Source organism: Poecilia mexicana, unplaced genomic scaffold (genome assembly GCF_051168715.1).
Source record: "Poecilia mexicana isolate PSO_F unplaced genomic scaffold, ASM5116871v1 scaffold_17, whole genome shotgun sequence".
In the NCBI taxonomy this organism is placed as follows: Eukaryota; Metazoa; Chordata; class Actinopteri; order Cyprinodontiformes; family Poeciliidae; genus Poecilia; species Poecilia mexicana.
In genome coordinates, this window is record NW_028263386.1 from 15647655 (window position 1) to 15785826 (window position 138172).

Consider the following 138172-nt stretch of genomic DNA (forward strand, 5'->3'; position numbering starts at 1 on the left):
CTCTCATCATTCATAAAGACTCATAAGAAAAGTCACAACCGAGAGTCAATGTTTCCCATTTAGCCAGTCTTGTATAACACAGTAATGACGGTTTACTCATACTCCAAAACGGAGCAATTTGTTTTCTCCAAGGGCAGCAAGAATAAAAGAGATCGTTCTGTTCTTGCTGCTTGTTCCGAGCACATTACCTGGGCAGAACCTCCGTATCTGATGTCTGAGACCTAACCCGTGCAACTTCTGCAGTAGGAAGAACCCGTGAGGACCTCCCAGGAGTTCTTCTGTGTCCTGACCTGCATGACATGTCCTGACTTGTTTTTGACACTCAAAAAAGATATTTTCCTTATTGTAGAGTATGTATTCAGCTTTAACCTTAATCATATAGTCTTATGTCTCTGGAAGCCCCGAGCAGAGTGGCATTAATAGTTTCCACGGATTTAGCTCCCTCCCATCAATCGCTTCTTTAATTTGGAATTTCCCAGTTCCTGCAAATAGAAAAGAAGGAAAGAAAGCAAAGATTTATTCAGGACAATGTGTTCATCACAACGGTTTGGTGGAAATGAAAGTGTTTTGGTTTACACCATGGTCAAACAAATCATTTGATTTACTCTACTGCTCTAAGAAACACGTTACTTTTAACTATCGTGTTTAACTTCTTCAAGTGTTTTATGAAGAGACTTTATTTTTTCTTTGAAAGCACATCTCCAGTTTTATCTCTGGTGAGACCATCTTTGTAATGCAGCTCACGCATTATATCAACAGTCCAGATTTCAACTTGCAAATTTCTACATAAATTTGCAAGTTGGAACAATTATTCCTATGTCTTAAACTTACCTCCTTACATCAGAGCAGGCACAACCCTGTATGGGGCTCCTAAGAAAATAAGATTTGAGGAGGTCAGTTCTTCCTATTATTTCCCACTACCACGCTAATGTCTTATTTATATAACCCATACTTCAATATTTGTGCCACATATATTCACTTTTACAAAACTTTTCAGATTCCAAGCTTCTATGAATTCAGCTTGAAACAGACTTTACAAGCAAGAACGTCCTCAAACATCTCACAGCTGAAAGTGGGGAGCGGGGAAAAACTTCCTTTAGGCTAATGTCAAGAGACCTGCTTCACTGCAAACACTAGCTACTAGAGTAAAGCGTAGGATGTCCTGACTTTTTCCTCAGCTACACATCACATTTTTGGTTTAATAGTAAACTAAGGTTTATCTATTTTTGTTGAAATCCAGTCAATTTCCTTTCTTGAGATACATAAGAAATACAATTAGACATCAATTCATGATTAATCCTTAATATAGATCTGAATACATAACGGAGTGCTCCCTCTTCATCATGTGAAATATATGTATAGGTAAAAGTACACAACAGGTGGGGTGAATATTTTTTCAAGAAAGGTCCTGCAATGAAAAGTTTATGCTTGAGAGCTGAGCTTAAGCAATCTTCACTGTGAAATAACTGATTGTTATTGGAAACTGCGGGTCACACCAAGCAGTACCAGTGGGAAGTAGTCGGTCAGAAACTAAGGGAAAGTTTTTTTCTCAACGTAGGCTGATCTGAAACTAAGTGTGTGTGTGTGTGAGAGCTTATTTAATACAAAAAAACTGTCTGATGAAACGTTTCTGGCATATTTCCAAACAGATACTAAAAGTATTGGTGAACGCTTGTGACGGATAAACGTTCAAGATTGAACCCGCTACCTGCAGTGTTGCTTCAGATATTCCTGCAGCAATGTGGACTATCAGCCACATTCCAGTCTTCGGTGATCGCCAAGGAGGAAAGCTTTTGGTCAGAAAAAAAAAAAAAAACTGCAACAGCTTTGAACTTAAATGTGAAGGTTGTCGGTAAATCCACTCCTACCTCTGTTCCTGGATTAAATTATGCCGATCTTCAGACTACAGTCTCCCTGCACTCTCCACAAGAAAAAAAAAACATAACAGGATATTTACGTACAGATTTTAAAACCTGCAGTTTTATCCTAATTAGCGGTTTCCACATTTGTTGTTTGTTTTTAAATTTACAAATTTTTCGTAGCAAATCTTAAAAATTGAATTTTGTTTAAAGTGCCCAAAATATTTGATTCCTTATACCACCACCTTGACATTGGTAAAATGATCAATACTTAAAATCGAGCAGTCCAAATGAAGAATAGAGTTTTGTTAGCTGGATATTGAGTCTCCCTAAAACTTTTCTTGAAACATTAGGCATCTCTTTGGAGTTGAATTTCAACCTTTTGTTTAAAATATTTAAGAATAGATCAAGCAGGATGTCTTGGATTTTGGTGGTTATATTTTCAATATGAGCATGTTTTGTTGGCAGCATATAAAAAAGAAACGCTGACTACGGCTAAATGTCAAATCTCTCTAAAGCTGTCTCTGCTCGTCGTAGGTCCGACCACCATTTTTTATTCCCTTCTGCGATAAAAAAAAAAGGAGACATCTTTATTTTACTTGCAACTTTTGGATCTATTCTTCAAACACTTCTGCTTTCCAAAGTTCCAAAATTCGAAACAATGATGGAGAAAAAAAGAAGAATGAACCTCCCTTTACTCGTCCATGTAGAGAAAAAAAAGAAAACAAGGAAGAGCTAGAAAATAAACTCTGACATTTAATCTACATTTTGGGAAGTAAAAGTATTTTTGTACAAGTCTCTGGTGGCCCACAGTCAATTAGTGATCTGTTATCCGAGGTTTTATGAACAGGTGAAAACAATGTGTATTCTGCTCTAATGTGCTGCATTAGTCCAGAATAGACATTGTCTAGAAAAGAAACCGAAGTGCTGATATCTGAAGCACCTTACTGGCCAAATTGTTGAGCATTACAAAGGCATTAGACTGTCAGCGGAGATGAACAGTATTTAGACAGTCAAGGCGGTCCATCCTTAAACATTAGCCCTGTCAAAACAAGCAGAGTCTCCTTCAGAACTGAAGGTTGGCCCAGGTTGTTGATGTGTGAATCGGTCAAGTCTGTTAGAGATACAGAAGCAGAAAAGTGGATGTTTCTGGGATGGTTAGTTCCTCTCCTGAACAAAAACAGTCTCCTGTGGACAAAGCCCCGCCTCCTGTAACGTGATGTCATAGTCCAAGTGGGCGAGCTTTCTCCTGGGGAAGTTGGTGACGAGCTCAAAGCGTTCGTTAGGGTAGCCCTTGGACTGGACGTGTCTTACCAGGGCCTTGAAAGAAAGAGAGGAACAATGTTAGCTAGTTACAAATGAGAGTTTCGTCTTTATTAAAATTTCTTGAATTTTCTTCAACAACCACAGACGTTAATGTCAGTCTGAAAGATGAGAATCTTAGAACATTCCATTTTTAAGACAGAATCTCAACTGAGCTCAGGTCTGGATATCTAAACCTATGAATGAGCTTTTATCCAAGCCAAGAAAGTGCTGTGCTGCTGGAATGTTGTCTCAAGTCTTTGCAGCCTCTGACAAGTTTTCTTTTCAAAAGGATGTGCACCGTTAGGTTTCCACCACACAAGGTGTTCTTCATCATGACCAAAAAGTTCATCTTTTCTAGCGACATGTTTAATGTGTCCCCTACATTTCAAACATCATTATACTAAAATGCTAAATACATTGAAATCCGTGGCTGTAATATGACCAAACACTGAATAATCTTTGGGACATAATTTTATACGTCATTAATAAAATTTATTGTGGACTGAACTCACCAAAAGTTTAGCTTTTGAAGACAAGGAGATCTGCTCTCTCTGTCCGTCTGGGTAGCGAAGCATCAGCCTGGCTTTGGGGCCTTTGCAAAAACAGAAATAAAAAATAAAATGTTACATTGCAGCTGCACGTATAAACAACGGTTTAATCCAGGGTTAAACTAATATAATGCAAAGCTTAATTACAATATTATTAACTTGGGGGAGAGATAAGTAAATAAAAGCAGGAGAGAAGGGGGGAAAATAAGACAAAGAAAAAAAAAAAAAACAAGGACTGGACAGAGAGAATGAAAAAGAAACAAAGGTGATAAGCGGGTATACAAAAGTTATAAGAAAAAGACATAAAAAAGGAAATAAGAAGTGACAACATTTAAAAGATTGCATAGATAATAAAGGCTGGACGTACCATTTTCTACATGCTGTACACTTTAATTTTTAAATAATCTTCCACACCAGAAAAATGTTTAAATTAATCCTGCTCGTTTGGTCTTGGAAGTCAAAATTGGATCTGACAAGTCAGAATGGGTACAGGATCTTGATACAAACCAGAAAACCAGTGTGGCTTCCTAAGTGTGGGGCTATGTAGCCAAACTACTTAGTAATTCAAGTTGATAAGGACATAAAGAATCTCTTATTATGTTTGCTGCTAAGTAGGTACAAACTACCAGAACTACAAATAAGTTGGATTCCTCCTCCACACAAATTTCAGTATGTTTTATATGACCAGCATCCATGCTGAATCTGACCCCAATGTTGGAAGCAGACCCCCAACTTTTCAAAACAAGATTCTGACTTAATGCATTCTATTCATTTTCAATTTTTTTTTACTTGGAGCTAAATTCAGACTTCTGACGGCGATATCGTACACAATCATTCTGGAACGAGCCTTAAAGTTAGTGTTTCTTCGTACCATTGTCATCAGGACAGTCCACGTCACAAGTTGTGGTGCTGATGCTGGAGGTTGTAGCAGCTTTGGCTTGAGAGGCGCAGTGATTCCCTCCAGAGTCTGCTTCCGGCGGAGAATGAAGCGGACTTGGAGCAGAGGGCTCCAGGTGGTTCTTTTTGCTCTCCTCTTTTTTGTGGCTGTGATTGTTCTCTTTGTACGGAGATTTTCTGTGCGAGGAAGTGGAACTATCGGGCTGCAGACGCTGCTGGGCGGTGGCGACCGTAGCACTTGGTGTGTATTTGCTTGTCGAACTTTTCTCTTCGTGCGGCGCTGGCGTTTCACTGTCTGAGCCGTCAACGGAAATGGGTCCCTCGCTGTCCGAGAAAGGCTCTGCGTCGGATTCGTCCTCTGATCGGGGGGAGTCGGGCACTTCGGGGACGTTTGACGAGTCGTAGTGGGTCTCCTGTAGCGACGCTCGGATCGCCGCCTCCAGCTGGCTGTCTTCGCTGGCGTCAATCAGACTCTCCTGGGGGAGAAAACGCAGTGAGCAGCTGGAGAAGACGGATCAAAAGGCAGCAGAAATGGTTTTTGTTGCGGTTTTTCAATTTTTTTTAATTGTTTTTATTTTGAGAAATGACTGACATTAGATCAAGTTCATTCTGTTCAAAGCAACGAGGAAGCTCCCAAAACGGTTGCAAGCCCAAAAATACGAAATATACAGAAAAGAGAAAACGATTGAGCTGGATGGGTAGCATGGCGCTGATGGGTGAGATCGCACACTCACTGAGCGCGCCCGTTTGGCAGGAGGGGCGTTGCAGGTGGGCCCGTCGAGCTGCCCGTGCTCTGCCAGGAAGCCGGTTGCCTGCTCCATGAACGACGCCACATCCAGCTGGTTCCACTCCACCATTTTTTGCCCTGAATTCGAGGAGGTTGAAATTGCACCTCAATAAAAATATTTTACATTTGAAATAAAGACAGTCCTAATTACATAAGTTACGCCTTCTAAGCGACTGGATATCAGGCTATGTTAAAACTGTACGTACTGATGGCCAATTAAGACGTTTTGCTATTCAGTATTTTTTTTTTTTTATGTGGAGGTTCACAGGATGTCCGACTTCCGTGAGAACACTTTACAGCCCTGAAGAAGATGTGGCCTTATTTACTCCTGTATTTACAAATGGAAGTAAATGTGGATGCTGCACATGTCGCCATCAACTCTGAAGTTGTTTTGCATTCAGAGTGAACAAACTTATAGCTGGCTTCATTTTTGCAGTAATCTTCATAAACACTGTTGTGTTCCTTTAGAAGGATCCGAACTCTGGCCAAAGCTGCTAGCAAGTTCATGTGAAAAGCTTTAAAAGTGGGAATAAAGACAAAGAGCTGAAACCTGCAACTCGGAACAACGGTAAAAACGTACAGGTGTTCAATACAGCAGCGGTCACGACATCTGCCATGCTTGTTTTGTTCAATGTTACAATTAAGGAAAATCAGAGTATTAAATAATTTAAACGTGCAAAAAATATTCATCAAAGCTTCTCACCTGTGCGTGGATCAAGAATTGAAATGTAGGGAAACTTGTTGAGCTTATAGAACTGGATGTACCGTTGTCCCTCTTCACTATCGTGATAAACCTGCCAACATAGAAACTGTACTGTAAATGTGCAAACACACGAAAGAAAAAAAAGCAAATGAACTCTGTAAGATGTGCATGAAAACCAAGAACAAGATTTCTTCTCCTGCTGCTGACAAGTTACAAAAAACATGTTTATGTCTTTTATAACAAGAATATAGGCATGTTTGGCTTTCTCACAATTTCTGTTCAAACATGTAAATCATCCACTAATGATAAATGCAATGAAACTGACCCTTCGATGTTGAAACTGTATCAAGCTCTTACTGCGCACTGGCCAGTAATGAAGTTCCCATAACCTGCGTACCTGCCAAAATATGAAGTGTTCTCGGATGATGTTCTTCACGGCGTCGTTGCTCCACACATCTCTGTTGAGGCACTGGCAAGCAAAGTCCTGAACATTTTGTATGTTGATCATTAGCCACTTATTTTCAAGCTGTCCACAGTCTTTAGCCTAAAAGACACAGAAAACAGTCAAATGCCATCAAATATGTTTCAACGATTTATCAAATCAATTTTTAAATATGAATTTGGGGGGGGAAAAAGATGCACTTGAAAACTACTTGAGCCCCCATACTAACTGACTCACAAAACAACTGTTGCAGAGTAAAATCACTGGATGTTTTTTTTACATAAACATATCTTTTCTACGCCACATCTCTTCAGACCGCCGGAGGGAATCGTATATAACATAAATGTCCAGTTCCACTTCACTCCTAATCTTATGAATAAGCAACAACAGAATGAAATTACAAGTCTGCCGGGTTTCACTTGGCTTCCCACCTGTGATCTAAACAGCCATTGTTAGAAATTACACAAAAAGTCCAGCTGAACTGAAGAAAGGTGAGGTGTAGAGTGACTCCTCACCGTCTCAAAGCTGCCTTTGTGCATGAGCTCAATGGGAGGACGGAAAAGGTCTGCCAGAGTGCTCAGTTTCTTGTCCACGGTTCCACCGTTGCGCAGCTCCTGTTCCTGACGAACTTTTAGAGAAAAACATTCCAAATCCTTATAGCAAGTTAACGCAATGCAATTGAAAAATTAAGAAACTTTATAGTCAATTCCTGCCAAGAAAAATTAAACTGTGAAAATGTTTCAAATATCAAATATTTTAGGATGTAAAGTACACACTCGTTTCTGTTTGAAAGTCTCGGAAACCGTCAAATATAGACCGAGCTGGCCGTCTTCGCTTTGGTACTGAAAACATGAAATATACAGGAAAAAAAAAAAAAGAAAAAGATATTAACAGTTGTAAGGGACAACATTCTGGTCACTTGGTGGAAAAAATAAGAACCTCTCCAGTACCTCCAAACAGAGGTTCAGGCTCCACTAAAATGTCCTGCTTCTGAGGAATGGGCGCTCGTACTTCACTGAAACATTAAATAACATATAGACAAAAGCAAAACGTTATTGTTAATCGACACATTTTCATTCAGAGCTTTGTTATACCAGCTCAATGCAATAAAAACCAGGTCCATTCTGACGCTAAAGATGACACAATCAGTTTAGCTCACTCTGTAGGGGGCGCTCTGCTGCTCGATGCGGCTGAACTGGAGCTGGTGCTGGGCTCCTCTGCCATCCCACCTCCATCCAGGAACATGGTCACGGCCATCTCCAGGTTATTGTTGCATGCTTCCAGCATGTGTTTTCCAACACTCTCTGTGGCCCCTGACACAACGACAACAGCCGATCAAATTTAACGCCGTCATAATGCTGTAGAGAGCATGAAACATTTCACTGTTCAGAAAATCTATTGAGAATTAATCAACGGCTAATTTAACTCTCTTACATCATTTTAATACATTTCCAGAAGGGCAAATGTTCATTTTAAAAATATTGATAAAAGCAAGCGAAAAGAAAATGTATGATAGAAAAGCCACTAAAATTGTAAACGTTTACAATTTTAGGGAAACAATTTTAATGAAACACTTTGCAACTACCCAAGTAATTAATTTGATAATGGATGTTATGGCACTCTGAGATTTATTACAATAGAATGATACTCCAATTACACATGCTTTTTTTTTTAAAATATTGTACATATTTAGTCCAAGGATCTGCTATTATTACCTGTAGAATAAACTATTGGACTTTCTTTCCCCCTAATTATGTAAATACTAAAAACAAACAAGCAAAGATAAAGAATTAGAATATAAAAGCAGCAATACTTAAGCAAGATATTTATTTTATTCTGATCAATTTTGTTGAAAACACTTATTAAGTATGGGCTTTGTCTATTCTTAATCTGTACTGCTGTCAGTCTTTACCAAAACACTCTTGGAAATATAAACAACTTTTTGTTATGACATATTTTTTTACATATGGAAACATTGTTGGTATGTGGAGGATTAACTGGAGAAATATCATGTACATATTGCCATGTCTCTAACGTACACCTTACGAGTTGTCTTAGGCAAGTGGTTCTGTGACAATGGAAGGGTGCCAAAGTCGTAGTTGGGGTTATTTGTTTCGGGAAGGACAGGAGGAGCAACAACGATTTTTTTTTTAAGTCTGACGTTCAGATTTTATTGCGAATTTATAAGCCAGCTACTGCCTTAAAGTTCATGTAAAAATATGCACCCGGTTTCAAAAAAATCTGAAGGAAATCATAAACACGAAAAACTCTGGCTATTTCAAGTTTTGCAAGTTTTTGCAAGTCACTCGTAAAAACCTGGAATGGATTTAAATCATCCATGCCGAAAAATAAATGTTGTAAGTGGACATATACAACATATGGACTGTTTCAATACTTATTAAACTAAAGCGTCAAAAACCCAACAGCCAGTCGAAGTCTTCCGCCTGTACTGCGCATGACCGTTTCACTTTTCAAGTCTGATGGCCCCTGTTCTCACTCTACTCTCCTCTTCAATAAATAACTTAAAACTGAAACACTGTACATCATCTCAAAGCACTTAAAAACTATTCCGTACGAATGTCCTGACTGTCTAAGGCAGAAGCGGTATCTGCCCAGGTATTTTAAGTGACGGCGACGGTTAATATGACAGTAACCCAACATGAGGCCGGAGATGAAGAAGGGGAATGTTCTACAGCCGACGTCCATTCCACACTCACGGAAAAGAAGCCATCCAAAGAGCAAAAAAAAAAAATAAAAAAAAATACTGTCGAGACTAACAATGTGTTGAGTGATATCACTTTAACAGGGAAACAAATTGTCTGTTGAATGAGTAAGAAATGCAATTTTCAAAGCAAGTAGCTGTGTAAACCCTTTACATGTAATTTTTATCATAGTTTAGCTGAAACTGCCTCTGCTTCTCCACTCTGCAAAGCATTGACAGCGAAGGAGCCACAGCGACACTAAAGCGTCCATTTTCCTTGTCTGCGCGCTGCTCCATATATTTTGTGGAAAGAGAACTAGTGCCTTATGACCCCCCCCAAAGCAACCTATTATTTATAAAGCTTAATGTAAGCTTATTTTTACCTGTTATTGCTGTGAATTGTTGAATTAACCCGTTCACCCCCGGAGCTGAGGTGTCTCCGAGCGCCGCCATCTTACCGCCACAAACAACAACATACAATGCAGCGCATGCGCATTGTGGTCTTTTTCGCCTCAACGTCTGGTGCGGCGCGAACCCACTACACGCTGGTGCTGCATTCTGGATCATGTAGTCATAATGATATGTGTTTAAGGCATACAACGGACTTTAAATGAATAACCATCATTAAGAGTAGCTTTATATAGTTTCTTGTGGTTCTTATTGTTTCTTATGGATTCATATATTTACACAAATTGTACTGACTGAAATGTTAATGTAAACTAATTAACCAGAATAACCTTAAACAAACTGGTTTACAACTGCAGTTATTTCCTGATTTTATGGGCTGAAGTGTAGCTTAGAGTTGGATAGTAATAGTGGAATACAATCGCATAATTTCAAATCAAGCTTCGAAAAGGTACTGGTCATGACAAGTAATGAATGAAACTACACTTTTTCTTCTTAAGTAGTGTAACTTTATTCTTATTTGCATATTACATTCATTTTGCAAAGAGCATTAACTCATCAGATCTGACAACAAGGAGCTGAAAGCAGTTTGTTTTAACGCTCCTACTTGACCAGTGAGGTTTTGTTCTGTTCCTTTTCAGAATCTCACACACATCTGTTGTGCTGCCTGGCACAAACACAATAAAACATCACTTTACAACGGGAGGGTGACGATGGCACAAGCCACCTACATTATGAGATGTCCAGTATTTACAAACAAACATTGTGGCACTTCCAATTCAGTTTGCTATTTCTTTTTATTTAGGTAAACTGAATTTAAATTGACAATCACATTAGTAATGCGTAACATCCTTGTAGACAGTTTTATATGGTTCCATAGCTGCTATATGGGCTAAAGGTTTTAATAGGATCGCTAATTCTTAACATTAGGTTTTAAAAAGGCAGTTGCTTCCTTTGACAATTTGTTGCCATTTAAATGACTTACTCTATGGTACAAACTAGTTTTATCCCGACATTTTTATGTCTACAAAAAACTGTAGGCCCTAATTTGTCAATTAAAGCCCAGTGACATAGACATTAGATGACAAGAGAAAAAGTGAACTTAGTTTAGCACTTTATTTAGTATTTGTTTTCTGATAAGTTATTCTGTGATCTTTTATCCCTGAGGTGTGACATCTTTTTATTTTAAAGATGCATCACTAGTCAGTTGGACCAGGGAGTTATTCATGAGCACCTAAGACTTATAAACAAACTTGCCAGATAATGTTAGATAGATTCGAGTGGTCTTGTCATTATTTGATCTAAACAACCCTAAAGCAACTATGATTTGTTGATATTCATAAATTCTAAGAGCAGACTATTCATATCTAAATGTATTTGGATGTTTTTGTGCCAACGCTGAGTTTATTTTGCATTTGTAAACACTTTTTGATCGGTCCAGCCATTAGAATATACATTTAACTCTGATACAATCTACATTTTATTGTCAGGTGTTTAAATAAAATGGATGAACCACCTGGTGAAAGTAAATGTGAGCAAGGGCTGTAATCAGAGGCTGTTTCAAGCTTTAATGCCTAACAAAAAAAAATGTGACAGTACCATGGATACCATCTGTATGGATATCTTTTGACATTATCGTGAGTTTTACTTTGCTGCAGGGGGTCTCTAATCAGCTGTTAAACCTATTTCATAAAATATTTGAAGGAATAGACAAGGCTGCCGGGCAACAAAAGATGTCCCTTTGTTACGATGTCAGTTTATTTAAAATGATACAGAGATAAAAAATGTCGTTCTTTAAAGGACTGCATTAGCCTGCTTTTCTAGCCTGCTTTTAATTATCAGATGTTTTAAGGCTTCACTTTCTATGTTTTTTTTTTTTTTTATTCTCTAGATCAAGATATTAAGTAAGCTGAAGCAGAAATCAGAAAACCATATTTGTTGATTATATATTTTTCTTCATCTTGTTACAATTTCCCTTTAAATGTTTGATCTGGAACTGGTCTTTTCTTCAGGTTCAGTTACGCTAACAGCATCGAAGTGGTAAAACATACGAAACACACACAGAAAAAAAAGAAAAGAAATCCCCAAAACAGTAATATCTGTCTCCCTTTCCGGTAATATAAGAACAGTGCAACTTCATTGATGTGTTTGGTAAGAACGATTCCTTATTTTCCTGATGGCCACAGCAGGTCTGGGGCGCCTAACTGTATCCCACATGCAAACAAATTTGAAACAAAAAGGGAAAAAGAAAAAACAAAAGCTACAAAGTGCAGAAGAAACACGAGGAAATGAGCGTAGGGTAGTTTTTTTCCCCCCCCATTTTCACCAGTTCCGCCTTAATAAATAAAAGCTTGAAAACAACAGCACTGATTGAGGTTTGCATGAGTGCATACATGCATACATGTACATGTAGAGTGAGTTCTGTGCTGGAATGTATATCCTTTTTGGAGTGACATTATGACATTGTGAGGCCAAATATGCTTGAGGAGGTGTTTTAGTGGGCAGGGCAGGCAGGGAGGTGAAACACTGAGAGGTTTGGCAGGTGGGTCGTACACTACAGCTTAGAAGCGAATAAAGGTAGCGTCGATCTGGCGCACAGTGGGCAGTGCCAGCATGATCTTTCTTCTGTACTGAGGATCTTTCTGTAGAGGGTTCCGCTCCAGGTACACCGTCTCCAGGGACTTGGCATTCTTCAGCTCGTCAAGATCCGACCAGTTGTCTATCTGGTTGTCGTTCATCTGAGGAGAGATTCAAAATACGACGCAAGCACAAGTTAAGAAGTTTGACTTTTAGTGCCTTTCTCAATTTGTATCAGAAGTATAGCAGTTTGGAGCTTTTATTTTTAGATAATCGAGTCAGCGTGTTCACACCGAAGACGGCTTCTGTTAAAAAAAAAAAAAAAAAAAAAAAAATGTTCAGGTGGAGTTTTGGATTGACACAGAATCAGGGTGGATGGGTTGAGTAGACAAGACATGAGATGTAAGGGTAAGATGAGATTGGAGAGAAAGTGTAATCTACAAAGCAAGAACAGCAGCAGCAGCAGCATCAGAGTCTAAGTGAAAGAAGAGATTTTCCAGTGACTGTCTAATCTGAAAAGTGCGCTGATCAGCAGAATCTGATAAGATACTGAGGACAAAGCACAAATTGCCTCGTATTTAAAGCACTGAGTGAATTTTGATTGCTAGCCTCCAATTCAAGACAGAGTTCAACCAGGTACTCCTTTGGTGTATAGAGGGTCGAGCCACGAGACATTCAAGCATGCGCTCCTGCCAGAGCTTTCGAGATTCACGCCACATGCCTTCTTTACCGTCACCGACTCAGCTGTATGCTCTGATATGGATGCTGATAATGAGGCCTTGCTTTCCCTAGGGCCACGCACACAAGGTTTTCCCTTCCGTTTTCTGCGAATACTTCTGTATTTATATATAGCCTTCCTCTTGTTTTGAAAACAGCAGTTGGTTTATTTGTTGGTAATATCCTATGATTGTTAGGTAGTCCGAGATTAAAACAATCCTAGAAGCTTTGTAGAGCAAATTTACCATCACACACGGTGTTTTTGTTCAGAGGTAAAAAAAACTCTGGACCAAAAATGTTCTACAGTAATAACCTTCAGTTTACAGTATTAGTTACCTTATGGGCAAATGCAAAAGAAAATACTGGTTGCAGCTGCCCAAATATGTTAATTTTATGTTTCAATAAGCAGCAGTAAGTCAGAGTCTGTTAACAGAGGACACACAACTCGGTTAAGGCATATCAAGTTGATTTTCCAACACTTGTTTCTTGAAGTCTCGGTTAGCTATATATTCAGTCACATTCAATAAATTAGCATATGAGGTAGGACAAGGCCGTTTTTAAAAAACAGAAACAGACGAAATAACGCACCAGACCGCGCTTTACCGCTCAGTGGAAACAAGAGGCTAAAGTCATATAAACGTTACCTGAAAGCTAAATTGTAAATGCTATTCTTTAACCTCAAAACATTCCATACCCAGAACTCCTGCAGCTCTGTCAGGTGGCTGACGTTCTCAATTTTCTTTACTCGATTGGCAGCAACGTCCAGCGTGGTGAGTTTTTTCTGTAGAAAAAAAAAAATAAGAATACAGTAATGAGCATTTACAAAAATGCTAATCAAGCTGCTGGGACATTTGTGTGCCGTTAAACAGTCTGTCATGTGGCCCTTATTGGTAAACAGGAGCTTGCATAACTCACGTTGTTCTCCAGGCCCTCTATGACCTCAATGCCATTGTGGCTCAGGTAGAGTTCTTTCAGGTTGACCAGGTTCTGTAGTCCCTCGATTTTAGTAATCCGGTTACTCTGCAAAGGAATACGCAGGAAAGTATTGATCACCCTTCTTTTAACATTCCTGAGGTGGTGAAAATACTTTGTTTGCAGGTACCTGAATGCTTAAAACAGTCAGGTTGTGTAAACTGTCCAGATTCTGAAGCTTTGTTATTTTATTGGTTCCAAGAAACAAACTCTGCAATGACGAAAGAGCGTCTAGGTTCTCGATGACCTGCGAATACAAGATATGGTCAAATTAAAATTACATCGTGTTATTTTATGGATGGCTTAAGAATGCAACTTAAAGAGACTCTCTTGGACTTACCCTAATACGATTGGAGCCCAGCTCCAACATTTCCAGACTTGTGAGGTGGTCCAGGTTGGAGATGGCAGTGACCTTGTTGTGAACCAGGAAGAGTTTTTTAATTTTGGTCAACCCCTCCAAATTCTCCACTTTCCTCAGAATGTTAAAGGAAACGTCAAGCAACCTGTGGGTAGATTGTCACCAAAAAAAAAAAATAAATAAATATTTTAGTCAACATCAGGTAGGTATTTTCAGGCTTAAATACACATATTTCCTCTAACCACACTTACTCTAATTCTTTGAGGTTGCTCAGGTTCTCTAGTTTGCGGATCTGATTGTCGTAGAGATCTAGTTCTTGTAGCAAGCTCAAGCTCTCAAGGTTTTCTATCTTTTTGATGAGGTTCTGTCTTAAGGATAGTGTCTGGACAAGCAGAGAGACAAAGAAACAAAAAAAAAACTGTCATTTTGAAGAAAAAAAAAAAGCCTCCCAGAATATGATCTATTTTTATAGATCAAAAGAGTACAAAAATAAACTCAGTTTTGCATACTGCACTCACATCTCTACTTACAAAATCAATAAAACCTAAATATTCAGCTTGCTTACTTTGGCCTTCTGTAGAACTTCCAATCCTTCGATTTTTCCAATACGACAATGAACAAGATCAACATCCTAGAGAGAATAGGAGAACATCAGCTGACAATGCACAAGACATTAAAGGTATGAATTTATATGACAATAATTTAAAAAAAAATGACAGAGAAAAAAATGCTTTCATGAAAACATCTTCTAACCTCTTCTTCTGGGTCCAAGGTTATGGTGTCCATGTCAACAGGGGACTCTTCTTTACCTTCATAGAGAACAAAATTACACTTAGGAAAAACATGGAAAGGCAATGTAAATTAGCATAGAAAAATTTAACCCACAGGAGCTGCTAGGCCCCGCTTTTAATCAACTATGTGATTCAGAAACATAAATAAATCAGTTCCTGGCTGTTTATGTGGGAGCAAAGCGAGACTCACTTGTGCCTGCGGGCTGATTTGGGTCCACATCGCCGTTGATACTCCTTCTTCTGGTGTCATCATCACCAGACTCTTCAGACTCACCTCGTCGGTCCACTGACATAAAGAGCAAGATTTATTGTGTTACAAAGCAGCAGAGCTTTTGGATAGATACACATAATGTGTAAACACACATAACTGTGTGATGATTTTACGTGTCATTCAACGCCAATCTCAATTTCGGTTACTGAGCTTATTAGGTGAATCTGTGACTGCTGTCGTTGCTCCAGTAACAGCTTTTTATTTACTTCGGATTACAGTTTTGAGAATAGTCAAAGATGATGTAACTATGCCCAAAAATATCATTCGCTGTCTACTTTTAGCGACAGAGCTGAAGCAGTCAGAAAATGTAAATACTTTAAATTTAACAAGTTTCAGTGCAACCTGAGTCAGCGCAGAATTTCTACTTTCAAAAAGCTGCAGCTCTCCTAATATGTAGCTCTCACTGATGAACCTATTTAAGAAGAAATATAATGTTTCTTACAGCTCTGGTGAAAATGTTGCCAACACACCTACTGAGAAATCAGAGGATGGCTCGAGAGGCACCCAGGGCTGGCTGAAAGCTACTCGTGACCATTACATTTATTATGAGAATACACGGTGTGCCCTTTGTAGCAAACACTGGTTAAGTGTACGAAAAAGTTAACACTTCACCCCCACAGACTTAAAATAATGGCTTAAGGATCACTTGATGTAATGTCTCGGCAACATTTCGATTCTTACCAATTCGTTAGCGAAGACAAGCGATTTCAAATTTGCAGACTCAACAGACTGCTAAACATGCTAGGTAGCTCGGCAATTGACTGGACTACAGCTAATGAGCGAAAGTCGAAGCATATTAAAAGCAAATACGGTCCGAATAATACAGGTATTCGTGTTTCCTACAACACTGCACTAGCATATACACCAACAACCGTGCATAAACACAAACTGACCAGATGTTAGATAAATAACGTCAGTTAACGCCTTGTGTTAGCTAGCAAAACCAGGATGAAGGTCTGGGTCTTTCAAGAATAACGGCCCAACCAGACCGCCAAAATTAAACAACACACAACCTGCTTTAAATAGTTTATACTCTCCCCAAACCGTACAGCCAGATCACGATGACTTCTTTGAACATTTTTATACTCACCTTCCATTTCTTGATGCTCTCCAACAGACAGAGAAGCCATGTTTCATGTAAACACTCCTGACAACCGCTTGGCCAATCCTGTGGAAGTAGTTACTACCCTCGAACAGAAGAGGACGCTGTTGCTAAAAATAAAAGAAAACTGATGAGTAAACACAACAGTTCTCCAGTGCTTTTTTTCTGTATACTTTTATATTTTAACTGTTACATTTAGGTGTGGCAGATAATAATTACATTGCTGTTTAAAGGTATTTCTACACGTTGTCACATTAAAACCTCAGAATTTAATGTATAACGTTTTGACAGAGAACAAAGCACTTCAAAATTGTAAAGTGGACTGAAAATTATAAAATATTTTGTTTCTTTTTTTTGTCACTTTGACAGATGAAAAGGTTATTGTGTGCAGCTGTTTTAGTTCGCTTGAGTCAATACTGTATTTCTTTTTGTGTATCAACCTTGCACATATTTACAGATTCAGCCCATTCATCTGTGCAAAATAGCTCAAATTCAGTCTGAGTCTTTTTTAGACTCTCTTGTGTAGAAGGCAGGTTGAAAAAGCCTCCCAATCTCTTCCTGTTATTTGTTACTATCTCCCCAACATGCATGCTGTTTTGTTGCAAAACAAAAACAAGGAAATATTTTTTTTCCCGGGATAGTTTCAGCTAGTAAACACCCTCTGTTGACATCATGAGTGTGTATGTGGTGTAATAACTTGTTGTTTTTGTTTAAATCAAGAGCAATCTTGTTTCAACGTTCGACCAACAAGTTCATAACTTCTCAGTATTCAGTAGTGACCCCTACTTTATCACATTGCCTTAACAAAATGCCAGTCCAACCGATTTCTCCTTGACACAAAATCTTTATCTTTATTACAGAACATGACGTTTGCTCCACAAACCTGTTAGAAAAAATTTGCACCGAACCTTTTAGAAACTATAAAAGCAAGGTCTAATTAGTAACAGGTCATTCTGTAAAACGTAAAGCACGTCAGAGTAGAGTAACGGATAAATCATAAGTTAAGGAATATTGGTTATGTTAACATATCAGTATGAATTTCACAGCAACAATCTGAACAGGAGAAGTTCCTGCGGTCAGTAACAATATAATAGAACAAAAGCCTTACTGAATTTCATAAAGCTTAACTGGCTGCCTTCTAAAAAGCACTATTCTCCCACAGCACTTTGTTTATACAGGCACTTCCCATCTGCATAGCTTCCCCTTTTAGAACACGCCTGCACAAGATCGAGGCCCTTACAGTTGTCCAAGGCCTATTTAAGACGTTAGGATCCAAACAATTCTTCCTTATCACTTCAGAACCTTTCCTGAATACCACTGGAATGGTAATAATAATCTTTTCAAAGCGAAAAAAAAAGAGCTTTGCATATGAAGTTTAATTTTTTTCCTCTGTTTTTACATGTTTTTTTTTTTTGTGGGTTCTCATATTTCCTTCAGAAATCCAGTGACAGGTTTGCTGGGCATTTCAAAACAAACTTTACATCATTAAATGAGATTGTGCGTAAGTAGTTTTTGATTCTTTGATGGGTTTTGATAGCTCTCACCTCTAGGCAACACTTAATGTGGAAAACATGTTTTGCATGTTCTATGTATACACATAAACAGAAAAGCATTTATTGCTGCAATGTTCTCTTTCCAAAAATATACGTGTCAGAGTGAAAAGATCTTTTCGGCTCACTCGTTTGTAAGTATTGTCGCAGACTAAAAACCTTGAAGCGAGAAAAAAAAAAAAAAAAACAGATATTTATTTTTATTGATAATTAATCTGTGTCGCAATGGCTACAAATACATTTGGAGAGCAACTACACGGAACCCGGGGATGAATAAACATTAAGGTTTCTTCGCATGGTTCTGGTGAAGCAAAAACTTTCCGCTCCTCTTCTGTGTTTCTTTCAAGTATTTCAGAAAAGAACGCCTCCAAGCAATTAACCTTTAGTTCTCTCTTAGCTCCTCCTTTTTGCTCAGGGCTTTACTGATATTTCTTTGAAAAACCTTAAAGAGCAAAGAAAAAGTTTGTGTTGCTATGTGAACTTACATGTTACTACATGTAACATTAAGAGAAGAGTTACAATCGTCACTTAAGCTTAGAAAGCAGAATAAATAAAGATAAAACCATGTATTCGCATGAGAAATAATATATTTGTTTATAAAGGAGAAAGCACCTCTCTTCTTTTTCATCAACAAAATATTATGTCTGCAATATTATAAAGAAATTAAAGGTATCTTGGATTCATCTTAACGCAGAATACATGGATGTTGTATTAACATTAACTTTAACTCTTTCATTTCTCACAAAAATATGCATGATTAATACTTAAAGGCAAAGTAATTTATCCTACTTAGTTTTCACTTTCACCCACCACTATCTAAAAATATTCATGGGAGTTTAATAGCGGATTCCAGATTGAAGGTAGGACAAATCAGAACAGCTAAGGAATGCAATACCCGCTTCTGAAAAACCGGAAAGTTCTAAAGACAGAAAAAAATATAGATATTTAAAAAGGAAGAACAGGATTTCATAGTTTTTTTCTGCTTATTGGACTATCAAACACAAATCTTTTGAAGGAGGTTGCATAGTTGTGTATGTGTGAACAATGTAAGAGAAACAAATAGCCAGAAGTGCAAATTTGAACAAATATGTGCAACCTCTGATATATGGTGGCATGTCAATAGCTCCAGAGCCAATAAAATGTTTTTGCAGGGTGCAATAAACAAAGCACAGGAGATAACTCACGACTACCAGCTCTGGCAAATTCACCTCTCACTGCGCTTCAGCAAAGAAATATTTGTAAAGGTCAGCTCACTCTGCAGGACAACACAGACGTCGTATTTTCAAAAGACAGAGAAAGAAAATGATTCTAAATAGATTTTATTTTGTGCAAAGAATCATTGCTCACTTTTAGCTAAGCTTTCGCATTTGATCTGTGTGACTCATCTTTAGTTTTATCACCTCTTTGGTATTCAGAGCCGGCTGTTTTAACATAATGTCCGCGTTGCTGAGAAAAGGGGCGGGGAGTGTTCTGTGTTGTCAGTCCCTGCCTGTCAAGCAGCGTCTTTTAAATGTTGTAGTTGATGTGCTGGACTAATTCTTTGCTCTCTTCTTAAATGGCTGAACATAACCCTGGCTATCCTGGACCCTTCTAAACGCTGAAACTGTTCAAATTGAGACGGACAAAGAGCAGTCGCCACAGAAATGCGTTTCTTTACCTTTGTTTTCATTTTTTTCAAACATTTATCGAGCGCCCTTCCTCTTCACGTCGGTAAGAAACTCAACATCGCTTTTCATTCGGTTAAGAGAATAAACAAGAAACGTGTGAAAAATCTTTAAACTGTTTAGAAAAAAAATATATATATATTTTTTACCTTAGACCTGACTGGGTGGTTAGGATATTCCAACGACACCTTTTTAAAAGTGACGGCGGCAACATTTGTTGAGGTTTTGTGCACGATGCGCGGTGGCGTTTAATGTGTATACATCAGACTGAGAGTTCAGCTCCAGTGTCATCCTTCATGAAGCAAACAAAAAGTACCAGATTAATGTCAACAAGGTGAAATAACCTGCATAGATGGTCAAAATCTCATCTGTTCTGTTGGACTCACTGGACTAATATGATAGAGATGCAGTTCATTTTAAATGTTGCTTTTCTTAGAAAAAAAAAAAAAAGATGCAACAAAAACAGTTGCACATTGGAGCATATTGCTAGGGAGGTATTTGTTCAATCAGGGCTTTTGCTTTTACTGTTTGCTTTTACTCGGGCAGATCAGCATACATACAGGAGACATTGAGTTCAGAAGGTTTTATGTTATCTATTGGTAAAAGGACCTAGACCTAAAAAAAAAAAAAAAAACCTGAAAAAATAGACAACTGCCAAAACTGCAAAGGCACAAAATCGCAAACTCACTACCTCGCTGAGGTGATACAAGTTGCATAGATGGCCAATAGTTTATCTGTTCTGTTAGACTGGAATAACATGATACAAATGCTGCTATTTTTAAATCTTACATTCCTTAGGATAAAAAAATAATAATACAACTGTTAAAACTACAGGAGGAGCTTAGAGCCTATTATTCAGAATATCATTAGGATTTTGCTTTTACTTTTTGTTTTGACTCAATGTTGAAGCTAAAAATGAAATCCATTTGTTTTGATCAGAATAAAACACCTGAAAAACTGTACGTTTCCAATTTGCCAATATTGATCAGTAAGGAGTTATTTTTAATCAAGAATATCTGATTTTCAATGCTTATATTTGATTTTTCCCCTTTTTTTTATCCCTTTCTTGTGTCCTTTCAGATGCCATCATAGTTCAGATCCAGCAGTCGGGGGTGGTAGGAGCTCAGCATGTCGCAGAGCAAGTTTTGCTCAATGGAATTTCTCTCTCAAGCCCAAGCTGGGAGGTCCAGAGCATAATTAAAATCATGTCCGCCAGTGACCTCCTACCTGATGGGATCAGCAATAACCACACTTCAGTTCTAAGTAAGATAACCCTGATTTTGTGCAAACCAGATAATTATGACGCAGTTTTATAATAATCTGTGTATGTTGATGCTCTCCCTTTAGGAAATCATACTGTCCTTCGCTCTCGGGAATGCATCAAAGAGGGCTCTCGGCTCCACTGGTCTGATCGGGTGTTTTGTGACGGCAAGGTCTTCCTGACCCTGGAGCACAACAACACATGGACAGCCCATGTGCCAGAGGCAAAGGCCATCAAAAACTTGTGGAACCAGGAAGTGGAACATTCAAAGATCGAGGGACGTCGTCTGCAGGAGGGCTGCATTCAGCTGATGAAGGAACTGAAACTTTCGGAGGAAGAGTCAGGTATTGTCTTTTTTTTTTTCCAGACATTTTTTTTAAACAGAACTTTAGCAGATCTTTTTTATTTGTCTCCTGCTTTATTATTAAGAAGCTAAGTTGTCCTGGTGATTTATAAAAGTGCATCTTTCCATAAGATGCAGGTCGTGTAGTCAGTTTGCCTTTTTGTGCCCCTGTAGCTCTACCACCTGTCTTTTTCAGGGATAAAAAGGTCCCGTTAACAACCAATATCATAAAACCTACTCAATGTCTACTTAATGAGCATTAGCATTTGGTTTTGGTTTTGGTTTTATCTGAGTAAAACCAAAACCAAAACCAAAAGCCCTGATGATCGGAATGTGAATAATAGTTCCTAAACTACAGGCTCCTCTTACTGTATCTTTAGCTGTAGTAACGCTTTTGAAGTTGCATTTTTTTTTATTCTAAGACATTCAGCATCTAAAATGAGCTGCATTTCTATCGTATTATTCCAGTCCAACAGAATAAATGAGTTATTCGCTACCTATGAACTTGCATCATCTTGGTTGCTGACATTAATCTGCTACCTTTTTGTTGGTTTCATAGAAACCAACAATACCTTGACTTCCTGATTTTATGTCAGAAAGTCAAGGTATTCAGGTGTGCATGGATACAAAAGGGTTTGTTGAAAATGTACAAAATGAAAGTAGAAAAGTAGTTACATAAGAGTACAAACTGGCATAGTCTGCTGTTGTTGACAGTCATAGTCATTTGAAATGCTGTTTTTTTCTTCTTCTCTGTTTAGTTCATGGAATTGCTCTTCCCAGATTTCTGATCCCTATCTTGGCTGTGACGGCATTTTTAATGCTAATTATAGTGACCATTCTTATCTCAAGAGGCCCCGGTGAGTGAGCAACCTTTTTTTCTCTTTTTAAAACTTAGCATTGCTCGTCATGATACAGAGAAGTACAATTGATGTTCCCATATTGTCAGCCAATGTCTGCGTGCTTTCGTCTTGACTTTGTTTACGAGTCTGATGACTGCTAGTCTCATAAAATTCATCGCAATTTGACGTGTCTCATCAGTATGGTCTTCCATAGTTCAAGGAAATGTAATGTCATGTGGTTTGTCTTTGTTCACAATCTGTTTAGGTCTAAATCACCCTGGAGGTAAGAAAAACAAAACTCCTACTGTTTTCTCTCAAGTTTCTGGATGCTTCAGCTGACATTCTTAAAAGATTGATAAAAAAAAAGTTAAACATTAAATGAACTAAAAAAAAAAAAAAAAAAAAGAAAGAACACATAGCCTTTGGACGAGTATGTTCTACTTGATGTTTGTGGGTCGGTCATGTGGTTTTTCTTCTCCATCCTAATTATGTATGTGCAACGTGACCTCAGTTGCCCCTGTGTTTTGCTTGATCAGCAAGTTACGTAAATTTAAGTAGGTACTGCAATGAAAACTCTTTGAACAGGTCCTCTGTTAGGTATTTACATTTCTTGCTTGCTAATGAAGAAATAAAATGGGATTGATGTTCTATGTATTTTATTTTATTTTCTTCAATTGCAGGGGTGATCGGCTCCATTATCCATTACCCCAAAGATATAACTCACACTGCTGATGAGGAGGAATGTGGTTACAGAGCACTGTGACTCAAAAGGCTCATGAATACAAAGTTGCTTGTGAATGGATGTTTTTGTCATATGTGTTATGTTTTTCTTATTCTCTTTATTGCTTATGCTTATTTTTAAAAAATATATAAATTACTTAAAGAAAAATTAACACAAGTGTTTGATGCAGTAAGTTGTTCACATTCTTGTCAACACCAATAAACTCCCCACACAAAACTTGACATGTTCCTGAACACCCAATAAAAACAGTGCAAACTAATCCCAGCTCTCTCACTGTTCATCAAGGATGTTTCAATAACTGATTTTTGGTTTAAAAAAAAAGTGCATCTTAAATAACATGTGCTGTTTTTGAAATTGTTTTTCTATAACACTGTATTAAACTTTATCAAATTAACTTGGATTTGGTTAAAGCAGAATATTTATGCACAGTCAAAACAACTCTCCAATCACTCTACCAGTGATAATATGTAAAAGGTTTATGAGCAAGGAAAACATTTTCAGAGTCCAAATGTAAAAGTTAATCATTTATGCTGTATTCCTTACTTATGAGTGCATTTTAGTCAAATGTTGGTTTTCTTGGTCAATGGCTGACAGCACTAACACACACAATGGTGCTCTGTGAAAATGCATGGCTTGTTCTAATTGAGAGGATGAAGGCAGTATAAAGAATTCAAAAAGTGCTTTTGTGGGATTCCAAGATAATTCATGTTTATTAGGAAAAGTTGGACATTAGCAAAACCCAAGTTGTCCAATGTTAAAGTTTCTTCATGGCAGATTGTTTTCTTTTGTTTCTGCACTGTCACTCAAAAATATAGGGTACAAGCTTATGTCAAATTTTAATTAATCGAGTTTGATGGATTAAAATGCCACGCCCAAATCAAAATCGATGTTATCGCTCACAAACATCTGTTTAATTGCGTCATAACATGCTTATCGCACACAAACACCTGTTAAATCTGCGTCATAAAATGCCAGCTGGTTGATTGATAGAGTTTCTCAGTTTTGCACATGTTGAGGTTTTCTCCAAACGCTAGCTACTTGGAGAAAACTATAACAATAAAGTGCCGAGTTGGTAACAGCCTTGCTTAACTCCCAACACTTGGCTGTGTCACTCTGTGCCTTAAAGCACCACCCACTTTAGCTGAATTTTTTTTTTTTTCAAAATTTGTCAAGGGGGATTTCAGTCCAAGTTTATAGTAAACTACAATAAGCTGGATTTTCTGTTTGCCTCAAAAATGAACTTTTGATGTTATCAAAAAATACCAATCTTTGCTTTCATCAACCTAAAAAACATTGCTAATCATTTAACATCTTCTGCTTGAGACGGACAGTTCCCTCCCAGTGAAGCACCGCCTCACTGGGAGGGAACTGAAAGGATAACATTGATCATTTATAAGCTTATCAATTACAAGAGGTGAACTGTCTGTTGGTGAACATTAGTGAACAGATAGTATGTGAATTTGTGCAACAAAACATTGAAAGAAAAAAATATATATATTTTTCATATTGATGTGCAGTGAAGACCATTTGCTGAAATCATGATTTAAACAGTTTGAACATTCCTTGATTTTCATGCTTAACTTATTTCCACACTTCATCAAGTTGAGGACTACAAAAATTTTCTTTGTGGAAAGTCAAACAGATGCAATTGAAAATAAACTAAAATGTTCACTGGACCCTTCCTAGCAGACAGAGTTAAAACTCAAATCAAGGTTGTCAAAAACAGGTCTTGCAGGGTTTTTGTTGTTTTTTTTTTTGGTCACTATCTTTTCGATTACACAGCACAGAATTTAACAGTACGAATTCACAACATAGATGAATTTGAAAGATCGTACATCTTACTATGGCTCCGTACCGTATGATCGCAGTAAAGTCAGAAACAGTACGCTAACAAAGTATTTTTTTTTTCTCTCTACTAAAATGTACGATAAGCTTATGATCAATATTATCCTTTCAGTTCCCTCCCAGTGAGGCGGTGCTTCACTGGGAGGGAACTGTCCGTCTCAAGCAGAAGATGTTAAATGATTAGCAATGTTTTTTAGGTTGATGAAAGCAAAGATTGGTATTTTTTGATAACATCAAAAGTTCATTTTTGAGGCAAACAGAAAATCCAGCTTATTGTAGTTTACTATAAACTTGGACTGAAATCCCCCTTGACAAATTTTGAAAAAAAAAAAAATTCAGCTAAAGTGGGTGGTGCTTTAAGGCACAGAGTGACACAGCCAAGTGTTGGGAGTTAAGCAAGGCTGTTACCAACTCGGCACTTTATTGTTATAGTTTTCTCCAAGTAGCTAGCGTTTGGAGAAAACCTCAACATGTGCAAAACTGAGAAACTCTATCAATCAACCAGCTGGCATTTTATGACGCAGATTTAACAGGTGTTTGTGTGTGATAAGCATGTTATGACGCAATTAAACAGATGTTTGTGTGCGATAACATCGATTTTGATTTGGGCGTGGCATTTTAATCCATCAAACTCGATTAATTAAAATCTGACATAAGCTTGTACCCTATATTTTTACGGTCTTTTTGTGATAAGTAAAAATGACATTAGAATGTAATTTAAAAGTTAATTTCAGCTATTCAATTAAAGTAGACCGCATAGATTTGTTGCAGAGAGAAAAAATGAAACCTTATTTCTTCCAATGTTGATGGCTGTGGCTTATGGCAATTAAAACTCTAAATTTAGTTATTGAAAAGTAGAATAGCCTTAAAAAGAAGAATTTATAAAGCAGAAATGTTGAAATTCTTCATAGGATTATGAAGCAACTCCTATTAAAATTTGTCAGGGGTTTATTAAAAGGCATAGTCTGCAGCTGGAATTGATGTTTCAAGAGGCATCACACAGACAAGATATCCAGGATCATATGGGCTTGCTGTCAAATTCTTTGTCCCTCCTCACCCAGTGCCAATGTCAGAATTGTTTTAGCTAGGCTAAGAAAGAATAAGTGGAGTGTTGTTATTTGGTTCAAAATCTTCTTTTCACACATGTTTTTTTTTTTCTTTTTTGTGGGGGATAGCGGGGGATCAGTATCTCAGAGTCCAGTATGAGGTGATTGTGGGAACCATGCCATCTGCTGGTGTTTGTGCGCTACGTTATTTTGGCACACTTGAAGCTACCCTTTGCTGAAAAGCTTTCTTGAAATACTGATTTCAATTTTCAGCTAGACTTGGCATCATTTACTACCTATACTATGACCACAGTATAACTGCGCTTGATTGGCCTAAACTAAATAGTAAATATGTAAAAAATAAATACGTAGAGTATCATTCAAAGAAACAAAGAGTCACCAGACGTCAATTAGTTGAATTATAAAACTCCAGTCCTGGAGGGTCACTGCCCTGCAACTTTTATATGTGCCTCTGCTGCGCCACAACTGTATAGAATAATTGGGTCATTTGCAAGGCTGTGGAGAACTTATCTACACAAGAAGGGGGTAGTTACGCCATTTAATTCCAGTGTTTTGTACATATGGCACACCTAAAAACTGCAGGACAATGGCCCTCGAGGACAGCAGTTTGACACCCCTGATCTAATCAGAAAATTAAACAAAAAGCAAACAATAGGTGGCGATAGAGTTCAAGAGAATTAGTTTGTTTTATAGACGTCAGGGTCGCAGCAAACGGTAACTACCAATCAGAACTCCGCATTTGTTCTCGATACCGTGGCAACAGCCAATATTAACGGCAGCGTCTCGAATGAGCCAATCACAGAAGCGAGGCGTGGGATTTAAATCGTGTGGCGTCTTCTGCACGAAATTCAAATTTCAGACGGAGACGAGACCTAGCGACAATTCCACGTTTTCCTGCAAACACAGTTTGTATGTTTGTTTTTAATCTGTAAATCCGATAATGGATACGTTTTCTTTGTGTTTTCGATCATACGGCAATTCTGTTTGGACATGTTTGTTTTGAACAGGCTAATTATGTCAAATTCCTTTCCTGTTTTTATGTGGGGCCACAAATGTATCAAAACTACATGTAACCTGGTAGATTGGGGGTGGGGGGACAAATATTTGTTTCTTTAAGTGTCCTCTTGACTCAAGCTGATCCAGCGTTGACATTTTTGGCTAGCATTAGCATGGGATCGCCATGTATCAAATGTAAAACGAAGCTCAGGTTACTAGCATGCATAATATCGACATTTTCTTTTTGGTTCACGCTCAGGAATATCAAATCCTGGCTCAAATGGCGCAATTTGGATTTGAGAACGACATCCACAACATCCTGAAGCTCGACATGCCCATTACAAACGCTCCCATGGCGAGGTGGCAGAGAAAAGCCAGCTCATCCAACACGTCCGGCCTGAACACGTTGTCGCCTGGAAAATCTGCTAATATTTCGCTAAGTTCATCTAAAACGCCAACCAAAACACCAGGTAATTGAAGCATTGTTTTTATTTTTGTGCGGAGTTTAAAAGAAAATGTCAATGAGGGCGTTTGTAAATGTGTGCGTAATTTCCTCAGGTAAAAACAAGAAAACCCCATCAAAGATGGGAGGCGATCGCTTCATACCCACAAGGAATAATAAACAGATGGACGTGGCAAATTTCCTGCTTACAAAAGAAAATGAACCAGCTGATGCAAACCCTGCTTTGTCAGTAGTAAGTAGTCTGACACATTTCCTTTTAAAACTTGAAGTGGAGTCTAGGATTTTATTGTTCACCAATTTCCGTATTTATAGGAAAGCCAGAAAGCTTGGTCTGTGACACTGAACGGATACAACATTGAAGATGCAAAGATCCTGCACCTAGGAGGGAAGCCACTGAATGCACCAGAAGGTAACTGCATGCAAGCTTGGATTTTTAAAGCAATTAAATTTTACATGGTTTAATTTCTATTTTTATTTATTTTTTATTAAGGCTATCAAAACAACTTGAAAGTCCTCTACAGTCAAGTTTCGACACCCGCCTCTCTCAAAAAGGCCAGATACATATCTTCTACTCCTGACAAAATCTTAGATGCTCCAGGTCTTCGAAATGATTTCTGTAAGAATGCCTATTGCATCTTTCCACAAAATCATTAATCATCCTTTTATGTCTGGCATATGTTAGTCTCCCCCCCTCTCTCTTCCAGATTTAAATCTGCTTGACTGGAGCAGTCGAAATGTCCTCGCTGTGGCACTTGACAATAGTGTGTACCTCTGGGATGCCTCACAAGGAGACATCATTCTACTTCTGAAGATGGAGCGTGAGGAGGACTATATCTGCTCGCTGTCCTGGACCAAAGAGGGAAGCTACCTGGCTGTTGGAACCAGTGATTGCAAAGTTCAGGTAAGTGTTGCCATGGATTCTAGGCAACGTGCTTGTCGGCACATGGATCAATGTGTGCATTTTTCCTTTCAGTTGTGGGACGTTGAAAATCAGAAACGCCTGCGCAGCATGACTAGCCACACAGCAAGAGTTAGTTCTCTGAGTTGGAACGATTATATTCTCTCCAGGTATAGTAGCTCTGATACTTGAGCGAACCTAAATTGGCCAATTATCTAGAAAAGTACCTGAAGTAACTCCATTTCCTTCTGTATTCATGTTTTTTTTCTGTCTTCTCTCAGTGGCTCCAGGTCAGGACACATCCACCACCATGATGTTAGGGTGGCAAACCACCACATCTCTACACTTGCTGGTCATTCACAGGAAGTGTGTGGCCTCAAGTGGTCGCCTGATGGGCGATACTTGGCTAGTGGCGGCAATGACAACTTAGTGTGTTTGTGGCCCCGCGTGCAGGAGGGAAGTTCCAATAGTGATGGACAGTTAATCCGTCGCTTGAGTGAACATCAGGGAGCTGTCAAGGTGAGGCTCTTCTCTGCACAGTATACTCTAAACATTCTTAAAACATCACTGGTATGTAACTGGTATGTAACTTTCATACAAGTAACACCTTGTAGAAGTATTATCCCTTAAACTCTAGGATTTTGTCATGCATCACAATTTTATGTTGACATGATATTGCATAATTTCTGCTTCCCCCCCCCCCCCCCCAAGAGCTGTATAGCTCCATGTTACTCTGGTGCTGTACTATTCCACATCAACTTTGGTTCTATTAAACGCATTCTTAGACATGAATAGTTCTGCAAGCTATTAAATGTGTATTTCATGTCTTGAGCTGTTGACTTCTTTACTGAAGTATTGTCATGCATTTCCATTAAAGGCTTTGGCCTGGTGCCCATGGCAGTCGAATACTCTTGCCTCTGGCGGCGGCACAAGTGACCGCCACATTCGCATCTGGAACGTCAACTCTGGCTCTTGTGTCAGTTCTCTTGACACTCAGTCGCAGGTAACTGTGCGTCTCTAAATGTTTCAATGTGCTGTTTAATCGTGCTTTTCCTAAGTGTACAATCTGTTTCCTAAAATTTCAGATCTCATCACTTGTGTTTGCACCCAACTACAAAGAATTGGTCTCTGCACATGGCTTTGCCCATCACAATGTTGTCATTTGGAAGTATCCCTCACTCTGCAAGGTTTCGGAACTTAACGGTAAGAGAGAAATTTGACTTTACCCATGTCTGGCAACAGGTGGACAACCCTAAATGCATAAACTGTACTTGATCTCGATCAGTCCATTTGTGACGGGTGTTGCGGTTTTGGTATTCTCTTACTTTCCATCCTGGCATTTAGTAAAAGTAATCTGCTCTAGAAGCCTAAGCAACTTATTGCAACATGCTTCATTTGAAAAGAGACATGACTGTTTCTATACAAATTTGCTGATGCTTTCTTGTGATCATATTATCCAAGGAGCATTTCTGACGCCTTCTACTGGAGCAGTATTTGAAAGAAATGTTGACTGACCATAAAGAAATTTGCTCACAATCTTCTTGCATAACTTTTTTTATTTTAGGCCATGACGGAAGAGTTCTCAGTTTGGTTTTGAGCCCAGACAATGCAACTGTAGCAACTGTTGCTGGAGATGAAACTATTCGTCTATGGAAGTCCTTCGAAATGGATCCCGTAAAGAAGAAAGCTAAGGAGAGGCTGGTCAACTCAGCTAGCAGCGTCATTCATCAGTCAATCAGATAACTTCCCTTGTTTGTTCTTTTATGTCATAGGTATTTTTGATTATGCAATTGTTTAAATTGAAATAAAGCTTTCCACCCTGTTGCTATTATAGGGGGTCTTTATGGGTTTTTACTATGTGTAATTCAGAGAATTGGTAAAGTGTGTGGGGAGGAGGGAATTGTTTAGCTTTTACTTGTTTTATTGGCATGTGCCTTGTAATTACTGAACTTTGGTTTTAATGAACTATATTTATCGAATGTGTGTGATGCATATTTTTCTGGATTCACTTGTGACTGCTTACGATCTTTACTTGGGTTTAATAAACTGCATATTGCCAGCTATGCCAGTTTGTGTAAATCTGAGGACCCATGTTCATCTTTAGTGAGCACACGGAAAGAGAACTGAATCTTTTATTTTGTCCCCGTATCTAAAATGTGAATGTGGAGTTCTTTGCTGAAATGAGATACTTTGCAATTAAACTTTTTTTGTAAACAAGGGGGTGGATGGATTGGGACCATCTAAGGGGATATTAATCCATTTTCTTTCAGTTGATGTCTATGTAACGTTTGGCCTTATGAACCGCCACTAGATGGCTCTATATATCTACGTGAGACTGGGGTAAACCACTGAAAGTGCTTGAAGGTTTAGACTGGAGGATATTTTAACATTTATTCATTTTAGAATAAAAGTAGTGTACATTATATTGAGAATGACTGTACATGTGGTACATATTGACTCAATGTTGTCCATTAGGTTGATATTTAACTTATTTTGATCTAAATTAATGTGGCATTTATAGGCACCTGACACTAAAATGACAATTCAGACATGTTGGAACAGGAAAATAAAATGGGGAAACAGACTGGAAAATGTAGGTGTCAATTTACAAGATCCATTTATCTAATCAAAACTAATTTACTAGCTCTTGTATTTCAGTTCAGAAATGCATTGCATTGAGCTAACTTTGCAATAATTGCAAAAGTAATTGGTTTAATCTCAACTTTCTGTGCAGATTATTTCGTGGAGCACACCAGGACAGAAACTTAAACTTCAATAAAGAAATATTTTCTTTAACAAAGTCTGCAGATTTCCACAATAAAATTAAAATGGTGTATTTGAAGACAAGCTTTCAATGTCTGTTTTAAGAAAATCTTCTTTAGCAGGAAGGTACTGCCAATAAGACTGGTGTGGAGAGCACAATCTCTTAGGATAGCAACATCAGAGCCAATCAAAAACCTAGTTGTGTTCTGGAAACAACTGTTTACTACTTATATTGAATCTCAGTATCTGTCAGATTAAGTTAATTCTATGAAATCCAACCAGAACCCCCTAATTCTATTTTTTTTAAACATTTTTTTTGTTCCTTTGATTGTAAGATATGTAGAACAAAAGATAATTTCTGTACACTTAACACCCTCTGTCCCATTTTTGTCCCATTGACTTCCATTATAACCACATACAGCTTTTATTTTTTTGCAGTCTGTTGATGCTGCATGTGTCCACTTTGAGATAAATTAATATACATAATGGAATGAGCTGATTTTTATATCTGCTTCCTTCTAACTTTTGTCAACATAAGATTGTGTGGCGCGTATTTATCTTACTGAAGTTGGTTTGACTCGCTGTTCAAAGCTGAAAAGTTTAAACATCTTGGTAGAAAATGTTTGAGTTGATACAAATGAAAGAGTAACATTTGTTTTGTAATAATAAAGCCCCTCTCAGTGAGTGTTATTTCCCTTCTATTACTTTCAAATTAAGTATAGACACACAGGACGCCCGGCTTCAAGAATTTATTTATTGATAAGATTTGCAGTGTGCTCGATGTACATCTGGCCTGTTTTTCATCCCGTTTAAAAGACTTTAATTTTCCCCCCAAAAAAAGAAAATGTGTGTCATACTGTAGTTTAAAGGTTATGTCATGAAACCACATTTAACCAGTTATGATTAGTGAGGTTTCTAGGATTCCAAAAGTGCCAGAGTTATTCTTTCGTTTTCCCCGGGAAATTCTGCTTAAAATAGTTTTGTCTCAGAAATATATATCTGTTATTGTTTAGAAATCTTTTTCACAGTGTGTGCGTTTGTCAAACGCATTGCTTTAATGTGGAGCTGCAGTACAGCCTGTGTACAGTAATGGTTTAAATTTAGCTTTAAATTATGTTGTCACTCATCAGTTTTCATTTGAGATTTTAATTTCAAAACAAGTAGACAGGTCTGTATGTTTTATGTTTAGCCGTATTTTGATTATAGATAGAATCCTTGCTGATTCTGTGCGATTTGGAAAAAATTCTGGAACAATTATGTCTTTGAGCTACAGGTTAAGCAATGATGCACCGGGTAAAGTTTGAGTCTCAAGGGTAGAAACAGAATTTTTCCCACTTTTGGGATACTTTATTTCCATTTAAGTCAAAAGGTTATATTTTTACAGCCGTTTGCACTAATCATTAAAGCCTAAAAAAGACTTAATTGATGTCATGCCCTGTGTGCCAAGAGACCGATCAATACACGATCTCAAAAAAAGTGAAGGACATAAATAACGACGTATGTGTCACTATGAAATGGCAAAAAAAAAGCATCAATACTGTAATATACAGTATAATATTTCCATAGTTCTTCATTAAAAAAAGAGACGTGGCCCGTTGCTCACTGAGTGCACATAATCACTGCTTTCTAAATGAAACAGACCTTTATCTAAATTTAGTTTTATTTCAAAAGATAAATAAAAAAAGGAGAAAAAAAACTAAATATTTGACATTTACAATGAATCACTTTCGGATAAAGGTCATAATAATATTTACACGTGTTTAGTGGAAACACTGCCATCCTCCCAAGCAACAAAAGGCCACGTTAGCCGAACAGTGCTGCAGGTCAAGCCTGAGTTAAAGAATACTATCAGTGACAAAAATGAGCACCAATTTCCTATTCAGTGTTCATCACAGTAAACAGCTTCCGCAACAACTCACAAGGTGTTGCATTCAGAGATCACTGGCAAAAACAGTCTGCCAATCATATCCCACAGGGGGTAAATATTTAATAAAATTAGATTATGTACAAATTATGTAGTATAGAGGTAGCATATTGAACTCTTGTGCTCAAATATGCTACTACATATAGATACGTGGCATATTTGAAGTGCTAATATCTATGAACTGTTTATGCCTCCTCCCCCCCCCCCAGAGTCACTTAAATTTTCTTCACTTTCCCCATGACTATATTTCCATTTTCACAGGTGTGAGCATGCCCATTCGTATGGGGTTTGCCATTCATCACAATGTGTCCGTTGGTGGAGCTGTTCTGGTTCGGCTTGTGGTCTGCCGCTGGAAGACGGTTGCCCTTTATGTAAGCCTGCACCCAGAAGTTGGAGAAGAGGAGGAAGAAAAAGACGCCGTACATCCAGATCAGATGGATCCACAGCGGCATCTGATAGTCGCACTTCTCCATGAAGTAATACTGGCTAATGTGAATAGCGATCAGGACAAACTGGGTCTGGAAAGCAAAGGGGGAAACGCGCGTCAAAAACGGGCTGAACGGTACGACATGCGTCGAGCTCAGTTGAATTCATTTAGCTGTGTGAAGCCAAAACGTACCAGCTGGATGGCTGTCATGTGCTTCTTCCACCACAGATACTTCTGGAAGCGAGGCCCTGCAGCAGAGAGTCCGTAGTAGGTGTACATGATGACATGGACTGTTGCATTCACCATAGCATGGAACGATCCCATTCCTCCAGCTTTGGGAAGGGAAAAGCATCCATTTGAGTTGGTTAATTTTATGAAAAACGGTTTTGTTCTTCCACAAAGAATTTCATTGTCTTTGGGAATTGACTTGTACAACAATGGAAACCAATGTTTCCGACCGGTCAGTGTGCAAAGTGTGTGTGTCCTGGGTCTGCGGCACTCACCAGGCGTCAGCGCAACACCCCACCACCAAGACCAGGGCATGAAGGAGTGATGGAAGACGTGGAGAAACGTGATCTGACTCTGCTTCTTCCTCAGCACAAAGAATACCTTGCGGGAAGAAAAAGGGAGTATGCTCCATCAGACGCAAATTACGTTGCACATATGGATTTTCTGTGCATGCTAAAAGTGAGCTAGAGGAAATGGGGGAGGGGATGTCCTTACTGTGTCGAGGAGTTCCACGAACTTTGAAAAGTAAAACAGCCAAGCGACTCGGACCATCTGCGGGAAAGAAGGTTGTTGTTGCATGAGTCAAATATCTGTGACATGTTGCTAATCAGACTCAATATTACTTGTCACATGAGTGTTTTCAAACAATATAAAAACATAATTTAGCAATTTTTTGGTCGGCGTTAAATGGGAATGAACAAATAAAATAAAAAACAGAAAATGCTTTTGTTCCTTTTAGCGTTAGTTGCTTTGAATTTGAAATAAAAGTGATCCGAGTCTTAGGGTCCGTTCATTCTGTCTGGAATAATTTGCTCCTACAGTGGGAAACCATTTTATCTTAGTGTCTCATAAATCTGACCCTTTACCCTAGACTAATTCAGGTTATACTGGCATAATGGTTAAGCGTGGTTTTGGGAATGAAATGTAGTAGAAACACAGACAGATCTGCTCGTTTTTACCAAAATCATAAAAACACGATTGCATGTTTTTATTGATGCTCAGGGCTAATAAAGCCAAACCTTCTATTCCAAACCTTCACAGTTTAGGTCTTAAACATTTTCTAATCTTTTTATGTTGTATATTATTTTTAAAACCGATTTATTTTTCTCCCCAAATTTGTTTAGATTCATCTGTTAGACTCCAGCAAAGAATGAAAACAGCTTAATTTTGTTTAGATTTTTATTAAAAAATCTCATCATTGTAACCCAGATACACGATTGTCACGTGGTACAGCAGCAATTTTTTTTTGTCACTTTTGTACTCTTCTACATTTTCATGGATAGCTAAGGCTAGCCACGATTTGGGGGCTAAGCGTGCAACAGCAATGCAATGACTTACCCTGAGAGCTTGTGGGCTGGTGGTGACATCAATAAGATCACATTTCCATGTGAAGGTAGTGCCCCATCCAGACATCATGAACTGAATTTGCAAGAAAACATCAGCAGACAGTCATTAACCAACTGATCGCGCTCATTTCAGATAGCAGATCACAATTTTCTTCTCTCTCTTTTTTCTTTTACCTCATACACTATGTAGGCATTTAGCAAAACCATGCTGAGGTTGTAAATGATCATGGCTCGGTGGAGGCCGAACGGCTTGCGGTTGGCCATCATGCGTGGGCCGACGTACACAGAGAAAAAGACATAGGCCAGGAGGATGCTGGTCATCTGCAATGGGCTCTGCATCAGAGGGTAATCCTTCACTCTGGCGTCTGGGGAAAAAAAAAAAAAAAAAAAAAATAGCAAACATGCCCTTGTCACTGTTTCATTTGACCACATCCGGGCAAATGTGGATAGATTTGTGGGGAAATCTCTTTTTACTGGACATTTTAGTATTAAATATTTCCAAGTTTTCACCTATAAGTGAAGATGCTAATTAGAGGTATAAATCAATTAAAAACAGAATAAGGAAAGCACACACTTACCAGTTCTGGATATTATGTAACCATGGAGTTTTGTCATGCTTGAAAAAGCTTCCCGGAGCATGGTGGCGGCTCGCCTTTTGCTCAGCCAAATTTCTGAGAAACGGAGAAGATTCTATCCTAAGAACAGGAAATTGAGGTTGTCAGGAAACATGGATCCATACGCCTGCTTCCCTATTGACTGAACAAACAAAAGACAGCTGCTCAGGCTCACCATCTGCCCTGGAGTGACTCTGACTACAGTGCCCTTTTAAACAAATACACAAGCAGAATGTGGACAAAGGGTTTCTTGTGCAGTTACAGCTGCTTCTTCAAAATATAGGGAGGTTTTAGGGAGGATTGTGAAACATCTAAACATTTGCTGTAAAGACAATGACATAATCATAGCTGAACAGGTAAAACAGGTGAGGTGAAGGACTTGCCCCATGTGGCTACCAACGAACTGAGGCATAAGGCGGGAGCCTGAGAGATGTTTTAATCTAGATCAAGTTCCCTTCAACAAACTGTTAAACTGTTTGTTACACACACAAGTACAGGCAGAGTGTGTTGAAGTGAAACTAAGATCATGTTCTGATTCATTAAAACACAAACGTTTCTACAAGGAAAAAAAAAACCCAGAGATGGTGAGAATGATACACAAGTTTAGATTTTTGTCTTTGTAGCTCACCTACAAACAAATCTTCAGCAGTCCAGAGAGGATCCGGAGCGGACAGCGCTCAGTCCAGAGGGTCCGGCAGATCAGAGGTGAGACGGATCGGGTGAAAGCAACGGGCACACACAGAGCTAAGTTGTGAGTGGGTGTCAGCCTCCTGCCTCCTTCAGTGGTGAAGTTGTTTCTCTAAAAAAAAAAAAATTAAAGGCAAAAAGAATAAATAATCCAACAGTAGCTCCAAGTGCCGGCCGGTGAGAACCAGAAAGGAGTGAGTGACAGCGGCTGATCTGCTGTGATGACTGTGGAGCTTGAGTCATTCAACTCAATTTAAAGCCTCATGGCTCTACTACAGAACTTGCAAGTTTCAGAACCACACCCTGTTTCAGTGCCATGCTCCACCCTCCTGTCCTGACTGAGCCTGGCTGTGATTGGGCTGCTTCATGAATGGTGATGAAGGGGACGGGGTCACAGAGGTTGGAAGCCTGGGCTTGAGAAACAAATGCCCCCCAGTGGGATATTCTCTTTATCAATAAATAATCAGATTAGGATTTAAAGGGCCCCTTTCTGGATGATGAAAATATATGTGCTGAAATTTAAACAAGACACAGTTACCGCCAAAGCAAATCTATTTTTTCCAAATCTGTCTCTCTGAAATGAATTGGGTTAAAGGTCAAATCAGAGTGAGCCATTCGACAGACCAACGTGACTTTTTGGACTTGCCCATCCCCTGTTGTGCTGCAGCCTCAGAGGTGGGGTTGCTACCGGACAGGTTTTCCGGCGCCTCTGGTTTTACCTGTTTCCCTGGCAGGCGAGATGGGCGTCAGCTCTGGATGCTGCTCGAAATATCCTGTGCAGCATGTACCCTTGACGCGGAGATGGACTGGAATGACAGGCATCTGTTGGCGAGAGAGAAGGAGGGAGGGAGGGATGGAAGGATGGAAGCTTGGAGAATTAGAGGAATGCTTGCCTGCTATTTACATATTGTGAAGCACGTGATGTTTGTGTCGCTGACAGCAGGCTTAAAAGACCTTAATTCACTTAGTGTGAGGAGACCATTTTGTACGAACATAGATGTTTACATACACCGCATGAAACGACTTTAATTTAATTTTTTACCTCCTTCTTTGATCAGACTTTCAAAAAATATTTTTCTGCTACAGGCGTAGAATATAAAAAGAAAAAGATAAATTATTTTTTTAAAGGTTGACATTTACATACGTGATTTCTAAAAAAAACTTTGGGAAAGGCTAACAGACGACGCCATGGCTGTATGTGCCTCTCTGGTTAATTCACAGTGTAAGGCCAAAAGAGGTCAACCGTGATATCAGTAAGAGGACAGTGGACAAATAGTTCTGGGTCGTCCTTAGATATGATTACCTTAGATAAGATGCCTTAAGGTGCCGTGTTCATCTGCTCAAAGAATTATACAGAAGCATTTCAGTCTGGGAATGCCCAGCCGGTTTTGGCAGGAAATGGACTGAATTCATTTAAGTCGCATGTATGTGGATTAGAAACCAAAAGACCTTATGAAGATGCTAATGGAGGGAGGTAGCAGAGTGTCATTTTCCACAATGAGAGACTCTGACAACTCTGACTGACAATGTTGGTACAAGACTAAAAATAATCTCTCTAAAAATAAACCAGATTATAGTTCGATAACAGAGACTGGTAGGTTGATGAAACTAAAACTCAAAAGTTTGACCATAATAACCATTTTGACATTTGCAGGAAAAAGAGTGAAGCTTATATGGTTTAGAACAAAATCCCAAATGTATGAGTGTGTCAGCATGATGCCGAGGGGATGACTTACTACGGGACGGACTGTACGTCACAACGTAGATAGCATCGTGAGGAAAGAACGCTACTGCCTACGAACCTGACTCAGCTAAACCAGTTCTGCCAAAATTGATCAAAGCAAACAAAGGATCATTTCATGTTTGAGGAAGGAAACTCAAAAAAAAAAAAAAAATTTGGTCCAAATCATTAACTTCATCAAGCAGGGCCACTTAACAATGATGACAGGTACACCAACTGTCTACTTTGAAGAATACAGTAAACAAAAGTCTCTGTAAAATTAATCTATCTCAGTCTTCAGGCACTTAACAAATAGAAATAATTTATGTTATGCTATAAGACTAAAACAGAAAAATGATGTCTGATAGTTCTGTGTTTGATTCTTCAGGCTTTCTTTAATAAGTTATAGTACTTCCCTTACAAGAACTCAGACTTTCTTCTCATATATGAACACCTTTAGACAATATGTTGTTCAACAGCCACGACTTTTTCTTGAAATTTGATGAAGAAATTTTAACAGGTGTAAGAGATTTAACCCAATTTAACCCTAACCCAATTTCACCTGCCTTGTTAATCGCTTTAACTCTCAATTTCATTCAAGAATTCAGTTTCACTCACTGACGTTTGAATAAACTGAAAATGAGATATCACTTACACGGCTGGTTATAAGTGAGGCTTTTTTTCCCCAGCACTCTTCTGTTCATTCATGCCAAGAAAAATGAAATGTGATTAATCAAGCATTTTTTCCTGACATGCATGTTTAACAACCAGTCAGACAAAAACGTTGGCATCGTAAACCTGGGGAAGAATTGTGCAAAAAAAACAAGCCAAGAACAATGGACATTTTTATCCATTAAATATTGAATATTCCTCATAAAGGTTTAAGAAACTAACTGAATAGAAATTTAGTGATATCATTCTGAACTGCTATGCCATTTTTTCTTGTTTTAAAGAAATTAAATGAAATAAAATAAAATACAAGAGACAAAACTCTGTTTGTTTTTCTTGTAGCTGCACAGCGTTAATTTAAATAAAGTTTTTGTCTGACTCCAGAACCCAACTCCCCCAAATCAACACAACAGAGTTGCATTCACCTCGTCAGCCCTGACCAATGAATGGATGGCGTTCTCGAGATAAGCTGGTTGCTCCCAATTAGGCCCATTGTGGGAAATTGCACTGAATAGTTGCCCCTCAATTAAACTGAAAATAAGATGTATAGACCTGCATGCGAGCATGTGTCCCATAGCATGTTAGTTTAGGAAACTCCTGTTATATAACATCACGTTCACATAGTCACCATGCCTGATCAATAAGCCAGTGACACTGACATTCAAGGAATGTGCTACTCTGTGGTGCTTTTTTTTGTTGTTGTTGCATAATAAGATGCAGTGTTGTGCATCTCATTGTGAGGAATCCATTGTGAGGAAATACTGCAGTTTTTGCGATGTTTCAATTATTGCAAAGTTTCAACTTTTCTGACCAAAAGTGTTTAAGCATTTGTGTATTTGTTTATTTAACTGACACTATATACACGGGAAACCTTATCAAAAGATGATTGGGAGAAAAGAACTTAGGAAATTTAAAAAAATAAATAAATAAGCATGTTTGGTATTATTTAAAAAAATGATTTATCTTGTTAGTTTTCCTGATAAATCAGAAGAAAATCCCACAAAGTCCAAAAACTAGTTTTTGGGCTTTTTTATTTTGTGAATTGTGAGTGGAATATTCCATTTACATACGGATTCACAACCTCTTCCACTTGGAAATACAATTTGGTGCAATGCTGCAGCGGTCCTTAACCTGTTTCCACAGTCTGAGCACACCTGTCTGTGCAGCACTAATAATGTTTGGAAGAATTACAGCAGGTTTTCTTTTTAAAGAATAACAAATACTTTTTTTTCCAGATGCAAGATATTATTATTATTATTATTATTACAAAATATTCATGATAGAAAAATGTAGTGACTCAAAATTGAGTCATTACAGACTCAACAGACATTATAGACTCAAAATTGAGTCTGTAGTGACTCAATTTTGAGTGATTAAGCAACAAAGAGCTATGCAGCATTATTAACTAAGACATTTTTTGACACTTGTATAATAAAGAACAGACACCAGTAAGTATCTGCATAGTATTGTTGTTGTTGTTTTTTCATTCTTTGTGTTATTCAGCACCTTTTATTTGTTATTGATCTGAACATATTCATTCATTAATGAATGATTGATGATTTCTCCTCATTATTTCCTGACAACAAACATTGTGATCATAACTCGGTTTATTTTTATGTTTCACTTTAAATTTCGTACATACAATAAGAAGGATGTACCAGCTCAAAATTGCTCTGTTGAGAAGTGTTCCAGATCTATTATTATTATTATTATTATTATTATTATTATTATTATTATTATTATTATTATTAATGTATTGATTAATTCATTTATTTATTAATTACCAGAGTTTAACTCTTTGTCTTAAAATATTTTACAATTATCACCACAAGAATTGACCAAAAATCGAAACTTTATCCTTTTGAACACCTTGAACTTCCAGACAAGTACAGATTGACAACTGTCCTTCAAATATGAACTTCCTAGTTCATAGTTTTGACTTAAATCATCTGGTAAATCTCTCGTTAGTCCATTTTAACTCAGGAATCAAGGAAATAAAACTATTTCATACAATAAACATCTAAAAATCAGTCTTTATTGTTTCAGATTGAATTAGCATTAAGGCGGTGAGCTTAGAACAATCTTACCTAACATCTGTGCTTACATAGCACCAAAGCTACATATGAGATCAATCGAGTTCCCTTGCAGGGCTCTGTTTACCTGCTTTAACCCTGTTTTTCATGTTATTTAAGACTGTTCAATATTGAAAACGGCTCTGTTAAGGCCCTAATATGAAAAACAATGCCGCAAAATTCCAAACCAGCACAAAATGACTGTTTTCAAGCAATAGAAAACACCACAGAGGACTCTTTACATTGACCACTATTCCCAGTTGGGCTTGACAATTCCTAAAGGAAAGGTGTGAAGTTGAAGAAATAACTTCGGTCCGACACAGTGTAATCATTCTGATCACCAAAGTACTGTGACACTTGTCGGAGATCTAAACATAAATAAAAATAAGCCAGTCTGACTCCTGTCCTTCACATTCAAGAAAAATACACAATATTACCAAAATTGTTTTTGTGGCTATTTGAAAAACAGAGCAGAAAACTGAGTTCATAACATGCTAAAATCTGGAAACTTTACAAAAGACTAGAAAACTCCTGGGAAGTTTCCACACATACTGTATGTGAAAATCTGTTTTCTCATCTTTACTTATGAATGTAAACAAAATCACATGGGAGGGGAAAAAAGGGGGAGTGGCTTTCTTTAACGTCCAATGCTGACCTTGTATCGTTCTGAAACTTCCCAGGTGACATGCTAATTAGAGAAGAGGAAGCTTCCATGGGTGGAAAAAAACTAGAGAAACCTTTTAAATAACTGAGCTGAGTTAGTGAGTTTTCATGTTGTTGTTTCTTCCGTATTGGAACACAGTATAGACCATGGCCTTTTGACATCAGTGGAAGATATAAAGTAAAATCTATAAACAAATTGAAGTTTTTTTTAAGAATCTGTCCCTGATACGATTTAATTCATAGGATTATTTACACATTTTCAATTATTTAATGTTTTCAAAAGAAATACAAACAGGAAGACTTTTGGTTGTAAATGTAGAAATAAACTGCTCCTGCATAAGAAACAATCATTAATATTTCAGAGGTAAACATGGGTGTATTAGTGAGTATCTGCAGATGTTTGTACAAATATGAGTTGTGCAAAGAAACACTTCCCTAAGGTTTGAAGTAAAGAATTAATGTAAATGAGTAGATATGTTAAAAACAGAGTATTAAATGTCCCTTGAACCCTTGAAACCCTTGAAAAATACTCCAGATTTTGTATTAAAGAATGTAACATACTGTTTAATACAAAGAGTACAATATTTACAAAATAAATATATTGCATTTTTAATACAATTGTTTAATACAATTTAAAGGATACATAATATACAATTTCTTTCTGTCTTAATAATTACATGTTATTGGGTACTCCTCATCCTCCTTGGGTTAAAATATACAAATCATTAGTATTTTTTAAAATTATTTTTCAAGTTTCTTTTATCTGAATTAAATTTCATCTGTAATTTCTAACTATTGGACATTTTCCACGGATTGAACTGCACACACACACACACACACACACACACACACACACACACACCCACACACACACACACACACACACACACGCACACACACACACACACACACACGCACACACACACGCACACGCACACACACACACGCACACACACACACACACACACACATATACAAAAAAAATTGCAACAGCGACACTTAGTGGGTGAAAAGGATACAGTTAAACAAATGAACGCAGAATAATAACTCTGGCGGACGTACTTATCTTTGTAAACTTACTTTTATGGAAGATTGCTTGATTCAGAGGTTAAGAAATGGGCCCCCGAATTGACATATGTAAAAATAATAATAATAAAAAAAATAATAAGGAATTCATAGTTTCCAGCTATAGAAGGTGCAGCAAGTGGGCGTATTTTGTTTTAAATTATGAGTCTATATTATTGCAATGAACAACTCTATCACTATTAATAATAATGATAATAAGTAAACAAAGGTTCGAGATTACACACGCCTTTTTTCGAACCTCACCCTAACTAAATATGTAATACTTTAAAACCTGTTTTCAATGACCAAGCAGCCTTGGAATCATGTCGGGACTGGAGAACTAAATCCTTCCTGCGAACTCATCAGGCTGTTGTTTAATCCGCCCAGATTTGTGAATGAAAGTAGATGCGCTTGGTTCAAGTCTCCGCTCCTGCCGGGGCGATAAGACTCAAGGAGAGGCGGGCGGCAAACGTCCAAGTCCGGGCTTCTCCATGCAGTAAAAACAGCGCACCCAGTGGGCGCCAATGGGAAGGTGGAACAACAGGTAGGCGTCTTCTAACGGCGGCTCTCAAACAGTCAGCTCTGTGCACGGAAACAACTGGACCGAGCCGAAATTGAGACCAGGACCCGAACTTCGCGGAGTGGGAACCAATTATTCTGTATAACATAGGTTTTTTTTTTTTTTACACTTACAGTCGAGTTTATTTTTGTTTTACTAGTAGAGAGAAGCTCAAGAGGTCCGAACTGAAAGGCTTAACCCCCCCACCAGCTCCTTTGGAAATTCGGGATCAGGTCAAGTCATATCAGGAAAGAGGTGCATGAAATGCTGATGGTAAGAGTAAATGCAGTAAATGCAGTTTTTGATTTCTGTGTCTTTTCTTCCGCGTTAGGTGGGATAAATGTTTTAATTCCTACTCAGTCTTGCTCTGTCTCTGTCCCAATAAACGTTATCATGCTATGACTGTTGTTGCATAATATAAAAAGTGTTGCAATATCTTGACTATCCCACAGTGTGACTCAACAATAACGCCTCCGTGGTATTCTTATATAAGTTTCCGGCCACTTTTAGTTCCTGTATGTACATTATTTTTAGTTAATAAAAATTTTTTTTTCGTTAATTCAGCCCATGATAGTTATGTTTTTGCTTGTTTATTTTTATACCCTTCTGGTAATATTTACCCTTCCTATAAACCTCATTCTTATCTATCCTCACAGAAGCTGTTTTGTCCTCATCCTTGAACTTGACTCCCCACTGGGAGGAAAACCAGGACACTCTTGATTACACAGCTGATCCCCGAGAAGTCAGACTTTCTCTGACCCAGATCCCTCAGGAGCAGGACATGGATGTTCTCCGGCGATCTTCGGTGTTCGCCTCGGAGGTCCTCGATGTCTTCGACCGGTCGCTGACCGAGAAGGAGCTGGTGTCTCAGTCCAAAGCACTTTGCAGAGACTATATTCTATCCAGGCTCAACCAGAACGGGCTGGGTTGGTCCAAGACTGAAATTAACTTCTTGCCCCCAAGTGCAGCGCTTGCCGAGGTGTCCCTGGTGCTTCTTTGTCTTGGTGAGAGGAGTTTTGGAATAACTGAGCTTTAAATCTGGCTGTTTCTGTAGAGGGCCATTTATGTGTAGATGGACCGATCCCAGAAATTGGAATTGGCCCATTTTCTCTTGATCGGCTCTGATCAATGCATAGAAATTCAATTTTTCTTTTCTTTTCATTAAATGCAACAATATATGAACCGACCAATATGTGTTTTGATGCACTATCATGAGTGTAGCAAATGACAGATAATGGTTAAGGTGGTTAGATAATGCACAAGCGAGGTTGCTCTCGTAATCCTTTCATTTTATGTTGGTTTCAGAACTACTACCTCTACTAAGGATCATCCAGCAAACCTTTTGGCATGTATGTGTTTATAGTCCGTTGAAAAAGAGATTTTGCAATCGGTTAATCCTCAAAAACCCGTAAATCTGTGTCTTCTCATCACTTTATTATCTGAAGCTGTCTCTCAGCCTTTTGGCACTGCTATTCTGTCTTTTAGCAACAAATGTAGATATAAACGGACCTTGAAGAAATTAATTTCAAAAACAAACCCAGTAATTTTTTTCTTAACAATAACAGTAAATGGGATAAAACACCTTAAAATCAGTCTCCTAATCTTTATTTGCCAGAAAAAAAATATAAAATGCATCCTGTATATTCTAAGGGGGAAACTGTGAGAAATAACATGTACAACTACAAAACATAATGCATGTGAGATGCAAGAAAATGGACTGAACAGCCTTTCAGACTTGAATATAAATAGATTTTTCTCCCACATATTTTCTATCGGCTATTTTCAGACATAGGCTTGGAGAAACGGATGAGTAAAAGACCATGTCTGAATCTACTTGGCATCTGTTCTTTCTATTTACATTTCTGCACACAGTTTTATGTTTAGTCTTGCCGATTTATTTAAATTTTACTGCCTGACAGTGTTTTGTCTCTTTCATGGCGCTTTAATGTTTTTTTTTTTTTTCCTCCCTAACAATCTGGTGTCCCTCTCTGTCTCTTGTTCCTAGGCGATGAGTTGGAGTGCATACAGCCCAGTCTGTACAGGAACGTGGCACGGCAGCTTAACATTTCAGTTGCCATGGAGAACATGGTTTCAGATGCCTTTCTCGGCGTGGCAACGGAGATCTTCGCAGCAGGTATGCCATGACCCTGGAGGAGGAGGATGAGGAGGAGGTGGCGGTGATGATGATGATAATGATGATGATTGTAAACACGCTGTTTATTAAGTGTGTAGGAGCTCTGCCAGCACAGGAAGTGACTTGCAGTTGAAATTACAGATGAAGGCAGTTAGTTTGATTTAACACCGGTGACTCTGCAGTTTTCCTAGTTTGCAAGAGAGGGACTTTCAGTAAGAGAGAGTGGGTGAGTGGATAAATCAGTCATAGGTGGAGGGGGACATTATCTAATAAAAAAAAAAACACAGTCGTACATATTTTAACTTCACAGTTAAGAAACTTGTAAAGTTATACTTTGACTGGAAGAAAAAGTTTCTAACTTGGGTTTTACATCATGTTTGCCTTGATAGAAAACATGAAAGAAATTCATAGGACTCCACAAATACTAGATAATGATCCAAGCAAAGTGGCCCCAGAGGAGAATGCTAATTTATGAACATCAGTCATAATTTTTCAAGCCAATCCCTTTGTAGAAAAGCGACTAATTTAGTTACAGTTCTTATGTAATCCTAAATAAAGCCATTTTCCCCGCTAATTTATAACGCAGCCTATTGAATTATTACATAAGTACTCATTCAGATCTTGAGTTTTTAGAAGGAAATTGAGATCACTATCTTTTTATTATGCCGTTTCCTCAGCACACACTTTTTTCTGTCTGTTATCTCTGAATGCGTTAGTCTTGTGAGACATCATGGCCCTTTTAAAGTTCTCTGTTTGTTCAAATGTAAGTCTCAACATAGGACATCATAAACAACAAACACATACATCCAGTATATTACCCCCACATTACCCATCCCATTTTGCCGTGGCTCAACCCTACAGACGTCACAACAAATGGCACAACATAAATGACAACGTGAGCTTAAACATTTATCTTCTATTTCTGTGTAAATCTTCGATAATCTGAATTTGGAATAATGAACCCTGTGTGCTTCCTTAAACTGAATAAGTGAGGCGAGCACAAGAGGAAACTTAATTAATCTTGGTGAGAACATTTTTCCACCATTCATCAAGAAAGTTGAGGCTGAGCTCACGCTCCCATGTGGCATGATTTTGGAATTGGAGTTATTAAATTCCAGGATGAGAGATTATCTGTGAAATACCTCCTTCATATACTTTGGCAATTTTGTACAGATTTTTGAGCCTTGATCTAAATCTGAAATGCACATGGGGTCAAATGGTGATGGGTTTGGGAGTCAGTTTTTACATTACGAAGAGCCTGAGCAAAAATGCTGCGTCATTGTATTTATGCAAATATTTAAATCAAAAAATGTCTAACATGATCTCAATTCAATTCAGCTCAATTACACAATGTTTATTTATCCAAAAGTGAAATTAAACGTTGTCGCGTATCATCCAAGCACCTTCAAAAAGTTGTTGTGAATGGTGATGCTTTGTGCAACAAGGATCCCCCGTAGCTGTCAGTTTTCTAACAAATGTTTGCCAGATGCTTGAACCTATAAAGAGGAAGCTGATGACATCACTACTTTTTGACTAACCTGGGAATTAATTTTCTGACCGTTTGTGAGCCCATATAAAGCATTGAAATACCATTTCAGATTCAGTTGATCTTCAGATAAAAAAACCAAACAAAAATAACACTGACTTTACAACAAAAGCAAAACGCCTCATGCTGATGCAGCTGAACGATGTGAATTCTACGACCTTGATCCCAATAAGCACCCACTATTCAAAAAGGGAGTCCATCAGAAGAAACATCTATACTTCGGAAGTGACAGGATGTCATATTCCACAAAATCCTCTTAAACTTGCTAATTTCTGTTTGCATGCAAAATGTTAGACAAATGGTCCACATAAGCATCTTTTTGTACATTTTTTTTTTTTATGGAAAAGACTTCTTGAATGAGAGAGGCAACAAATGAAACCTGTGTGTGAGGATCTGATCAAATGCTGAAAAATGACCTCCGTTGTCGTTTCCTGGACGTGTTCTATAGGCTCTCTGGGGGAAACAAATTATGCAATCTCTATTAGGTTTTCTTGTTGATACGAATCTTGAACTCGGTTCACATGTTGATATGATTTCTGGGTTTCTCAACAACAGATGTTCCTCGTTCACTACCAAAAACAGTGCTGACATTTTGAAGTTTCCAAAAAAAACAATTCCATGTTCTCTTTTGTAAGCCTCGGGGATAGATTAGAGGAAATCCGACTGCCCTGTGATGAACATGCAACATTTGGCTCGTTGCCTGGATGTGCCAAAAACAGACTTTCTTAATATAATTTTCATGCCTGCGCTCTGGCCGAATGTCTCCCCCACTCTGATGTCACAGGGCCGTAATTTGTGGAAATGGCGTGGGATTCCTCTGAAAGAACAACAAACTCGGGAGCTTGAGTTGCACTTTGCCTTCTGAGCTCGGTCGAGAACTTTGATTAAAAAAGGCAACGCACAAAAAAAAAACAAAAAACAAAATCAGACGTACTTTTTCCTTTCCTTTTGCTTTAAAAGTTTATTTTTAGCTTTAAGGTATTTGTTAGCATTCTTCAGCCCAAAAAGAAATTGAAGCGGCCTTCTGTGCTCTGTTGTCCTCCAGTAAAATCAACATGGCTTGTCTCTCCTTCGTTTATCTTCTTCTGCCTCCCACTCCTGTTCAATTTCTTCCCGCCCTCCTCTTTTATCCCTGACAATCTCATGTCTATTCTCGGCCCGCTTCTCAGTAGGGACTGAGACATGATGTGCTCGGACAGCGTCCATGGACACTTATCTCATTTAAGCTCACCCACGGCTCTATCCCCTTATAGCCACCGTCAGACTCTGCAGGTCAGCCCCGGGGATCATTCATGACAAAGCAAGCGGGACCAAAAGAGGCCAAAGACATTAACCATTAGCTGCATTCCTGATGGCTATTATGAGAGGGCCAGCTTCCCTGAAAACTGTACCTAGAACTGACCGCGTGGCTGTAATCGTCAGGTCAGGCAGCTCCATTTGTAGGCTCAGTTTGTAGTTCTATGTCAAAGTATTCATACCCCTTTTACATTACAGTCTTCATTGTGTCCTATTGAGATTTGATTTGATAAACCAACACAAAATGGAGCATAACTGTGAAATGTTTTTTTTTCCAATTCTTTCTTAAATAATGCTCAAAGAATAAAAAATCTGTAAACTGTGGGCTGCATTTTTATTCAGTTCTCTAAATCAGTATTCTGTAGACCAACTTTTCACTTGCATCTGCAGAGTTTCTGGGTATGTCTACCCCGCTTGTTTTTGCAAAAAACAGTTCAAGCTTCATCAGATTAGATGGCAAGCATCTGGATAGTAGTTATTAAGTCTCGTCACAGATTCTCAATTGGATTGTGATCTGGACTTTGGATAATTCTCTTCCTCCTTTAAATTAGCTTAATTTGGATCTGGCCAACTTCCCATGATGTCACCATCGCCTTGTTTAACCTGGAGTATCATGTGTTTAGTGTGATATGCACGTAGTTTTTCATCACACATGGAGCTTTGTTTGTTCATTAGTAGAAATGAATGCTGTAAAACATAAAAAAAGCTCTTGTAAGAACAGAAGCAATACAGATAAATAACTGGTTCTCTAACAAACCTCTTAGGCCTTCGTGAAACAACCGCGTTTATACCAAGATAAAATTACACACAGGTAGTCTCTGTTTTGTAATGAATAATTCGTTGTTTGTTTTTTTTTTCTGAAGTCAGTTCTTTGCATTCTTTATTTAGGGGTAAGTAGAGCTAAAAGCAAATGCATGGCACAATTTATTGTGCTTCTTTGTGTCCTATTAAATCAAAAATAATGTTTTGGTTGTAACAACAAAATGTGGAAAAGCTTTTACGTTATGTTCTTTTCCAGCTTTTAAGCTATCATAATCATAATCCCAACCTCTTTAATTGACAGGCTGGCGGTTTGTATATAAGACCTCTTATCAGTCACATTAACTCAGATTACTCTGGTTTGTTGACCTGAACCTGGCGTTTTATTTTTATTTCAGTACAAGGTCCAATGGCTGCACAATATGAAAACTCAGAGGGGAGACGGGTTATTGCCTGGAAATAAAGGATGGCTAATGTTGTAAATAAAGGCTTATTGATTCCTGTCCAGAAATTCAGCTTCCGTGAAAAAGAAACCAATGTCCTTTTATTTTTGTTTCTGGTCCATTACGCACCCGGCACAGTGAATCAATATCGTTAGCAACCAAAACCTGGATTCTAAGTTAAACACCCTGATGCCCGGGATGAGATCAGCAGCAGTGTTTTCTCAGATCAGCTCAGTTTTGGCTGCACATACACAGTTAAAATCAAACCTACTGCACTAATGTCTTTAATGTTTTTATTTTTATTTTGGCGCTGTAGGCATAACATGGGGTAAAGTGGTTGCCATGTATGCAGTAGCTGGAGCCCTGGCAGTGGACTGTGTCAGACAGGGACATCCCACCACAGTGCACATCATAGTGGACAGCCTTGGGCAGTTTGTCCGCAAATTTCTCGTTCCCTGGCTGAAGAGACGGGGAGGATGGGTGAGTCTGGGGTGTTTTTTTTTTTTTTTTTTTTTTTTTTTTTGTAGTTTCTCTGAATTAAAAACCCGATTCAGAAGCAAGACTGCTGCTTAATAAATGGCCCTCATTTACAAACCCTAAAGGAAGCTGCTCAACTAAGAATTTAAATCAATTAAACAACCTTGTACTACATTTTTTATGCACTGCGTTGCCTTCTTGCTAAATGATTTGAGAGTTGCACTGTTTGTGAGGGAGAAGGGTAACTGTAAAACTGCACTTTATCAGCCATGTTCATTTCATATAGCTACAGTATCCAGCTAAATGTTTATGCAATAAAATCAAAACTTGACCCATTTATAGTCCCATCCCACTACTAGCTACAGCACACAATATTTAAATCTGTTATTTTAGGGATATTTTGAGAAACAATGAGAGTGACTTTTAAAGACGTTTAAAATCCAGAAAGTGATTAAATATTTGGTAGACTTGAGAAAGTCTGAAGATGATCATGAATAAAGAAAAAATATACGATACAACCGTACAGATTTTATTTCCCTCTGTGGGACAATCAAGGATATTTCTATTCTACTTTATTCTGTTCTAATTGCAGTTTTTTGGTGCATGTGGATTTTTGCCACAAGGGTTTTGCAAAACAGAAATGTTTAATAACCTCAAAAACCATCAGTGAGCACTGTAAAAATATTACTAGGAAGTACAGCAAAGGTTTGGCCCAAAGTGATTCAAAATGCCAGCAGGTTTAAGGTTTGAAAACCTTAAATTAAAACAGCATTTAAGAGGTAAAGCACTTTCTGAATCGGCAAACGTCTGGCATCACTTTTAAAATAAACTCCGTTTTCCCTTTCCAACAGGCAGAGATTATGAAATGCGTGGTGAAGATGGACTGCGCTCCTGAACGTCCCTGGCTGTCATCAGTCATCGACTCCCTGAAATATTTTCTCACTACTGTGTACGTCTACATCATGAAGGAGCAGTGAACTGGTGAAAACATAGGACTCAAATCTCTGTCTTGTCGATGAAAGGTGAGACGGAAATGCTCGCTGTGCCTGATGAGGATTGAGCTTTCCCAGCTCTTCCCTTTGTGTTGCTGAATGGTCACTGACAAATGTTTCATCAGCGGTGTGTCATGTTTTGCACAAGCCTGCGAGTGACTGCCCTTCTACCAAAGAGTAGTCGCCTGATGTTTTCAGCGGAGAATTGAGGATAACCTTAATATTTAACAGCGTAAACGTTATTTTTCACAACGCGCTCCACCTGTTGTACGCTTTTTCTCACCATTTGTCAAATTGCAGTAAACACTCCTTCTCTGATTTAATGCGAGGCTGTTCTTACTGCCGATGTCCTGTGGGAGATTTGCTCTTTTTAGAATGTATATTTCCAGAGGAGAGCAGAAGGTGACTTCTGGATTGATGCTAAGCTAGCTGGTAACATTAGCCGAGAGGTTTCTGGTGCCTGCAGAGGATAAGATTTCACCCTGCTGAGTCCACTTTCTCTGAGCAGCATTTGGCTGTATTGTTTACATTTCATGGGATGAAACTATTGTGCTTTCGCCAAAGCACAAGCTGCGTCTCCCTTCAAATACAGCTGAAATTGACGATGTAAATGTGTTTTTTTTTTTAAATTTAAACAACTTTTTTTTTCCAGCCATGCCCATTTTTTTTATAACTTTCAGATGACTTTCACAAAGTACATGTGATATATTTTGCTTTACTGACTTCAGTTTTTAACCTGTATATTTTATTTATGATTTTAAGATTTTTATTTATGTATTTGGTGATAAACAATCGATTCCACCGCAGCATAAAACCTGCCACTACAGCAAGCACTACAAGATGAATGTGTGTATTGGGTTTAAAGTACAGTGTTATTTTTGCAATTGTGTCTGCTATTTTTTTTTAAACCCACAATAAATTTCACCAAATGCTTACCAATACTTATGGCACTTTCTTTCGGTTCTCCAGCTGTTCTCGGGTTTTTAATTTAAAATACCAATTTTTCTGTCCTAATCACCTTTGGATACAGGCTTAAAATGAGGCCATGTGCTTTGAGAAATATGCATGTGTAAAACCTAATTACTGTTCCTAAATTAAGTCAGTTATCAAAACAAAAGTGTTACCGTTTTAAGTTTAATCTTTATTATCCATTAGGACCATGTAGATTTAAAACAGGGACATATTTAAATGCATACAGTGTAAAAAAAAAAGAAAAAAAGCATGACAAACTCCCTGAGAAAGAAAAGAGAGGTTTTCGGACCCAGACTCCTAAAATGTTGCTCTGATAGGTGTGGGGATAAAAAGTAAGGGCAAGGCCGAGGATGGTTGGGTCAAGATGACCGGCTGTAAGTGATGGACAAGTGCTGGGTGAGTGGCTGGTTGTTAGTTGCCATGGAAACGGTCTGTTCAAGCTTCCCGTCTGGTCGAAGTTGCAAGACTCTGCCAATCTGAAAGAAAAGAGAAAAGTAACGCAATAATCAAAGTGACAGAAAGCAAGTTATGTGCTATATAAGGAAAATATAGCATTCTGAAAGCTTACGGAGGCTTTCAGAATACAGTAATATCGGCACATTTCTGGGTATAAATGATGACTGATCAGTTTCACCTGTTGTACATGGGGCTCTTTGGCAAAAGAGATTCTACCCAGGCTTTGAGATTGCAGCTTGAGCTGATTTTCTGTCAGCTCCCCCTCTTCAATCTCCACCAAACCTACATAAAAACACAACATCCAGCCTTGAAACAAGCCATGCTAGTACGAACATAGCAAAGGCATGAACAAGGAAAACCGACAGACGAGGATATCTCTGCAGACAGAACACATCTGTCCTGGGTTGAGACAAACTAAAAACTGTAAATTCAATGACTTGAGAGCAAATTAAAAGAAAACAAATGACAAAGAGGCCATTTTTAGTGTTTGTTTACATGTCTGTGTTAACAGGCTGTGAATCAGAGTTAGTCATACTTGACATAATTGCTGCAGAATCTGATTCTGCATTTCAATATAATGGCATTTGTGATTTCAAGTTTTTAGGAGTTTTTTTTAAATAAAAATCAGAAGAACGTAAAACGGCACTGATTATCAGAAACTTGGTTGTGTTTAGTTGCTGTCTTACCCGAGTTCTGTGCGATGATGAAGGCCACTTTGTTTGTCCCCGGCTGGATTCGAATGAAACCGCATTCTCTGTGAAGGGGCTTATTGGACTCCGCATGAAACGCGTTAAACCTAAACAAAACAGTCAGGAATGAGCTGGAAATAAGTTTAATTCTGCTGCTGAGACAAAGTCTAGCTCTGCAGGGTTAATGTACGTAAAATTGATGACTGGTTGCCCAACATGACTGAAATGTAGTTTCTCAGTGTATCGGAAAGGCTTTATGGTGGGGAAGGTTCCTTCTCCGGGTTCGTCGCTCTCCCAGGTACCCAGCAGCCAGCTGAGAGGCTTGAGGATGGGATTCAGCTCCACTGCTACTGAAAATAAACACACACAGGTCAAGAGTCCACTCTCAATAAAACCCTGGTAAACACTCCCTGTGTGATGTGACTTTTAATTAAGCGAGTGTGTGTCCATGCTCTTTATAAAGCAGAAAATTATTTTGTTTGCCTTCAGTAAACACGGCCCAAATGCCGGGGTTTAGATTCTTTACAGAAAAGGACGAGCTCTCTGTCAATATGGTCTACAAATTTTCCATTGCATAAAAAGGATCCAAGTTATTTTAACAGAAACTAGAAACACACCTAGTGTGGTTACAAACATGTCCAGATGATGGCAACAGTTAAGACTGAAATTTAGGGGTCCACAAACCAAGTCTGGTTCTCAGGGCAAAAAGAAAATGAGTTGAACAAACATGATACAGAAACGCAAGGAGAGCACAATATTAGTCCCAGTGTGAAATATTTCATTAAAATGATTGGACGAATTTTAAAAAAAGTCTAATTTCAGCATCATAATGAAATCTGACAAAATAAATTGTTTTGCGACAATAAAAATTCACTTCCTGCAGAATCTGTACACTGGTCTGAATCCAGAAGATGGCAGTAGAGTACTGTATGACGTTGATGAAAAACACTCGAGGAAGAAGAAACTTATGGCAGGAAGACGACTGAATCCAAATAAGACAAAAAAAAAGTAAAATTAAATCTGCCAAATAAAACGACAATCGTTAAAAAAAACTAAACAAAAAAAAAAAAAACGATTAAAAGTCACTTGACATGCGCAGTTCACAGAATACATGAAGCGGTGGTTTCTGTTTATGTTAAACTCAAATGCATGCACAAAGGTCACCTAAATGAAGTGCATGGCAAAAGGAAATGTAACAAGAAAATAATAATTACAAATATTTTATGAAAATCAGTAACTTATTTAAGAAAAAAGCTAAAGATTTTTTTTAACAGTCTCAACGACCGAGATGCCGTGTCACTATGACAAATCATTTAAGCAGTAAAACAAAAATCCTTTAACATTGTTTCATTTATAGTTTAACCTTAATTTAAACATGACCTCCGGACTTACCGTTGCCATCAGTGGGAGACGCCATGGACAAAATTAGCTTCTGGACGGAGAGTATGAATCCTAACAAAGGACAAAAATATAAAGCGAAAGACGCAAAGAGGTAGGACCTGTTTTGACGCAGCTAACGAGCGAGCACCGCATGGACTCCTGGGAAGTGTAGTTTGTCGGCGGTGACAAGGTGCATGAGATGACAAACTAAATGAGCACAGCTGTTAATTAGTTGAATTAGAATTGAGCTAACCAAGTTGAATATGATTCAAATGTTAAATCTCCAAACTTTTCACTCAAACAAGTGACAGTACTGTTGCCTTGCAAGAAGTTCCTTGGTTTGAATCCCAACCAAGGGTCTTATTGCAATTAATTTGCATGGTTTGCACACAGGTGTGAGTTCTCATAAGGTGCTCCAAAAACATGACTTTCTTTGGGTGCTAGTTGAGTTGCTCAGTAATGAACTGCTGGTCTGTCCAGGGTGTACTCTTTCTCTCACCCACCAACTACTGGATATAGGCAACAGCTAACTCTGTTCCTGCAAGGATAAGCAGTTATGAAAATAAGATAGTTGGAACAGTTTGCTTGAGATATTTTTTAAAAATATCAGGAAATTTCAGCTTTTCCGTTTAACGACACAGGAGCATTTAAGTATTTCAGAAAACAGACTTTATTAACATCATCAGTGCACTCAGCATGGCAGCTTCTGCAACTTTATTTTAATAATAGCAAACATATACAAGGGCTATACTGAAAAATCCTTAGAGTAGATAGCACTAAGAGATTTCTGCACTTTAGTCAATGTTCCAACCATGTTGGATATATCTTATGAATGTGTGCAGAGTCGGTGCTGTGAGAGTATGAGTTCTTAAGCCTTGCTCTTTTTGCAGTTCTTCAGAACATCTGCCAGGGCATGCAATGCCTTGTCAGCATTGGTCTTCTCGCAGTTGTATCCCATCAAGCCGATTCTCATCACCTAATTAAAACAGAGGGTGCATTAATGCCTGCAGTGACTCAGGATTATAAAAAAAAGGGAAAAAAAACTGATGCAAGTCTTTCAACGCTGTTTCTGATGAAAGTATTTAGATGGAATCTACTTTTTAAATATACACGTTAACACGTCTGTTATTTTGTATCTAGATAGAAACAGATCTAATGTGTGCAATGTCAAATGTTTAATTAAAACATGAATAGGATGTCAAAAAGAAAAGGCATTGCATTTTCATTATATGTTTTTTTTTTATATTATTAGGTCTAAAGGTCATATCTCTTAAATCCCCTTTAGTGACCCTAATGATGAGACCTTTGCATGTTCACACTTCTAAAATGAAACCAACCATGCCGACGGATGGACCCAGTCCCCCTGTCATCTCCATCTGGTGATTCTTCATAATGTAGGTGAGCATCTCTCTCCACTCATAGCCTTCGGGGATGCATATGGTGGTAACAGAAGGAAGCCTCAACTCCTGCACGAAATGCATCATGCCAAGAAAATTGTTTTAGCATACTTTTTGACCAACTGGTTTTAGTGTATTTGTCCCATTTTCTCACACGCTTCTTTCAAATGTACGTTCTACAGTTACTAATCAAGCAAAAAAAACAAAAAACAAAAAAACAAACATTAAATGTTTCTGAGCTTTTAAACAGTCTTACTTTGTCAGGGATGAAAAGCTTGAGGCCAAGGTCTTCTAGTCCTTTGTAGAAGTAGGCTGCAACCTCTTTGTGTTTCCTCCAGGACTCTTCCAACCCCTAGAGGGAGACAAAGATTGGTCATTTTCTAGTCTTACTTGCAGAAAAATAAAGGACATAGCTCATATTGTGGACTAATTTTAACTTCCATACAGGAAAACCAGCAGATTTGAGACCAATCAGTAGGCAGTCCAGAGCTATTGATGATTGTTATACTTGGCTTTATTTATTAAGATCACAATTAGCAGATGCCAAAAAAATATACATAATGATAATGATAATAATAATAATGTAAAGAGAATTTGAACTAAGTACAGTTTAAAGTCTAAAGGGAAATCTTAAAGTATTAAATTCAGTTGATGTGGTAAGGTGGAAAAATAGTGAAATATCTCTTTACCCTTTCAGCAAGAATTGCCAGACTCTCTCTCAGTGCAAAGAATCCAGAAACAGGACCAGTGTGGTGATATCTAAAACCCAGAGCAAGCTATTATCTCTAATCTGTTCTTTTTTGTCTTACAATTTTTATTCAAAGACTTTGTGTAGTTTAACTTTAAGGTAGCACTTAAAGAATAACTACAAACAAAATGAGTATCTTTGGTTTGGTAACTGTTTTACAAGGTATAATGCAAAACATAAAATGTATTTTGTTTTATTTGTGCACATCACCGAAAATGAGGAATTTTAACATCTCATTCGTCATTTGTTTCTTCTGTAAATTTTGAATTTCCTTCATCACTAAATGAGAAGCAGCAAACGTTTATAACTGATAAGTTGATCGTTTAACGTTTATCAACTGAAAGTTAAACATTACAACACAAGCAACGTGTGGTATATTTATGACCATAAGCTTTAAAAACTGAACTGGACCTATTTATTAGAATAACCCGAATTACTTTGTTGGCACAAATAATAAAAAAAGAATCACTCACCCTCTTGTTGGACTGCCATCACAACCCCAGTAGTTGGACAAATGTGTCATGTCAAAGAGATACGATACTGGCTTTGTTTTCCTGTTAAACATCTTGTTGCTGTGTTGGGGAACAAAAAAAAAAAAAGAAAAAGAAAAAGGCAGCTTTAATAATTTGCCTAATCTTTTCTTTTTTTTTGGCTAGACATTCAGTGATGCACTACAGTGTTCAGTCTTACCATGCTCTATCATTAAAAGAGATGGGTGCTGTGCCAGGAGGTGCATTTAGAGCCTTCTGAGAACCAGTGTACAGGATGTCAATTTCTTTGAACACAATAAGAAATGTAAAAAAAAAAATCACACAGATGCCAAACGCCGAACAGAAGTATTGTGATTGTATCTGTTGACCTACTTTGTTTGTCCATAAAAATTGGAGCTGCTCCAAGTGAGGCCACAGTATCAACTAGGAAGAGGCAATTGTGTCTGCAGAACATACAATATAGGGCTGTGAGAAATGTGCCTTAATGTGAACATATTTCAGTTTAAAGAAATGCCGGATAGAAACCTACTTTCTGCAAATGTCTCCAAATCCATCCACTGGGTGGCAGAGGCCAGCGGAGGACTCTCCGTGCGCAAGAAAAAACAAGACCGGCTTGTGTTTTTCTATGGCCTAAAACACAAAGAGGTTTAATCACCCAATTCTTCTTATTCTCTTATTCTTATTCTTCAATGAACCCAAGTCTCCTTGAAGAAAACAATTCAGATGTTCAGTTATAGTCAGAGTTGTAAGACGTAGTCCAAACCTGCTCGATTTCCTTATTGGTGTAACATTCTCCTGGTGCCTTTACCAGTCTGTGTACATTGGCACCTAAAGTCAGAACAAACAAACGAAAAAGAATTTAATAAATAAAGGAGTACAACAGTTATCTCAGAATACATATTATATGTATTTTAATTGAGTTTCGGTTTCAGTGTTGATGGGGGGGGGGGGGGGTTATCGTCAGTGATCAATCAAGTGTGTGCGTAAAGCCATGTATAAAACATAAACATCATACCCATTCGTTCCGCAATTTCAGCCACGCGCTCTCCCCAAATCCCGTTGACGGTAATGAGGACGCTCTCCCCTGGCTCCACAACGTTGAACACGGCGCACTCCATGGCTGCGTGTCCGGAGCCGCTCATTGATAGGGTCATGTTGTTCTCTGTCTGAAAGGCGTACTGGATGCCCTTTTTGATATCGTTCATGATCTGTGACACGAATTTAAAAAACGTGAAAAAGGGCTTTTCGATGTAATTGAAACTAGAAGGCTATATTCATCAGCGGTAGCAGTGAGGATGCGCTTCACAGACGGTGCGTAATTACGCACAAACCTTATATATTATATATCTCTAAGGTTTGCTCATTTAAAAAGAAAACTCTAGCAATTTAGTGGCGATAATCAAAGCTAGGACGATAACCGCCAACATCTCTCCAAATAACAAAACTGTATCAAAGAGCTCTGAAAAATAATCAAATGGAACCGCATCATCAAAGACCAAAAGGCAACCCAAATGAAACTCATTTCCTCGCAACAAACCAAATCTGAGATAACTGAATCCTACTGATTGTCAGAATAGTTACCTCATACATTTCTGGATGCAGGTGACCAATTATAGGCTTGCTTCCTGCTGCTAAGACACGTGGAGGAACGTTTGAAGGCCCCGGACCGAACAGATAACGCACGGGCACTTCTAGCGGTCGCAGCATGCATTCGGGCGGCGGGATAGAGACGGAGGACATTGAGCGCTCCAGACGCTGCAGGAGCGGGGCGCTCCGAGCAGCGAGTGGACCGTCGAGAGCCGCTGCCGCCAGCTGAGCGAGCGACGCGCCCCGGCCGAACAAAGCCCGCTGCATAACGGCCGGAGTCCTGAACCAGAGAAGCCTGCAGGGGTGGAGGTCACCAATGAGAGATGCCGAGACTGAGCCTGGAAGTGAGTTTGGGTGAACATTTAAAACAGACAGGTCCTTGACCTGGTGGGTAAGGGCGTGCGTCATTTTACGCAACAAAGTGAACGACAGCAAACTCTTATAGTAAGAGAACAGGATGCTCCATGAACCCTTCTGTTTATGTTGTAAGTGTTTTGGTAAATAACATTGTTTGAGCTTTTTACAGAGCAAACGTATTCACACCCCTTGAACTTTTGCACAGTATCTCAGTTTATAACCAGTGCAGCATCTTTTAATGAAGTTCTATATGAAAGAATACAAGAAAGTAGCTTGTTCTTGTGAAATGGAAGTAGGAAACATGGGTAAATAAATATTTTAACTTAAAAATATCTAAAAGGTGGGTTGTGATCAATAATTTAAAGATGTTTTTGAAGGGTTTACAGCTTAAAGTTTCCAACAATGTATATCTACTTTGCTAATCTACGGATTTTATATTTCTGCACATTCTAGCCCAGGGTCAAGTCACAGTTGGATGTAGTGCTTGAATGAGGAACATGTGTTGATCTATATCACTCCACAGTGTCCTGGTGGAAAGGGTGCAGTGTCAGTGTTTTGACACACATTGTGTTTTGCATCTACACCAGAGAGTTACATTTTGGTTTCATTTGACAACAGCCACGGCTTTCTTCTTGCCATTGCCTCATGAAGGTCAGGTTTGTGGGTTGCACCACTGTGGTGGAAATTCTCCTGCTTGTGGATCTTTGCAGCTCCTCCAGAGTTACCATGAGGCTCTTAAATGCTTCTCTATTGGTGGATGACCAAGTCTTTGCAGGTTTGCTGGTGTGCCAGGCTCTTTCCGTTTTTAGATGATAGTTTGAAAAGTGCTTTAATATAGTTATAGCTTTGAATATTGTTTTCCAACCCACTCTAAAATACTTCACAACCTGAATCCTGGTCTTTCTGGTATGATGTTCATGATGTTTGATCACTATGGTTCTCTAACAAACCATCTCAGGCTTTTTTTCTTTTTTTTTTTTTTTTTTTTTTTTACAAAATAGCTGTATGTATACTGAGATTAAATAAATTACATATTTTAATAAGGTGACTCCTGACTTCAGTTTGTTGTGCTGACTTTTATTTAGGAGTAAACAGACTTAGTATAAAAGTATGCCACCTCTCCAGATTTCTCATTTCTAAATAGTTTTCAAAAATACGTCACTGCCTTGGGTTATTGTTGTGATTAATACAATAGAGTGTATGGATGTCTTTATGTAAGGAATGTCTGTCCATGACCCACATGCATGCAGAGGACTAGTTTTGGTGATGCATTTCTGGTTTAGATCTGCAACTCTTGAAACCAAAGTACTGCACTTGGCAGCTTAGAACTGGCTGACGTTGGTTTGTTTGAGGTGATTTGTTGACTTTGTCTGCTCCATCTGTCACAGCAGCCTTTGTGATGTTTAGAGGAGCCTCCTCTCAGAGAGCCAATCCGGTGTCTCGGTTGAGGAAGTGGGACAGGCCAATGCATCCACCCACCAACCCATATAAAGGTATAAACACCCAGCCAAAGGCACTCAAAGTTCTTGTTTTTTTATATCTTTATGCTCTGTACAAAATTTTTAAATGATTTTATGATTTCCACTTTAAACAAATTTTCAACAAAAGTGTTTCATGATGTCACCCAGAAGCAATTTTCATTTCAAACTTTTGTTTGTGCATGCTTAAACCGAAACGTTACTGACGTTATGTTGTAAGAGTTATTAAAATTTGAACATCAGTTTGGACATCAGTTCCAAACTTCACACCATCTAAGTGAAATATTAAAACAAGTCTGTCAATTTAATACTGTATATTAGTATAGAAGTCTTGGTGACTGGGTAAATAATTACACAGAAGATAAATAAGTGACATTAGTTTTTCTGCCTTCTTTGGATGATATACTTCAGAGACAGCTTCACTAATGTTGAAGAACTCAGGAGAAGAACAGCTTTCTAGAAATATATAAATCAGTTATGGTGAGATTACATCTAGTTAAGCTTCCCACAAATATTAACAACATTGACTTAAACAAGGTTTGTACTTTTTAACTTTGTCAGCAATTGTTGTGAAATTGTTATAGGTCACACCATTCTGTTTTGTTCTCATTGTGTGTTTCCTGTATTTTCACATCATAAAACAGCTTTTATTTGTTTATTATTATGCTTACAGCCTGCATTAAAATATCACTGAATCATATTGTCAGTGTTACTAGCGAGGGCAATTATCAAGGTAGTTTGCTAATATCAAGGCACCGTTACAACCTTCTGTTCTTAGATTGCCGTTAAACTACCTTTATGATGACAGTTAAACAGGAAGTTGTCCCTTAAAAATAAAAGCATCAAAACTCAAAACAGGAAGTTAGCCATAAATGAAGCTAAATTAAGGCGATAACCACAAAAAGCGACACCCTCGTACCATTTCCACTTGTTGCAATATAATGGACAGTAAATTACCTTAACAAATACCTTATAACAGATAAAATAAGGATGAAATGTGCGCAAGCAGTTACAAGTTAATTGTAGTAGTCAACCTTGTGTACGCATACTACGCAGATTCCACTTTCAGTCCAGTCATGTTTGTTCTGTATAAATATTGATAAGACGTGGATCAAAAAAGACAATCCTCTGTCAGATTCACGCGTTATGATATTGACTTCCATTGTTATGTATAAGTTTAAATGTATTAATTTGAGCAAATGACAGATAAATCCTTTATCGTGACATTTTCCACTTACCTATAGTGGCTTACGCATTATATCGATTCGCTATGCCTCCATTAAAAGATGTCGCTCGTCAGTGTGAGTTGTGGCGCACGCAATTTTTCCATTAGCATCAGTGAATCTGTGATCGATCTCTTGGTCAAATCTCTGGACGCGCATTTACCTGAATTACTTGACATAGTCGCAACTCCTTGTTCTTGTTTAGCCTTTGTTCTGAAATGAATGTAGGATAGAAGTTTGCTCTCTACCAGAAAATCCTAAAAGAGAATGGACAGCAGTTTGAGGCCTTTAGTTCAAGCGCACTTGGGTTATGCAGCCAGTCCACACATGTTTGACTGAAATTAAGTGAAACAAAAGGATTTTGTCTTGTCAAAGTCTGGACTTTGATACGATTGAGACACTCTTGCATGAACTTAAAGAGAGTGTTCATGCTCAACAAAATATTCCTATGTGACTGAAATCTAAGCAATTCTGCAAAGAAAAGAATTTCTCATTATCAGTTATAGAAAATTATTGATAGCAGCTGATACTATGTTACTTTTCTGCTCTCCTTGTGTGTTTACAACGCAATTCAGCAGTAAGCTTAACTCCACTGGAATGAACACTTGAATCAGGATACAGGTTCTTTACTTCTGCTTTATTCCGGTGACCCAAGCACTCGTACAACATGGAGTAAACTGTAACATAAATAAAACAGCTGCATTTACTATGAGTACAAAAGAGTTCAAACGAAAAACAGATTCTTAATAAATAAGACACTAAATAAAATCTACTCTTAAATATTAAATGAAAACTTACAGACGGTGATGTCGATGGCATAAACAAAAGGCTGATTGTAACCGATTCACCTCCTCACGTGTGACAGTAAAAAACAAAACGAAACTTAACGACTTCCTGTCCTAGACCTAGCTTGACCTTCAAAATAAAAGCCTTATTACTCTTAACATAAAATTAAAGGGCATAACACTCCCCGCCTGGTATCTGTCAAGATGCCACATATCAGTACTTAAAACACAAACTTATAAACTTGCTAGTCCTAATTCTTTAAAAGCATAACAACTTCTGTGATAGGTCTGAGAAACTTTTTAGCGGTTCCATCCTTGATGACCTTGACCTCAATCCTGCGGACCTTGCCATCATTGCCTGGGAAAGTGTCGGTCACGAGAGCCATGGGCCAATCATTGCGACATATACGATCATCCTTCAGCAAAACAACGTCATCCTTTTTAACGTTGGGACTTGACTCTTGCCATTTGTGGCGAAGTTGTAGGGTGTGAAGGTATTCGTGTCTCCAACGATACCAGAATTTGTCAGCCAATCTTTGAACTTGACGCCACTGCTGCTTATACAGATCCTTTTCAGTGAATACTCCTGGAGGAGGTAAAACACTCTGCTTCTGAGTGAGAAGCATTGTTGGGGTAAGTATCTGTGGAACATCTGGATCTGAGGAGACAGAAACTAGAGGTCTTGAGTTGATGATGGCTGTCACCTCTGCCATCAGGGTGCACAGGACTTCATGAGATAAGCTGGAGGAGGGAGTACGCATCAACATCGAGTCTAAGATTCTTCTTGCGATTCCAATCATGCGTTCCCACACACCCCCCATGTGAGAAGAGTGAGGTGGATTGAAACACCACGTACATCCCTGATTGTTTGTGTACCTTTGGACTTCTGAGTCTGTTACCACTTTGTGGAACTCCAGCTCTCTGCAGGCACCTACGAAATTGGTCCCACAGTCTGAGTGTAGCTGCTTGGAAGGACCACGGATTGAAAAGAATCTTCTTAAAGCGTTGATGAATGAAGAAGTGTTTAAGGAGTCGATGACTTCGATGTGGACTGCACGTGTGCTCATGCAGGTGAACAATACAGCCCAGCGCTTGCTCTGAGCCATGCCTCCTCTTGTGCGCCTAGCTGTCACACTCCAAGGACCGAAAACATCCAGACCAGTGTAGGTGAAAGGCGGTGAACTGCTCAGTCGTTCTTGCGGGAGATCTGACATCTTCTGCTTCTCTCTGTTTCTACGAAGTTTTCGGCAGATGACACATGCATGAAGAACAGCACTTATACAACGCTTGCCACCTACTAACCATATGCCAGCAGCTCGAATGGCACCTTCAGTGAATGTCCGACCTTGATGCTCAACCTGCTCATGATAGTGTCTGATGAGCAACATGGACACATGGTGTTTTCCTAAAAGAATGACTGGGTGCTTTTCTCTGTCGCTTAAATCGGAAAGTTGAAGCCTTCCTCCAATCCTTAGCAAGCCTTCGGAATCAACAATCGGACTTAGTTTAGTCAGTGGGCTTCCTTTGGGAATATCATCTCCCTTTGAGAGAATGTCTAGCTCTTTAGAGAAGGAGGCTCGCTGCACAGCAAAAACAATCGCTGTTGTGGCCTTCGACAACTCATCAGTGGTGAAAGGTTTTGGACACCAATGCCAACCACTACATTCTGTGGTCCTTCTTTCCTTCTTGAAGGAATCCTTAACATGAATGAGTGTTGTAACTGCTCTTTGTAAAGACTTCCAAGAAGAGAACTTTGTAAACCTTTGAGGATCCAGTTGGTTGACCGTTTGACTTGTAACACAGCTTGTCACTTGTGGTCGGATTTCCACATCAGAATCTGGATTGATGAGCTCAAAGGTCTCTTGCTGTTCAATGGTTGTCCGTGGTTTGCGTAAGAACGCTGGGCCTGCGAGCCAGCTGATCTTGGTGAGCTTTGAGGCTTGAACTGACCTAGAAGCATGGTCAGCTGGATTATGCTCTGTAGGCACATATTTCCATTGGTTTGGTTCTGTAGACTGACGGATTCTCTGTACCCTGTTGTGGACGTACACATAAAAACGTTTTGACTCATTATGAATGTAACCCAGCACCACTTTGCTGTCGCAGTAGAAAGTAACTGCATCAACTTCAATGTCGATTTCTTGAACGATGAGTTCGGCCATTTCTACGGCTAGCACTGCCGCACAGAGTTCTAATCTGGGTATGGTTGGTTCAGTTGGAGGTGCAAGTTTAGCTTTTCCAAAGACAAAACCCACGTCTATCTGGCCGTTTTCGTCTGTAGTCTTCAGGTATACTACGGCACTGATTGCTTTGGACGAAGCGTCTGAAAACACACATAGCTCTTTCCGACTGGCATTGGAACAAGTAGTAGTATAAGCTCGAGGAATGTTAAGATATTGTAGTTCCTGTAGCGAATCTCTCCATGTCTCCCAAACCTCAGCTTTGTCTCGTGGAAGTGGGCTGTCCCATTCCGTTCCATCCATGGTGAGCTCCCTCAGCAACGACTTCCCTTGAATGCTTACAGGAGCAACAAAACCGAGAGGATCGAAGAGACTGTTTATGGTGGAAAGGACACCGCGTCTGGTAAATGGTTTGTCACTGATGGATACTTGGAAGGTGAATACATCGCTTTTGACATCCCAACTCAATCCAAGGCTTCGCTGTGTGGGTACTACATCTTGATCCAAGCAGAGGTCTTTAATACCCTTAGCATGATCTTCAGCTGGAAAGGCTCCTAAGACTTTGATGCTGTTGGATGTGATCTTGTGAAGTCTTAGGTTTGACTCTGAAAGAGATGCTTGTGTTTTCTGTAACAGAGAAATTGCCTCTTCTTCTGTTGGTGTGGAAACAAGACCATCGTCGACGTAGAACTCTCGCTCTACAAAGCGTTTGGTGTCTGGCCCATACTGTTGCTCTCCCTTCATTGCAGCTCTCCTGAGACAATACGTTGCCACAGCTGGAGAAGGGCTGTTTCCGAATACATGAACCCTCATCCTGTATTCAATGATGTCCTTACTGGGGTCATTATCTCGGTACCAAAGGAAACGCAAGTAGTCTCTGTGATCTTCTTTTACAACAAAACAATGAAACATCTGTTCGATGTCGGCCATGACTGCTATTCGTTCTCTTCTGAAACGGATGAGGACTCCCAATAGACTGTTATTCAAGTCTGGTCCGCTGAGCAGCACGTTGTTTAGGGAGATGCCATTGTATTGAGCACTTGAGTCAAACACAACCCTGATTTGGTCAGGCTTCCTTGGATGGTAGACTCCAAACATCGGCAAGTACCAGCACTCTTTTCCTTTTGATAGTGGGGATGCTGCCTCTGCGTGGTTGTTGTCAAATATCTTTTGCATAAAGGCAAAAAACTGGTCTTTCATTTTTGGCTTACGCTCCAATGTGCGCTGAAGTGAAGTAAGGCGGTTCATTGCTTGTTCACGATTATTAGGCAAAGGCGGCCTAGGGGACTTGAATGGAAGTGGAGCCACCCAACTATTGGAGTCGTCCTGAAAAACCTCATTGTCCATTATTTGCAGAAACTGTTTGTCTTCTATGGAGAAAGCCCGCTTATTATCATCTGCTGTTCTCTTAAAGACTGTGAGGCCGAGTGAGTCGTGATCCACCACAGCAGTGTGGTAACTGTGAGATAGTCCATTAACTGGGCTGAAGTTGGCCGTTTGCTTGAGATGGATGTGTTTCTCACAGGGTCTGAACAGTGAGGGTCTTCCATCTTCTAGAATGTTTGTCTTACAGTTATGGACAATTGGCTTATGGACCTTTCCCAAACACACATCACCCATTAACACCCATCCGAGATCAAGCTTTTGTGCAAAAGGAGCATTGCCTGGACTATTGATCTGCTGTCTCACCTTGTGAGCCCGGAGAACGTCCCTACCAAGCAGGAGAAGAATCCTTGCGTCATTGTCCAATGGCGGAATTTCACTGACCAGGCTCTTTAGATGCGGATGATGAAAAGCAGCCTCTGGGGTTGGTATTTCATCACGATTGTCCGGTAAATCATCACACTCGATCAGTGTTGGGAGTGGAAAACTAGTTCCATCATTCACTGCCTCAATTTGGTAGCCATTTGCTCTCCTGCCAGAGGTTGACACTAAGCCAGCACAAGTCTTCAGGGTGTAGGGATATGAGTCTGCTTTGATTTTAAATAAGTTGAAAAACTCTGACCTGGCCAGAGATTTGTTGCTCTGGTCATCGATCATAGCATACATTTTGATAGCTTGTTGTGGTTGCTCTAGTGGGTAGACCTTGACTAGACAGATCTTTGAACAGGATTTTGAAGTGAAGCGGTCGCCACAAACTTCAGTGCACAGAGGACTTGCGACTGGTCCTGGCATAGTGTCCTCCTTTTCAGGCTCCCCGCCGTCATCCATCACAGGACTTGCAGGTTTGATGGACCAGTGGGGTGGACCAGGGTGAAGAGCCGCGATGTGCTTGTCACTGTCGCATTCATCACACTTCAGTGTGACTTTGCAGTCACGAGCGAGATGAGTAGTGGACGAGCAACATTTAAAACAGATTCCTTGATCCTTCATATAAGTCTTGCGTTCTTCTATGGTTTTTAGCCTGAAGCCACGACACTTCTTTAACGGGTGAGGTTTGTTATGGATGGGGCAATGTTTGGCCACATCACCTTTAAGTGGTACTTCTTTTTGTATCACTCCAGAGAAGACATTGGTCTTGTGCACTAAGACTGGGGTTCTGAAATTACTGTGACGTGAGATTGGATTTTCCGTCACAGAACTGCTTCCAGAAAGGGCGAAGCTGGGATCGTTTCTTGTTTTGGCTTGGTAGCAAATGAAGGAGGTGAAAAAGGAGAAGGGTGGGTAACCAACCTTGTATTCCTCTTTATACTTTGACCCCTGAGTGATCCATTTTTCTTGCAGGTTGTATGGCAACTTTTCCAGAATGGGTTTGATGCCACGAGCTGTGTCCAAGTAAGCCAAGCCGGGCAAGTAGCCATCCTCTTTTGCTGAGAGTAACTCCATCAGCAGATCCCCGAGCTCTCTTAACTTGCGATTATCTTTGTTTGTGATTTTAGGAAAGTTGTCCAACTTTTTGAAAAGAGCACTTTCTATGACTTCTGGAGCACCATAATATTCATCAAGCCTTTCCCAGGTCATTTTTAGTGCAATATTTGGGTTGTCAATATGAACAGCTCTTAAGCGTCTGACATATGCAGAAGACTCCTTACCAAGCCATTTTGAGATTAAATCCAACTCTTCACTGGCAGTGAGATCCAAATCTTTGATGGTGTTTGAAAAGGCAGATTTCCATGCTCTATAGGACTCTGGACGATCGTCAAAGTGTGTTAAGCCAGTGCTCACAAGCTCTTTGCGTGCCAAGTATTTTGCCATGTTCATCATTACTGAAGACTCTGGCGGGTTTGTGTGAGAAGTGTCAGAGTACTGTGGAAAAGCTAACTTGGTATTTGGCCGAAGTATATTGGACTTTGGTTCTCGAAACTGATCCTCACTTTGAACTGGGAAGTCATCTTCTCTTGTTAGGTGAGCCGGTGTAGTCCAGATGTGAGCACTCCGAAATGGGTTAAAAGCTTCTGAACTTCGTTGTGGCTGAAACGGTGGAGGCCAGCATTCTTTCACAATATACTCCTCTTTCTTGATGTCCTTGGTTGGTGGTTGAGGTTTATTTTCAATGGGATGCTCTGATATCAATGACATATTGACAGATTCACTGTGTTGGTTAAGCTGCATAGATTGATCTTTGATGTAGTCACTTACACGTTCATGTGTCTGGACCACGTTGGGGAGGCTTTTCCAACTACGGTGTTCTTCGTTCTCTAAATCTGCTGCTGCTTCCAAAACTTCGGCTTGAGCAATAGCAGCTGCAGCTTCTTTTTCAAGATTGAGAGCTTCAAGACTAGCTTCTAGTCTAGCTTTGTCAACTTTAATGCTGATCTCTCTCTGGACGAATGAAACACGTGCACGAGCTGCTTCGGCTTTGGCCCTAGCGCGTGCTGCTGCAGCACCAACTGATGACGTACTTGAGCGTTTTGAACTGGAACCAGCACTTTTACTGCTTTTAACTGACGCTCCATCTTGAAAAGACTTCATGTCTTTTGGTCTTGCTCCTTCAAGGTGTGCTTCCTCCATATTTGTTAATGTAGCTGCTTTAATGCTGTTCAGCCAACTGCGCACCGTCTTTTACTTTTCTGCTCTCCTTGTGTGTTTACAACGCAATTCAGCAGTAAGCTTAACTCCACTGGAATGAACACTTGAATCAGGATACAGGTTCTTTACTTCTGCTTTATTCCGGTGACCCAAGCACTCGTACAACATGGAGTAAACTGTAACATAAATAAAACAGCTGCATTTACTATGAGTACAAAAGAGTTCAAACGAAAAACAGATTCTTAATAAATAAGACACTAAATAAAATCTACTCTTAAATATTAAATGAAAACTTACAGACGGTGATGTCGATGGCATAAACAAAAGGCTGATTGTAACCGATTCACCTCCTCACGTGTGACAGTAAAAAACAAAACGAAACTTAACGACTTCCTGTCCTAGACCTAGCTTGACCTTCAAAATAAAAGCCTTATTACTCTTAACATAAAATTAAAGGGCATAACAGTTACAGTTTGAACGCACGTTAATAATCTCACAGCGCTAGGTTGTTCTGGATTTGGTCATAATTTTAAAACAGATGTTTTTGTATTTAATCAGGCTAAGTTAGTCTGATATTTAAATTTGTTTGATGATCTGAAACATGTAAAAACGTGAAAAAGGAATATGTTGGGGTATGAATGGTTGTTCGTAGCAATGCAGCTCCAGTTATTATTTTTTTTAACAACACAAGACAAAACCTCCAAATGGCGAATAAAACTACCTACTGATACATGGTGAGATGGAGCAGCTTTGCATGTGAAGGGAATGTAATTTGGAAATGTAATTTGTGGCACTTCATTCCCCCCTCCTCTCTCTTTGCTCGCTGATGATGCTGATGCTGATCTCATCAGCCCCTCCCAGCATCCCTGGCACAGCTGCGCCGCCATTTTCAGCACCATCAGAGCGACGGAGTGACGGCGCACTCCATCCTCCTGTTTATGCGTTTGGATCCGCGTTTTCCTCCTCCCCCCCCTCGACTCCCTCGTCTCCCACTCCCGTCTCTGTGTCTGACGCACCGCTGTGTTCAGCCCACCCGGCACCGCCGCTGCTGCTGAGGCTGAGGCAGACTCCCCTCTCCCCGTTTCCCCGGCGGATTCTCCATGTATGGATGCGCTGAGGGAAGTGATGCTGTAGGTTACCGAAGACCGAGAGAAAACGCAGACCACAGACGAAATTCAAGAAAGAGCCACCGGAGGATCCCGACGCCTTTTTGAATGGATTCATCGTGTGTGTTTCTGTCGAGTCGAAGTTGCTGAGGTAAACCACCGTCCTCATTATAGCTTTATATTTGTTATTAGAGCTCATCGTGATGGTATATTTTTTTTTTTTCACTTCTGTGTTTTGTGAATGTTGACGATTTCGCGAGCCTTTTATATACGAGATGCTGCGTCAGGATGGTTGGCCTTTTAAACGATTAACGCCAATATAAAGATGACATCAACTCATATTAGATTAACAATAAAAAAATATATATAATAAACATGTGACATTACTATAATGATGTGACCTCCTTTCTGACGCAGTGCCGGATGATTTGGTGTCTGAGCTGTGTCCATGTTTACGCGGCCTGTCTCTGAGGTGCGGCAAAGCAAGATGGAGGAGACGATATTTACATGGACAGATTTTCTCATTTTCCTAATATACAGTGCTCTCAAAAATATCAGATATGTCACAATATAGCGTCCTATAGTTTTTTTTTTTGGTAACCTTTTTTGTTTTAATTTTTCATCGGCTGACGATAGCTTAAAATATATTGTTTAACATTTATTGTAATGGGGGGCGGGAGGGGGGTGAAAGGAGGCCTCAAAAATGTATAAAGAATGATAATAGTCAAAGATAAGGTAGTAATAGGGATATATTTTGGGACGTGAAACAATTTTTAATGGTACAGTTTCATAACAAGGGCCTGAGTCTCGGTGGGGATGTAGCCCAAAGAAGCAGCCATTTTATTGTACTATAGCAGAGATGATGTCGTCGAGCTCCCTGCCAAATAATGACCCAGCCATTTAGACAGAGTGTTTTAGAAGCTGTGCATTTCTGTCCCAGTGGGGATTATCTGGCTGCCTAACAGTGGAGACTCATGTGTCAGTTAGCAATTTGTGGCTAACAGAGCCCTCTTCTCACTTAATGCAATTCAATCCTAGCCATCTGTTAATATTTTTTTAACAGCTTGATATGAATATTTTCCAGAAATAACACCGTTCCTGTTATTTTGTACCTCTGCAGGTGCCTGGTGTGTGTCTATAGCCAATCAGATTTCCAGCTCTTCCGTTGACACATACACACACAAGCCCACCGGAGAGATGGCGGGGGCTTCGGTGAAGGTGGCCGTGAGGGTCCGACCCTTTAACTCCAGGGAGATTGGAAAGGAGAGCAAATGCATCATTCAGATGTCAGGGAACACCACGAGTAAGTGTAACGTCATTTGATATGAAGACTTTTCAATAAAAAGTACATTTCTGCGTGTTTCAGTTTAATTTAGCTGATCTGTATAATTTATTTTAGCGTCAATGGAACATGGAGGATAATCATTATTCCCAGTAACTTGTATACTTTAATAATTGTTGAACTGAAAAGAAAACCCAGCAAACTAAATATAGTTTATTCTGCAAATCTAATGTTGGTTCAAAAATTGACCTAACCAGGACTCATTTATCAAAACAGTTGAGTTAACGGTTTGACTCAGCACGTGAAACCTAAGTTAAAGTTAACTGGTTATCAGGTAGCAGACTAAAGTTTTTTAGAGAAATATCTTATTCTGATCTTATTCCATCTCATTATTACCTATTTTGTCTCTGTGGAAGAAGATTGGTGAATTCTGATTCAAAATGGCATCTTGTGAGGAATTATGAAGCTCCTTTTAGTTTTTTCTCTAACCCAACAAACTGGATCGCAATCTTTGACCTGGTCTTCGGTTACCACTTTGTCCATACCATAATGATTTTTACCTTAGACAAATTAGTATTCATGCAAAAATATCAAAAAATGAGACCTAATTAATTAAATGTACAGTCAGGATAAAAACAATAGGCTTTCTCCCTTTAAGTTTCTTTTAGGGTATGATGTTTTTAGACATACAAGTTGTTGTACTATTTTCCCAAACTGTTTTGGTTTCATATTTAATGGCAATCAAAGATGAAGCCAAATAGTGGAATGTCTGGTGTGTCGTTCATATGATATTTCAAAATTCTTACAATCTGAAGTTGGATAAATGTTTGTACTTAAACCAACATATTAATTAAAACACATTTTGGTTGAACTCATTATCATTCAGGCATAAACATACACTTCATCTCCCATTAGTGATATAACTTTAAAATGTCTCAATGTCTCAGTTTTATGTTACAAATGTCCACAAATAGATTATGTCAAAGTGTTTTAGTACATAGAGCTTGCAGACTAACTATTGAAACGAGCAGTATTAATGTTTTTTTTAATTTTTTTTCAATCTTCTAGCCCTAGTCCTGGTCATGTCTATATAAGAAACAGTGCTGTGAAAAAAAGTGTTGGCCCCGTAAAGATTTTTTTCTGTCAAATTTTTCTGATCATGCAGCAAATTTTAATATCAGACCAAATTTTAACATAATAGAAAAAGGTTAACCAAGGCCTTATGTCAGAAAGTAAAAGTCCCCCTTTTCTAAATCATTAACTCTAACAAACAAAAGTTTATTTTATTTTCACTAGTCACACCCAAGCCTGATTAATGTCAGACCTGAACACTCAAGAAGTCACCTACAAAGAAAACGCCTGAAAACACAAAGTAGTCTGAAAAATCTCAAAAATCAACATGTCACACTCTGATCTAAATCTTTATTTGAAATTTTAATTTGTTGGATGACATAAAGCATTTAATTGTAACCAGAAAGTAAAATCAGGAAAACAAAAAAAACAAAACACTCCTATCTAGTACTGTGAATACTTACAGATTGTGTGATTCAGAAATATAACCGTAAGTAAGTGTGATATCACTAATGGCTTCAGTTCACAAAATCCGAGACAATTGGTGACGCTCTCTTGCTGACTTGATGATATTCCTCTGACCTACATTGCGCTCAGTCAGGCATTTCACCTCAGCTATTTGTCTTGTAGGCAGCTCTGCGCTGCAGCTACATATCACAGGGCAGCGAGGTTGGCACCATCTTGGCAGCTGCAGAAACAAACAAAAGCTTCAGTCAGTCCTGAGGCGCGACACTGTGTGTGTGTGTGTGTGTGTGTGTGTAGGATGCAACATTTCTCTGCTCTCATCATGCATGCTGCCAGAATTGGGGGTCGGGGGTGGGGGAGGCCTTGTTGTTCTGGTCCGGTCAACAATCAGCCGATCTAAAATGTGTGTGTGTGTGAAAGAAGGAGAGCCTCAGCCTTTTGTGGCATTTTGGACGCTTTAATTTGCCTCATTAAAGCCAGACGATTCTGATGCTCACTACACCTAACTCCGAAATGTGCCCTTTTTATAATGCAAGTGCTGCTTTTACAGCCATGTCCTCCCTAACGTTTTATCATCAGCATTGTGTTTCTTTCAGCTGAGTGCACAGTTTTTGGGGGCAGTGTTTGTGCTATATTAAGCTTCCCCATAGAGTGTGTTACAGTGGATTCAGTTCACCGACAAAAGAGCACCTCAGTTCATGATTCACCCTGCAGTTCTCTGTTCTCACAAAATGAAGTGAACATGCTGTCTCTCCTTGACATTTCATTGCTTAACAAATAGAGAACCAACAACTTAAATTCATATTTTAATTACAACGCAGATAAAACTCATATGAATTTTGCTTTTGCAGTTTTGTGTGATAGAAATAAACTTGTTTTTTTATGGCAAATTTGATATTTTTTCCTTCTTTATTAACCTTTGAGTGGTGAACTATGGATAAAATAGACCTGGATTGATAGAGGTTAGAGCACATCAATTGTGAAGGAGAACTGATTTGTTTTATTTGGAATAGATTTATAATCAGTTTTATTTGAATTAATTTAGCTTTTTTCATCATACTGCTTATATAAAGTAAAACATTTGATCAATGAAAGAAACTTAAACCTATCTGCATGCTTCTTACTAAGCTGCTTTGCTGATTTTTTTCTTTCTAGCTATCCTGAACCCAAAACAGCCAAAAGAAAACAAGAGCTTCAACTTTGACTTCTCATACTGGTCACACACTACGGTGAGTTATTTCACTGTTTCCATCTGCAGCAGTGAAATGAAAACATATCAGTCAAAAAAAAAAAAAGAAAAAAGAAAAAAAATATCAACAGCTTTTTTGACTTGTCTGCTTTCTTGATTTCCTCTGTCTCCATTTTGTCGGCAGCCTGAGGACATCAACTACGCGTCTCAGATGCAGGTGTACAAGGACATCGGAGAGGAGATGCTGCTCCACGCCTTTGAAGGCTACAACGTGTGCATATTTGCATACGGACAGACAGGAGCTGGCAAAAGCTACACCATGATGGGACGACAGGAAAAAGACCAGCAGGGGATTATACCTCTGGTAATGAGGAGTACATTTATGGCTGATTATACAACACAGGTTCATGGGTGGTAAAGCACGATAATTGGGCTTCAGCTCTGTCATTTGATTGGGCCTTGGAAACTTATAGGAGCTTTGTACCGACACACTTTGCTTCTCTGTCTTCTAGCTGTGTGAGGACCTTTTCACTAAGATCAATGACAGCAATAATGACAACAGCATGTCTTACTCTGTGGAGGTGAGTGATGCCAAATCCTTAATGCATTCCTTTTATTTATTAATTACCAGACTTAAAACTTTTGCCGGTTTTTAAACCGTTACACTTTAGTTTTAATGAAGCAAACCGGCGGAAATGAAACCAAACTATTGCGCCAATGCTCTTATACACAGGGTGTGTCTAGGAGTATTTTCTTTTAGATTCATTCAAGGGGAGAAAAGTGAAATATATTGCTAAATTACTTGTGTGATTTGTCAAGAACAAATAACTGCATTTCGTCATTTCTCCTTTCCTCTGCTCTTAGGTAAGCTACATGGAGATTTACTGTGAGCGTGTGCGCGACCTGCTGAACCCCAAGAACAAAGGAAACCTGCGTGTGCGAGAGCACCCCCTGTTAGGACCGTACGTTGAAGATCTGTCTAAGTTGGCAGTGACTTCGTACAATGACATTCAGGACCTGATGGATTCTGGAAACAAGGCCAGGTAACGACTTGGAGGCCGAGTTGTTGCCAGTTGTCACCGCATTTGGCGCTAAGCAGCTGACGGATCCATGAAAGTGACAGAATTACCAACAGCAATCTCCCTTTTTCAGGACTGTGGCTGCCACCAACATGAATGAGACCAGCAGCCGCTCTCATGCTGTCTTCAACATCATCTTCACACAGAAAAAGCATGACATGGAGACAGACAACACTTCAGAAAAGGTCTAGACCCAAAATATGACCGTGCTCTGCAACTCATCTAAATATAAATGCATTAGTGTCAGCCAGAAACCACTGCAAAAACAATCAATCAGTCAACAAATGTACAAATGTGTGTATTTCATAGTGCTGCAGTAGTTCTCGAAACTTTATTTTGTACACATTTTGTGGTTGTACAATATTTCCAGATTATTTTGCAATAATTACACCAACAAAAATGTATATCGATGAATGGTATCTCTTTAATTTTTAGCCATTTCTAAAGTTGTATCCAGACAATCCATTGAATTCCCCCAAACAAGCGACAACAAAAATGTCATTTACAAATAGTGTAAACTTTAATAAGTAATATGTCACATTGCAAACATCATTTTGGTATTTAACAAATAACTTTGCATGTAGTACTAATCCCTGATGGATACCACAGGGATCATCCATGTATGATGATCAGTTTTCTTCCAACTTTGCACATTTTTAATTGTCTTTTGGTTGTTTTTGATTATTTGATAGGTCAGCAAGATAAGTCTGGTAGACTTGGCCGGCAGTGAGAGAGCTGATTCAACTGGAGCTAAAGGGACGCGACTGAAGGTGGGAGGATGTTGTTTTTAATAACGATTTTTGCTATGCAGGACTTTGCTTAGACGAAATTACAGAAAGTACTTCAAGTGTCTAAAATGTTTATTCTTGTTTGTGTGTGTTTTCTTTGTAGGAAGGTGCAAACATAAACAAATCTCTTACCACACTTGGAAAAGTCATTTCTGCTTTAGCTGAACTGGTGAGATTCCCACATGATGCTAACATTTTGTGGCTGGTTTATTGTTTTCTGCTGTTCAAATAAGAGTGACTTATATTTCCCTTTAAATTCATAGGACTCGGCTCCAAACAAGGTTTGTCGTTTCACTAAAATGTGTTTCGTAATGAAGCAAAAATAAAGTTATTCCTTGTAGTAAACCGCAACAAATATTTTGCTTTCTAAACAGAACAAGAAAAAGAAGAAAGTGGAGAGTTTTATTCCTTACAGAGATTCAGTTCTGACTTGGCTCCTGAGGGAGAACTTAGGTATGCAGACAAAAACATTCCTTAATTCGTTTTTGTCGGAGTGCACTCATTTTCTGTGTAAATACAATTTCATAATATTTTTTGCTTCAGGAGGAAACTCTCGCACAGCCATGGTGGCCGCTCTCAGTCCTGCAGATATTAACTATGATGAAACTCTAAGTACTCTTCGGTGAGGAAAACACGACAGAAACTCATTTTGATTGATAACAAAGTCGCAACCCAAACCTAAACCTGATTTTCCTGAAATTAAAGTTGTAGCTCTACTTTTCATCTGTTCAGAATTTCTGACTAACTGTTGCCGTAGATGCGATCCATATCTCAGGTCTAAGTTGAGCAAAGTTCAGTGGTGCTGACGGCGTCTGCTCTGTCAGGTATGCTGATCGAGCCAAACAGATCCGCTGCAACGCCGTGATCAACGAGGATCCCAACAACCGCCTGGTCCGCGAGCTGAAAGAGGAGGTTGCTCGCCTCAAAGACCTGCTGTATGCTCAGGGCCTGGGAGACATCATCGAGAGTGAGTCTCACACACGGAAACACTCGAATCCGATTATAGAAAATGCGCGTACTTTGAGCCGGGCGCCGCTGTGCGGGGCTTTTGTCTCCCTCTATCCACCGAGCACCGGGGGATTAAGTTGGAACGTGGCCGTTTTTGACACACAGTCTCTCTTCTCCTCTGTCCTGTCAGCGTATCGAGGCACCGTTCCTGCCATCACTGGTTTGAAATGTGTGTTTAACTTTAGCAAGCCTGCGCTTTGCATCTAAAAGACTTTTTTTTTTCTTTAAAGTTTCCTATTCTTCCACTCCAGAGGCAAAACTTACAATCCCAAGAAAGCATTTGTGACGTCACACAAGACACCAAACAAATAAAGTTTATTCAGAGCATCTGGAAAATTGACATCTTGTTGTTGTAATGTTTGTTCTCAGAAATTTTGCCTCAAAATGGCCTCCATTTCAACCCCCTAACCCCCGCCCCCGTTCATTTTTTTTCCCCCCAATAGGAGATGTCATAACACTGAGCAACTTGACCCCTGACCAGCTATTTATGCATGTCTTTACTAAGGCATGCGATGCTTTGGCACCTCTTGGTTAAACTTGTCTGTTACTTTGAATACAGGCACAAAGAGAGAAAAAAAGATGCCCTGAAAGCATGACACAAGTTTTAATTCTAATAAATAATTAGACCATTAGCAGGATTGTAAAAAATAAATCGAAAATCAAAGGCTCACTATTCTTTTCTGATACTTAATCAATTTTTTTTGCACTTCAGAATTATGCACAACCTTGTGTTGGTCTATTACATAAAAATCTCCCAAAATACATCACAGTTAATGATTTTAACTTGACAAAATGTGAAAAACTGTATCTAAGTAATCAAATCTCTTAGTATGGTCAATCATTTTCTGACAGCTTTCCTCTGTCAATCTAAATTCCAACAAAACCAAAATGACAAACTTAAGTTCATTTTTTTTTTATGTTAAATGATTAACATTTGGAGATCAGCTCATCCTCGGCTTTTGAGATTTCAGTGTGTCCTAGTAGGTGTTCACAGTAGTAGATACTAACCAAGAGTGCTGCAGCGTAAAATGGCCATCATTTTTCACCGAATGGAAAGATGAAGTGTTGGATGACCAGATCTGCATCCCGTGGAGATCTTACTAGTGAAGAGGCTTGCAATTTCAGGAGCCATGCTGTAGAAAAGCTTCAATGAAAAGCTTAAACAAACAATTTTTGGTTTATATATGTATATCACATGCATTTGGTCTGTATGCATTGAAAATATATGACTGTGTGGTTTATGTTTATGTTTGTCGGTGCTTGTCAGCTTGTCGGCTGTGTACATTCCGTTTTTCCTCTCATTCAGTTTCTCTTGACATTTTATACTTTTGTTTCTGAGTTGATCTTTTCTCACTGTCTGGAACGGCTTTGATAAGCAAAACTGCTTTGCTTCTTGGGTCAGTTATTTGAGCTCTTCTCTCTCTTTTGTTTTTGTACTCCTTCCTACTGGTCCCTTATTTTGTCTCTGCGTGTCCCCCTCGTTCCTCAAACATCTGGCACTCGCTCCCACCTTCTGTCCCGATCTTGTTTGTTTCTTTTCCTCGCGCTCTTCCATGCACCGCCTCTTCTCTCTGACAGATCTGTGCGATTACCAGAACTTTGTGAACAATCGGCAGGCTGTCAATCAAAGGGGTGATCTCTCCACAGTGACCAACGCCATGACAGGAATGAGTCCCTCCCCCTCGCTCTCTGTCCTGTCCAGCCGGGCCGCCTCCATCAGCAACCTTCACGACCGCATCTTCAGCCCGGCCAGCGAGGAGGCGATCGAAAGGCTCAAGGTAAATGGGTTGAAAATAAAACTAAAATAAAATAGAGTTGGAATTATGTCCGTTTAGACTATTTTTATAGTAAATCGTTTTTCTTTCACATTCAGGAAACAGAGAAAATCATTGCAGAGCTTAATGAGACTTGGGAAGAGAAGCTGCGTCGTACTGAGGCGATTCGCATGGAGAGGTTTGTCTGAAATATGAGCTGTAATCTTATTTCCCCACCCCGTCCCCCGTCCCCGGTTCTCAGTCATCCCATAATACTTCTATGAGTTATTCTCATTTTCCATTGACTCTCCTTATAGATGTTACAAATGTTCACATTACCTTAGGACAGAATGCATAAATCATTCTGTTAATGTTTAGGTCTGCTCACTCCTTCAGTTTATGATAAGTCACGTGGATAACGACTGCTTCCTCTTCTGCAGCTGTAATTTTACCGTATCTACAATGAGTAGAAAAATACCAGATCATAATGCTGAGTTTGTCATTGATCTCAGATTCTTGTAATCATTTAATCGTTCACTGGAAAATGATAATGGCAAATAATTGTCCCTTTGTTTATTGTATTTCTGTATTTGCTACATTTTCTTATGTACATTTTTGGCTTTATACAGCAGAAGTTGAAAGGTTAATATTTGTAGAATGAAAATATCTTACTCAACATCCAACAAGCCTCTGTAACAGATGTATTGATATACTGTTTGAAACTCATTTTAATAGTTTAAAATTTGTTTGCTTGCTGCAGAGAGGCTCTGCTGGCTGAGATGGGTGTTGCTATGAGAGAAGATGGGGGAACTGTTGGTGTCTTTTCTCCCAAGAAGGTAAGATATTTGTCAAAGGTAACTAATAAAATCTAAATGCAGCATATAAATGCTGCATTGGCCCTTTGTAGTTAATGGCAACGGTGTAAAACAGTGTTAAAAAACTTTTAATTTCATTTTCATTTTGCAGGAGAATAATCTCGCACTAAGAAAAATCATTTCATTTCATTTGAGTATTTTTATTTAGCAGGCAAGAAAATTATATTAATTTTATATGTAATTAATATCTTAAATATTTTTCTTATTAAAGGAAAACACTAACTATTAAAGTGATAAAAATCATAGAAATACTTGTATGCTTAAAAATAATGGTTTTGATGTTACAGGGTTAGCTTTTATATCCTAATTTAAAAATAATTGTCAGAAAATTTAGGTTTTTAGAAATTAAAATGTTGATTGAATACTTTAACCAAAACCACAGACATGTCCCATTTATAATTCCATATTTTGTGACCATGCAATAAACCTCTGAAAGAGTTATTTTTTCTTGAAAACTAAGAATAAGCCATTATTGGGTATTTCTCTGAAGACAGAGAAAGGAGGAATGAAAACATCTTACAAAACATATAAAATCTGTTAATGTTCAAACATGGCTCTGTTGCAGACCCCTCATCTGGTGAACCTCAACGAGGATCCGCTAATGTCTGAGTGTCTGCTCTACTACATCAAAGATGGCATTACCAAGTAAAACTTCATGCATACCCATTCTTACATTGAATTAGCTCTGTTTGTAGCAGTTTTCACATTTTGAATGACTTTACCCTCCTTCAGGGTTGGTCGCGAAAACGCCAAAACTCGACAAGACATCGTTCTTAGCGGCCACTTCATCAAAGATGAGCACTGTACCTTCAGCAGCACAACAAGCCCACAGGGAGAAGGTAAAAACCTATTATCCTTGTACAAAAATGCTTAATCAAAATATATATTTCAACTGTTTTGTTAAAGTGGTAAAACGGATTATATTAATTGTCTTCTGGACCAGGATGCGTCATCCTGGAGCCATGTGAGGGGTCAGAGACATATGTCAATGGGAAGAGAGTGACCTCGCCCACTGTTCTGCGATCTGGTGAGAATCCATTGTTATTATTGTGATTAAAAAAATGACCAAAACAATTTTCGGACTATAAGCCGCTACTTCCCCACGCTTTGAACCATGCGTGTGGCTTTTCTGTGAATTTTTCTTCAACCACCAGGGGGCTCTTTAGCAGGAAGTGAATCATTGGAAGTCAAAATTGGAAATCAATTAAGAAAGTGCTAACTTTCATTTAGAACAAACACATGCTAGCAGCAGGCACAACGGAAAAATTATTTCAAACTCATATGATGCAGCTTTAAAGTTGAAGGCTATCGATCTGGCAGTACAGGAGGGAAACGAAACCATGGTTCGGCATTGGAGACATAGTCCTTACTAAATCCAGCAGATTTATTAGGACGCAGCCCTCTGCTGCCCTTTGCTGGGTACTCATGGAAAACCGAGAGCGGCGGAGATACCAGCGGCTTATAGCCCGGTGCAGCTTTTAAATGTACGTTTCCAGTTTTAAAAAAAAAAAATTGTAGGTGCGGCTTATAGCATGGTGCGCTCTACAGTAGGGGGAAATACGGTAAAAATTACTAGCTAGTAAGTAATTTCTGTTACCTTACTTCAATGAAAATTGCTGGTGGGATGAAATCCTACAGTTCCTGTGAAGACAGTAATAAATTTGTTTTAGATGTTTGAAACTTAACGCATTAATGTGATTTTTTTTTTTTCCCAAGGGAACCGCATCATCATGGGTAAAAGCCACGTGTTTCGCTTCAACGACCCGGAGCAGGCCCGCCTGGAGCGGGAGAGAACGCCGTGTGCGGAGACGCCGGTGGAGCCCGTGGACTGGGCCTTCGCTCAGAGGGAGCTGCTCGAGAAGCAAGGCATAGACATGAAGCAGGAGATGGAGCAGAGGTGAGTTTGAATGGTCGTCCGTTGCTGCAACATTGTTTTGTTTAGTGCAGTACTTTGTGGCATATCCTTACATTTCATTTCATAAGTCTCTCTCTGAAATTTTATACTCAAGGCTGCAGGAGCTTGAAGACCAATACCGCAAAGAAAGAGAAGAAGCCAGCAACCTGCTTGAGCAGCAGAGGCTGGTGGGTAAAAAACTCTGATCAACAAAAACCTGAACTTTCGTCTTGATTCCAGATTCTGCTTTGAGGGTTCAGTATTCTAACAAGGTAAATGATCAAACACATTTCATGGCGCCTTCTAGGACTATGAGAGTAAACTGGAGGCCCTTCAGAAACAAGTAGACTCTCGGTACCTGGAGTCACCTGAGGAAGAGGAGGAGCCTGAGGAGGAAGGTGATGATGATTTTAGATACAGCTAGACTCACAACATAGTCGCCCCAGTGTCAGGTGTTTTTTGATTGAAGTTGACTCTTGTTTTTTTTTTTTTTTTTTTGTATTTGTCTACAGTGCCATGGACGAAGCGTGAAACTGAACTGGCACTCTGGGCTTTCAGAAAGTGGCGGTTCTACCAGTTCACCTCCCTCAGGGATCTGCTCTGGGGAAATGCCATCTTCCTCAAAGAGGCAAATGCTATTAGTGTGGAACTAAAGAAAAAGGTTTGTTGTTCATCATTTTGTGTAACTGTGCCATATTTTTTCACTTTTTTTTTCTTTTTACTTCTTAGTGTTTTAAGTAAAATTTGCCTGCACATCATCCATGGCTAGAGTTTGAGTTCAGGGGCTAATTTACTCCATCGTCAGTGAGAAGGGAGAGGTCAAAGGTTTCCTCGGGGCTTCTAGATGTATTTGACAATATATGAATTGTGAGTTCATCTTGTTGTGTGTACACAGGTGCAGTTCCAGTTCGTCCTGCTGACAGACACTCTTTACTCTCCACTCCCACCTGACCTGCTGCCTCCCAGTGTGGCTAAGGAGCGAGAGAGGCGACCTTTCCCTCGAACAATAGTAGCCGTTGAAGTTCAGGATCAGAAGAATGGAGCCACGCATTACTGGACTCTGGAAAAGCTCAGGTAGTAAAACATAGTCATTAGAATAGTTTGATCATTATTTCTATGCCAGCCTCATTCTAAGCCGCCTCATTTCTTCTTCTTTAACATTAAGTGCTCCTGAAGTTAAAGCCGTTCTTTTTTCATTTAACAAAATATGATTGCCACAAAGTGACATCACTGAGCAAAAAGCTGATTTCTTGTGATTTATGCCGCCCCCTGCAGGCAGAGGCTGGACCTGATGAGAGAGATGTATGACCGAGCTGCAGAGCTGCCCAGCAGCACTGTGGAGGACTGCGACCACGCCCTGACCGGAGGGGACCCCTTCTACGACCGCTTCCCCTGGTTCCGTCTGGTTGGCAGGTTAGTTGTCTTACAGATAATGATTATACTCTATTAGGGCTGAAATTATTAATCCAATTAATCATGATACATTGATTATTGAAATAATCATCAACTAATTTAGCAATAGATCAAATATTAACTGGAGCATACAGACTCAGAGAAGCCCACTTGGTAAAAAGGAAAAACACACTCAGAGCAGTTATTAAGCCAAAACTGTACAAAAAAAAGTCTTTAAATAAAAACTATGATGAATTTGCCCATTTTCTGCTTCAAAGACTTCTGGAACCAAAAATCTGTCTTCACTCCTCTCTTCAGGGCTTTCGTGTACCTGAGTAACCTGCTGTATCCGGTGCCTCTGGTGCACCGCGTGGCCATCGTCAGTGAGAAGGGAGAGGTCAAAGGTTTCCTCAGGGTGGCTGTGCAGGCCATATCAGGTACACAGAACAGTTGTAGTCAGCCAAAATCAGCGACACGTCTCTGAAATGATTTTCAACTTGTGGTGTGTTTTGGTCTTGAAGCTGACGAGGAGGCCCCTGATTATGGATCTGGAGTGAGGCAGTCAGGCACCGCCAAGATCTCCTTTGAAGACAACCAATTTGAGAAGGTATTTGTGATGATTTCCCTTCAAAAAGAACCATTTCTCGAAGTGAAAATCCGACAACTGAAACTGCACGCTTTTGTCCGCTGAATGTCCAAAATATAAGAAAGGAAAAACCTGCATCAGTTTTACCTTGGTTTAGTTTCAGAGTGAGTCGTGTCCTGGAGGCTTGTCACACTCCAACACCTCCCAAGAGGAGCTCAGAATCGTGGAGGGAGAAGGACAAAACGTCGAGATAGGAATCTCAGCGGACGAGGTTAACAACAACACCTGTGCAGGTGAGCTGTCCGTCCAAAATCCTTTCACTGTCAGCGGATTAGCAACACATTCACTTGTCATTTTTAAACTTTGTTCAAATGTCAACATTTTTACCAGACTCCCAATGTGACAAAGTCAGATATTAAAAGTATTTTATTAAGGTTAACGATAAAATAGCTAATAGCGTGAAACCATTTTGGTGCTTCTACCTTTGTTAGAGTCAAACCCAAGACTGGCCTCTTGAACTTTAATTACATGCATCTGTGCACCATGCAGCCATTCAGGAGCCTCCTTGCAGCCCTGTGAAGAGTTTAGGTCTGGGTCTGGACCTTCCGCTGGAGCTGTCTCCAGAAAAAGCTCTGTCACACCTGAAGATCGGCAGCACCTTCACCTTCAGAGTCACCGTCCTTCAGGCCTCCAGCATCTCAGCAGAATACGCCGACATTTTCTGCCAGTTTAAGTGAGTTTAACGGTGGCTTCAATGGGTGTTTTCCTAAAACCGCTATGAATTCCCGTTTTTAATGACTGATGACACATATAACTGTGTGTGATTTCACTTTTTCAGCTTCATCCATCGTCACGATGAAGCTTTTTCAACTGAGCCATTGAAAAACACTGGCAGGGGTCCTCCGCTCGGATTCTATCATGTACAAAATGTAAGCAGCCAACAATGCAAAGACCCACAAACGAGACTTATTAGTGCTTCTGGAAATGATCTACTTGAATTTGACTTCCTCTCTTTGTTAGATTAAAGTGGAAGTGACCAAGTCATTCTTGGAGTACATCAAGACTCAGCCCATCGTCTTTGAGGTGTTCGGACACTACCAGAAACAGCCTTTCCCTCCATTATGCAAAGATTTGATCAGGTCTGGAGGGAATTTGACATCTGCTTCTGCAGTTACAAATCATGATGTGATATCGCTGCGAGAATCCAGTTTGTTTGATAGAGCGCTTCCTCTTTTTGTTTCTTTCAGTCCTCTGAGACCCTCCCGGAGGCAGTTTCCACGAGTGATGCCATTATCCAAACCAGGTCAGTAGAAATTAGTGAATATAATATAACATTAATTTGTCTGGAGTAACATATATATATATATATATATATATATATATATATATATATATATATATATATATATATATATATATATATTAATTATGAGTTATTTTACACGCAGCATAAAATCTCAGATCTTGTACAACTTGGGCAAAAATATCAAACACCTATTTTTTAGGCCTGTGATTATGAGTTTACATCCAACCCAGCAACATTTGACACCAGTTTAAACATGCTAAAAAGCTAATATTAAATTGTATCTAGTAACATAATATATGATCCAATTTACTTCCTGTCTTTTTAAAGATCTTTTTCTTGGTATTGATGGGGACGAGTTTTATTTTTCTGTATAATTTGATGAGATTTTAGTGAATTCATTTAGGTTAAAATTCACCCTTTTTACATTATGCTCTTCAATATTTTTTCTGTTTCAAAAAAATACAATTGGTTGTCAGTCAACAAAAGAATAATTCACTTGAAACATCCCCTATACATGTTAAAAGTAAGTGAATTACTCAAAATAACTGTAGTAACAGTGTAGTAACCGCAAGTTATAAATGCCGATTTGTGCCCTGTTGGTTTTGCTGCAGTCGGCCATTGGAGGTTTCAAACCAGCTATTAGTTAAGAGGTTATTTTTCTTCTTTTAGTGCCAGCCACAAAGCTCAGCACGCTGACTCGCTCCACTGCTGGACCTTGTCATGCCAAATATGACCTCATGGTCTTCTTTGAGATCTGTGAGCTGGAGGCTAATGGAGAGTGAGTCCTGTTTATTTATGCTGCCTCTCGAGCACTGAAATTTAAGTCAAATAAAGAATTAGCTAGAAAATGCATCGCTCACTGGTAAATGCAACTTTTCAGATGTATTTTGTCGATTTTGTTCCGTTTCCAGCTACATCCCAGCTGTCGTTGACCACAGAGGCGGCATGCCGTGCCATGGGACTTTCCTTTTACACCAGGTTTGATCAATTTCTATAAATTTCTTTATATTTTCCACCTTCAAAAATGCATGTTTTTGCAGATATAAGTTGACTCTCAAACTGAGACAACCTACTGTCTTTGTTTGACTCCACAGGGCATACAGAGAAGGATCAGAGTTACCATTGCTCATGAAACAGGAAATGATTTCGAGTGGAAGGAGGTGAAGGAGCTTGTTATCGGTGAGAAGCGTCTCGGCTCAAATTAGTTTATCTAAAAAGGCTTAAATGAACAAATCAGGAAAAAAAACAAAAAAAAAAACAAGTTTAAAGGCAAAGAGTCTCATCTTGACACGTCATTTCAGGTCGCATTCGAAACACACCAGAGGCTGACGAGACCATCATTGACCCCAACATCCTGTCCCTCAACATTCTCTCCTCTGGATACTTCTGGCCAAAACATGATGACAAGTATGACTTTGGTTCCCCCCCCCTCTCAAAACAATTGATGTTTTTATTTCGTCTTTGGTATTTTAATATTCAACAACACATTTATTCAACACAAATGGGCTGCTTTTTATTCTTTTGACAACATAACACTGTGCTTTGTTATAAACATTTGGCTTTTGCTGACTTGCCAAATTTGCTGAGTTTTATCTCTTAACAGCTGCAACTAAACAGTTTTTATTTTCTCTTTTTTTCTTTAACGGCAGCGTTTCATTGGGCGTTGATCATAGGTATAATTATATGTTTTTTACGGGTTTTTTAAAAAGTATTCCTTTTGATAACAAAATATGCTGACATTAGATTGCATTGTTGTTTAAAGTAGCAGTAAGTTACATGTTTAATTCTTTTCTTACTGCAGGACCTTCTATCGATTCGAGGCGGCATGGGACAGCTCCATGCACAACTCTCTGCTGCTGAACAGAGTCACTCCATACGGAGAGAAGATCTACATCACTCTCTCAGCTTATCTGGAGGTACAATAGCAGCATTACAGTTACATTTTATGAACTATTCAGAAAATGTAATAGGCTTAGTTGGCTGGTTTTTTTGAGGCATGGACTCTTTATTTCTGTATTATCACCTTTTGTTAAAATATTGAAGCATCACTCAAACATTTTAAACTAAAGTGCATAATACAGTCAAATATTTTTATTAAAACATAAAATTAACAATTATTCTCACTGTTGATCAATCAATTTGTAGATTATTAAAGTTATAGTAATGTGCAGTGACGTTTGTCGTTATTTTGACTTTCGTTCACTAAAATATAGAGAATCAACACCCACAAAGTTTGGTAGCAGTTTTTGATAAGCATCAATTTTTGGGCAGAATATTAATTCTACATTTTTGACCGTTCTGCTCTTCACAAAGAACACAAAATATAGTGTATACCTGACTAACTTTTACAAGGATGGACTAAATTTTTCCAAAAAAGCATTATGATAAAGCATTTTTCGGTAACACTTTATTTGAAGGGGGGTGAATAAGACTGTCATGACACTTTCATAAGTATGACTGTTGTCATAAAACGTCATTCGGTAAATTATGACACTTTTAATACAAAGTTGACATTATTCAAAATGTCTTTGTTATGACAACTTGACATTAACCAGGAAATCATTACTGATATAAATTTGTTATAAAAGTATTAATGATTGCACTTTAAAAATTAGGTAACTTTATGTTATTAAAGGTAAAGTTTAAACAGTAATGATTTCCTGGTTAATGTCAAGTTGTCATAACAAAGACATTTTGAATAATGTCAACTTTGTATTAAAAGTGTCATAATTTACCGAATGACGCTTTATGACAACAGTCATAAATATTCATGAAGGCTTATTCATGAACATGACAGGTGTTATGTCATGTTTATGATGGTGTCATGACAGTCTTATTCACCCCCCTTCAAATAAAGTGTTACCCATTTTTCTTACTGCAGGTATTAGTGCTATCACTAATAACTTCACTAGCAGCACTTGCTAGCAGCATTTCTTTATTACTTACTACTTTTTTTGTTCCCATTAATTTTTTTCATTAATTATCCTACCCCTCCAGATGGAGAACTGCACTCAGCCGACAGTTATCACCAAAGATTTCTGCGTGGTGTTTTACTCCCGTGACACAAAGCTTCCAGCCTCCCGATCCATCAGGAACTTCTTCAGCACCGGCTGCCTCAGGCCCTCAGAGAGGTACGTATCCACGGATAACCGGTCCAGGTTACCTGATGGTCTCATAAACGGCGTCTGGGAATCACGTCTTAAATGCTGACTTTTTTTTGTTTTTTTTCCCTTCTCAGTAATCGTGTCACCGGAGTTTATGAGGTCACTCTCTGCCACGTTGCAGACAACGGAAGTCCAGGTGATGAAAGATTAAATTAAGAAAGTTATCCGTGCAAAAGAAAAATATATATTTTTCATACGATTTATTTATTTTTTTTTTAAACATTTTTAGTACTGAAATCCTCTTCTCTGTCAATTCCCTTTGTCAGGAATGCAGCGTCGTCGCAGGCGTGTCCTTGACACCTCTGTGGCCTACGTGCGAGGAGAGGAGAACCTGGCGGGTTGGAGACCCCGCAGCGACAGCCTCATCCTTGACCACCAGTGGGAGCTGGAGAAGCTCAGCTTACTGCAGGAGGTCCGTTTTAACACACAATAAGAAAATTAAAAAAAGAAAAATGGGAAATTTCTAACATTTCTTTAATCCCATTACATTTAGTATTTTCCAACACTCTATGACTGTTTAACATCAGTCTGTGGTACATAGCTTGTACTGAAAAGCTGAATTAGAAGTAGAAAATTATACAAATTGAGCACATTTTATTTGAAAGAGGGAGTATTTTGCTACATATGCAAATTTAGTAACTAATATTTTTGGTGGCAATATCCCCAGTCGAACACCCCACTCATCTTATTATATTTCATGTTTAATAATTACAGGATTTTAACATGATTATGACATTTCATTAAAGGTACACTTTCCGTATTTATCTTTCCTGATATATTGTGCAACTAAATATATTCATAAAGAACTAGTTAAAAAAAAAAAAAAAAAAAAAAACGCAAACTGAACATGAATCCAGCAGCTAGGTTTAGATATTGAAAGAATGCTTTTTTATATGTTAATAGCAGTTGATTACAAGTAAACTTTTTTTAAATACTGTATAAATTCACCTGCAATTAGCTGTTTTTTCTTTGTTTGTTTTGGTTTTAGGTGGAGAAAACCAGGCATTACCTCCTGCTGAGGGAAAAGCTCGAGGCAACTCTGCAGGCAGGGCAGGACGCGCTTTACAAGAGCGGCGACATTTGTGACTTTGCAAAGAGCCCCGTCCTCAGCAGCAGTCCGAGCAGCAGCCCCGCTCCTGACAGCCCCAACCAGAGGCAGAGGGAGCTAGCTGCTAAGGTGACTGCTAAAGCTTAATGTTTTGCCCCCTGTTTTGCTCCGGTCTTTGTGCATCCCGTTGCTTATCGAATGCCGTTTTTACTGTCTTTTGCGCAGTGTCTGCGCCTGCTGATGCACACGTTCAACAGAGAGTACAGCCAGGTGAGCAGCAGTGCCAGTGAAAGCAAGGTGAGCCCCAGCCTAGGCCCTCTAACCTGACCCATTAGTTTGATCTTTACTAAATATTTAAACTTTAAAAACTGTTGGTGTCTAATCACTATCAGCTAATGTGTTTGCATCCATCATTCACACTTGCTTTTAGAGAGATATTTAGCGATTTTTCTTTATTTTAACACTTGACTTAGCTACAGTTAATATACTTACCTCTCCTAAAGGAACATTTTATAACATTTTATTTGCGTGTAGCAGAGAAAGGAGCCAGATTGAGTAACTTATGTTTTACAACATAAGTTACTAATGTGAGACGTCCCGGTTAAATTACTGGACTTCTGCTGTGACCAGTTTTATCAAGCCAGTGTGGTTTATTTAATTGTGAATTATAGTTATTGTTTTTGGTCAGGATTCTTACCACACCCATGTGCTTTGCGCTCATCACCATCAGAAAACAAACAAAACAAATAAATAAATAAAGGCAACGCGTTTCCAGCAGCAGTTCAAGCAAAACCTTTATCCTGAACTGTTACACCAAGGCGCTTTGCATGTGGTTGTGATTAACTTTGTCATTAGCCAAACCACATCTGCAGGTTACTTGAATAAACGAGGCAGTCCATTGGAACAGTGCCATTAGTGTCTTGGGATGTTAAAGGTGCTTGAATGTGCAGATCAGAAATCTCCTCACAGCAAACGAGTCAGATTTGAAGATTAAATATGGTTTCATAAAACCATGTCTTCATGACTTTTTTTCTAATTCATCCCCTTGTCTGTTCCCCTAACTTCATCCATAAATAACCTCCCTCTTTACACACTCTGAGGTCTCCACTAACACACTAATGTGACAAAGCTGCATTCTTACAAGACGGGGCTCTTAGATATACAGATTCACATTCCAGTGGTGGTTCTTATGTACATTATAAAGAGCGACAAAAAAATACTGATCTAGATGTTCTCTGAATGCATGTCTCTGTTGTCCTTGTTTAAATGTTTGCTGATATGTTTTGTCTCTATCTGCATTTGTCCCTCCTTTTGTTGCGATTCCTTGTTTTCCCTCGTGTGTGTGCGTGTGTGTGTGCGTCTGTGTGTGTGTGTGTGTGTGGGCGATTTTCAGCTTTCAGAAATGTCTGCGTCACTCATGAGGGACTCGTCCTCCTCTGGCCTGAGCACACTTACTCCCTCCTCTACTTGCCCCTCATTGGTCGATGGTCATTTTGACATCCGGTAAGTAAAATCCAGTTTTTCAACCCTTTGGAATGAAGAAGTTTAGTTTCAGTGTTGGTTTATTTAATAAAATGATCTATTTTTGCAAATGTGGTTTTTCATATGACTTATTTTGGATGTTTGAAAGAATTCAGTTACTCTAGACTAAAATATGCTACGACTGATCTTAAAACGATCTAGAGGTGCTAGGCTAGGTTTTCAACCTGCTGTTCGTGCAGGCTCACCGAACCGAGCTCAGGAGCATCGACACCGGACCTGGACCCGTTCAGCCCAGTGGACAGAAAGAAAGCTCTGAGAGGATACACCTTTGTTCCTGACATACAAGAGATTCGCGTCAGGTGGGCAAAACAATCAGGTTTCAATTCTGTGTCACTGTGGAAAATATTCAAATTGCGTTTATTAAAACAATGAGCACATTTTATGAAAACATGCTGATTTTCTTCTTTGTCCATTCAGCCCCATCGTGTCTAAGAAGGGCTACCTGCATTTCTTGGAGCCCCACAGCAGCGGCTGGGTGAGGCGCTATGTGGTCGTGCGCAGACCCTACGTCTACCTGTACCGCAGCGAGAGGGACAACGTGGAGAGGGCCGTCATCAACCTGTCCTCGGCTAAAGTGGAATACAGTGAAGATAAACAGACATTACTGCGGGTATGCGTCAACGTTTCTCCAAGCGCGAAATAAGCAGTTTCGGGAACAGAGATTAGCTGTTACAGAAGATGAACTTAAGTAACCACTGACCACATGTGTTACATCTGCAGACCCCTAACACGTTTGCGGTGTGCACTGAGCATCGTGGGATACTGCTGCAGGCCGCCAACGACAAAGAGATGCATGACTGGCTGTACGCCTTTAACCCTCTGCTAGCTGGTACCATCAGGTAGGTGGTGGTGCTAGAGTTAAGTTATATCTTAAACCATCTGGCAAGTTTTATCAGTTTCTTTGAAAGGATTCCTGTATATCACTCTAAAAATTCAAGAATTTCACCAATAAGATCATTTTGGTTTGATTTGATCTGATTATACTTATTTTGCCTTGTTTAAAAATGTTTTCCAAGACCTTGAATATAAATACAAAATGGGAAATAGTATCTTCAAGCCTCCTTATCTTGACTGGTGATTATTATTTAATTAATTAATTACTGTACAATAGACTTTTACTATTATATTAAAACTATAAATATATTACCATGCTAAACTATCTTTTAGCATCTTCTGGTGGTGATTAGTGAGCTCAGTACAGTTAAAATAGTTATCATTTTAAAAACAGATGTTTATGTCTGTATATTCTTGAAAGAATGTAGCTCTTACCTTAATCTTAACCTGAGATTTCTAAATGGCTGCCAGCATTTTCAAAACCAGCATAGTTTTGAGAATGACCGTGCAATCGGAATAACTTTGCTGTACTTAACACTCTTGTTATCTGCTGAATGTCTAGCTTTCTCTCACTTTTTCACAGCCTGGCATCCAGTTTCCTTTTAAATAACTTTCTGCTTCTCTTTGTTTCTTTCAAATTTATTTTAAGCAACAGATTCATACCATAAATTAGCGAAATGAGTAGCTTTCTGTTTCTGGAACAACATCCACCAGACAGTGCTGATGTTAGCGCAACCTGGATCTATTAGGAAAAAAAAAACGATCGGCTTTATGAGTCTCCAGCCTGCGGCATGTCTGCATGTCCCTCTTGGTCCTCTTGTTATCCATGAAAGTGAGCTAGAAAGAGAATCTGTTTGGGTTTTCTTTCTAGCTCCTAAACTCAAAGATATACACAAAGAATTTATGGAAAAAAAATGTATGTAGCTTATTTTGCCTTATTTACCTTAATTAATGGAAAGTTATTGTAAGTCCATTTTAGTCAGTACTAAAATTTTTGTAATTTTTATTAAAACATACAAACATTTCCTTGAACTCATTGGACGTTAACCAGTAAAAATATTCCTTTATGTAATTTGCCAACATGATACACATAATGTGCCACTCTGCTTTCTTTCTTCCTTTAGGTCCAAGCTCTCCAGGAGAAAGTCAGTCCAGTCGCTCCCGGCTGCTCAGCGGATCTAACAGGTGAACCAGCCTCGAGGAACAACAAACAGCAAAAGAACAAACGATCTCAAAAGCTCACGTCAGCGTTCTCCTCTAATAAACACAAACCTGATAGCAAATGTCTCCATAGATACGATGACCAGCCCTGTCTCAAGAATAACTCGATTACTCTGTCGAGAACCCGACCTTGGTCTGTTTTTGCAGTTGCCTCCTCCAGCCTTGCATGATATGCTCCCTTTTGACCCTTAGAAGAGTTTACAAGGAAAACTAACAACGCGAACCTGATTATTAACTTTGTTTTTCTGATGGACGTTTGGGGCTTGTTCTGAGTAGTTTCAATGTACTCGTAGGAATAGGTTATCCGTAAGACTACCCCGTTTCCTGTAAAAAGATATGTGGCCAGTTCCTCTTTTATCATTACTAAAAATAGGTACTTGTAGTAAGCCAGACATTTACCACTTACTGCATCAGAAAGGCAAAAGGAAAGCATCAACCTGAATTCTTCTCTGTGTAGACCTGTGTACAGTGTGGGGATGATAGCTTCATATACGTCATACATATACTGTAAAATACCTCAGTTTGGATCTGCTTGATGCAGCATGAAATTCTTCACTGCAGAAACATCAGATGGCAAAGAGGAAAAACAAACTGCTGTTCCTCGTCATTTTAGCTCAAAAGTAGCATGAGAAGGTACCTGAAAGGACGAGGGGACGATCTTCCTGTGTTGGTCTCATTGAATAATTTTGTGAAAACTGGATTCATTGGCTCAACTAAGGCGAAAATAATTCACTGTAAGGAGAGATAACTTTTGTCCTTGCCTGGCATTTTGGTATGTCTTTGTTTATTTCAAGCTATTGTATATTTTCTGCACTGTTATTTATTTGTGACAAGACCGCTGTTTTGTTGCATGGCACTTTATAGTCTTTATTGACTTAATGCATTTTTTTTTTTTTTACTGTTTTATTTTAACCAAAGCACCGTTCTGTGTCATATTCTATTGCGCGTATGTGTCAGCCGGTATATTACTTTACAATGCACTTTCTATGTTGAAAATTTCACTTTGTGAAGAAAATTGATTAAAACATAAATATCACCCTGAGGCTAATAATCAACCAAATCAGGGTTGCCATTTCCCTGAACGAAGATCATCACAGCCTGAGCTTCATAAAATGTGGTTTTGTCACCTGTGAAGATGAGTAAGCAACATAGATTTTGTTATGTTTTATTTTTAATTTATTTTCAAGCTCGTTATATCTTTTTATTAAAGCTTCATATATAATAAGAGAAAAAAAACAACTCATCAGCTTGCCCTTTTACTTGGGTAAGTTCACAGAGGTTCCCTCTTTAGGGAACACTGACCTCATGATTTCCAGTTTCTATTTCACCTACAAATAAGTATCCATAAATAAAAACAGAGCAAAGCACTTATTTTCTCAATTAGAGCTGCAACACAGACTAAAATGACATATTTGGTGTAAAAACTCAGACCTTTGATTGGTTGAGAGCATGTTGCACCGTGTAGTGCCTCCTTTTCTTCACCCCATTCTCTCTATTTCTTCCCTCTCAGCTTTAAATAGCGACGCTGAAGCTAATTACAAGTGATAAAAAAAAAAAATATAGTTTTTTTCATGATTTACGTCAATGTTTTTGGGGGGTACATATTATCGAAGAACCCTCAAGCACTGTAAAAGTGTTGCCTTTATAAGTAGACTCGTTAGTTTTTGAACGACATTATGGATTAAACACTTTTATCCTATCGTAGACGGAGACTTGTGGCAGAATGTGGGGCAGTATGATTAGCTGTCTGTAGCTATGAACTTCAGGTCCAGAGATTCTTTACCGTTGGTGATACGTTCCTGTATTTTACCAAGATGGCCCAAAATATTACTTTGAACGTGTCGGTGAAGGACAGATTTAGATGCGACAGAAAGCATAATAGGTCGGCATAAAGCATCTTTCCCATCTTTCCCAGTCGTCCATTTGCTTTCCTTTTGTCCTGCCAGGACCAGATTGTGGGTAAACTTGACTTATAGTCAGCAAACAAGTGAGTCTGTGTGCCACAGGTCAACCAGCCTGTTGAGCAATGCAGCCTAACGCTGTGACAGCTGTCTGCCTCGTATAAAACACACTGTCTGGCATTTAATATTTGGGACATCTTGGTATAATCATTTTGTTTGGGTGTTTTTCTTCGTTATCTGGTGATAGATGGAACTGATGCGAAGTTTTAACAAAATTGTATGAACAGAATGCTTGTTAGACCTGTTTGGCACTTGTGCACAATGCATCTTTATTTATTAGTTTTATTGTTATTAACCTATTTTTAAATTGAAAACCATGATTTGTTTTCAATTCTGTTGTGGTCATAATCTTAAAAAAAAAGAAAAAAAAAAGATTAAAACTCTTTTTGCTTCCCGCAGACAAAGTACCATCGCAGTTCAAACAACCATTTATTTTTCAAGCAGGCGGTTTGCATTGCTTCAAGTCCAAAAAGTGCAAGACTTTCACGTAAAAAGTTCTGAGATCGAAGCAGTAATTGTTTAAATGACATATGAGTTGATTGTTTTTTATCTGGCTTTGCTTTATCTGTCACAGTTGAGGATCGAAGCATGCTGGTCCTGTTTTCTTCACTGGATCTTGTCCTTCTCTCCTGCCTTACAGCTCGCTAATGACAACAGCTTTCCACTCCCGAAGTGCTGCTTGTAAAGTATCGTCATTCATGATCCCCGTAACAATTAACTGGAAACCTTCCTCTCGGCTCCGTCTTGTATATAAACTGAGATTTCCGTGTTGGGTCTTATCGCGCAGACGGTATTAACTCCTTTTTTCCTCTGTGTATCATCAAATCGTCTCCTGCTTTGTCAAGTGTCCCGGCAGAGTGAGGAATAGTGAGGAGGGGTTTGTTTTGTACCCGTTTGCTCAGTCTGGATGAGGTCTTCGTGTTAAAAGTCGGGGGGTACGGTTCAGGAATTTTTTTTTACTCTTGCTCGGCGTCACTTGACAGAAGCAGGTCTCAGCCTAAACACAGTTTATCTTTTGAGTGTTCTGGAGTTCTTTCTCATGTCTGTGAACACATAACGGCAATTGTCAAAGAAATAAGGCAAACAAATAAATAAATGTGTTGAAACTTATGCACAATTTGTGTGTTGTGTGTTTTATAAATTTTGTGAGTTTGTATTGCTCAAGGTTATTGAAGGTACAGAATTGGGAAACTTTTAAATATTTCGCCTCTATAGTTGCTCACAGATTAGGATTAGGTCCCTTTTACTTAAAGTAGATTCTCCAATAAAACGAATATTGAAATATTATTAAAATAACAAAAAAAAAAAAAATGATTTAGATGTAATTTCTGTGTCCCCAGTCAAAAAATGGCTTACATGTTTTTTAAATATAAAGTTCCCTGATTTGTATTAGAAGTCCTGAAATTCTTTTTAGCAGATTATGTTATACCACACTAATATTTTTAATATGACTGTGTTTTCATTAGAAAATCATGATAATTAACAGAACTTAAAGGCTTGAAAAGATCAATTAATGTGTAATTAATCTATTTAACTTATTTCAATTAGTCCCAAACAAATTAACTTTCCTATAGCACAAACATATAAAATGATCTTTGTTTTCAGGTTGTCAAACAAAATGTTAATGGATAATGGCTCTTCTCGTGTGTGTTGCGTAACAGTTTGTGCTGTTCTTCCGGGTGGACACATGGGCTAAGCCTTTGTGAGGCGTTCTCTGTGCAGGACTTCTATTATTGATTACATTATCATCATGTTCTCTCTGCTGCAACACAGTAACACTAAAGTCCCATTAACAGAGGTAAGAAAACGCGGGCTTGATACAAAGAGGCCCCAGTCAGAGGCAGAGGCCGTTGCCTCTCACATTTCTCTTCCTGCGTTTGTCTCCACATCCTATGTGCACACACACTGTACTGTTTTACAGTGACGGCACATTTTTGAGTAAGTTTAATTATGGCAGCTGGTAAATCAGATCTGGTAAAAGAAAAAAAAAGTTTGAAACAACAGAAAATTTTTTTAATTGTGATGGCAGTGAAAGAGAGAAAAGAGGACAAGAGTAACTAAGCTCTGTAACTGAGTCATTACTTAATGAGTTCTGTGCGAACTTCTTCATCCATCTGTTAATTTTTGAACATTTACTTTCAAAGTTCAAAGTATTTCTTGTAACCCTTCGAAATATTATCTAGCGGTGAACCTTACACTTAGAGGCTCTTTTTAAATTGCACAATGGGACGTTTGACACAGTCATGTTTGCTGACTCTTGCAGCGGACTTTTTTTTTTTTTTAATCTGACCATTTTGAGATCTATTTATTTTTAAAGATGATATTTTGACCCATGAATCATTCAGGCATAAGATAAGTATTGTTTTTATAATTGAAAATCTAGGAAAGAACAATTTTACTTTACACACCATTATGAGCAGACTGTCACAACGACACAAACTGCTTCCAATTCTTTAGCTGAATATCTGAATAATATTAGATATATTCGGTTTGTCTCACCTGCAACAGTATTTTAGTGATAATTATATCATTCTATGTACTGGAAAGTATAAGGACCAGACAGGAGGGTTACAAAATACCCTCCAAAGGCCTCAGAAGAACTGTGGTAGTTTTGGGTACCACAATTATTTTTACTTAGAAAATGTACAAGATAGAAATATTAATACAACAAATATTTGTATCCAATACATAATTTCTGGTGATGCGCCGCTGTCCTTCAGTTCATCGTTATAGTGACCCACAAAATGGTGCCCATGGCTTTGTGATTCTCAGACTAGTGCCAGTAGGGGTCGCCAAATCGACACAAACCAACTGCAAGTGTTGGGAAAAGACATACTACCACCTTTAAGGGGCATGCTGCACTAATCATGTACCCTCTACACACACACACACACTTACACCTGATGGTGTGTGTTCAGTACTCTACAGCATTTTGTCCCCCACATACATTCACAGAGCTATCGTTTCTATACCTCCAGGTCCCAGTCATCCTATCCCACTGCTTTAATTATGCACACTCAGAGGGCCCCCCTGTCTGAGGTTTGGATCCAGGTGATGCTGCTCACTGGCTTTATTGGTTCTGGGCTTCTACAAGGTAAAGAGCGAGACATGTGTGTTTTCTTCTCTTGCGTTTTCAGCTGAATGTTTCTCTTGTCAGTGCTGTTGGCATCCTCATTACACTGCAGGGGAGCAAAATGTAAGTGTGAGTAGAATTTTGCTTACAATTATCAGAGGAATGTTTATAATATTGCTTATCGTTTTTGAATTTTGGATCAATTAAAGATGAGACTTTTCTAAAAAAAAAAATAGTTACCTAAGTTGCTATTTAAAGAGGTTTCTTTAAGACAACTATGTAACGTAGCTTTTCTAAATTATCAAATTACTCTGCTTTATTAATCATTGTAACACAGGAAACTTGCATTGAGAAATTCATTAAAATTATATGAAGCACTAACACTGTAATGCACACAGCTGCCAGAATAATGCAATTCAACATGTGGATAAATCAAAACATGGCTTGAAATAGATAATATGTTTGGATCCAGTATTCAAAGCAGCGTCTCAGTTGCTCCAACAGGCTTTCTCCTGCACTCTGCTGGGGGCTACTATACATCCACTGCCCAGGCTCCAGTTTCACCACTTCCTGTCTCAGTTTCGAGCACTACAGCCTATGTCTTTACATTAACTCAGTGTGTGTTTGCTATTAGACAACGTTCATCTCCTGGCTGATTGTTGTGAAGCCGTGTCTCATTTCTGCAGCATTTCCTTCTTCTCCTGTTATATTGGTCTCTTTTGTCTTTTCAAAAGAGGGGCCGCTGCTTCTTGGATCTGCCAGAGTGTGAGATAGGAGGAGAAGAAGAAGAAGAAGAAGAATGGAGAACAATAAGGTGACCATCGATCTGAAATAAAAACCACCTCAGTGGAAGGAAAATGAAATGCTTTAAGAACAGGATAAATAGTTGCATTTGATGGAGCTGCTAATTGCTACATTGCGTTGAAGATTAACACTCAAGTAAGGTAGCATTAAAGGAAGATTTTGGAACCAGAACATATTGAAACAAAAGCTGCATGTTGGTTCGGCTGTCCTTTAGAGCATTGCTCATGCCTGCTGTGTGTCTCCCCAGCAGCCAGTGAAGGAAGTTCTCCCCCTGCCTCGCCACCCCACCCCACTTCCTGTGACCTCCACCTCTCCGACCCCTGCTGCCTCCTCGAAAAAACACCCTACAGGGTCCATGCAGCAGGTTCAACTGGCCTCCTCAGGTAATGAGGCCAGAGATATCGCTATGCTTCTGCCAGACTACAACTACAAGTTTCATTGGATTTTATTTGAATTTTAATACAAAGAAGTTAATTTTTTAAATGAGGGGGAGACATAATTTTCTTTTTTTTTTTTTTTTCTTTCCTCTACAAATAAAAATCTGAAAGTATGGCATACTCATAAACTCTGGTACACATAAATAAAATCAATTGCAACCGGTTATTTTCAGAACTCGCCTAGTTAAGTCTGTCTTTGTGATTTCATAGCTTTTCATTGTGATGTTTTTTTGTCAAGCCCCAAAAGCATCACGACAAGCAAGGGACACACTACCCACATCAGTGGTGAAATTGTGGGGACATTTAAATCTGTGTTTGATTGTAAATTAATATAAAAGGAAAAATATTAATATTATTAATAGGAAGAGTACAGTATGTGTCCAAACATACCAATAAATGGTTGCCCACTCAAGGCTGGGAAAGGTAAGCGTTAATCAAAGACACAGTGAAGGGGTCTACAGTAACTCTGGAGAAGCTACAGAAATCCACAGCTCAGCTCAGAAATCTGACTTTGATACAACAATGAAAAGAAGTGTGAAATTATATAATTTTAAATATGTTGTTCACACATTTCAAAACAGACTTTCACTCATTGCTCTAAGCCACATTGGTAAAACCATATGATTTGACCTTTCACCTTTGTTGTATTTGCTTACAGTGGTGACATCCTTCAATCACCTGAGGCCTCCAGAGAGAGACCTCACGCCGATGTCTCGGATGAAGCCTATTAAATCGCTGAAGCATGCCGGCTTAACTGCAGTCTTCACCGGGCAAACTGTGAGTCATGTGGCGCAGTCCTCCAAGTGAACATTACACCCTCCTAAAAAGTTCAAATCATCTTGAATAAAAAAAAAAAAATCCTCTTGCCAGAAGAATCGCAATTACTTAATTACAAAGATAAAAACTGTTTGGCAATTTAAGCGATTAAAAGGCGCCTGCAAATGCAATGAAATCAAATGGATAAACTGCAGTTTGTCAAAAATTGAAATATCTTAACATGCATGGCTAGATATCCGGACATCAGTGGCGTCACTCTGTATTGTGTCATTGAAAACCAATAGTGGCTTGACAGCGAGGAGGTGCAGGAGGAGGTACCAAGTGTCAACATGATCTTGGCTGACATTGACTCGCTGGTGCCAACCCACGATGAAACTGGACGCCCCATACCAGAATGGAAACGGCAGGTGATGGTTCGGCAGTTCCAGGTCAGGATGCAAGATGAAGAGGTAGAGGAGGCACAGGTACTCCTTCATTGTTTTGTGTGGAAAAAAAAAAACAAAAAAAAAAACAGAGCACATTGTTTTAGAAAGAAAACAACCAATAATGTGAATGTCCAAATAATAATGTAAATGCTTTTTAGTTTGACAATCCTCGAAAGATGAGACGTTTTTTAATGCAAGCAGCCCCAGAGAAAGTGATGTTTATATAGATTTTGAGTGAAACATATTAATGGTTTTCTGTCCAGTTTTGATAACGTTGAGAGAAACGACAGAAAAATTACTATTTGGAAAACCACACGGACTTTGGAGGTCTGAAACTATCGAGCTTGAAAAAAATAGCAAAACTCTATGAACTCTGCACATAATATGCTTTATCAACCTTCTTTTTCATTGTGGATGAGTCACTGTTGCTTCTGATCCCTTTGAAGGTAATTTTACATATGGACTTATTGTGCTGGTGGCTTCCAATCACAGTCTTTCAATGCTGAAATTCACAGATCTCACATCTTTAACAAAACAGTGTGCATAACACCTGAATTTAATGATTTGGATGTTTGATCCAATACTTTTGTCAAAGTAGTGTATGTCATCAGATGTTAAGCCTCATTATTATCATCTGTACTTTTGTGCAAAATGCTAAAGTTTTATTTAAAAACAAATAATCATGCATCAGAATTATGAATTATTTTTTTATTGTTTTGTTTTTTTACAGAATATGTTGAATGGCTACATGCCACCGGATTCCTGGAAATACTCCCAGACTCACAACGCCATCTTAGGGCCCTTTGGTGAACTCCTAAAAGAGGAAGATCTGGTTTTCTTGCAGCAGCAAATTGAGTCTGTTTCTCTGCAGAAACGTTGCCAGGCTTATGAGTTAGAGTTGACCAGGCTAACCGAGGAGTTAAAGGCAATCTTACCTGATCCTATCGTCAATATTTCCCTCAACAAGGAGATTCTACAAAGAATGGACTCTGAGGGAAAAATACCCTTGACTCTACCCGTCTGGTGCGATCGTGTCTCAGAGATTGTCAAGAACATGTCTCTGCTGGTGGCCAATCTGACTAAAACACAGAGAAAAGAAAGCGAGTGGGGGTCGGTGGGAGGAATGGTCGAAGGCATGATGAGTTTGCAAGAAAATATAATTGCCTCTGAAATTGATTTGGACTCGAGATTGATGCAAGAAAAGGAGTCTGCACCTGCGGAGACATCCAGTGGATGTAGGATACCCCATATTGGGATGGCGTCTGCTTTCAGCCATCGCTTGGAGAGCAGCAGCTGCAATAGAGAAAAGAGAGAGAAGGTGGAGAGGGAGATCCAGCAGTCTGGTGTGTCAGTGAAAAACCTCAGGTCCAACTTTGAGGGTCAGATTGGAAGCATTTATCCCTTTGCTGGGGTTGTACATGGAGCACAGCGGCTGAAGGGCAAGAATTGGGTTGGACCATCAGCAGGAAGCAGTGATGACGTGAACACACTCCTTAGTCATGGCGCCATTAAAACCTGTGGAGCTGTGATGGAGACCACCAGCTTAAGGAAAGAGCGGATAGTTGTGTTATTCCTGAGTCACTGGAAGAAGTCTGCATATGCCATCTCAATGAGAGCAGCAAGACAGAGACAAGAAAAACCTGCAGCATCAGGGAAAGTGGCTACAGCTCAGCTGAAACAGAAACCCCACTCTCTGTTCCGGTTCTGCCAGCAACGAGGTGCCGTGGACAAAATGTTAAACTCCTGGAGGAATAAGCTGGCGTTAAAGTACACTCAAAAATCCCAGTTGGTCTCCTCACAAAGTTCATGTAACTCCCACTTTACCTACTCCCCAGAGCAGTTCCTGCCAGAAACCGATGGAGTCTCAATGAGTCACGACAGCTTGACCCTCGACCTCTTCATGCTGGGTTATTTCCACATCTTAGAACAAGACCTGTCTGCTGAGGAGAGGAAGATGAGACATCTCCTCTGCTTTGAGGTTTTTGACCATATCAGTTTCTTCCCCTGGGAGAAGGTGCGGGATTTCCACAAGGCCGTTCTCCAGGAAATTCAGTCTGGGAGGCGGCAGTGGAGCGACGGCTTTGAAGACCTCAAACATCAATTCTTCGGCGAATCGACACCGTGTCGCTGCCCGTCGTCACTGGTGCCAGACTTTAAACCTGTACCCAAGGTTATAGTCCAAAATGCAACTCCAGATGAGAGCGGCAGTGACGCGGACGTTTCCTGTTTCAATAATGAAGATATATGCAAATATATCGATCGCAGTTTTGCTTTCTGGAAAGAGAAAGAGGCAGAATTGTTTGACTTTGAACACTGAGCTAAAGTTTGATGGGGAGTATATTTGGACAGAATGACATTGAAGAGCTTGCTTTAGATGGATCCTAAATAAAACACAGAGAAAGTATTGTTGATGATCAGTTATTGCAAACAAAAATACTTCAGTATTTTGAAGAACCTTCACCAATTTTGGAAGTAGAGAAAATGCGTTTGAATTTTAGATTTTTAAACACCCAATGTCTACAGATGTCCAAGGTTTCCAACTGCAGTTTTGTTGAACACAATAAACCCTTTCATGCATAGCGGTCACTGCAGTGGATAGTTATCTTAAAGCCATTTTCTTGTATTTCACGTTGATTTTTATGCACACAGACCACAAAAGTGGACACCAATAAATCATACAATACACTATCAACTACTGGCCATCCACTGTTAAGTGCAAAAAAATATTTATTAAATCTAATGTGGCAGACAAACAAAAAAGCTACTCAGGAATATCCACTACTTTAGAGGACTCTTGCAGGTGAAAAAAAAAAGTGATATTATGTAACCCCTATTAATTAATTTTAGTGATGTATTTTCCAAATAACAACTTTGTATTTGGTAAAAACTACAACTAATCACCTCGTAAAAATTGTAGGTTTTTTTTTTTTTTACAAAATTTGTTCTCTTAACTTTTTTATGCCTTAAGAAAATAAAAAAATAATAAATTGGAAAAAAAAATCCTGACATAAAGGATCATAATTCATGCATGGAAGGGTTAACTAAGATTATATCCCTAATTATATCACTTGTCACAGCAAATAAAAACACGGCATTTAAGATACAAGACCAATACAGAACGATACTTTTAAGCACAGAAAGGTTGTCTTAATCAAAAATGTGTTTACTGTCTACACAGAGATTCTTATTTTAAAAAAGGAAGGCCATGATTTTAACTTGATACATGAATTCAGAGCCAATTAGCTCATTTATATTGGGGCAGACAACTATGTCAACTGGATTTTAATTTCTATCGATGACGTTTTACCGTCACCGTGTCTGTTCGTTACGTTTCCATCTCGAGGAAGGAAAATCATCTCTGAATACGAACGGAAAGGTAAGGGATTTGAAAGAGGTGAGGTCGCGCATGCGCAAACGCTACCTAAACTGACAGGACGACGCTGAGCTGCATTCCCACCATTCTGTGAGGAGAGGAGGATCCTCCTGCGCACCCATAGCCGAGAGAGAGAGAGAGAGAGAGACGCAGGCCGATAAAGAAGAACAATATACATAAAATACATATTTAAAAAAAAAAAAAAAAAAAATCTAAGTTAGACTTTTTATCTGCCGCCATGTCAGCCGGAGGAGATTTGGGGAATCCCCTGAGGAAATTTAAACTCGTGTTTTTGGGAGAGCAAAGCGGTGAGTCAGTGATCGGTGAGAGGTTTGGACGTCGAACATGTGTGTGTGTGCATGACGAAGAATACGTATATAATCATATTTTTTGACATGTTAAAGAGGTTAAATTGAATCCAGAAGATGTTGGCCTGGGTGTATGTGATGCCGATGTTAGTGCTGGCAGCATCAGTGGGACCAGGATAATTTGATTAACGGAAGACAAAAAGGAGAAGAAGAAAAAAAGCCGCATACGCGTAAATTCAACTTATACATCAGGAAATGTGATTGCGAATGAGCGGATGTGTATTTTCGCAAAAGCTCCTAACTCGTATCATAGCAGGCGAAATGAATGGGGATGTTTTGATGTGCTGCAGTGACCGTGAAATATCTTTCTTATCTTTTCCCTTTTTTTTTTTTAATCTCCATCCCCTTTTCCTGACATCCCACATGATTGTTACGCATGAAAACATTTCAAATATCTCCCCTTGGTCAGTTTTTTGTATTTTTAGATAGGGTAACAAACAGTCTCCCATGTGTCAGTTCGGGACACACCCTAGACTGCCGATGTCTGTAGCATCTCCAAAGCACGCAGTCTCTTGCTCTGTCCCATAAATTATCCCAGAAAAACAAGAAAGGCTTGACATCGCTGAAAGATTATACTGCGTTATCAATAATCCTTTCTTTTAGGGTAAGAAGGTCTGTGATTTCATGCGATGGGATAAATTGGCAAGAAGAAGATCAATAAAGGTTTAGTGCCTGAAGACATCCTCAGATATTAGGCACCAAAAAGTGGCAGCAAAAAAAAAAAAACAGTCGATATCCTATAAAAACAACAATGATAAAGAAAGGATAACCAGATCTGATGTGACAGTAGGTCTGTGATTTCTTAGTGTGTTTGTGTGTGTACGTGTGTGTCTGTTTTATTTCTGTGTGAGAGTGTGTCGACTAAAAGCATCTGTGTGAGTGTGTGTTTGTGTGGCCTGTACTGCAATGTTTGCTGTCCATGGTGCTGAAGACAGGCCTGGTGTGGTCTATCGCTTCAATAAGGCTTTCAAGGCTGGAGTGTTAAGGAGGCCTGCTGGACATATACGCTTTCCATCCACACTTGTGTGCAGATGTGACATAAAATCTTCCTGTGGATTGATGTAAATGAGCATGGGGAGCACAAGGCCCACTTTGGTCCATTTATTTATGTTCCTAAATATCTTTATTGAGATTAGTTCATTTCAGTTCACTTATTTGATCTATATAATGTCACTTCACAACGAATGTAAACTCAGGACAAAAAAAAAAAAAAAAAAAGAATCTAGTTCACACCCAGAAATCATACTCCTAGAACTCAGTTATATAGACATGTTCAATAAGAAGCATTCCTTTATTTGATCTCCATGATAAAACACTGCAGTCCAATGAAAATCCATTATGCCAATTGGTAAAATGTTACAGAAACCATGATTACATCAGCACGTGACTTGACTACAGTCCTTCATCTGCTTGGCAACATCGAGTTTCATGTGGCAAATCCTGCTAGAGCAGCACCATGCCAAATAGCAATCATCATTGCAATATCAGTAAGAAAAAAAAAAAAAGATCCCGAGCATAATTTGGATGCAATATTTTCTATCTGTTGTGCATCAAAACTTTGCTTTCCTATGTGAATGGCCCTTCAGATAGCGCAGTAAGGAAAGTGTAGTTTACGTCCAATTAATATTGTTGTTATAATTATCAGCAATAACATTTCAGTGTCACATTTTCCTGATGCAGGCCTAATGTTGTTTCCTCCTCTGGCTGCTTCATAAATTGCTGTCTCAGAAACCATTAGACGATAGGAGTGTTAAGTAACTATAAACATGATTTGTTAAAATGTCAAAGAAGAGGTACATTTTAAATTTAATTTCCATTAGCCTTGAGACAGTGATTTGGCCCTGTGGTGCAAGGATGCAGTAAGTGCGGCTGAACGCCCAAATCACCTTTTGTTAAGACTTGAAATTAGCAATCACTTTGCTGTCAGATTTATGCAGAGTAAAATTGTCTATGCAGCATGTGACTATGTTTATTCTACATCTCCGGTAAATGATGTTTAAGGGGTAGTTATTCCCTTGTTTATTTGTACACTGCTTATATATTTTAGAAGTAGTAGTAGATTTTTTTGTTAGTTTTATTCATTTTCTTAAAGCAGAGGTGCCCAAGTTCAGTCCATCAGCTCTACCATGCTGTAACCTGTAGGCGCCTCCCTTCTCCAACACACCTGAATCACATGAATGGCTCATTACCAGGCCTCTGCAGGGCTAGAATGCTGATGAGCCATTTAATTCAGGTGTGTCGGAGAAAATTGCAGAAGTCAAACAGTTTGCCTCACTTAATGTTTTCCGTCATTGTTAGAATATTGACCATTTGAATTTGTCTTTTTTTTTTTTCGCTTTGTAGGTTGGATTGCTTGGTACATGTTTTTTTCAGGATCTCAGCCAATCGGATTCTTCCAGAAAGTTCCTAAAAGGCTGACCAGATGGGGGTCTACTTAAAATATTCACATGGCAAAATAAAACAAGAAACAAAAGCAGAATTTCAGGAGTTTTGTTACTCTGTGGCCATATTTAGGGGAGTAAGGAATAAGAAACCTGAAGCGAATAATGAACTAAAATATCAGCATGCTATGAAGGGCAACAAAACAAATAAAGTACTTTTGTTGAAATAAAGAGGGGTAGGAGGTAGCCGACCACCAGGAGGGCTGTCTGCCATAGGATAATTTGCCCACGTGATATAGATCTCATTAAATGGAAGGATAAAGTTCAAGGAAAGGGGTGGATGAGAAAGGGAAGAAAAGGACGACAAAGTGTGTTAATTGCAGACCCGCTTATTTAAATTTTTTTTTCCTGAGAAACCATTTCAAATGTTGGATATTCTGCTCCTGACACAGCTTTCGTAGAACAACTCCATTTGAAGAAATAGTTTGATTAAACATTTCACCGAGTGTTTCAGCTAACAAAACCGACTTCTGTGTGTTTTTGGTTTCAGTGGGGAAAACATCTCTCATCACCAGATTCATGTATGACAGTTTTGACAACACGTATCAGGTGAGGCTCAGAGCTCAAACACACACGTGTAACATGTGAATGAACCTGTTAGGAAGTATTGATTGAGTGGATAGATCTGGTCAGTAAGTGCACTTCAGTATTGAATGATTGGGAAATTTGTTTGCGCAGGAATAACACTAATAAGTGTTATTGAACTAAAATGTAAACTGTGAACTAATGAATCATATTAACGGCATTGTGACTCAACAGATTTGTCATAATACAATCAAGTATTTTTTTTAATAATAACCAAACTAAATGTACTAAATTGCATCATAGCACTATGAGTTTTCTTTCTTTTTGTTTGTTTGTTTGTTTGTTTGTTTATTTGCTTGGTTGATTATTTCTGTAGATACATAAAAATGACTTTGCTTAGAGCAGTAAATTGTTTAAAGACTCAGTTTTTCGCCCTTTCTTTTCTCACAGGCGACCATTGGAATTGACTTCCTCTCAAAGACCATGTACCTGGAAGACCGGACAGTAGGAAATTCTGATGTTCATTCTGGAACCTGCATGTAGAAACATTGCACTTTTAGGGTCTCAGTACGCCAATGTCATTGAATGTCCTATAGCTTCCGCTGTGTTTTGACTAATCTTTGATTTGATTTGCTTAATCGCTGCTCTCTTTATGCTCTAACATGATTATCTGAAGGTTATTTCTCCTAGTAAGAGCTTTGGAACATTTTTTTTCCCCCTTGCAATAAGCTGTAGTCATGGATCATCTTCTTTAACTTGTGCAAATGCTATTTCTGTCGCGGGATATTATCCCCTGCCAGCCTGCACGAGCTGATATGGGCTTATCCCCCAGAAAAAAAAAAAGAAAAGAAAAAAAAAGCCTTTACTTGTGTTTAGCTTGTGTGAAGATTAACAGTTTACGTACAAACAGCTCTTGAGAGTGTGCATGTGTGTTTGTGTGTGTGCGCGCGCGTGTGTGCGTGTGTGTGTGTGTGTGTGTGTGTGTGTGTGTGTGTGTGTGTTCAAATTCAGGTAAGGCTGCAGCTGTGGGACACAGCTGGACAGGAGCGTTTCAGGAGCCTCATTCCCAGCTACATTCGGGACTCTACAGTGGCGGTGGTCGTCTATGACATTACAAGTGAGTCCATGTTGAGCCCTTTCTTTTTTTAAATAACTAAGTGTTTTTGCACACTGGTATTTAACGTCGCAGTGAGACGCCGACTCTAAATTGACGCGTCGATCTCCACAGATGTAAATTCGTTCCAGCAGACCTGCAAATGGATTGACGACGTCAGGACGGAGAGAGGAAGTGATGTAATCATCATGCTCGTGGGCAACAAGACAGATCTGGAGGAGAAGAGGTAAGCACTCTGTTTTGTACTCAACTCCAACATTTAATTGCCGCTTAAAAAAAAAAAAAAAGGCTGTTGAAAGCAACACGTCAGAACTGAATGAATCAGCCTCAGATGTCGAGTCTGGCTGGATTTCCCCCCGCAGGCAAATCACGATCGAGGAAGGAGAGCAGAGAGCCAAGGAGTTGAACGTCATGTTCATCGAGACCAGTGCCAAGACAGGCTCCAATGTCAAACAGGTGATCCTGGCTGTTTCACCGTATTTTTTTTTTTTTACCGCATTTATGGTGCAACTTTGAAGCAAATTGACAGGCAAAGACAATTATAGTATTTTATATAGATGTAATTGATGATAAATAGCAACAATGTCTGATGTCTCAAAATCTATTAAGATGTAGACAAAACTAAATAATGGACAAGATGTATCAGCCAATAAAAGTCTATATATCTTTAACCCTTTAAAACAACAATGACTCGTCACCATTTGTTTTAGTTGTGTTTGTATTTGCTTTAATTTCATGAAAATTAAAGCAAAAGAAGAGGAAAAAGTGCAGTTTTAATGGGTGCCCTACAAAAAAATCTTGCTGAAATGAATGATAAACAATATTATTTCTAATGCTAAAATTTACATTTTTACTCTATTCAGAAAGATCCTAGGCTGGGACCTTTTTTTCTAATAGTGCAAATATAAATATAAAAAATAAACCTCTACTATATATATATATATATATATATATTTTTTTTTTTTTTTCTCCACGTTTTTATTTCTCTTTCCAGCTGTTTCGTCGAGTCGCGGCCGCCCTACCTGGGATGGAAAGTCTGGACGACGCAAACCCCGAAGGCAGTATCCTTTACAGCTTTTCTGATGCGCCGTTTCGAGAGCCAAGCGTCTTGAGAAGCCGGCAAGCTTATTTTTAATCTTTTAGTGGCTGCTGGCAAAAAACACAAACAGTCAGATGAGCCTTCTGTCTATACGGAAGCACCCGCCATTAAACGATTTATGCCCGAGAGGCAAGGACTGCACAGAGCCAGGAAAGAGGCTCTTGGTGCAGGGTTTGGCACCACATAGTGGCTGTCAGAAAAGTGACAGCAGGAGAGGAGGAGGCACTTAGAGAATAATGTCAATTAATTGACGAAATAGAGTTTAAAATAGATGCTGTGTTTGATGTATGTTCATTCACCATTTCGTTCTATTGTACAAGAACGTGCACTGAGAATTACAGATCTGACGCTGATGCTAGGAGTCCCAGTGTGTTTTTCTTGACGGCACCTTCCCAGTGATTGACATCAAGCTGGACAAACCAGCAGAGCCCACTGTCCCGGAGGGCGGCTGTTCGTGTTAATGCAGAGCTGTTTCTGGATGGCTCCCCTCACATCATAGGCTTTTGTTGTGTTGCTTTATACTGGCTAGCTTCCAGTTGACTTCTCTAATTGGATATAGGAGCCAGACCTTGTATCTGATTGGACAAATCAAATGTTATCTTTCAGTCTTGTTCAGTTGTAAGATATTGTATACTTTGTCAATATGTAAGACTGGAGGAGGAGGGTAAAGAAAAAAAAAAGAAATAAATAAACATGTTGCGTTGAAGAGGAACAACTAAAGAAGAAACAGTGTGAGAAAGAAAAAAAAAAACCCCGAGAAAAACGGAGCGACCAACAGAGTTCTTTTCGCTGTTATGTTTTGTATTTTTTATAAATAAAAAGGGAAAGCACCAAAAATGATGCCTAAACACGGAAGGGGGAAAACGTCGGAGGGCCGGCCGTTTCTTCTGACGGCCGAACACGTCTGAATGTCTGCAGCACGCATGCACGCTGATCTGTTCTTTGACCTTTGACCTGCCCTCCAAGGTCTCGGTGCGCTGGAAGGAGGCAGAACATCTTAGAATGTTTTATAGCATCTCTCTATAGCATCTCATGACAAAACATCTCTCATTTGATATTCCCCCACAAGGGTCAAACAACCAGTAGGTTCACCTAACAGTAGCTGTGAAAACGTGGCACTCTTTCTCTCTTTCTCTCTCTATCTCTCTCTCTATCTCACTCTTTCACACTCTCTTTTGCTCTCTCTTTCTCTTTTATAGAACAAACTGTACTGTGGTAAGAAAAAAGAAATAATTAAAAAAAGAGCTAATAAAACAGACAGCTTACTGTTACAACCCCCCCGTCCCTCCAGTTTACCCTCCGCCGTTCCTCTTTTCCTCCCTCTGCCTCTCTCCTTTCAGTCTCCCTGTCCCCCCATCCCGGTAATACACATATAACAATCCACTGTAATGCACTGCACTGTATATAATAATGTAATATGTATGTTGTGAACGTCCCTCTGTAGAAGTGGTCCTTGTTCACCAGTATGAATAATGTAATAATGTTTAATGATTAATAAATTAACAGATTAAAGGGCTTCACTCTCCTAACCATCTACATTCACCTGGTAGCAAAATGGCGTATTTCCTTTTTATTATTTATATTTTTAGAATATATTTTGTTGCATGGAATAGAATAGAATATACTTTAGTGTCCTCCCTAGGAGAAATTTGTCAAATAAAGAAATAAACTAAAACTGAACAGAACACCAAAGATATCGCACACCTTCCAGGCCTCAACATGCTGTCTATTTAAATAAAATGTCGATTCAACATTTTGATGTTGACGGTTACAAAAGAGTATTTAAAACAGGTCTGTTTAGTTTTTGAGTTGCTGTTTTTGAGGTTTTTTTTTTCCGGTGAGAGATTATACTTAAACATACTTCAGTTCAGGACATCCATATTCTATACCTGCTTACTCTTGCACAGACGTGGGTAATGTCAAGAGGTCGTTGGTAACCCCCGAACAAACCAATCCATCATAGGGTCACACAGAACAAAAAAACTATGCAGCCCCACACACTCATAGCTAAAGGAAATTAAAAATAACCAATTCATCTAATAGTTTTGTTTTCATGTTTTAATTCAGATCTGGTAAATTCAGCTCAACAACGAACAGTAATTAAATGCAACTGGATTCATGCCAGTTTAATGGATTGCAATGAAATTCAGCTTAGTTTGTTTTATTTAACGTTTTTTCAGTGCACCTCAGCTCGGCTAATTTTGGTACAAATTCTTGCATTTTGACCTTATTTTATTCAGTTTAAGTCTAGAACAATACATTTTGATACAGTTTGTTTTAGTTATACACATTCAACACAATTCATATTCATTCAAGTAAACTGAAATTTGATTTAGTCCAGTGCAGTTAAATTGAATTGTATTAAGTTTATTTCAACTAAACTCTGGTCAATTTGTTGTAATTCCACATTACAAAAAAAATAAATAAATAAATAAATAAAAAAATTGAAAAATCTTTCAATGGGCCTTTAAAGAAGGACAAAAATCCTTTCTAGCTTTAACCATCTCAAACATTTCAATACTCCAGTACAATAACATTGTATCCAACACAATCAAAGAATGTCCAACTTTTGCAATTGTAATCTTGCTGAAAAGCAGAAGGCATTTTGTGACACATAGGAAGTCATTTAAGATATTTTTAAATATATTTTTTCACTTCAAAAAAAGAAAAAGAAAAACACACAGGCAGCTTCACTTTTACTTTTGGATGGATATGATTCAAAAGAACTTATCTCAGACCATAAAGGAAACATAATGAATCCCTTTTAAAAAATCACCAAGGTGAACACTAGAAAGTTATATTAAATCAACAAATTAACAGTGATAGACAAAGATTAGGCTTCATATCACCTGCTGAACTTAGTGTTCGTCACTCCAGATATCAACTTAAACAAATCTACAACAGCACTATTTACACAGGCATTTTGTGTCTCATTTGAGAAAAAAATAAAGTACTCTCCAGCTCCTAAATCATGAGCAACAGCTGGACCATGAGCATAGCCCCCATGTAATCCATCAGCTAATAGTTTACACTTCTGATTTGCTGTTTCCAGTTCACTGGAAAGTGATAATTATGACACTAATGCTGAGCTCTCTGTGGTGACTCAGAGTCTGCAAATCTGATAGTTGAGGGGAAGTTGAGATGGAAAGAACCTTTTAGGAGGGAAACTGTCATTGTAAAACAGCGCGTTGCCTCGCCTTGCTCTCCTGGTGCAAGAGGACAGGTATTCCCCTGGATGAAGGCGGTTGGTGTCGTTGGTGGACAACCAAACTCCTCAGAGGTCTAAGGAATGGGTCTTCTTCTGGTACGTCAGGTCTGTGGTCTCATACGGATGTCAATTTTACTTCAACTGTGACCAATAATTGTGTATCTAATACAGAAATTAAACACACTTTTACAGGAAAATGGAAAATGGTGTACAATACGTAATATTTCCTGGCATTCTTGAATGGCACACCTGTCAAAATTTCTCCCTTGAATAGGACACGCCTCCTCCAGACGGGTGAATGTACGATCTCAGGCCTGATCGGCTCCTCATTGAAGTTCTCGTTGTCACTTGAAGCAGATCATGTCCAGAGTGGAGGTGTTCAGGGACGCCAACCTTCGCTCTCTGCTGCGCGAGCTGCGTACTGACATAGCGATGGCGGTGGATGACCCCTTTCCTATTGTGTATGGCTTGGCAGACAAAAACATAATCACAGAACAACAGCTGCAGGTAAGTGAAATGAATATATGTCCAAACTTTTATTTAGAAGTGAAATTCTTAAAAAGAAAAAAAACATATCTATGTTTGTGGATAACTACACTCAGTTGTTTGGTTTAGATTTTGACGGTACAGCTCTATCCGTGACATAAATCTGTATATCTGCCATGCGGTGTTTTGAAACCCACATACTAGAGCATTTTGTTTTCTCTAGGATACTCTAAAGAAGGAAGTCAGCGAGGGGATTCACAAAGCCATGTACTCCCTTCTTTCATGGCTGATTGAGCAGAGCAGATCAACTCTCCAGGCTTTCTGGAGCAACCTATCCAAGGACTACAACATGGACAGCTACCCCAAGCTAAAGGCACTTCTCGCTAACCTGAATACCAGTCTGTGAAGTCCAATTTCCTTGAAAACATTTCCATCTCATAAAAGTCTCGTCTTGACCTCATCTGACTTTGACCGACTCATTCATTCTGCTGATTCTGTCCATTTAGGACCGGACGCTCCACGGTCCAAAGCTGAAAACAGATCTTCTGGAGGAGTAAAAGCTTCTCACAGCAAGAAGAGGAGCCATGAGGACAAGGTTCAGCATTCAGAGTATCATGCGAAGACGAGCGATGGAACAGGTCATCTTTACTTCCCTCCAATCAGTTTCTAATCCAACAGCATTTTTACAGTAAACTTACTGACAAACTGAGCTTAGCGTAACTTAGATTTTCTGATCTTTGCACCAGTGAGTAAAGTCAAGTTGTACAGAGTGAAGAGTGAAGCGCGAGCACTGCAACTACCATCTGGAAACAGTAATACAATATATTCTTGATTGAAATGAACCTGCGTTGCTTTTATTTCATGTCAGAAATATATCAGAAATCTGCTACAGGTCTGCAGGTGGTATCTTCCTCTGTTCAGAGAGGCGTAGCCCTTTCCTCTTCTTCATCTTCCTCCTCTTCAGATCTTCCATTCAGCCAGGATAAAAAAGAAAACATACAAATCAAACAGGAGCGTACTGCACTGGATGGTAAGACATTGAAAAACTGGCATTGTTACTTTTTAAACTTTGATGCTTACTGGCATTGGGAGACATTACCATCTGGTAACATGTTTTTTTTTTTTATGTGAGAAGTTGGTAGCGAGATGTACTGTTTGTTTGTTTTTTCTGTCTACATGAGAAGATATTTGAGGCAAACGGTGCTGTCTTGAAACAGGCTCCATCAGAAAGTGCATCAAAGGCGCTGAAGGTTTTCCCTCGTACAGTTTAGCAGAGAAGTCCCACGAAAAGTCTAAATCTGCGAGTGCCAGGTTTATCCACCAGGGGGAGGCAAACACAATAATAGTAAGCCATCAATGTTGTCAGTGGTGCTGTTTTATTTCTCATCTGATCTCAGCTGTACGTGTTTGTTGGTGTGTGTGTATAGATACACTCTAATGACGATGAGTGCGCAGTGTGTAAGGATGGAGGGGAGCTGATTTGCTGCGACGGCTGTCCTCGAGCTTTTCATCTCGCCTGCCTCAACCCTCCACTCACTTCCATACCGAGGTAAACGGTTACAGAGGTAAATGTGAGAAGCTTTTAGATCATAGGCATTTGGTTAAAGTCTTTTAAAAGTAAAATGCATTTTTGTAATTAACAGCGGCTCTTGGCAGTGTGAGTGGTGCTGTGGGCTTAGAGTGAAACAAGAAAATGCTCTACAGCTTGTCCAGGTGTGTATGTAAAGGCTTTTGTTGTAATATAACATTTAAACACTGTCTGAAAAGAATACGGGTGGACTTTATATACTATTTTTCATTATCAACGATGATTATGTTTATAATGTCAGTCTGTAAGTGTCCACTTTAAGTCAGTGCTTTACTTAAAGGTGGCGCTCTGTTCTCCAATTCAGGTTCTCCCCACTCAGCCTCAGCAAACCAGCATCAACACCACCAACTCCATCTTGGACAACTCTTTCTACCCCACTTTGTCATCCTCCCTCACGAGTGTCACGGCCTCTGTCAAAGCATCGAATGGCAAGAACCAGGTGAGGAGTTTTACTTTATCTTTCCTCCACCTTTGGATCTTCTTTGCCGTTTCTGCTGCCTCTTGCTCGTTACAAATGCGATCTGTGTGTCCAGTGCTCAGGTGGAGAGATGGTTGCCGTGAGGGAGGTGTGTGGTGTTTGCCACCTTGGGGGAGATCTGACTCACTGCCTTCAGTGTTTAAAGCATTTCCATGCACATTGCCACTTTTCCAAGTAAGACAACCACTTTTTTTTTTTTATCAGTGACATGAGAAATATGTCGGATGAAATAATACAAAAATTATTATGATGTACAGAGCCTTGAATGTCTCCAATCAATTGGAGACATTTATACAGATCAATCACACTGCAAATGCAAATTGGATCAATTTACATTTGCAGTGTGAGATAATACTATAGGGTGCTGTGTAGCAACCATTGTTTGTTTCTTCTTATAACTCAAGCCAAAATACACTGATAGCAATAATTTTGACTCCTGGTTTCGTGTTCAGATCCCTTATTTTGTGTTTCGTACCCCATAATGGGATCGTGTGCCTAATTTTTCAGAACCATTGATTGGTTACTGTGCAGAGGAAATTTCTTGGAGCTCCCTCTCTTTCAGGCTAGTATTGATCAGTTGTACCAGTATTGCACTAAGAGTGTGTTTGTAGAGTCAATTCCCAAGTGCTGGCTAATGGATTACAAATGGTGTTTTGCAGTAGTAACTCAGGGTCAGTACTTTCAGAAAATTATGTTAATTATGAATGAAAGATAGATGTCCTGTACTTTTGTTGCACTACCTTTTTGATATTGGCTTTAGTTTTAAATTTAACATAAATCAAATCATTTGAACCAGTTCCACATAGACCTTGATGTACTAAAATGTGAAATGATTTTGGAACTGTGTTTGGCTTGGTGATTTGGAACAGTTTGAAGCTCCCTGTCCGCAATCCTCAAATTACATATTGATCGAAGGAAACCTGACACACTTCGGTCTGAGTCACTCGCGATGTCTGTGTGCTTCAAAGGGGAAGATCCGTCTGCCTGTCCTGTTCCAGGCCATGGGGCAGCTCTGCAGAGAAAGAAACCGAGCCCAGAGGCATGCAGGTGTGTCTACACACCTTTACAACAGAAACAAAGGAGAAGAGAAGCCTGCACATGCTGCATTGTGATCGTTGTGCTCTTTCTGGTTTGTGTTTAGCTTGCGCCTTCAGTCCAGAACTCATTCAGTCAAGATCAGAGCACTTCCTTCTCCGAACCAGTCATCAATAAGGACGAGCTGGACTCCATCTTGGGAGATGTAAGGGTGATAACATACCAAATGATGCAAAAAAATAAAGTCATTATCTTCTTCTCTGATTGATGTTTTATTTCTGCTGTACTTTAAGTGTATTCTGATTTGACTTAAGCTTTAGTAATGATTTATTATTTACATAGCAGCAGGATCGACTGGGGATGAATGTTAGACTCGGGTATTAACTGGCTGCATTTGCCGTTCAGTTCAGTTGATCTTGAAGAACGCATCATTTTGAAACGACAGCTGGATATGTGCTCACATCTCATCTTTCTTCTTCTTCTTCGTCTGCTCTTTCTGTGGCAGCCGAACTCCATTGACGGCCTGTTGCAGTGGGCCTTCCACAGCATCTCCAGGCCTCTTCCAGACTCCCAGGGATGCTACAAGTGAAACACAATTATGCACTCGGGGATATAAAAACAGGAATGATAAATTGACCCCCGGGTAATTGAATTCAAACAGCATAGTCACTCATAAGTTACAGTCTCTCTCCCACTTTAATTTGGAAATAAATGTTTTATGATTGGCAGTTTAATTTTAAATTGTCTTATAATTTTTTCCCCCTCACTCTTTTCTCTGTGTGTTTCTGTACTTGTGCCAATAATCTTAAATTATATGAACTTTGAAAAAACTTTGAACTTTAACTAATTTTTGTGATCTTACCACAAACCTGGATGCATTTCAGAAGGATTTGATGTGATTGAATATTGCAGAGTCGTAAAGTGGAAGGAAAATATTTGCAAAGTGTCTCAGATCAGACACTCCAATTGGATGGAGAGGACCTTGAAAATACGTTTTCAAAAGTTTTCCAGAGTCCCAGTTTGATTTATTTGTGGTTTTCGACTAAGCCATTTAAACACATTAAACTGCTTTGATCTAAAACACTGTATCTCTGGCTGCATCTTTAAGTTTCTTGTGCTGCTGAAAGTTTTTTTTTATAACCTCTAACCCCCCATCTAATATTGCCATCGAGGGATGGTGTGTTCAAGATGATGCAGTGTCAGTTTTTCCTTACACATGGCATTTTGCAAGGATAAAATATTCAAGTTTGGTTTCATTAAGTGTGAAGATTGTGGCTTTTATTGGACAAGACATGACAAAAAAAAAATCAAGATTTATAAAAACTTTCTATGCTGAAATATATGTTTTTGTGGTTGTCAGAAAATGTTTATTTTTTTGCTAAAATAAATAAATAAATAAAACACATCCCATATGACAGTTATTTCAGGAATGTTTGAAAGAAACAGACGCTTTGTGGTACATGTCGGTTCTCTCTGACCCAAGCTTCACCCCAGCACATATTAACAAGCGCTTCCAGGGTTTCTCTGTAGCATCAACAACGCACTAGGGTCAAAACTCACACAGGCATACTGGCAATGGACTTTGAACCGCTAGTGTAACTACCGCAGCCAGAATTTTATAAAAGCCTTTATCTTTGTTTTCTGTTTGCTGTTGTTACCTAAAAGGTCCCTAAATGCTACAAGTTCTTTCTGTCTGCTGACATCCTGACAACAAAATCTCTACTCTCAACACTATCAGGTAGTTCTGCACAAAGTGCACAAACCCAGACCAACACTTATCACATATATCGTCGGAACAAGAAAAACAACAATACAATTTTCAACATTATTTCTGTTTCAGATTTGCACGGTGCACCAGATGTTTTTAATCCAGTGAAGTATTTGCCCTGAGAAATTCCTCTGTTTAACAGGAATTCCTGCTGGACTATATCACATAGATGAGGAATGTTGTTATTGTCATGCGATTCGTGAGGTTTAGTACGGCCGCCAGTGGGATGAAACTTGGACAAGAAGCACAAAGATTTTTCTCCTCTTGGTATTTGGTTTCCATGGCTCCCAGTTCCTCCAGGCTCAAAACAGAGGATGATTAATATGCTTGGTGCTGCGCCTTTACACATGTGCGGATTTGTTTGTTTGTCAGCACATTTATATTAAATTGCTCATGCAGCATCTTCTGAAACTATGGCTTTCGTGGGAAAGGCAGCATCACACAAAAACAAAGGGGGTAGCAAAATAGTTTTTCATAACATAAACTTTATGCAACGTAACTTCAGATTAATTCATGTGATAAATCACTTTTTCCAGTCTTCAGATTGCCTATCTAGTTCCGCAAATCAAATACTGTAACCAAGTTCATTTAAGTGGGAAACAAATGCTTATTATACAAACTAATAAAACACACAAAAACTGCTTTATTCACCTAAGCGAAAAAGAGCAAATATTTTCACACCGCAAGGTGGCTCCCGTCCGACAAGTACAACAAAGCACCATCTGCTGGATTTCACTGTGCCAACACTGTCAAGCAAGCATTGCTGCATGATAAGAGGAAGCATTTCCTTTGACAAACAATGTTTGTGTTGATAGTGAAGCGAAGTGGGAATTACCCAGAATTTTTCAGAACAAAGCAAACATGTGAAAGAAACAAAAAAATCCTAGAGATGACTGACGTGAGGAAGCTTAAGGGGTTTATTTTAGGTGAAGTCAGTTGTTGTTATACCTCAGTTATCTTTGTTTTCTGTCTAAGTTTTGTTCATTTCAGCTCATTGTTGTTTGACAAGCAAGGGTCCTTGTGAAGGAACTAATTTTAAATAGCACCTGCTAAGTCGTTCTAAACAATTGATGCAACTAGAGCCACATTCACCCAGAAGTGAACTCATATCTTTGCGGTCATCACCTGTCCCTCATGTTTGTAATTTGTTTTTCCTCACTGAAGCTCATTGAACACCTTGTCGTAACCTCACAGGGAGTGATGACCAAAACACAAATTTTCTTAACGTTAAACTATTGAACCGGTTAATAAAGTTCGAGACCGAGATGCTGACTCAAGTAAGACTCCTACTCCAGTAGACTTGGACTTAAATCTTAGTAAAAGCTTTCGTCTCGTGCAGTGAATTGGAGAAAACGTCAGATAGTGAGCAAATGACTTATTGACTACAGCTGTGCCATGTTTTACTGTGAAAGGATGGGCTTGGTTACTAGCCAGTGATGATTCATGGAGGGGTTAATGGCTCATAACGATTTGTTGATATTAATTGTAGCTTCATAATAAAAATCACATTAATGTCTCTCAAAAGGAGAAGCATTTGTACTTCCCTTATTTTTCTTATAGATATAAAACTATATCCTTTATCTGGAGCTTATACAAATGATATGTGCTGAATAATACTGCATTATTGTCTAGATTGTGGTTCATCACCTTTCTTGCATCATCTCTACTCTCCAGTCAAAATATTACCATTGCATTCATTCATGATGTCTAATGAGGAACAAAGGCCTAACTGAGTTGTGAGTCAGTAGTCATGTTCCTCTCCCTAATGCGTTGTCTCATCATTTCAACTGTTGGAGAGCGCCTCCTCTTGACCTGACCTGCATTTTATCTCACCGATTTGTCAGCTGTGACAAAATGTAAATTGTTTTAAAAGTATGTGCCCACGTTTCTCAGAGTTTTTATGTTTGGACAGTAAGTAAAGCGAGAAGCTGTGAAACCCCTAAGAATAACAGTAAGGCAGATATCTACAGTGTTTTGTTCCTTTGTCAGTCAGTGTGAAGTCACAGGGTCATGTTCCTTAAACACACATCCTGTTACTATGGTGTTGGCCACAAAATCGGAAACTCCTGAAAATATATAAAAGGTGAAATTCCCCATGTTTCGGGGCATCTTTTAGTCATTTTATTTTATCTCTCTCCAAGTTTTTTTTTTTTAAAGACCGTTCCCAGAATGGAGGCAGGGGCTGGTCTGGTCTCACGTATTAAAATATACACGACTTACTGGCAAAGGTACTTTCACTCTTTGTCAGTAGTATTGTTGAGGACAGGAAGTAGTCTGTGAGGGTCCCACAGCGCTGTTGGTGTGAAGCTGAAAAGCAGGAAATACCAGAAGTTTGAGCCACTGAGTGTCAAACAAACCAATGATGAATCTTTAATCTTTATTTTGAGAAGAATAAAACTTTTTTTTTTTGAAAATCCCAACCTTTAAACTAAGGACATTCATTCACGGGAATGATTTTTCTTAAATATATACTTTACTTTTTTTTTGTCGATCAGAGAGTCTAGGACGTTTTAACAAATAACTTTGTGTTTCTTTGGGGCAGAAGAAACACTGAGCCGTTATTCAAAAGGAGAAATGCAGGCGAACAGGTGAGAAAGGTATAGATACCTCATATAGTTTTGAGGCTGTTATAGTTGTATATGTTGCATCATACTGAGAATGTGATGTTACTCAAATTTAAATATGCGCGAGAAAGCAAATGACCCATAATGCTTGAATGTAGGAGTACTTGAACATGTAGAGCATGTACCGTTTTCCTTACTTGGATCAAAATGAGTTGTAAAGGTCTGAATAGCGAACATGCTCATTCAACCAGAAATGAGTCAAACGCTGACTTATTGTTCTTAGGGAGGCTTCTATGACTTTCAGATAAATCCATCTTTGAAATTTGTTTTCAACACAAATAAATTCCTTGTTGCCATGATTTAGAAAATGCTTGTTTACATAAACTTTAGAAGCACTGTAAGACTTCGCTGGACGCCTGTGGGATTGAAATGAATGTTGCTTTTTTTTTTTTTCTGAACCTTTGCTCCTCTGCATGATTTAGTGAGATGGTCCGGTGCCAACATTCCTGGGTTATATAAGAGCGAGCGGTCCGAAGTCAGTAACGTCTGAGATCTTATTTTTCTTTCAGAACTCACTGAAGTTGATCAGAACACTGTGTCTAGTTGGGTGTGAAAATTAAATTATTTACTTCAACAAACATCTTCCTGATTTAAAGTGATGGGTAGCAATGTAAACAAAACCCAATTACAGCAGGAGCAGTGGTCGGATTTTATCTCCGTTTCTTGCTCTGCATAGAGTCGCATGGTCAGCTTTCAAATAGCCTGAACCTGTTTATAGAGGAGAAATCTCATCCAGTTGCTCCCCTGTGTTTCCTTTTGAGAAGTCCAGATAATGACATGCTGGCAAGACAGATTGCAGGGTTGCCATTGGTATGAAACTGTAAACACGGCAGGGAAGGCTTGTTAGGACATTCCAGAAAAGTCCTCAACTGGGGGATTCTTGGAAGAGCTTGTCGGGTGTTTGCATTCCTGCTTTGGGACTACAGTGCTAACAGGGTTTCCTGTGATCATAACTATCGGTAGTGTGAAGAGTGCATGAACGCAAAATATAGGATACGTAGCATTCCTTTACAGAATTTGACCTGGTTGTTATTTTCACTCCCACTCAATATGTTACGAATTTTATCTGTAATATAAGTTTAACAAATTTTGAGAAAAACAATTGGTTCCTACTGACCTTGAGCAAGTTATCAACATAATGTCTCACTCTCAGTCTCTCTATAGTTGGCAAACAAGTCCCAGTGATAGAATAGAATAGAATAGAATAGAATAGAATAGAATATTCACAGTGGGAAAAGGCAGGTGTCAAAAGCAGCAAGTTTATGTAAGTAGAACAATGCATATGCTCACAAAAGTAGAAATATATAAATATAAGAATAAAAGAGGAGAAATTTACATGTGCGGTTATTAAGAAATACCATATTCAAATTAGTAATGTTCAAATAAGTAATGTGCATCTGGATAGATGCATCTGTATTCGTTAATATATATGCCAAACCGGCACCATTTTATTTGTATTGTCTCACCGTCTGGTGCCGGTTTGGTGGATCACCAGTTCCTTGGTTTTAGCAGAGTTTATCGGGAGGTGGTTCTGCTGGCACCAGTCCACAAAGTTCTGTGTTCTGCGATGAAACCAACCACAGCAGAGTCATCAGAGAACGTCTGAAAATGGCCACCAGGGAAGTTGATGGAGAAGTCTACAACTCAGAAAGTGAAGAGCCGTTTCCCGTCGTCTTGTCTAAAGATGTGAATAAAATCTCAAAGCCACATTTTTACAGGCCGTTCAGTCAATATTCAGGATGAATATTGGTTTCACTCGTTAGTTGTAGATACACGTAAGTTGCAGGTGTTATTGACCAAGGCATTAGTTTTCAGTGCAATAACATTGATCTTTAAAACAATCTTGTTTACATTTTTTGTACAGATTATAATGTAGTTTTGTCTAAATGGTTACGCAAGAGGGCTTCAGATCACAGACAGACTGTAAACGTGGAGATAACGGAAGCACATGTAACGGCAGCCAGCCAGCATCAGAAATGTGTTACTGATTCTGCTTGTTTTCCAATAATATCAAGTACACAGTGCAAGCACAGCAGTTCTACAGACAGTTATATCTAACTGGGGCAGAGCACAATGTGACTTTTCATTGGCTTCACAGAGATTACTTCTTTGCCCTTCCATTTCATATTATTAATGACTTAAATAACCAGAGATTAGATATTTTCCCTCTGGTTTCTGTCTCGACACTAAAAATAAACCATGTTGCATAGAATAAAACAATGGGCTTTTATTAGTTTACACAATACCGAGTCTGTGTCAGACTTCAGCTGAAACCATTTACATATCTCACAGCTGAATCATTGCGACTTGATGGGGCAACAACAGAGCTGGAAGTCATAGAGGCCTTTTTTTCCAGTCAATTTTAGAAATCGTTTGATTTGCACAAAAGTCTTACAGTAAGTGGATGAACAAGCTACAAAAAAAGGAGTAAATTGCTTTATACTTATCCTGAAAGTGCGAGATGAGGGCAATCACTGCTGCCTGTCAGACTAATTAAGTCCAAGATTTGTAATGTGTCTAGCTATTTTATTATTAAAATCATTTTAGCAAATGTATGTAAGTGTCAGTGTTCTTGAAAACAGAATTTCCACGCAGGAGTAGCGCTTTCATTTCAGCAAAACTAAAAATAAAGCCTTAAAAGCTTTAATGAAAGCAGATCATTGCCTTTTTCAAATTTTAAATACATGGCATCACATTATTGCAATAAAAAAATGTAATATTGTACAAAAGCAAAAGGTTTTATTTCACAACTTGATAAGTACTGATATTGTAATATCAAGATATATTATTTTAAAGTGCAAAAGAAATAGGTCTAACATTGCAATGTATTTTTTTTTAAAACTTAATTTAATTAAACTTATTCTATAAAATATGATCTTCCTTAAGTACCATCAAAAGTTAAAACACTCCTGTTAAGATTCCAGGTTTTGTTAGTCGAGACCAGGATAAACCATTTCAAAATGTTTTCAAAAAGGACACTCATGAAAAAAAAATCATTTTAAAAATGGCATTTGTCAGGGCATATCTAAGAGATGCTAATGAAAAGTAGATTTTTATTCTGGTCTTCCACAAAAGTGCACAATAAAAGTAGAAATGCTATTAACCGCTAAGTAATGCTCGGTATGTGATCCTGCATGACATAAACAGACTAGAGATTGTTTGCTGTCAGTACTTCAGAGTTGAATCACTAATAAGCCCTATACTGTCTAAAGAAAGCTTTAATGTATGCCTTCTTTTCCTACATACACAGTTTCCTTTCAATACAGACCTCAAATGGAGCGTGGAAAAACTGCAATCTTTCCGTCACGTTCAACACCCTCAAGGCAGCCGTGTCCATCAACTACCTGCTCAGCTCTTCATCGCTCGTCACAGACTGCTGATTCCTGCCATAGGCCACATTCTCTTCATTGCCTCCAGACCGACGGAAAGCCCCTGGTACATTTTCAGAGCTGCTGAGCTCGAATGCAGGCATGCGGACACAGAGCCCCTCTCTCTTTCACCTTCTTTCTACAGTGCCGTAGGCCAAAGCCACCCATCAGATCACATGCTATGTGCAGCCTCAGCAGCAGAGGAGAACTGCTATTTACTGGGAGCATGTGTGTGTGTGTGTGTGTGTGTGCGTGTGTGTGTGTGTGTGTGTGTGTGTGTGTGTGTGTGTGTGTGTGTGTGTGTGTGTGTGTGTGTGTGTGTGTGTGTGTGTGTGTGTGTGTGGGTTCAAGTGTGGGGGGGCCAAACGAGTCCAGGTCCAAATGAATGACTGGCATCCTGGTGACCTCCCAGGATGGCATACAGCTGCTGGTCAGGACGAATGTTTCAGGACGGGTGTCATTGCTTTTTTCTGCATCAGCCAACTGCAGGAGACATGTTGTCTCCAGGGCAAAAATCTGTTTGCACCTCTAAGGAGCAGCTCTGCCAGGTTTTACAAGTGGACCCCGGAGCAAAAATCTCAGAGTGAAAAGATGATTTCAGATTCTCCTGGAATTTTTTTTTTTACTATTCAAAACTGGCTTTTATATTTCAAAAGAAAAATGCTAAATATTTTAACGGCATTTGGATAGCAACTAAAATCACTTGACTAATTAAAATCTTCGCTTTTAATATCTAACAAACTTGTTGTAGATTTCTTTTGCTGCTTGATTTTATGTTCTACTTTACATGCAGTGTGTAAGCTTTGGCAAAAAAATTTAGTAAAAGTTACACATAAAACTTTAATTAACAGAAATTTTCTGGGCTGAAAAGAAGCAAAGAAAATGAGGCAGAAGAAATTAGGCAGAGGGAAAAATGGAAAGAAGAACATTATTACAGGAACACTCAGCTATTTGCCCCCAGAGCGTTATGAGTAATGCGCCTGAAATCAGAGGCTAGACACTCAGGGTTGTTATTCAAAAGGAAAGTCAAGTTGCTATGGTATTGTAAACATGTAAATTTTATGTGCTAAGGAAGGTGAATTAGTTATTTGTCAATGAAGCCAAATTCCTATCAAGTCGAGAGCAGCTGTTGAACATCTTTCAGATCATTTAGGATTCAAGATTTTTCATTTTTCATTGTTCTGAGGTTCTGCTTGGTCACATACCAAAGTAAACACTACAAGAGCAGTCTGAGGGTGTGTCATTTTGCCTGCAATGGCTTAAAATTATGGGCTTAAAACCACAAATTTGCACAATTTGCAGTCTCACTCTGTTGAGCTTATTTATTCAGTCCAACAACAGCATGATATGTTGGTCCTTGTGAAATGCATGTTTCCTAAAACACTATTTTCCCTTGTGTTACACTTCACTTTGTACAGAGGGTCTAGAGTCTAGACCCTTGGGTAATAAGAAACAAACTGCTTGCACCCACTCTGTTGAAGTTTTAAATTTTATCCCATCACTTTATGTAATGCACCAGTTTGACACTATGAAGCTTACCTGAAATGTAAACAACAATTCCCATGGCGAAGAGAGAAGTGCTGAGCCGAACAAGATGATTATTAATGTTAATTCAATATCTGGAAGTGTGGCCAATGTAGGCTGAACACTTCCTCCACTGCCATTGTAAGTAGCGCATACAATCGATGTCATCCTTTATAACTTCTGTTTGTTCACTGATTGGCCCGAAAATCCAGCTCAATGGGAGAAATCCCAGACAGAGGACTGAAGGGAGATGAGAATCGAGCAGAACTTAGGCAATGGCCAGGCTACTATTTTATAGATATTTTTTTTTAATTGAAGCCACAGTTAATTATTGTCCATGTCACTTGATCCCAGCTGCTGAAAGCACTGAGTTCAGTGAAGCAAAACGCAACATCTCACATATCATGAAAGGTAAGCAAAATGTGGAATTTCCAGTTATACAGACAAAGCTGGGGATTGCTTAAGACGCACACCTAATCTCTTCAGGAAATTAACAAACACTAAAATTCTAGTATTTTGGAAATGTTGCTCTTTTGTACAGAACCCTTCGTCAACATTCTTAGAAAAGAGGAAAGGGCCCACATGCTCTGAAAACTGATGCCACTTGTTATAGCAAATGTGTAATGACTAATGTCTCTGGTTTTCATAGACTTCTGTTTCAAAACAAGCAGTACATTCTGAACTACTCATGTATCTGAAAATTGTATGTATGTATGTATGAGATATGACTCCACATCTGTTTTAGCAGCAGAAGATTTACTTCTTCTGAGTCATGCATTTGGTCTGTTTGTCTGGAACGTCTGCAGATTCCTCCTTCTCTGCACCAAGACATGCAGCAACATGCGGTAGCCCCTGAGCAACCAATAGCTATTTTGTTTCCTTTGTACAAGTGTACAAGGTTTGAAAAGGAATTCATGCCTGTTTCAACATAAATGCACATGAAAACCAATATCAGCCCTGGAAGCAATTCCAAACTGCAAAAACATGGGAAGCTTATTGTCAGCATTTTCCTGTGAACCGGATACCACCAGAGCGCTTCACGCCTCACCTTTGTCCATTGTGTTTGTGTGAAAAAGGAAGCAGAGCAGGGTTGTGAGATCCAAGGAGAGGAATCCATCGCGCTCTTTCTGACTCATATCAGTTACATTCCTCACCAATACCACCCTATCAGATGACCCCGTCTAGCTTTCCCACCGGTTCAGCGTCGTAGCAAGCATCCTGTCCTGTAAAAGCTTTAAAAGTTTCTGTCTCGGGACACGTACACTCATGAAAGACTCATGAGGCGTCTGAGTCTGAAGCAAGCAGACAGAAAGCAAGACAGGGAGATAATCAGTGAGTCAAGTAGCTAGTTTTGGGAGTTTTAGAGTTACTGCAGCTACAGGGAAAAAAATAAAAATATATGCACTCATCTGACAGAACTTTAGTTGGTTTGTTGCACATTTAAACATTTTCAACAATGTCTATATATAAACAGAGTTATAGAGAATCTTATTTAAAACTTAGTTTACTAATAAATTGGACAACTGTTGCTTAGTGTATAAGATTGAAGACTAAAATAATTAAGAAAAAAATCAAAAAACATTAGGTTGCAGTGATTTTGGCCCACATCTGTAGAAAATTATGATGATTTTGAGAAGCAGTCAGTCTCCCAAAAATGGAGGCTGGTCAAAAAACAAAGCTGAAACAAAACTTGACTTGAGGGCCTACTTTCTGTCAATGCAATCATGCAAAAGATACTTCAGCAATAACATTTATGTTATACTGCTGACTGTTGATTAGCTTCACGTTCACCAGGTAACACACAACTGGGTACTTGTCTAGTAGGTAACTGAGTCAGACATCAGACAATTTATTGTTGTCTTTTCATTATCTATTACTTATTGTTAATAATAAGTAAATAAGTATTAGTAGATGGCCTGAGTTTTTGTGTGATCTGAAAAACGTCAGTCTAACAAATAAAAAAGAAAAAATAGAAAAAAATCTGTGAGGGGCCAAATAATTTTTTTCTCTGTCTTTTATTTATTATGTTTACAGCACGTCCATTTGTCCTCCTTTCGTGTGTAATTTCAAATCAGCAGCAAACTCTAAGCAGATGCAGAGTTCGTTTACGCCTCAGGCCAGCTCTGAATTGAAGCTTCAAGAGCCACAAACATTTACTGTATTTAGCACCAGACCTGACGCGTAAAGGTGTCTCATATTTTCTGTAAATGCCTCTGTTCTTTCCCGCAAACTAGATTCAAATCATGACATATAGGTTTAGTTAGGCTCAAGGTTTCAGAGCCCACAGACAGACAGACACTCTGAGGATTTATTTTGTGGTGTAGCATGTCAAATGTTGATCTCTAATGACTTTTGGAAAGCATCTGTAATTCTCAAAGGATCAGCCTCACATTCCTTTGGTAGTTCACAGGAAGCGTGCTACAATGAAGGAACAAAATGACCAGAGGCGTTGTCCATCACTAAACATACACACAGAGAGTGAACAGAGGAAGTAGTGAGTTGGTGTTAAATGACATGAACGGGCTTTTTTTAAAAGCTGGAGACTGGCTGTGCTGCTTTACAGACTCTGGATATGAGGGGGGGAAATGCGAGCACCATCCACTTTGCTAACTGTTCTCCCTCCATGCAGAGCTGCCCTCGGAGGTTTTTAATTTAAATGAATCTCTTCAACAATACTGACCATCTGAGGTATGATGGGAATTTTTACTTATCTAAGAATGGCTGAAGAGCCATTTGCATGATAGTGGACACTATCAGCAGTTCAATGCTATCTCAGGGGCCTTATAGATTTTAGGTCTAATAAGATAATCAGCCGGAGGCTAGTTGCTACATACAACAATCGATTGCTATGGACTGCTGTGCTTCGATTGCACCCATTTTCTTCACCAAGTCAACTGGAGTTTACATTTTAATATTGGATGGCAGTTTTGGAGGTTGTAGGTGGATCATGTCATAGTGTTATAATACCGTGTTTATAATACCTCCATTTAATGCCTTGAGATATGAATCAGCTATTTAGTCTTTATTTGGAGAGCTCCCATAAGCATTACTGTTAGTTTAATTTATTGCTCTAAATTGCCCTCAGAGTTGAGTGTATGCATGCATGGTTGTTAGGAAAAGCAATCCAGTCGATCACGCACAAATCCTGTGATGGACTTGCAAACCTGTCCAAGGTGAAGATGAAGCCCCAAGTAAATGATATCATAAAAATCAAACAAAATTGGTGTGGCAAATTTTTGGAAGTCCTTAAAAGCACCTTCAAATAAATTCTAAAGTTTATAGGTAGGCAATGCAAAAACTTTAAATTTGAAGTAATTGTATTTTTATTTTTGCTCTTTGTTACCATTTCTTCAGATAGACTTTGTAAAACTTACAGAGGGGCCATATTATTCCTGGGAAAACTATAAAACAGAGCATTTCTGTTGTCTTTTTTAAGCGCCAAAAGTATATATTCAAGTCTCTGTGTTAGACAGAAATACACATGATTAGCATGCTGCAACAAAAACCTTCTGCAATGTAAAGAGCCCACAAGTCAGTCAGGTTTAATAACCTTAACAAAGTGCTGGTTTGGTCTTATCATGTCGTAAATAGTCCAGACAAACATTTTGGCTTTGACAGAAATGAAGATTTGTTTTCTCCCTACAGGCAAAAAATGCACCTCTTTGAGAACACAAAATTGGATGTTTCTATAACTTACAAACGTCAGTGTGAGCTACGGTTTTGCACTCTGTGACTGTTCTCTTACTTTGACGTGTAGCCTCATCTGAGTGATGAGAAATCATCTGTAGGTTTGTGACTATTTGTAGAGTAAAATCAAACCGTGGCATCCTTTTTGCTGCTACTCTTTATTATGTGCGGTGCAAAGAGCCTATGTGCTTGTAGTTGTGGCGTTTCAAAGACCTCAAATTCCAGAAAACAGCTGCCACACATACACACACACATGCACACGCACACACACGCACACACACACGCACGCACGCACGCACGCACGCACGCACGCACGCACACGCACACACACACACACACACACACACACACACACACACACACACACACACACAAGCACACACGCTTAAGCCATCTATAACAGCCTTAACACAGATGCAACAGCTTACCCAAGAGTGACCTGTGGTGAAAGCCACAAGACTGGATTCCTTCAGGGCTGTGACAAGCTGCAGCACTATTTCCTTCATTCCCTCTATAACACATATAACAGCTGACGCTACATTTTATATAAACATTATACTTGCAAAACATGCTGTTGTAATAAAAATGGGTGAACCTAAAAGCCTATAGCATTGTTTAAAACGAAACCAGCATAGGTCCCTCTGTATGATTGAAGCCTACTGATATGGTAAAGATGAAGATGAAAGGCCAAAAAATAACGTGGCATTTCAACAGCTAGTCATTTTTGAGACACATTTCCAGGAATATTCCTGGTAGGAGCTTTGGTATTCCGCATTTTTTTTTATGGGTGAACAACTGCAGATGGTAAATTGACTGGGCACACAGCCAAATAGTTTTGGCAGAACTAGTGTAAGGCAAAGACTGTTAACAAACCAGACAATAAAACTTAACATGCGCATTATAAAAAGTCAAGATTTACCATCTGATAAGCCCGTAGGCATGTTAAGCGAAAGGTTTTCTCGTAAACATTAAACTTTGCATTAGATCTAAATGAACACAAAAAGCAAAATCATGAAGCTAAGTTGTATTCCAGAGGAACACAGTGCTCTCAAATGGGACAAACCTGGCTTTAAACAAGCTTTAGGTTTGTAGTATCCATGTTGTCACTATATGTAGCATTAATACTATTTAGTTTTTAGTAATTTGAGTTGAGGTTAAAAGTAATATTGCAACTATTTCCATTTCCACTCAAGATGTTTTAAAAACCTAATGGGCTGGTTAATGCCTTCAGCTAAAGTAATTCTCACCAATGTTTGCATCATGTTCTACGGAGCCATCTGGGGGACATGGACATTTTTTTTTTTTTTTTTGCATTCCCTCGCAGAAGGTTTTGCGGTCTCTCTCAATAATATACTGATCAGTTCATGCGGAATAATTGAATACTGTAAACCTTTCTTGGCTCTATTGTATTTTGTGTCTCTATTGTACTGGTCTGAATGGTTTAAAGGGCCGTTCTCACTTGCAGTTCCATCTCAACCTTAACAGACACAAACATGCAGTGAATAAGTCGATTTTTAATCAGTTTTTTGAACCAAAGAGTTAAAAATAATAAATACGTTTTATTATTAAGAAACAAGGCCAGTGGTGGTAGAGGGCCGCACTGGGTTAACTCGGGGAATCTCATCTGTCCGTGTATCAATCAACTCCAAGCCTCTTCTTTGTTCTGTCACAATTATCGATTTATTCCATTTTGATGATCATGCTCCAAACTTTGCAAGGACTGACCACCCCGCCCACCCGCTTCCTCATGCACACAAAGCCAGCGCGCCAGTAACCTTCCCATTCATACTTGATGATAGCCACGCCCACATCGACACGCCCACCACCCAAGTGTCAAAGCCGCGTGCTCCTGTCAGATCAATAACTACTTGCTCTTCCAGAGCCTCAGTGAAAACGTTTTTAATTATTATTAACTCTTTGGTGCAAAAAAACTGATTGAAAATCACTGCATGTTAAGGTTGAGATGGAACTGCACGTGAGAACGGCCCTTTAAACCACAGGTGTCAAACTCCAGTCCTCGAGGGCCGGTGTCCTGCAACTTTTAGATGTGCCTCTGCTGCACCACACCTGAATAGAATAATTAGGTCATTAGCAGGACTCTGGTGAACTTACCTACACAAGGAGGAGGTAATTAAGCCATTTCATTCCAGTGTTTTGTACCTGTGGTACATCTAAAAACTGCAGGACACCGGCCCTCGAGGACTGGAGTTTGACACCCCTGCAACCAGTCAGACCAGTGCAATAGAGACACAATCAAAACTGTCAGATGACTTATTACCCGCCGATAATAATTCAGAAATAGTCCAAATAGCTTGGATGTATTTTTCCTACTTACGGAAAGTTTATGTTTATATCATATGTTTGTGGTGCATCAACTAAAGAAAAATATATAAAACTTCAGATATTTCATAAGGAGATATTAACATTCATGGAAAAATCTTACCTAACCTTGTATTAACGCAGAAAGCACCGCGGCCACCGTAAGAAAGGCTTACAGTATTCAATTATGCCGCAGGAACTGATCAGTACATTATAGAGAGAGACAGCAAAACCTTCTGCAAAAGGGAAAAAAAAAAATCCCATGTCCCCTGGAGGGCTCCGTATTTAGTGGAGTCTGCTGCCAAAATGTTTATTTTGAGGGATTCAGTTCCATAAAATACAATTGCTGTCTTCCTCTTGATGTAAAACGTGTTCTCTTACTCTTTTACATTCTCTCTGTTGCCTTTTTTAATTCCTCGTTGGCCTAATAAAGCGCCGCGCTGCTCTCCTCCTCCTCCTCCTTCCGTGTTTTTTTTTATGCTTTTGATCCCCGAGGGACCTCGCGTTTTACATTCCTGACATTCCGACCTCCGTCCCTCCTCGGTTACTTATTATCGCCGCCTCCTCTCTCCATAATCATTTCACAGCGAGAGAGGAGCGCGGCAACATGAGGCACTTTCAACTCGACTAAAAACCTAGCGGACCTATAGGAAATACTTTGGATTTTAATTCACTTCGAGCAGAGGGTTGTGTTATCATGAAAGCGTGAGCTGGTAAGAGACGCTTCTGGGTTTTGTATTTTATTTTATTTTTTTTATCAGAACAAAAGTCGCTCCGGGACGTTGATAAAGAAGCTGCGTCGTTGCTTCTAGTTAAAACGTAAGACTGAAGAAATGTGTTGAAATATTTACGTGTATTTATTTTTGTTTTGAGTTTGATATTTGAGCTTTAAGGCGGAACTATTTTACAACGCGGTTTTGTCCGCTTTTGCTCCCCCCATGAGAAAGGAATTTTTGGCGCATGAAGTTTCTGCCTGCCATAAAACAACTCACCACATCGCACAATTGTCGCTGTTTGAATGCTTTCTTGTGGCTACACAGTTTCTATTCTTTAACATAAATGTATGGCTGCTTTGTTATTACTGTTTCAATTATAGATAGTTCTTTAATCATCTACATGTTTCCCTTCTCAGGTCCACAGCTGATTGAAAACATTTCTACTTTAGACTCAGAGCAGCTGTGCTGATCCTTTTGGAGAGAACCTTGTTTTTTTGCACTGTACCATGTCGTCCACTGAGGAGCCGTCTGGCACGGTCCTACACCGGCTCATCCAGGAGCAGCTCCGCTACGGAAACCCCACGGACGCCCGCACCTTACTGGCCATCCAGCAGCAGGCCCTGCGTGGAGGCGGAGGCAGTGGAAGCAACAGTGGACCCAGCAGTGGGGGTGAAATGAGCAGGACCCCCAGATCTTCTCTAGAAAGCCTCACTCAGGAGGACCCGCTGCTTCCCCAGCTCTCAGCGAGGCAGGAGCCACAGGGCCAGGAGCACCAAGGGGACTACCATCACTCAGAAAGCGGCTTTCAGCTGCACGGGGAGACGCTGCCAACCTACGAGCAGGCCAAAGCACATTCCCAGTACCTGTCCTCTCACTGGGGCCACAGGCAGCTCCATGAGGGGCAGCTTGTGTTGCATGATGGATCCTTCCACGAAGAAGCAGATCTGTTGGAGCCAAAATGCAGCCACGTGCGTTCGCTCAGCGAGCATCTCATGCAGATGTCTCTGGAGAGGCGAGATGCAGCAGCCAAAGCTGCGGCCATCAAAATCAACTCCCACAGCTACCCGGAGCTCCCCTACTACACCCCGCAGTGCCTTCAGAGGATGGGGCAAAACGCAGACAAACGCAGCCCACCCCCAGAATACAACAGCCCCATCCAGGGTCAGGGTTTCATCCCCCACCAGGTCCAGGATCAAGTGCAAGCTCAGCCCCAAAGGTAGGGGAGAAGAACCTTGTTTTGCATCACTCCATTTGTGTTTATGTGTGTTTTAGAGACTACTGTAGCATTGCATCACATCATCGGTATTACTTCTTAACCCGCCCAATACTTGCCTTTGTTTCACATGCGTAAACACATACTTATGAATGTGAGTCACACTGCAGCCTGCATACGGAATTAGATTTCGAAATACTTCCAGAGGAGCAAGTCCTGCCCTCTAGATGTTTGTAATGTTTGGAATACAGCAGCAGCATAATCACAGATACTTAAGTAGTCTCTGGCATTCTGACTAACACTGTGTCCCACATTTAGAGTCTTACATTCCTGACAACCACTGGAGCCTTTCTGCTATCTGATTATTAATGATAATAATAACATGGTTTTTAATATGGCTTTCATTTAAATTAAGGATATCTTTTTTCCCCCCCCTCAAGTCTTGTATTTCTTTGCTGCTAATTAAATCAGCAGCAACTAGACCCATCTGATCACAAAACAATTTTTTTTCATAGATATGTCCAGTCTGAACAGCCAGGAGAAGTACCCAGCTACAACACATTCAACAGCCTGCCACCTGCTGGCTTGGAGGAACCTAACCAGGTGGAGCTCCTAGTGATGGAGAATGAGAGACTCAGACAAGAGCTGGAAGCTCACAGGGAGAAAACTGGCCGCATTCAAAAGGTAAGAAACTGACAGTTCCCCTCAGAAATTTCTCGGAGTTGAAAAAGGAGATTTTTTTTTCTATATAGAAAAGAATACTAAAATCAAAAAAAAAAAAAAAAAAAAGACGTCTCAGTTTAAAGAAAATCACTCGTTAAAGGGCCACACAGCATTCTTGCTCCCAACCACCTGCTTTTGAAACACAACTCCAGCGGTCAGTTGCCTCCCTGATATCCAAGATATCTGGAGAACCGCCGCGGCCGTTTGGACAAACATGTGAGATTGGCAGCTGCTACCGTTTCTTAACGCAGGGCCACAAACGCAGGTCACAGCCGGGTCCTGTGTTTGCACACTTCTTTCATTGTGTAGTTGACACGCTGGAGGCCCAATGTGTGAGTCTGCTTTATTTTCAGGCAAGCCATAGATTTCCAGGATAACACTGACCACGTCACACTGCAGTCATTTAGCTGTGTAATAGGCAAGAGTGGTAGGCTGGGGTTTGAAAAAAAAAAAAAAGAGTAGTAAAACAGAATCGACTGTTTCTCTTCTCATCCAATTGCGTTTTTTTTTTTTTTTTTTTTTCCCCATGCTCTTGCTTTTAAAAGGCTCTTTCCCCCTCTGTTTTTAACGATCTCACGAAGCCTTTAATATCCCTGTTCGGCTTTCTCGGAAACAGCCTCGGCGACACTCGACACCTTGGCCAAATCTTTGCAAAAATCAGCCCGCTCTCTGCTAGAGTTATGTCACATGACTTTCGCCGTGCCTCAGCCCTAAAGAATGATAATTGCCAGGGCTGGAAAGTTTTCCCCGTCGGGCCGCAGCCCTGAGTAAACATGCCTGAGTGACTGCTGTAATGGTGGGTGTCTCTTTGCCGTTTCCACAGCCCAGGCTCAGGCATGTACACCGTCCCTGCTGGCAGCTTTTCCAAAACCATGTGTCAGTCTTTCTTTATGCGTATTACCTTGCATGCTCCTGTGCACGCACACACATACACACACACACACACACCTGGAATTGCAGCTATCAGCGCTCAGGAATGTAGATATAAATCAGTCTAAGAGGGAGTGGTGCAGGCTTGATTTCCTTCTCAGAATCAAACCACACACATGCACATGCACTCGCGCGCGCGCGCGCGCGCACACACACACACTGTCATGCAGCTTCCTTTAAACTTGATTTAAAAATATACCTAGTTCCTACTTAAAGTTACACCACTGCTACCTGACCGCCCCCACATTGTCCTGTAAACCATTGAAAAACATGAATTAACATTCCAGGTCCTCTGGAGCTTACATTTTTTGTAAGCTGGGTTAACCAAAAATGCCTCCTTTTTTTTCTTTTTTTTTCCTTTTTCCCCCCCTTTCTCCTTTTTCAGCTGGAGCAGGAGATTCGGCGCATTTCCGAGGCTTACGAGACACTGATGCAGGGCAGCAGTAAGAGGGAAAACCTGGAGCAGACACTGAGGAGGAGGCTGGTGGCCGAGATCCGGAGGCTGCAGGATTTCAACAGAGACCTCAGAGGTATGAAGCACCTCGCACATCACGCACGGAGAGGCAGGATGCGTCTCCAGATGCTGTTTGAGCTAACTTCAAAAATGTCACCGCCTCGCAGAAAACCTGGAAAAAGCCAGGACCCACGTTGCAAAAGAAGTAGAGGTGGCCGACCACAACCAGCACATCATGGCCAAACTCCTTGAACAAAGTAAGTTTGCTGCTTTGACTTTGATTTTTCTTTCTATCGGCCAATGCCGATGTCAAATATAGCTCTGAAATGGCTCTTTTTTTCTTTTTTTTTTTTAATGTATTTTCGCAATTAAAATGAAGAAATTTGAGGAATCTCTTTTTCAATTTACAATTATCCCATTCAAGGTTTCTGTACCTTGAATGGGTACAGGAAGGGTTTTTCTAGGGTCTTAAAATGTTAATTTGTAGGTCAATATTCCCCAAAACAAGGTCTAAAATCAACTTTAATGATATCTCACATGTCCACAGTTGCTCATTTATTGCGTTTTTCACTACGTTTTTCAAATAGTTAAAACCAACCTAATTATTATCATTATTATTAAGTTTAAGTCAGAGTAGGTTAAACGTGTGTTCAGAAATGAGCAGAAATCCAATCAAGTTTACATAATTTTAAACCTTGAACTTGAGATAATCAATTTCACTCCAGATTTGTTAAAAGCAGTTCGACAGCCCTATTAATTTAGCATCAGCAAGAAAGCACAGATGCTAGCTTCAGCGCTGCCAGTTGCCGACGTCTAGGTGTTTTTGCTGTGCGTTGCAAATCATTCATAGGTTGTGTCCCAAAAAGTCCCCATTTGAAAGGATTAAGGCTTCCTCGGTACCTCAGTGTGACACGGTGCTCATACCTTTGATGTGCGACTCACAACGATTGTAAAATTTACTCCCCTAGAGAAGCTGGCAGTAACCAGATGGACTTTAGCTGAAATTTTACATCCTTAGCCAGAGCCCCTTTTAGAAACACGATGCATGACTGAACTAGATTGCACCACAGGGCCTTTTTCTGGAGCTTTTTGCGCAAAGGAATGTCACTTGCATAACCTTGACTGATTTGCTAAGAGGGATTAATTGTAGGGAATTCAGTTCATGCAGCTTTTTTTTTTTTTCAAAGGGAAATGAAGTGGTAGGAATGAGCATCCCCATGCCCCCACCTGTTGGGAGTGTAATTTATGGAGTCTGTTTGGGAATCTGGACTCAAGCAGAGCGCTGGTGTTTGTATGGCCTTGATGAGGAATGTTTTGTGCTATGTGGGTCAAAGGGATGGGGAAGCTTCCCCCCGCCTCCACTTCCCTTCTCCTTCTCCTCTTCCCTTTTTCTGTTTAGCATTCCAGAACTGCAAAACCAAATGAAGAACACTGGGCACCATGTTGCAAGCTCTGGAAATTATTATGCGTGTTCTGGAAACTGTTTCTTACAGAAATGCAGCGATGGGGCTTTTTCTTCGTCATCTGGCCTGCTGTTTCCAACTTTGGCTGATGCCAATAATACTTTTTTTCCCCATTCAAAAAGAGAAAAAACGCATGTTGCAGGGTTTTTAATACGACCGATCCTTTCTAATCCAACACAAGATTAAGGATTTTCTAATATATGCATCAAAGTAGAGATTTCCTAATTTTAGACAGATTTTTTTTTTTATTAAACAGAAAGAAGTACCTCTTACGTATATGATTGTGGTTGATGTGTTTATGGCCTAAAATGGTGAGAGTTTTGTTGCGTGCAGTAATAAAGAAAATTAATCAATTTTTCTCCTGCCATGTGTCAAGGCTCACCTTTCCATTCTCAACTTGTTTTTGTCAGACGAGGAGCAGAACGCTGAGCGGGAGCGCATGGAGCGGGAGATGCAGCGCCTGCGATCGACGGTGGAGGAGCAGAGCCTCAGGACGAAGCGGCTCGAGGACGCCCTGGAGGCGGCGCGGGGACGAGGGCGCCAGCTCGAGGACGAGCTGAGGAGGAAGAGGGCGTACGTGGAGAAAGTGGAGAGGCTCCAGAGCGCGCTGGCTCAGCTGCAGTCGACGTGCGAGAAGCGGGAGGGCCTGGAGATGAAGCTCCGGACGAGGTTGGAGCAGGAGCTGAGGAGTCTGAGGGCGCAGCAGGTAAAACCTCGTCGCCGAGCACAGCGGTGACGTTTCCGATGAGTAAGTTTATAAAAAATAAATAAATAAAATTCCATCTGTTCATTTCAGAGGCAGTCTCAGCCGCCGGGTCTGACTGTGAATTCGCTCCAAGAGCGCCTGCGTGAGCGCGAGGAGCGGATCCTGGCCCTCGAAGCCGACATGGTGCGTTGGGAACAGAAGTACCTGGAGGAGAGCACCATGAGGCAGTTTGCCATGGAGGTGGCTGCCACTGCTGCTGCTCAGAGGTTCTTAACTTTTTACTAATGTTTAGTTGGACTGATGAGCTTCAGCATATCCCGGTTTGAAATTAAGCAAAGAATGATTTTATATTTATTTCTTTATTTGTTTTTTATTTTTTTCAGAGACACCACCATCATTAACCACTCTCCCTGCCACTCCTCCAACAACAGCTTCAACGAGGATCTGCCACTTCCCGATCACAGGAATCAGGAAATGGAAAACAGGTAAACAATCAGAAAACAAGGATGAAAACAATCTTTTTACTTTATGTGTTTGTTTTTTTTTTAAAACCTATATTATTTTATTCCTTTCTGACTTCAGAATTCGAGCCCTTTATGCTCAGATACTGGAAAAAGATGCTGTGATAAAGATTCTCAACCAGCGGCTGCATCAGGATCAAAGTCAGAAGGACGAGCAGAGTCCTCGAACGAACCTCGTCAACGTGGTGGGAGCTCCACTCCGACCGGCTTCCTCCACTCCCTCCATCAGCACGGCTTGCGCCAAGATTAAAGGTCAGAATCATCATGAAGCTTTTACAAATGACTGCATGTCATGTTTGAAAGTCCGGTGCTGACGTTTTCCGTGACGGGATCTTTAGGCAAAAATCTGTCAGACGATCAGACTTTGCCGGTCCGTCAGTTCTCTGCCCAGTCTGAACCTTCGACGCTCGAAAAGCAGCCGGAGGAAACCAAACCTACGGAGGAAACCAGCACAACTAAGCTAAGCAACGGTAAGTGGACACTCGGGATCGCAGCGTGAAGCTCCAACATCACACATTACAAAGCTAAGAACTCAAAATGCACACGTATAGTCATTTTTGTCCTCCCTTACATTGATTAACCATGGTGAGGATTAACCAGCTGGTCACATCGCATCAGTGCAGGTCACGCTTTGTAATTTGTGGTCTGTGGAATGTGCATGGTTGGGGAAGTAATTTGAATCTGTTGACTGAGCACATTCACCAGACTGTTTTTCTGTGACTGTGGAGAATTTTTTTCTTTTTTAACCTTTTCAGTCAGTGCAAAACCTTTTCCTGGTCTTTTTACCTTCAAACGTATATGTAATATTTCTCTTCCTTCTTTTTCTTGTCCTCCAGACAAGGCAGCACCGAAGAAGATGCTGTCAAATCCCTTCAGAGGCCTGGATGATCTGGAGTCGGAGGCAGTGGAAATCTTCATTTAAGCCACCGTGATTTGGATACTGAATGAAAGGACAAAAAATAAATAAAAAAACTTTTGGGTATCTGTTAAGACTGCAACAAAAGAGAATGAGGCAAATATGTGAATGCATGAAAGTTGGGGGAGTTAAAGGGGACAACGTTTGAGAAACAGTTTTTTTTTTTTTTTTTTTTTTTTTTCTCACATGGCGGCAGCAGAGCTGTGCTCTGAACGTCTTTCTCACACTGAGCCGGTTACCCGCCG

At 39.3% G+C, this 138172-nt stretch overlaps 14 protein-coding genes and 1 long non-coding RNA gene across 23 annotated transcripts in view; 8 read left to right on the forward strand and 7 right to left on the reverse strand.

Annotated features, from left to right (window-relative positions):
- Positions 1-2595: 2595 nt before the first annotated feature.
- Positions 2596-9742, reverse strand: ubxn7 (UBX domain protein 7). Its single transcript, XM_014967820.2, has 11 exons — positions 9626-9742; positions 7701-7854; positions 7492-7556; positions 7318-7383; positions 7057-7169; positions 6497-6643; positions 6100-6190; positions 5344-5474; positions 4584-5085; positions 3677-3756; positions 2596-3179 (listed from the first exon to the last, which is right to left on the reverse strand). The coding sequence occupies exons 1-11, from the start codon at positions 9693-9695 to the stop codon at positions 3018-3020; spliced, it is 1581 nt and encodes a 526-aa protein (XP_014823306.1). The 5' UTR covers positions 9696-9742; the 3' UTR covers positions 2596-3017.
- Positions 9743-11383: 1641 nt separating this feature from the next.
- On the reverse strand, positions 11384-16547 carry ppp1r7 (protein phosphatase 1, regulatory (inhibitor) subunit 7). Of its 2 annotated transcripts, none has more exons than XM_014967817.2 (10): positions 16424-16547; positions 15253-15348; positions 15025-15080; positions 14837-14902; positions 14523-14653; positions 14254-14416; positions 14044-14160; positions 13857-13961; positions 13636-13722; positions 11384-12385 (listed from the first exon to the last, which is right to left on the reverse strand). In XM_014967817.2, the coding sequence occupies exons 1-10, from the start codon at positions 16461-16463 to the stop codon at positions 12209-12211; spliced, it is 1038 nt and encodes a 345-aa protein (XP_014823303.1). In that variant the 5' UTR covers positions 16464-16547; the 3' UTR covers positions 11384-12208. The 2 variants fall into 2 exon arrangements, with proteins under 2 accessions (XP_014823303.1, XP_087870849.1); XM_088014723.1 differs by lacking the exon at positions 16424-16547 and adding an exon at positions 16015-16266.
- Positions 16548-19428: 2881 nt separating this feature from the next.
- LOC106903821 (uncharacterized) lies at positions 19429-23093 on the forward strand. The gene is made up of 6 exons (XM_014967821.2): positions 19429-19695; positions 20730-20912; positions 20997-21254; positions 22012-22110; positions 22358-22375; positions 22773-23093. The coding sequence occupies exons 1-6, from the start codon at positions 19629-19631 to the stop codon at positions 22853-22855; spliced, it is 708 nt and encodes a 235-aa protein (XP_014823307.1). The 5' UTR covers positions 19429-19628; the 3' UTR covers positions 22856-23093.
- Positions 23094-26518: 3425 nt separating this feature from the next.
- On the forward strand, positions 26519-30166 carry cdc20 (cell division cycle 20 homolog). Of its 2 annotated transcripts, none has more exons than XM_088014425.1 (11): positions 26519-26659; positions 26954-27212; positions 27301-27437; positions 27518-27614; positions 27696-27821; positions 27910-28106; positions 28179-28273; positions 28385-28622; positions 28981-29106; positions 29189-29306; positions 29668-30166. In XM_088014425.1, the coding sequence occupies exons 1-11, from the start codon at positions 26534-26536 to the stop codon at positions 29844-29846; spliced, it is 1698 nt and encodes a 565-aa protein (XP_087870551.1). In that variant the 5' UTR covers positions 26519-26533; the 3' UTR covers positions 29847-30166. The 2 variants fall into 2 exon arrangements, with proteins under 2 accessions (XP_087870551.1, XP_014823291.2); XM_014967805.2 differs by having other exon boundaries at positions 26566-26655; positions 27002-27212.
- A 1434-nt stretch (positions 30167-31600) lies between these two features.
- Positions 31601-38564, reverse strand: elovl1a (ELOVL fatty acid elongase 1a). 4 transcript variants are annotated; one of them, XM_014967808.2, is made up of 10 exons: positions 38468-38564; positions 36812-36914; positions 36034-36204; positions 35370-35486; positions 34966-35156; positions 34784-34864; positions 33941-33997; positions 33721-33826; positions 33410-33549; positions 31601-33308 (listed from the first exon to the last, which is right to left on the reverse strand). In XM_014967808.2, the coding sequence occupies exons 4-10, from the start codon at positions 35428-35430 to the stop codon at positions 33006-33008; spliced, it is 939 nt and encodes a 312-aa protein (XP_014823294.2). In that variant the 5' UTR covers positions 35431-35486; positions 36034-36204; positions 36812-36914; positions 38468-38564; the 3' UTR covers positions 31601-33005. The 4 variants fall into 4 exon arrangements, with proteins under 4 accessions (XP_014823294.2, XP_014823296.2, XP_014823297.2 ...); XM_014967810.2 differs by lacking the exons at positions 36812-36914; positions 38468-38564 and having other exon boundaries at positions 35370-35462; positions 36034-36417; XM_014967811.2 differs by lacking the exons at positions 36812-36914; positions 38468-38564 and having other exon boundaries at positions 35370-35547; positions 36034-36416.
- Positions 38565-42701: 4137 nt separating this feature from the next.
- Positions 42702-51428, forward strand: bokb (BCL2 family apoptosis regulator BOK b). Its single transcript, XM_014967812.2, has 5 exons — positions 42702-43113; positions 43497-43844; positions 44846-44974; positions 49335-49498; positions 50347-51428. The coding sequence occupies exons 2-5, from the start codon at positions 43622-43624 to the stop codon at positions 50470-50472; spliced, it is 642 nt and encodes a 213-aa protein (XP_014823298.1). The 5' UTR covers positions 42702-43113; positions 43497-43621; the 3' UTR covers positions 50473-51428.
- Positions 51429-51607: 179 nt separating this feature from the next.
- On the reverse strand, positions 51608-54151 carry thap4 (THAP domain containing 4). 2 transcript variants are annotated; one of them, XM_014967813.2, is made up of 5 exons: positions 53997-54151; positions 52795-52954; positions 52602-52711; positions 52094-52197; positions 51608-51935 (listed from the first exon to the last, which is right to left on the reverse strand). In XM_014967813.2, exons 1-5 carry the CDS (start codon positions 54019-54021, stop codon positions 51819-51821), a joined length of 516 nt encoding a protein of 171 aa, XP_014823299.1. In that variant the 5' UTR covers positions 54022-54151; the 3' UTR covers positions 51608-51818. The 2 variants fall into 2 exon arrangements, with proteins under 2 accessions (XP_014823299.1, XP_014823300.1); XM_014967814.2 differs by having other exon boundaries at positions 52795-52951; positions 53997-54148.
- A 485-nt stretch (positions 54152-54636) lies between these two features.
- Positions 54637-58537, reverse strand: agxtb (alanine--glyoxylate aminotransferase b). The gene is made up of 11 exons (XM_014967807.2): positions 58202-58537; positions 57636-57828; positions 57384-57448; positions 57150-57250; positions 56993-57063; positions 56820-56904; positions 56603-56701; positions 56071-56140; positions 55638-55733; positions 55322-55450; positions 54637-54960 (listed from the first exon to the last, which is right to left on the reverse strand). Exons 1-11 carry the CDS (start codon positions 58472-58474, stop codon positions 54853-54855), a joined length of 1290 nt encoding a protein of 429 aa, XP_014823293.2. The 5' UTR covers positions 58475-58537; the 3' UTR covers positions 54637-54852.
- A 3344-nt stretch (positions 58538-61881) lies between these two features.
- Positions 61882-62296, reverse strand: LOC148154769 (uncharacterized). Its single transcript, XR_015765896.1, has 2 exons — positions 62064-62296; positions 61882-61942 (listed from the first exon to the last, which is right to left on the reverse strand). It is a non-coding gene; the product is annotated as an uncharacterized LOC148154769 (long non-coding RNA).
- A 5-nt stretch (positions 62297-62301) lies between these two features.
- Positions 62302-68652, reverse strand: LOC148154770 (uncharacterized). The gene is made up of 2 exons (XM_088014818.1): positions 68497-68652; positions 62302-68375 (listed from the first exon to the last, which is right to left on the reverse strand). The coding sequence occupies exon 2, from the start codon at positions 68179-68181 to the stop codon at positions 62302-62304; it is 5880 nt and encodes a 1959-aa protein (XP_087870944.1). The 5' UTR covers positions 68182-68375; positions 68497-68652.
- A 177-nt stretch (positions 68653-68829) lies between these two features.
- On the forward strand, positions 68830-94874 carry kif1ab (kinesin family member 1Ab). Of its 2 annotated transcripts, XM_088014589.1 has the most exons (48): positions 68830-69456; positions 70426-70608; positions 73279-73352; positions 73497-73676; positions 73825-73893; positions 74177-74355; positions 74465-74576; positions 75084-75161; positions 75283-75348; positions 75443-75460; positions 75554-75632; positions 75723-75801; positions 76004-76146; positions 76318-76356; positions 77766-77965; positions 78061-78140; positions 78702-78777; positions 79382-79461; positions 79549-79655; positions 79760-79843; positions 80533-80713; positions 80826-80898; positions 81018-81108; positions 81223-81371; positions 81606-81784; positions 81986-82123; positions 82421-82539; positions 82624-82709; positions 82846-82981; positions 83238-83421; positions 83527-83617; positions 83709-83827; positions 83936-83991; positions 84664-84772; positions 84906-84972; positions 85089-85173; positions 85296-85401; positions 85796-85910; positions 86992-87125; positions 87233-87294; positions 87425-87570; positions 88147-88335; positions 88432-88503; positions 89600-89709; positions 89928-90047; positions 90166-90358; positions 90469-90587; positions 91707-94874. In XM_088014589.1, the coding sequence occupies exons 2-48, from the start codon at positions 70503-70505 to the stop codon at positions 91762-91764; spliced, it is 5136 nt and encodes a 1711-aa protein (XP_087870715.1). In that variant the 5' UTR covers positions 68830-69456; positions 70426-70502; the 3' UTR covers positions 91765-94874. The 2 variants fall into 2 exon arrangements, with proteins under 2 accessions (XP_087870715.1, XP_014823302.2); XM_014967816.2 differs by lacking the exons at positions 68830-69456; positions 70426-70608; positions 73279-73352; positions 73497-73676; positions 76318-76356 and having other exon boundaries at positions 73739-73893; positions 77835-77965.
- Positions 94875-97865: 2991 nt separating this feature from the next.
- espnlb (espin like b) lies at positions 97866-101684 on the forward strand. Its single transcript, XM_088014681.1, is given in 5 exon segments — positions 97866-97874; positions 97877-98024; positions 98737-98855; positions 99140-99319; positions 100011-101684. Coding segments are annotated over 5 exon segments (2043 nt in total). The 3' UTR covers positions 101598-101684.
- An 803-nt stretch (positions 101685-102487) lies between these two features.
- On the forward strand, positions 102488-109742 carry rab6bb (RAB6B, member RAS oncogene family b). Its single transcript, XM_015012240.2, has 8 exons — positions 102488-102961; positions 105953-106011; positions 106438-106491; positions 106999-107104; positions 107216-107327; positions 107464-107557; positions 108096-108162; positions 108597-109742. Exons 1-8 carry the CDS (start codon positions 102892-102894, stop codon positions 108659-108661), a joined length of 627 nt encoding a protein of 208 aa, XP_014867726.2. The 5' UTR covers positions 102488-102891; the 3' UTR covers positions 108662-109742.
- A 1961-nt stretch (positions 109743-111703) lies between these two features.
- aire (autoimmune regulator) lies at positions 111704-116400 on the forward strand. 2 transcript variants are annotated; one of them, XM_088014663.1, is made up of 13 exons: positions 111704-111915; positions 112118-112292; positions 112401-112532; positions 112641-112706; positions 112787-112948; positions 113166-113239; positions 113322-113443; positions 113538-113607; positions 113787-113921; positions 114016-114134; positions 114929-115007; positions 115102-115200; positions 115501-116400. In XM_088014663.1, exons 1-13 carry the CDS (start codon positions 111769-111771, stop codon positions 115582-115584), a joined length of 1464 nt encoding a protein of 487 aa, XP_087870789.1. In that variant the 5' UTR covers positions 111704-111768; the 3' UTR covers positions 115585-116400. The 2 variants fall into 2 exon arrangements, with proteins under 2 accessions (XP_087870789.1, XP_014867721.2); XM_015012235.2 differs by having other exon boundaries at positions 112787-112924; positions 113112-113239.
- Positions 116401-130830: 14430 nt separating this feature from the next.
- The window catches only part of amotl2b (angiomotin like 2b), an 8364-nt gene continuing 1022 nt past the window's right edge, over positions 130831-138172 (forward strand). Inside the window, exons 1-11 of the mRNA XM_015012241.2 lie at positions 130831-130998; positions 131418-132217; positions 132730-132898; positions 134253-134397; positions 134489-134578; positions 136195-136490; positions 136581-136756; positions 136874-136975; positions 137073-137263; positions 137350-137481; positions 137848-138172. The exon at positions 137848-138172 is cut by the window's right edge and continues 1022 nt beyond it. Of these exons, the coding sequence (XP_014867727.2) occupies positions 131508-132217; positions 132730-132898; positions 134253-134397; positions 134489-134578; positions 136195-136490; positions 136581-136756; positions 136874-136975; positions 137073-137263; positions 137350-137481; positions 137848-137933 (2097 nt within the window). The 5' untranslated portion in view covers positions 130831-130998; positions 131418-131507 and the 3' untranslated portion in view covers positions 137934-138172. The remainder of the gene's footprint in view (positions 130999-131417; positions 132218-132729; positions 132899-134252; positions 134398-134488; positions 134579-136194; positions 136491-136580; positions 136757-136873; positions 136976-137072; positions 137264-137349; positions 137482-137847) is intronic.

Bases quoted from the DNA above. Each gene is read 5' to 3' on its own strand.
- aire (XM_015012235.2), top strand. From the start codon at position 111,769: ATGTCCAGAGTGGAGGTGTTCAGGGACGCCAACCTTCGCTCTCTGCTG. The intron at 112,925-113,111 runs GTAAGACATTGA...GTCTTGAAACAG, and splicing joins GGAGCGTACTGCACTGGATG to GCTCCATCAGAAAGTGCATC. The intron at 113,444-113,537 runs GTAAACGGTTAC...TGTAATTAACAG, and splicing joins CCACTCACTTCCATACCGAG to CGGCTCTTGGCAGTGTGAGT.
- kif1ab (XM_088014589.1), top strand. From the start codon at position 70,503: ATGGCGGGGGCTTCGGTGAAGGTGGCCGTGAGGGTCCGACCCTTTAAC. The intron at 79,656-79,759 runs GTAAAAACCTAT...CTTCTGGACCAG, and splicing joins AACAAGCCCACAGGGAGAAG to GATGCGTCATCCTGGAGCCA. The intron at 83,992-84,663 runs GTCAGTAGAAAT...TTCTTCTTTTAG, and splicing joins GATGCCATTATCCAAACCAG to TGCCAGCCACAAAGCTCAGC.
- LOC148154770 (XM_088014818.1), bottom strand. From the start codon at position 68,181: ATGGAGGAAGCACACCTTGAAGGAGCAAGACCAAAAGACATGAAGTCT.
- elovl1a (XM_014967808.2), bottom strand. From the start codon at position 35,430: ATGCTCCGGGAAGCTTTTTCAAGCATGACAAAACTCCATGGTTACATA. The intron at 35,157-35,369 runs GTAAGTGTGTGC...TTTTTTCCCCAG, and splicing joins TTACATAATATCCAGAACTG to ACGCCAGAGTGAAGGATTAC. The intron at 33,998-34,783 runs GTAAGTCATTGC...TCTTTCCCGCAG, and splicing joins CCAGCCCACAAGCTCTCAGG to ATGGTCCGAGTCGCTTGGCT.
- agxtb (XM_014967807.2), bottom strand. From the start codon at position 58,474: ATGCAGCGGGCTTTGTTCGGCCGGGGCGCGTCGCTCGCTCAGCTGGCG. The intron at 57,449-57,635 runs GTATGATGTTTA...TTCTGACTTTAG, and splicing joins TGAAATTGCGGAACGAATGG to GTGCCAATGTACACAGACTG. The intron at 56,702-56,819 runs GTAAGACTGAAC...TCCCCAACACAG, and splicing joins TCTTTTAATGATAGAGCATG to CAACAAGATGTTTAACAGGA.
- ubxn7 (XM_014967820.2), bottom strand. From the start codon at position 9,695: ATGGCGGCGCTCGGAGACACCTCAGCTCCGGGGGTGAACGGGTTAATT. The intron at 7,170-7,317 runs GTGTGTACTTTA...TTTCTCTAAAAG, and splicing joins AGACTTTCAAACAGAAACGA to TTCGTCAGGAACAGGAGCTG. The intron at 5,475-6,099 runs GTGAGAAGCTTT...CCTCGAATTCAG, and splicing joins AATTCTTGATCCACGCACAG to GGCAAAAAATGGTGGAGTGG.
- ppp1r7 (XM_014967817.2), bottom strand. From the start codon at position 16,463: ATGGCTTCTCTGTCTGTTGGAGAGCATCAAGAAATGGAAG. The intron at 14,903-15,024 runs GTTAGAAGATGT...TATTCTCTCTAG, and splicing joins CCTTGGACCCAGAAGAAGAG to GATGTTGATCTTGTTCATTG. The intron at 14,417-14,522 runs GTAAGTGTGGTT...ATCTACCCACAG, and splicing joins AGCAACCTCAAAGAATTAGA to GTTGCTTGACGTTTCCTTTA.
- thap4 (XM_014967813.2), bottom strand. From the start codon at position 54,021: ATGGCGTCTCCCACTGATGGCAACG. The intron at 52,198-52,601 runs GTAAGACAGCAA...GTTTTTATGTAG, and splicing joins CATCATCGCACAGAACTCGG to GTTTGGTGGAGATTGAAGAG. The intron at 51,936-52,093 runs GTGAAACTGATC...CTTTTCTTTCAG, and splicing joins AAGAGCCCCATGTACAACAG to ATTGGCAGAGTCTTGCAACT.
- cdc20 (XM_088014425.1), top strand. From the start codon at position 26,534: ATGAGCCAATCACAGAAGCGAGGCGTGGGATTTAAATCGTGTGGCGTC. The intron at 28,274-28,384 runs GTATAGTAGCTC...GTCTTCTCTCAG, and splicing joins AACGATTATATTCTCTCCAG to TGGCTCCAGGTCAGGACACA. The intron at 29,107-29,188 runs GTAACTGTGCGT...CTAAAATTTCAG, and splicing joins CTCTTGACACTCAGTCGCAG to ATCTCATCACTTGTGTTTGC.
- rab6bb (XM_015012240.2), top strand. From the start codon at position 102,892: ATGTCAGCCGGAGGAGATTTGGGGAATCCCCTGAGGAAATTTAAACTC. The intron at 106,492-106,998 runs GTAGGAAATTCT...GTTCAAATTCAG, and splicing joins TGTACCTGGAAGACCGGACA to GTAAGGCTGCAGCTGTGGGA. The intron at 108,163-108,596 runs GTATCCTTTACA...GCACCTTCCCAG, and splicing joins CGACGCAAACCCCGAAGGCA to TGATTGACATCAAGCTGGAC.
- LOC106903821 (XM_014967821.2), top strand. From the start codon at position 19,629: ATGCGTTTCTTTACCTTTGTTTTCATTTTTTTCAAACATTTATCGAGC. The intron at 20,913-20,996 runs GTAAGATAACCC...CTCTCCCTTTAG, and splicing joins TAACCACACTTCAGTTCTAA to GAAATCATACTGTCCTTCGC. The intron at 21,255-22,011 runs GTATTGTCTTTT...TTCTCTGTTTAG, and splicing joins ACTTTCGGAGGAAGAGTCAG to TTCATGGAATTGCTCTTCCC.
- bokb (XM_014967812.2), top strand. From the start codon at position 43,622: ATGGATGTTCTCCGGCGATCTTCGGTGTTCGCCTCGGAGGTCCTCGAT. The intron at 43,845-44,845 runs GTGAGAGGAGTT...TCTTGTTCCTAG, and splicing joins CCTGGTGCTTCTTTGTCTTG to GCGATGAGTTGGAGTGCATA. The intron at 49,499-50,346 runs GTGAGTCTGGGG...CCTTTCCAACAG, and splicing joins TGAAGAGACGGGGAGGATGG to GCAGAGATTATGAAATGCGT.